The 144,179-nt window shown below is 34.7% G+C and overlaps 2 protein-coding genes across 4 annotated transcripts in view; one reads left to right on the top strand and one right to left on the bottom strand.

The window, feature by feature from the left end:
- Positions 1-14,922, bottom strand: part of LOC145279526 (putative imidazolonepropionase) — an 83,260-nt gene extending 68,338 nt beyond the window's left edge. Inside the window, exon 1 of one of the 3 annotated variants that reach the window (XM_080130900.1) lies at positions 14,646-14,922. Coding sequence is in view for 1 of the 3 variants with exons in the window: in XM_080130738.1 (XP_079986864.1) it covers positions 5,430-5,578 (149 nt within the window). In the remaining 2 variants the exon portion in view is untranslated. Of the gene's footprint in view, positions 1-5,429; positions 5,806-11,938; positions 13,951-14,645 lie in introns of those variants that run through there. The other 2 variants (XM_080130815.1, XM_080130738.1) reach the window with 2 other exon arrangements.
- Positions 14,923-25,789: 10,867 nt separating this feature from the next.
- Positions 25,790-123,659, top strand: LOC145279371 (cytochrome b5-like). The gene is made up of 6 exons (XM_080130723.1): positions 25,790-26,775; positions 53,711-53,747; positions 94,351-94,442; positions 112,450-112,473; positions 113,561-113,595; positions 121,891-123,659. The coding sequence occupies exons 1-6, from the start codon at positions 26,626-26,628 to the stop codon at positions 121,970-121,972; spliced, it is 420 nt and encodes a 139-aa protein (XP_079986849.1). The 5' UTR covers positions 25,790-26,625; the 3' UTR covers positions 121,973-123,659.
- Positions 123,660-144,179: the final 20,520 nt, after the last annotated feature.

Below are 144,179 nucleotides of genomic sequence, written 5' to 3'. Positions count from 1 at the left end.
TGTATATGCATAAATGCGTATTCGTATGTGTGCGTACTTTTTGTATGTGTCTATTTGTATTTGCATTTGTATATATGTACTTATCTCTTAATACTCTTATGGTATTATTACCATACATTAACATGGGTACTAATTAGAGGTCACCATTTCGGTAGGCTCCCAGTTCGGGGCGCCTCTGATAACAGGGAGAACTGGAGCGCTGAAATAGAAAGAAATACTGGTAAAAGAAGACATTGTCTTCTTATAAAAATGAGGACGTGTAACGCGACTTTGTTATGAATCCATGAGGTTTTATATATCCAATATATATGTGTGTTTTCCCGAAACTTGGGTTACAAAGAAAAACAGTGTATTTTGTAAAGTCTGTATTAATGTTCAATGCTCCTCTTGGCTACCTAACGGGAGCTGAGGAGTGAGGCGTGTGTTCTGTCTCTAGTCGCCGTGGAAGTAAGGACGTTTCCTTCACTCGAATGTCCCACGTAAACCGTTCTCGCTTTTCATTGGCTGGAACCTCTGATGACGTATAAGAAGAAAGGAAGGAAAAGAGAAAAGAGTAGGGAGAAAGAGAGAACTAAGGTGAGTATACAGCCTAGTCTCGTAGTAGTAGCAGCTCGCTACACTCTCTCTTACTATTCTGATATGATTTCCAAATCCATGGACTAAACCCAGAACCACCCAACTCCAATCTATACTTAAATAAAAAACAATGATATATTTAACTTTAATTAATAACAAATATAATTAATACTTTACATAACACATATAATAATGTGGTAAAATTAACACCTTTTAGAACTAATTATAATGTGATAATACTAATAATTGCTTAATATTAATAATATGCGTGCATATTCGTATTTGCATATCCATATAAATCTGTATACATTTAGATGTACCCCGATTAAATTTAAAATTCTCTTAATAATTCCATAATAGCTTTTGATCGCAAATTTAAATTTAAATATAATTCATTTTATTAATTGTAATATTCTAATATTATTTACTCAATTATATACATAATACATATACATGTATAATAGTATCTCCGTATGTATGTTATTTTTTGCGGATGTCCGTCTGTGTATATTTATTGTGTACATATATATATATATATATATATATATGTGTGTGTGTGTGTGTGTGTGCGCGCGCGCGCGCGTGTGTATATAAATATATATATATTGATATATGTATATATTTGTATATTTATACTTGTGATTGTTTGTGTATGTATACATATAGATGTGTATTCGTGTGTGTATGTATATTCTTGTATGTATATGTGTGTGTGTGTGTGTGTGTGTCGGTGTGTGCACACGTATGTATGTATATGTATATTTTGTGCGTATGTATGTATATGGATGTATGTCTCGGTATGAATATGTCTGCATTAGTCTATTAACTTTTCATTCTCCATTATAGTGACAACCCTCTTTTTCTTTCTCTTCTCTCTCTATCACCCTACTCCTACTTTACTTCTACCGATACGCAACCCATGATGTCAACGAACACATTTGCAAACTTCTTTTCCTGACACGTGAAAATCACTGTATAAACAGAACCCCCCATAACCCCCTCCTATACAATCTACAGTTCCAGTAAAATTATGACCCACTTTAATCATTTCAGATTTATACCCAGCTGTTAAACTATTTTTTAATAATTTTCCAATAGATTGAAATGTGGTCTCTCCATTTTTATCCTCTTTTTTTTTTAGAGAGTTCGCAACTTTTTCTGATCCTTTATGTTTTTTTTAAGAGCTCCCTTTTTTCTTTTTCTCAATTTCTTTCAATTTTTTCCATTTTTCTTTGTGGCGTCCATGGGTTCCAGGTCGCCTGAAGAAGTCTCATTGACTGAAACAGATGGCTATTTGTAGCGACCACATTATATATATATATATATATATATATATATGATTGATATGTAGTTTGATTGAAGCATTGTGTGGGATAGGTGTGTAAAAGAGATTTAGAAGGCTGTCACAATGCGAGGAATGAATTATAGTCGCTGTTGGTAAGAGGAGACGAGAACAAGTGGCGATTTACAAATCAATAAGTACATACATATATATATATATATATATATATATTTTATATATATTTATATTTATTCAGTTGTATGGTAAAATGTCTTACTTGTAAGTCTGTGCGACGTATTCCATTATTAATTTCGGAAAAATTTCCCTTTTCAAATGGTGTGCATAACAAATCGATTCAAAGCATGCTATATATATATATATATATATATATATATATATATATATATATATATATATATATATATGTATATATATATATATATATATATATATATATATATATATATATATATATAAAAGGACAAACAAGTGAAAACACAATAAGAAATCATAAAAAATGAGAGTTATCAGTTTTGCTTGGATCAATGAATGTATTCAGAAAATGTTGATCTTAATGAAACTGGTAAATTCCTCGTTTTTTTATTTCTTCTTAAGATTAATTTATTTTCCCTTTTGTCATTTTTCATCTATCTTGTTTTCACAGCATTTCCCTTTATTATATATCATATATTTTATCCTCATATAACGATTATTTTTTAAATTGTACTATGGTCGACTGCTTATTCTTAATTCCCTATAAGGAGCCTTATAACGATAATATTTTTAAAATAAATATTGATTCATTATGTTTTTATACCTGTAGACAAATATGCTTCAAACTTTTATTCTCGTCAGCATAGGAAGTGATAATTATTGCTAATCAGTGGATTTAAACCCAGTCACAAAGTTATCTTTGACTTTGTAGGCTTGTATTTAACCCCAGGCTACCGGTAATTAGAACGAGAAGTAAGCGAATAAAGTTCTATTAATACCGATTGGGCGGGCATTCAATGACAGACGTCAGATTATTGCATTACACTAAGACTGGCCGCTTATTCTTAATACCTTGAAAAGGGTTAAACTTTTCTAAAGGGGCTTATAATGACCATATTTTTCAAATAAATATTAATAATAATTTTTTTAAACACACACACACACACACACACACACACACACACACACACACACACACACACACACACACACACACACACACACACAGCTATTTCAGTTAATCACATAAATTGATATTTTTTTCATGGCAGTACTTTGCAAACGAAGATTCTATGAAGGAGATTTTCCACGTCGACTAAATTAATATACAAAGATATAATTTTATGCATAAATTTTCAGTATTTACTCCAAAAGTGCTCGATACATACGTGCATGCAACAACTTCCATCGAAAGTTACAATATAACAGGCATGTCATTGGTTGTCCCTACGTGACTCCAGGAAAAAAAACTTCCCTTTTTGTTCAAGGAATTTCTAAGAAGAGACAGTCTGGGAAGATAATTTAACCCGACATGGTTAGAGAAAGAATTTCCCTTCATAGAAGAACATTTTTATTTGAAAAGAAAAAACAAACAAAATTGAGGAAACGTCTCTCCGAGAAAAGAACTCAAAGAAAGAACTTTTTAAAGACCTGTTATATGTTTACATGTTTCTTGCCTTTCAGGTTTTTATGATAAGTAAGATTGCTCTTTTATTTTAAATAAGGAAACGAGAATATTTTCCCATTTTTTCCTATAATCTGTTGCTGTCGTTTGGATGATAAATTTAACTTTGTTGTTCCAGTCGATCGAGCTAATTCTAGAATAGTCTTTCAATTAGAGACACTTTTATTTTACATATGTTTCTATTTTTTTGTAATTCTTACTTTAAGAGTCATCTGACCCTAACTTTAGGAAATAAAAGCAAACGGAATTTTACTTCTTTATATTAAAACTTGAACAAATTAATATAATTTTAGGGTCTCGTTTTCATTGGCTCTTTTTTTATTTTGATCCTCTTTATTTATTGCCCTCTTTGCTTATATTTACGAGACTTTGCTTTATTTTTTGCCTATTTATTTTTTTATAAAAATAAAATATACAGTTAAATATATAGAAGGCAGTACAGTACAATGCAGAGGAAAGACACAAACTTAAGCAGATGAAGAATATTTTTTATTAATACAACTACAAATATATGTGTATACATTTATATATTTCATACACACATTTTATTTATATTTGCATTGTGATTACCTGCGTCAGATGGTCTGGTGGAATATCCATACTCTATAATATTCTGAAAAGATCTCTTCATCAGATATGTGTTTGACTTTGGTTCAAGCATGCTTCTGTAAACACTAACAGTCTCACAGCAAACAATGGCCTGAAACGTGTTATTTAAGTATTTTATTTTATACTATCTCAATATAATTAGATATTTTTAAGTGTGTGACTTTCATAAATTTAGCATTGTTTATTCAATTATTTATTATTTATTTGTATTTGTACTTATAAATAAATATGTATGGCATAATCACATTGGCACACTGGTTCCTGTCAGATCACTGAAGTTAAGCAACGTTGAGCCTGGTCATTACTAAAATGCCTGATCAATTTGGGAATTCCAAGTGCTGTATGTAAGAGGACGTCGACACCTCCCTGCAAGAGTTGCAAAAACCTAACGTCGTCATCTCCCCTAACAAGAATATACATGCGACTGGGGACCGCTTGTAAATTTTATACTCCCATGAAACTTCCTTCTTTCGGAGGAAGACAGTTAAACTCGAATAGGGTTAGTGCCGTTTCACACACACACACACACACACACACACACACACACACACACACACACACACACACACACACACACACACTTTGTTTTGTATTTTAAACATAATTATTGTTTATTATCTTTTGCTTTTTATTTTCTGCATTCTAGCTGAATAAACGGTTAAATAATAGAATTTAAATTTTATGGAATTAATAAAGGAAGACTACTTAGTAAGCTGATCTAAGGGCGATAACCACGTGATCTATTACATTGGAAGAGTTCTAATTTAATCCAGATGTTTCTTCTAATTTAAGTGCCTTATATTGTATTTATTTCAGATTAATTATTCAAATTTGCTATCTTTTAATGTTTTTTTTAATATATTTGTTACACTATAAACCCTAACCACCCCTAACAAACATCAAACATTTCTTTAGGCCATGATATTTCAAAGCTAAATGCTTCTCATCTGATACCATGGCCTAAAGAGGTTTCTCCCTTATTTGTCTTTCTGTAATCCATACTGACTTGATAATGCAAGTTCCTATGTGATTTTACTCTCTATCCTTTTAACTTATTCTCTCTCTCACTCTCTCTCTTTCGCTCTCTCCCTTTCTTTCTCACCCCCTCCCCACACACATATACTAGTTGTCAATAGCGAGCATTTCCTGGGAATTAAGGTAATATTGCTTTCTCAAAAATTATTGGATATAAATTATAAATTTCCAAAACTTTATATTTTCATACATAAGTAATATCAAAAAATGTAAAGAAAACATACGAAAACAAAAAAGTAACACAATTACCTGCCGACGACAAGACTGACCCCATTTCCCTCATCGTTTGTTTCAATGACTTCTACTTGGTTCATTTCTTTTCCAGGGAGAACAAGTTTCCCACCATTTGTGACGGTGACAACTTGACGAGCGGAATGAACGAGCAGACGATATTTCATTTTGCTTTCAATGGTTTAACTTCGATTTGCCGAGAAACATGCGCGTTTCATTAAAATCACCTCTGTAAAAAAAAAAAGTCTCAACGCGTTGGGGTACTGATTTACTGAAAAACTAGTTCTCGTGCATCATAAACTACCCACTTAATCGACCTATTTTCCACCGCACGTATTTCTTTATCATGTTTTAATGAGATAAAAACAGTCTTTTCTTTTTTGTTATCGTTTGATAAGGAGGAAAAGACCTATCTTTAACGGTTAACTTAGATGTTTCAATTCAAACCTGATCTATCATAAATGCATAATTTAAGTTTAAACAATTTTATTTAAATACTTGGTACTTGATTACATTGCTAATCTTTTAAACCAACGCATTTCAGGTGATAACATTATTATGTACCTATGTATTGTAGTGAAATTAGGATTAATTCCAAAAATGACGCAAAATGATACTGTAGAAAAATAATTACTAGTAAAAATAGAATTTATCACATTATTGAGTTTTATCTTATGTTTTTATGTGGAAGAGTTGTGTGACTAAATCAGTATGACAAACAAGGGAAATAACTCTTAAACTGCCTTAAATTAAGAGCTTGCCAGCTTTAAACACAATATCTATGTGGCTGACTTTTTCTTTAAATAACACATCCACTGGATCATTTTTTGTCATTTTTGGAATTTATACTAATTTTGGGATTCTCTGATCTCTTTCAGTCCGCCTGATTTTCTCCCAGAATTTTGTTTAGAGGACAATGTTTTCCATTCTTTTCATAGGCTTTCATAACTTTCTAGACAGTTCCTCTCGATACCGTCACCATCTCAGCTACTTTCGTTACAGTACAAATAAACCTAGAAACCCATCCACCAACATACACCCCTACTACCAGGTCTCCTTCTCCAACATCAGGGGTCTACGTTCCAACCTTCCAGAGGTTGAAACACAATTACAGGAGAAGAAACCGGACATATTCTTTCTAAGTGAAACTGGAATAGGGCCAACCACTTCTCTAGATGAGTTCATAATTAAAGGATACTCTAACTTAACATCTAAATCTGACCCCCAAGATCGCCATGGGCATGGAATATGTGCCTACATCAAAGATGGCTTTCCATGTGGTAGGGATATCTCGAGAGAAGACCCTAATTTACCTTATATGTGCTTTCGGGTTGCATTAGCTTACACCACTGCATTTATATTTGCCCTCTATCGCCCCACAACAGTGGGTTACTATCTTTAAAAGCATATCCGAGAAAATTGACCACATCCTGTCTGCTCATCCTTCGGCTAACATTCACATTTGCGGTGACTTCAATGTCCATAATGTGGAATGGTTGACCCACTCAAATAAAACCGATGATGAGGGGAGGTTTTGTCATGATTTTGCATTTGCCTATGACCTCACTCAGATTGTTCATAAACCCACCCGTGTGCCCGATACACCCGGTCAATATGCAAGCCTTCTAGACCTTTTCCTCACAACTTCCCCTGAGCTGAGCTGTGTTCATGTTCCCTTCTATCTCTTCTGGGATCCTCTGACTACTCTGTTGTAGCAGTTAAGATAAAAACGAAATGTAATAAGTCTTCAGACGTACCTCTCCACCGTACTGTATATCCATACTCTATGGCTGACTGGGATAGCTTCCATACATTCATATCTGACCTACCTCTGCATTCAATGTTTAAAAAGGATGTGTCGTCTATAGTATCAGACGTGACCGAATGGTTAATTATAGGCATAGACCGATTCATACCATCCAAAAAATTCCAACAAAAAACTACCAGCCAGCCATGGTTTTCCCCTGAATGTGCTGCTGCCATTGTGCACAGAAATCACTTTTTCCATAGCTATCAATGTAATAAATGTACTAAGACTAAAGCTGCTTTCAGGACTGCCAGCAACCACTGTAAAAGAGTAATAAAACATGCAAGAGAGCTATATGCTCAGTCTGTTAAATCCAAAGTAGCTGAGCAGCAGCTTGGTTTCCACCAGTTCTGGCAAATAGCAAACAGGATCTTAAACAGAAGTGTGCGTTCTATCCCAACTATCATCAATGGACCTGAGGTCATCTCGTTAGCATCAGACAAGGCCAGACTATTTGCCAAAAACTATGCAACATACAAATATCTGTGCGTGTGGTCGCCAAGCTAATCAAGAACCTTGATTCCAGTAAAGCAACTGGGCCTGATGGCATTCCAGTTATAGTGCTAAAAAAAGCTCCAACCAGAATTTGCCCCCATACTTACAAAGCTGTTTAAGCGTTGCCTTAAGGAGAAGTGCTTTCCAACACCCTGGGAAACCTCATCAGTATGCCCTATATTTAAGAATTCAGGTAATCACTCATCTCCCTCTCAGTACAGACCAATAAGTCTCCTGTGTGTCATGAGTAAGTTGTTGGAATCCATATTAAATAAAGACGTAGTCAACCACCTCAACAGAAACAACCTTCTTAGTGACATGCAATATGATTTCCGCTCTGCAAGATCTACAGCAGATGTGCTAACAGTTATATCACATAGGATTAGTGAATCTCTTGACAAAGGCTTCCTTTCCAGGGCAATTGCTCTTGATATATCAAAGGTCTTTGATAAGGTATGGCATAAAGGCCTACTTCACAAGATTTCCAGCTACAGTATAACTGGAAATATTTCTCAATTATTAAATCATTTCTCTCTGATAGGTTCATAAGAGTAGTGGTTGATGAGCAGAAATCAGAGGCCCACAGTATTAATGCTGGAGTCCCTTAGGGGTCAATCCTGGGCCCAACTCTCTTCCTGATCTACATCAATGATCTCCCTAAACACATACTTAAGTCATTCGTTGACATCTATGCTGATGACACGACCATCTATGGCAACACATCAAAGGCCATAAATGACAAAGTTCTCTCTAATTCTCTCTCCTCTGATCCTGAGCATGTGGTACAATGGGGGAAGAGGTGGCTGGTCACTTTTAATGCATTCAAAACCAAGCTTCTATCTTTACATCATCAACGCTCTGATCCCCATCTGGCATCAATTGAAATGGATGGCTCTCGTCTTGGAGAGGCTCCATGTTTTGACAAGCTTCTGGGTTTGACCTTTACTCCTGATCTGATATGAAACATGTACATCAAATCTGTTGCCAGGAACGCTGGGAAAATGGTTAGATCCTTCTACCGCTCCAGAAGATATCTCACTACTGATGCAATTCTCTATCTGTATAAAAGCTAAGTATGTCCAAGGATGGAGTACTGCTGCCACATCTGGGCAGGAGCTGCTAAAAACAGCCTATCCTGCCTTGACAGAGTACAAAATAGACTTTGTGGTTTAGTGGGGGATGCCCTTTTCTCTTCCCTGCAACCTCTCTCCTACAGAAGAGACGTTGCGAGTTTGTCTTTGTTTTATCGTTATTTCCATGGCAGGTGCTCGTCTGAGCTCCAATCCCTCGTCCCCCTTCGCCAATCTTTCATGAGAAACACCCATCTGGCTGAAACTACTGTCAATAATTTTCTCCACTCTTTATCTGTGCCTAAATCCAAGCGTAGATTCCATGGGCAAAGCTTCTTCCTTAGAACTGCACGTCAGTGGAACTCTTTCCCGCTTGCCTGTTTCTCACCTGACTACAACTTGGATGTCTTCAAGTCCAACATAAACAAACTCCTGACAAACCGCCCCCTAAAGTAAGACACTCTATCAAAACCCCCAATACTAATGATTACTACAATAATATCTCATTGATTACTGTACACGCAATAACCCTTTTCCCTGAGTTGCCTTCGGGCCTTGATAAGTGGTGACCCCCATGTAAAAAAAAAAAAAAAAGTAGCACCTGTCATGTAGTAATTGGATATTTGGCAGATGCCCCAGGAATAACATCAAAGGAAAGTCGGTCAGATCCTGGACCCAGGTGCCCCTAAAAATGACGTCAAAGAAATCAAAATGGGGAACATGAATCCCCGGAGATTAGGTCAGCGAGATTGACTAACATTTCAAGACAATGCGTGGTGGAATGTGTATGTTGAGCAAAAAAAAAAAAAAAAAAAAAAGTGGTGAATTTTTTAAAATTTGACTCCCACTATGACCCCTTTACATTTATTGTCTTGGACTCAAATCAAGTTATTAAGTTAGATCCATGTCCAAGGAACCTATATCTAAAATTTCAAGTGTTTAGACCCAAAATTAGCGGAGGAGTTTGGTAGGCGTTAAGGGGTCATAATAGAGGTCAAAGTTAAAAAATTTGACCTCTGTGGTCTCTACCAAATTACTCAGACAATTTCTGGTCTAAAGATTTGAAATTTTACATAAAGGATATTCAGAGATATGGCAAGCTTTTTAATCGGTTTGGGCCGAAAATTTTTAGTGACCAATATATAAATGTATGTATGTTTGCATGTCCGCCTAAAACTTTCGACAGAGGCAATAGATTTTCACAAGTCAGTATAGTTTTGAACTTCAACCTTTCAGACGACAAATATAAAAAAATTGGCTAAAAGCATTAATATCTTCACCCTCAACTGGGCACTTTTCTACAGGGAGTTGTCGCTTTTTTCACCAATATTTTCGAAAGTCATCCCCTCTTTTCGATTGTCCAGCCTTAATTTTAACCTACGTCACTTCCGGTTTTGCAATGGTCGTAAAAGCAAAGATGTCACGTTTTTTTTCCATTGTTTTCCTCTTTCGTAGTACGGGTTTGATTAAGGATTATTCCTACTATCACTTGCTTTTTTTTGCTCAACATACACCTCCAAACACCCGGGCAACATCGGGCAACCATGCTAGTAGTGAATAAAGGCTATAATAACACATCAATTATATTTTCAAGGTATTAGAAAAAGCCAAAATAGAGTTTATAAGAGTTCAGATTGTCTGGCTCAAGCGAGTATATGTTGCAGAAGTTGAAGGTTTAGATGATACAGTAGGAATGAGACAGAAGACGTCACGATTCTTGGATGAATATTTAAAGATGATAAAGAATTTGACGAGTCACAACAGAGAGAAATACTTAAGATTGCGGCAAGACTTATAAAAAGGTGACCTCAAAACAAAATGGGTCAACTATCTCGAACTACAAAGGATACTTCGTGTGAGGCAAGGGTTGCGCAATCTCCAACCACACGTCTCTTGAATTGACATGGCATGATTCCAGTGGCAAGGAAAGGTCCAAGACGACTGGAAACAATGCTGAGATAAGCAGAGAGCATATACAGCATCTGGAAATTTCAAATGGTCACCCATTTGGTAGTGGCCAGGCTCATCATTGCTTAACTTCGGTGATCTGATGGGAACCTGTGTGTCAACATGATTGTGCTGTATGGCATAGGTAGGGAGCACACTAGTCGGATGCAAAAATAGCTGAAAACAGACTCCTTGCCATTTCCTCGGAAGAACGTTTCAGGTAATTGACAATAAATCCCTTCCCTTCTGAAGGAGACAATGCCTGGGAGGGTAAATCTCCTATGACCAAGTCGAACCATACCTCAACATAATAGATAAGGTTTATATGGATCAAGTTTATATGGATCAAGTCACTCCCTAGGCTGTTAGAATGATGTCAAGGAGAACTAAGGCTGCTATGATACGTGACAATTATCAAATTTCTATTATTATATAAAAGTCACTTTGTGTGTGTTTGTGTGTGTGGGTGTGGGTGTGGGGGTCCTTCCTCATAGGTTCCAAAACGGCTAAGCCTATGTTTTGCAACTTTCACACAAAGCTAATTTATATATCTGGCAGTGTTCTTAGATATGTTTTATATAGAAATTCATCTGATAAGTATCTAAAATCGAAACAATCTGATCTTAAAAATAGCTTTTCTAATAGATAAAAAGAATAATTTTTACCAGGGAATATTTTATGTTACACTGGCCAAGGGAGATAATAACATTTCAGCAAAGCATTTGTTCTAAAAAAAAAAAAACAGATTTATTATAATCTGGAGATACAGCTTATTGATATAGCATTTGACTACAGATCAAATGAACCCCTGTTCAAGCCCAGATGTAACTCACCATTTTATTTAAATTTTTATTTATTAATAAGTTTAATTTATGATAAAAGAAGAGGTAATATTTAAAATCGCCGCAAATCATTTCTTTGCATATTTTAAAACTAAACATTAATCAGAATGTTGTATATTGGTTTATATTGGAGGAGATGATATATTAAAACGTGTCATGTGTTATCTAGTGGATGTAAGATATTGTTCTTTTAACAGACAGATAATAAACATATAAGTCGTATGTATGTATGTATGTATGTATGTATGTATGTATGTATGTATGAGGACATGATATTGACGTGTAAACTGAATCATGTTGTATCAGACTTATCACACGGGATATTTTTACAGTTCATATGTAAGAATAATAATATATATTTCATACCTTTTTTTTCTTGAAGAGTTCTTCTGTATCTTTCCGCTACTCTGTGATGAACCAAGAAGCGATCAGCACCACCCAATTGAGACATCTGTTCTTATTTGTGAAACCATTAAAACAACTCTTTATATGTTTATAATATAAATTATTACAGTTGTCTGAAATGGTTTTCACAGAATCTGCAGTTTGTCTACATTTTCTGTTCTTACAGCCTGCTCCTAGCTGTCTGTCCACCCCTGTCTAGACGTCTGTCCACTTTGGTGGTCAATCCTCAACTCTCTGAATCTCTCCAAAACTAACTACATCACGTGTTCTCTTACATCACCTAATTACGTGTCTCAGATCAACCTAATCCACAACTAGTTATTTGTTTATTCAAAACCCCAAAATAATGTTTACATATATTTTCTATTTTCACATTCCTTTAGCGATTCACACGTCAATCATTTCTTCCGCAATTTAATTGTTTATTCTTCTAATCATAATAACTGATCCAGTGACCATCCGTCGCTCAAATCAATTAACAAGAATACAATAACAATAATAATAATGTTTTGACCCCTGACCCCGCTTGCCGCAGTTTACAGATACTATGCTATGATCACAGCCTAAAAGGTCATAACATTGCACTCCTTTCCCTCCTATTTTCAAAATGTATGGCATACATTTTTCCTATACGCCCTATTCTCACCTTATTCTTCACACCTGCGAGTCAGGAAAATGTCAGATAATATCTCTGCTATGCATTTTCAATATATTTTCATTCTTTTTTTACAATAAATATACGGTGCAGCATATATTTTCTATGTCTCCCGTCTTAAATAATTTATTCGGACGGACCCTTTTTCACAGCCCATATGGCATCATTCAGGGATGTGGGTAAAGTAACCTCATGTTCCTTAACAGCTTCCACTTAGCCATCCCATGCCGATTTCAATATCAAGGCGCCTCTCGCCTTATCTCAAAAGAAATTTTGACGACATCTCATCTGACAGATTTCTGACTTCTTTTATACAGGCGTTATTCTCTAAACCTTTAATTCTAAAGTTCTTACGTATCAGCGGCATATATTGTATCTTTTTTTTTTATTATTCTTTCTCCTACTTCAGATTCACTACATAGTGGCCACGTCACCACTACACATCCGCTCTTGTGTTGGAAGTTCTGTTACTCCCAAGATTGGGCATTTTCAATCAGCCAAAGCTCACAAGCGGCCCTATCTGCAAGCTTAATCTATGTGGGTGCATTCTATCGCAGCTACAACAAACCTTTTAAGCCCATAGGCCTGCAGTACTCCCATCTTTATTGCATGTGAAGAATATGATCTTTCAACCGGTAACACCGGTCAGCTTAATCAAGCTACATACAGATGGCGAAAATAGCATTTTTCATAATCGAAAAACCTATTAAAAACATCCCCCTTGCAGGGTCCTGTGAGTCTCTTCAAAAAAAAAAAAAAAAAAAAAAAATAGTTAACCACCTACGTAAATTTAATCCTGTCCCTTTTTAAATTCTAATTTGACTAGGCCGACCATTTTATCTTAATCTAATCTTCTGATTTTTCTTTGATTTTTTTTTAATTAATATTTTGCAGACTGCTGAAAAACAAGAATTATACATTATATAATACAATATAAAATCATCAATACACATTTTTCTAACAATGAACATTAACTTCTAAGTAATTACATAAAACAACCTTCTTCAGTCCTTAAAATAATGTTAAAAAATGCCGTTAAAACTGGAAAAACAATGTTCACGATTTACAGAAACTGTCCATTGCTTCTGACCTGAAAAAGAGCATCAATACTTTTTTCTTTTTTTTTCTTTTTAACCAGTTCAAAACAAGCGATGGCCATTTCCTCTATAAACTTCTGCAACGGTGAAAATATTTCAATCATGATTGACACAATTCAAAACAATTTCATCTGTGCGTGCTCCCGTTACATTTTCTTACTCTCTCTCTGTCTCTCTCTCTGTCTGTCTGTCTGTCTGTCTGTCTGTCTGTCTCTCTCTCTGTCTCTCTCTCTGTCTCTGTCTCTCTCTCTCTCTCTCTCTCTCTCTCTCTCTCTCTCTCTCTCTCTCCAATCGGTCCATTTTTTTAAACAGAATAACGTAATTCTTTTTTTTTCCTTTTAATTTTTACATTAAGTGATATTTTTCTTCTGTTCATAACGAGCTCATTTCTAATGCGATAAACATTTTTTCCTTACTATTTTCTATATACAAAGTTTTACATATGTGTATGTCTTTCTTTTCTTTCTTTGTGAAAAGGTTGTGCGTGTGTATTGCTTTTTTACTACTGTTCTTTCTTTTTTCCTTTTTTATTTCCAGACATTGTATTGTTTTTATGTGTTTTTATTGTCTTTTTTTTGACACGAAATCTCCATTCCATTTTCAGGACCTGCTTCCACGTTGTATTTTTCACAACCCAAGTTGGATATCGCATCGTCGATGCGAACTGGTCAACAGACACCAAAATCAATATATGTTGTATATTGGTTTATATTGGAGGAGATGATATATTAAAACGTGTCATGTATTATCTAGTGGATGTAACATATTGTTCTTTTAACAGACAGATAATAAACGTATAAGTATAAGTATGCATGTATGAGGACATGATATTGACGTGTAAACTGAATCATGTTGTATCAGACTTATCACACGGGATATTTTTACAGTTCATATGTAAGAACAATATGCTTCATACCTTTTTTTTCTTGAAGAGTTCTTCTGTATCTTTCCGCTACTCCGTGACGAACCAAGAAGCGATCAGCACCACCCAATTGAGACATCTGTTCTTATTTGTGAAACCATTAAAACAACTCTTTATATGTTTATAATATAAATTTATTACAGTTGTCTGAAATGGTTTTCACAGAATCTGCAGTTTGTCTACATTTTCTGTTCTTACAGCCCGCTCCTAGCTGTCTGTCCACCCCTGTCTAGACGTCTGTCCACTTTGGTGGTCAATCCTCAACTCTCTGAATCTCTCCAAAACTAACTACATCACGTGTTCTCTTACGTTACCTAATTACGTGTCTCAGACCAACCTAATCCACAACTAGTTATTTGTTTATTCAAAACCCCAAAATAATGTTTACATATATTTTCTATTTCACATTCCTTTAGCGATTTACACGTCAATCATTTCTTCCGCAATTTAATTGTTTATTCTTCTAATCACAATAACTGATCCAGCGACCATCCGTCACTGAAATCAATTAACAAGAATACAATAACAATAATAATAATGTTTTGATCCTTGACCTCGCTTGCCACAGTTAACAGATACTACGCTATGATCACAGCCTAAAGTGTCATAACATTACAAGAAGTGACTTTTCCAGGGCATTCATCGTCAAGCCCAAATATCAATTGACATGATATTGTAAACAAACACAGACAGAATTTGATAAACGACATTATCATTATTATTTTTTATTTTTGTATTTTTTTTATTTTTGTGAATTAGTCCGCTGGGCAAATTATTCCTCGTAATATATAATAATCAATAGAGAATTTATTCTATAATAATACATACACAATCTGCATAAATTAAAATATCATGTTTAAGTGTATTCTATGACTGGGCAACACCGGGCTGCCAGCTAGTTATCTTATATGTTTAAACTACTACACTTCATCTTTTCTGTCCGCAGTTGGTAAAGAAGAAATCCTTTTAAACTTTAATAATTACTACCAAATAAATATTTATGTAAAATAATAAAAAAAAGCCAAAATTTAAACCGAATTCAAGAACGGCTAAATATAATTTTTGAAGTCCAAATTGCTCAGAAAAAGTCAAATTAGCCAAATCTGGCCTTAAAATTCAAATATAGCAACTTTGTAATGGGCCAAAAACTGATAAGTTTAGCTAATGAAAAACACTCGTTTGTGTAGTATGTTAAAGTGATCTTGGGATAAGAAGTATCTATTTTCCAGAAAATTGTGCAGGCAGAGACGACAAGGTAGTATTGAAATTTGCAAAAGAGGTGGGTATGAATATAACTTTGTGTGTTCACCACACCAGTCGTGATCACTCCACTTGTTGTGTTGGTCCAAAGTTATTATCTGGTCAAGTCAACCCTGTGGCAAAAGAAATTTTCCAAAGCAAAAACCACACAATCAGTTTATAAACAATTAATATTTTTTTTATGTGTGGGGAGTACTGCTAGTTATACTCTTCTTCTCAAGGTTTAATGTCAGATTTACAGAATGAGTATTTTGCCTAACCAAAACACATGTTCCATTACACAGTCCTTCAGCTAAGAGCCCCAAAGAACCCAACCTGCCTGGAAATTCAAATCGTCTGAACTGGCAACAGTTTTCAAGGAACTCGAACATTTAACTTCCACTCTTACTCCTCCTCCTGTTCTGGGGGTTGATTGTGACCGTTTCTCTTTCCCATCTCCTGAAATTTTTACACACCTGCCTTATTTTAACTTTTGTTAGTGGCCACCATTCGACCACCTAAAGGTTGATCTCCTGAAGCATCCACCAAAGATAACACCCAGACCGTCTTCATTCATGAGGTCTTACCTGGTGATAATCTTAGTATATTGATCTTCTTGCAAAATCTGTTCCCAACATGACTTTTCTCACCAAAAAGGCATTATTTCAAACAAAGAAAATATCTCTTAGGCGGTCAGACTCAGGCCAGAGATGTTATTAGCTCTCTATTCTCCCCCTTTCATCTTTTAGCCAAGCATCTATCATCTGCAACATCTGCCATTCGTATGAACCAACAAAATATGCTGAATTTCTCTTGTCTTGAGGAAGCACCCTACTTTAACAAGCTTCTGGGCCTGACCTTCACTCTTGACCTGAAATGAAAGAGTTACATCAGATCTGTTGCCAATGTTGCTGGTAAAATGGTTGGATCATTTTATCGCTCTAGAAGTTATCTCACTCCTGAGGCAATCCTCTAACTGAATAAGAGTCCAATACATCCTAAGATGAACTACTGTTGCCACATTTGGGAAAGAGCTACTAAAGGTACAAAGTTCAAAATTAGCTTCTAAATCTAGTAGATGAAACCCTCTTCTCCATCCTACTTCCTCTTTCTTAAAGAAGAAACATAATGAGTCTATCTCTGCTTTATCATTATTTTCAATCTATCCCCCATAAGAGATTTGCATCAGACACTTGTCAAGCTACAACAACTGTCAACAATTTCTCTTATCTATCTGTGTCTAAAACTAAATGTAAATTCCATGAGCAAAGTTTTTTTTCTTAAGCTACACGTCTGTGGAATACAATATCATGGGGCTGCATTCTAGCTGACTATAACATAGCTGTTTTCAATGTGAACAAGTTCCTGTCGAGCCGTAATCTTAATTAAACAAACCCAACCCAAGTTCAACCATTACTGATTATTATGGTGTCGTCCCACCAACTACCTGACATGCATTAACCATTAATCTCGAATGGCCTTCAGGTCTTGATAAATGGTGACTCGCCCCCTCCCTCTCCCCTCCAGTAAAAATAATCTGCATGTCTGTGTGTCTGTCTCCATTTTTTCAATTTTTTTCCATGAAGGAAGATTTGCATTTTTTATGGATCGTTGTTTTATATATATAAAAGTTGGTAAAAATAGCTACGAAGAGAGCAAAATTGAAAAAAAAAATGGAACTAGGCAGGCATAAGTTGACTCAAAATGCTCTTGTACGCATATGCAAATGTACACTTATATATTAAAATCGGTTCATTTTTAACTATTTCTTATCCATCTGATGATAGCTCAAATGGTAACAACTAAGGCTGAAGTGCTAAATGTTTTGGTTTCGCTTGCAGCTAATGGCACCTAAGTCATATATATATATATATATATATATATATATATATATATATATATATATATATATAACTACTTCATTTACTCACATAAATTAATATATGAAAGTATAAATTTATGCGTAAACTTTAAGTATTTACTTCGACAGTGCTCAATACATAGGTAGAGCTAGTTAGTAAGTTATAAAATAGATATTATAAATAAATAAATAAATAAGCCTGAAGAATTCTAGAGTGGATGAAATGCGGAATATTCAGTGTAGCTTAATCGCCATATATATTTTATAACTTACTCTATATCTATAATATAAAGCTGAATGTGTGCGTGTGTGTGTGTGTGTGTGTGTGTGTGTGTCTGGTCACAAATAGGCTCCTATATGGTTGACTATTTTTAAAAACTGATTACAGATAATGATAGAAGATGTATCGAGGCACAGGAATGGGTATGTTTGATCTGGTAGAACGGTGATTCATAAAAATTTTCTGTAGGCTGTTTTTGAACCCAGTCAATGACGGGTACTTTTGCTAGTATATATATATATATATATATATATATATATATATATATATATATATATATATATATATATATATATATTAAACTTTTGAAATCACTACTATTGGGTACAATATAATAATCACCACAGCATCAGGTCCATAATAATAAATGCAAAATCTGAATAAATTAAAATATCATATTTAAGTGTATTTTATGACTGGGCAACGCTGTGCGCCCTGCTAGTATTATAATAAAACTCAGCTTATGCTAATTACTGTATTAGCCAAGCCGGCCACATTACATTTTTCATGTATTTTTAATCAGTTGTTTAATCTGTCTATTTTGCATTAGGTTTATTACTGTTGAATCTGTGGAAATGAGAATTTTAGAAACTGCTAGACTAATACCAAAGTGCGTCGTTATGACCTTCACATTAATGATTTGGGTTTTGATAAGCATGATCAACAAAGAAAGAATATAATAAAAATGATTTTCTCTTTCTTTTTAGATCATAAACATTTTAAACGGTTATAAAAATTCTTTAGAAGATCATTAAACTTGAACTAATAAATAAAACATCTTTTTTAAAGTATAGTCACTGTATATCTAGTTGCGATTGAAATCAAGGGCAGACAACTCTATTTGGTTATTTCTTTTCTTTTCAACGGCTCATCAATGGTTGATAAAAATACTTTATCGCTAAAAATCATAAAATTTTATTTACTTAAATGAAAAAAATCGACTTGATCGATTTTCGTGAGTTTTGGAATATAACATCTTCATGCCGTGAGAAGTAAAGATTTTTCTTTATTTTTGTTTTTCAAAATAAGGGCAAGTCTAAATAAGCAACAATTACTTGTGCGTGTGTATAAATATTCTCCTTCTGACCACGAACACTTGTTCAGTTAGACGTCTTACTAGATTACTACATGAAAAAGTACCCACTCAGCTACTTCAAATAAACAAGACGTATCAAGAAATAAGCCTGTCATTAAGAACAAAGCCAGCTTTGTAATTTTTACGATTTATTATAAAAATCGCTAAAAATTGTTAAAAAAGGATTTTGATATAAAACAACTACTTGATCAGTCCCTAACTAGAAAATTATAAATTTGCGTTTCACTGTGAATTTAAAGTATATTGAAGTAGTATATGTATAGTGATGCCCGGGTTCAACACCTGTATATACACTAAAAACTCGAGTATGTTTGCTGTCACTCACTCACACACACACACGCTCGCACTCAAATGAATGGACATTCATTAATTTTAATTTTTCCGCGCATTTGCACAAAAATAAGTTCTTCTAGCAACGACATAATTTCAACTACGCCCACAACAACAAAAACAAAATGTACATATTTCTGGTGGACATAGGTGAAAACAATACCATGTGACAATATCGACCAATGAGAAATTTTAGAAGATTGTTTTTTAACGCTTTCCCAAACCAAATATCAGTAGCAGTAATCTTCTGTTGGAATCCGATTCCAAAAGTATTTAAACACAACAAATATTCTTTCACTCTCTCTTTTCGCTCCAACTTGACACGAGAACATGTCTCTTGTTTGCATTTCATCATCGTTTTCAAATCTCTCAAAACCATAACTATGCATGCCATGCGGGCAGCAAAAAAAACCCCCACACTTATACACACACGCACCCATTCTGTACATTTTCTATAAGAATTACTAACAACGGACTACTTTCCTCATGGGACTTTCAAAAAGGTGAACTTCGCCAGTTAAAACAAAAACCTTGAAATAAGGACATTATTTTCACAAAAGACTTTCACCTTCCAATCTAATTATTTTAACGAAGGACTTTCATCTAACATGACCTTTTAATCTTAGTAATTCCACAAAGGATTTTCATCTTATTTGAATATTCTAACCTCATTGATTTCACAAGAACTCTTACCGATCGGACTATGCTTGTTCATCTTGTTATTTTGTTGAAAAAGAAATGCGGCACATTTTAAACAAGAAGGAGGTGTCATTGTTTTTTTTATTTCTTTTTATTATTATTTTGTTTGGGGCAGAGGAATTAATTTCTCTTAAATTTCTTTTCCCCTACAAATTAGTGACACCTGTTTGCGAGATAAAACATGCACATCCTTCTGAAACATACAAATTGGCGGTTATCGCGCACGGCTGTAAGAGAGAAAACATGTCTGCCCTGACTGAGGAGAATTTACCCATCTCTTCCTTTTTTCGTCCCAGGCTATGAAATTAGATCCTTCTAAAACCTACAAATACAAAGAAGCACACAAGTGAGTGTACCACACACTTCACCGCAGTTTGAAGAGTTCCACATCACGTTATCTCCCATTTAAACCGGGACTGCAGACAACCGTCTACATCGACTACTTGCCTAGGCAAAGAACAAAGACTGGCGATTTAAAGGCTTCCAAACCATTTTCGGGATTAAATCAAAGTGAAACAAATGTATGGATTCGTCACTTTCAGAAATACCTCCAGTCAACCTATTGTTAAACATCCCGGTATTCAACCCAGCCAACATCAAATCCTGGTTCATCCAGATCCAAGCTTGTTAAGTGTTGAGACATTATGTTGAACAAAGATGGCGGTGTAGTTCAGATCAGATCCTGAGTTTAATTGGCAGTAACCAAGATGGTGGCCAAGAATCAAATGCGGTCCGTGACGTAGGTAACGGCAAACTGATTTAATCCATAATTCGGCAATTTTTATAGTAACTTTGGAAGGTTTTTCATTGGTTGTTTAGCACAGCCGGTGGTTATATAAACGATTGGCGAATTTATTGGACTCATAGCCCCTACTAGGAGTCAAAAACAGTTTACAAAGCTTTATTCGATGTGAAGCGGATATGATACACTTACCCGATTGAGAAATTACCTACCGACGTTGTGGAGGAGGTAATAGATTTACTCGAAACTATACCAGAAGAAAACCATTACGACTGGCTGAAGGAAGCAATCCTAAAACGAACTGGCTTATCCAATGAGTCGATGCTATGCAACCTCTTTACACAGGTCGAACTTGGAGACCGCACTCCATCGCAGTTGTTTCGTCACATGCGCACCCTGTTTGGAGATAACAAGATGTCGGAGAACATAATGAGAAGTTTGTGGCTGGATAAACTATCAGCATCAAGAGTACAAATCCTCATACCAACGGCAGAAGGAACAGAACCTGACAAACTGGCGGAAATAGCAGACTGGATTCACGAGAATGTCCGAGCACGTCGAGTAAACTCGCTACAACAACAGCCTATGCAACGAAGAGATAAGCTAAAATCAGTGGTCGAGAAGCTGTCCAAACAAATACAGGATTTACTGAAAGTGCCCACATCACAACAAGTCGCCCTATAGGCGAAGGAGTACTAGTAGAAGTAGAAGCGTGGAACGTGACAGAGAAAATGGAGACTGTTTCTACCATAATGAATTTGGCAGTAACGTGCGATGCTGTACCCACCCTTGTTACTTCAGTAGCAGAATGAAACAGGGAAATGAGAATGCCAGCCAGTAAAGACGATGACTGTCGCTGGACCCCTTGTAAAGGTCGTCTATTCTATAACTGTGACAACAACCACAGATATAATTTTCTAATAGACACTGATATCGAAGTAAGTGTAATTCCACCGCTGGCCAGTCAGAAGATTATCACCCAATCTTATCATTTGCAAGCAGCCAAGGTACCAAGATATCCACATTCGGGGATAAATCACTGACTATCAACATCGGCTTGAGGTGAACTTTCACGTGGATTTTTACAATAGCCAACGTAACAACGCCCATAATAGGAGCGGATTTCCTGGCGAAATTCAACTTGTCTATGAACATGACCAACCACACACTAACAGATAATCAAACGAAGTTGGTGGTCAGAGGATTCACCACTCGATAACAGTCAACAGGTATCAGTTCAGCCCTACCTGAAGACCCAGCTATCTATCGATTACTCCAAAAATATCCAAAGCCGTCTCAGCCATTCAGGGACACGAACACGGTCAAGCATAGTGCTAAATACTACATTAAAATGACTGGACAACCAGTCCACGCCACCCCCAGACATTTAAAACTGGATAAATACCAAATAATGAAGGAAGAATTTCAGCACATGCTACAACAGGGAATTATCCGATCCTCAAAAAGCGTATGGTCTTCTCCTTTATACATGGTGCAAAAGTCGGACAGTACATCCTAGCGCCCATGTGACGATTTCAGAAGACTAAATTCACAAACTGCACCGGAAAGATACCCTATTCCTCACATCCACGATTTTGTGATCGGATTACAGAACGCGACAACGTTTTCGAAGTTGGATCTAGTGAAGGCATACTACCAAGTATATCCATAAAACAGCCTTGACCATACCATTTGGACTTTACGAATTCACCCGCATGCCCTTCGGACTTCAAAACGCTAGTCAACCTTTTCAACGCTTAATAGACAAGGTTTTAAGAGGACTGCCATTCATATTTGCATATCTGGATGACGTCCTGATTGCTAGTAAAAACCTTGATGAACATAAACAGCACCTGGAACAAGCTTTCCAGAGATTATCTCACTACGGCCTAAAAATAAACGTTGAAAAATGCATCTTAGGCCAATCAGCAGTTAACTTCCTCGGACACACGATCAACAAGGGCGAGATATCGCCACTACCTGAAAAAGTGAGCGCCCATCGCTAATTTTCCACAGCCCACATCTGTTTGACAAGTCTGCCGTTTTATAGGGATAATCAACTACTACAGGCGATTCTTACCCAACTGCTCTGAAATTCTCACGCCAACAGTTAACATTAGATGGACCAACCTTAGCAGCTTTTACTCAAGCGAAGAAAGCCCTAGCAAACTTCACAAAGCTGACTTACATAAATGACAAAGAAGATACCAGACTCACACTTACAATGGACGCGTCAGATGTAGCCATAGGGGCAGTCATACACTAGCTGACCGATGATGTAATGACCCCTATATCATTTTTTTCAGCTAAGCTAAACAAAACGCAAAGAAAATACAGGACCTTTTCGAGGGAATTGTTGGCAATTTACCTGGCGATTAAAAATTTCAAGCACATCTTGGAAACCAGAAATTTCACGATTTACACGGATCACAAACTGTTAACTTATGCACTACACACACATGTAGACAAATATGGGCCATGAGAAATCGGACATCTCGATTACATTGCACAGTACTCCACAGATATAAGATATGTAAAAGGCTAGAAAAACATTGTAACGGATACCTTATCCAGAGCCATGACCACTTCTCTAAATTCCAGCTCACTAAGCATGGAATTGATAGCACGAGAACAGGAATCAGACACAACGTTTAAAGATGTTCAGGAAAAAACATCCTTACAACTCAAAAAATGCCCGTACCCTTCAGTACAGCGATTGTTTATTGCGACACAGCAAAGAAACAACCACGACCGTATGTACCACCTAGCCTCAGATGACAAGTTTTCCAACATTTTCACAATTTATCCCACCCAGGAAAAAGAGCTACTCTAAAGCTAATTATGCAACGTTTCGTGTGGCCGAATATGAACACAGATATTGGAAATTGGACTAAGACGTGCATACCTTGTCAAAAGAACAAAATTCACAGACACACGAAATCACCACTGGGTTCTTTTAGCACACCTGATGCTAGATTCACCAACATCCACATCGATTTGGTAGGACCATTACCAACTTCAAAGGGACACACCCACATCCTGACTATTGTCGATAGATTCAGCAAATGGCCTACCACCATAGCTGTTAAGGATACTTCAGCTGCAACAATATCCAGAGCCATACTTCAGGATTGGATAGCCATTTTTGGAGTACCCACAGTCATTAGAGATTCGCAGTTCCAATTGACACTTTTTGCGGAATTTAATCAATTACTGGGAACGAACCCCATCAAGACTATGGCATATCACCTCTCCTCGAATGGGTTGGTCGAACGCTTTCACAAGCAGTTAAAAACCTCCCTGACAATGAGTCTGAACAGCACAGACTGGCCAGACAATATACCTTTGATACTATTAATGATACGGAACTCTGTAAAAGAAGACTTACAAAGCACACCAGCGAAGGTAGTTTTCGGTTCCACTTTGACTCTACCGGGTCAGTATTTTGATCAATATACGGAGATCTCACCCACAACCATGTTCGTAACAGAGTTGAAAGACAAGATGTCTCGTCTAAATTTCACACCCACTGGGAGGACAGACAGACAATCCTATATCCCAAAAGATCTTTACACCACCAAACATGTATTTGTCAGGAACGACTCAGTGAAAAAGCCATTTTGTCCAAATTATTTGGGTCCATATCCAATTCTGGACAGGCAGGAAAAAGAGACACTATCGTGTTGGACCGTCTTAAACCAGCATACGTAGAAGAAGATTTTCAGATCATTCCCCCATGAAGAAGATTTTCAGATCATTCCCCCCTGAACATTATAGAACCTACTTTTATGCAGAACGCCAACGTGACTACCAAAATGAAAACCGGCAAGAAAGTACACTGGCCAAAACGTTTTAAGAAATACGTTACATATTGGAAAAAAAAAAAAAAAAATAGAGAAAAATAGTTTTATGTTTTTTTTTTCAATTTGAGGGGAGTATTTGTGCTGTCATTCACTCACACATATGCCTGCGCGCAAATAAACGAACGTTCATTGATTTTAATTTCCCCGCGCATTTGCACAAAAATACGTTCTTCTAGCAATGACATAATTTCAAATACGCCCACATGCTTTTCTCACAACAGCAACAGCAAAATGGATATATTTCTGGTGGACGTAGGCGAAGACAATACCACGTGACAATATCGACCAATGAGAAATTTTAGAAGATTGTTTTTTAACCAAATATCAGCAGCAGCAATCTTCTGCTGGGATCCAATTCAAAAAGTATTTAAACGCAACAAACATTCTTTCTCTTTCTCTTTTTGCTCCAACTTAACACGAGAATATGTCTCTTGTTTTCATCTCATCGTCGTTTTCAAATCTGTCTAAACCATAATTACGCACGGCATGCGGGCATCCAAAGAAAACACACTTATTGCACACACTCACCCATTCCGTACATTTTCTATAAGAATCACTAACAACGGACTACTTTCCTCATGGGACTTTCAAAAAAGGTGAACTTCGCCAGTTAAAACAAAAACCTTGAAATAAGAACATTATTTTCACAAAAGACTTTCACCTTCCAATCTAATTATTTTAACGAAGGACTTTCATCTAACATGACCTTTTAATCTTAGTAATTCCACAAAGGATTTTTTTATCTTATTTGAATATTCTAACCTCATTGATTTCACAAGAACTCTTACCGATCGGACTATGCTTGTTCATCTTGTTATTTTGTTGAAAAATAAATGCGGCACATTTTAAATGAGAAGGAGGTGTCATTGTGTTTTATTTCTTTTTTATTATTATTTTGTTTGGAGCAGAGGAATTTAATTTCTCTTAAATTTCTTTTTCCCTACAAATGTCGTAGTACTGAGTGATATTATGAGAAATTGAGATAGTTTGAATATAATTGGATGCCCCTCCCTTAAATTTTGATTTCCAGGGTCCAGGTATGCCTTTAGTTTCGTTATCGACTATACATAAAGACAGTAACTATATTTTTCCAGTCGAGTTTCCATTTAAATGTTTCATGGGCGCTTCTAGAGATTGAGGACGAGATTTTTTTAATTCGTATTTTTATATTAAAAAATTACGAAAATTGATAAGGTAGAAAATTTTTTATTAAAGAAAATAGGTAATTTTCCGTTCGCATTAAACAAAGATGGCGGCAATTTTTCACCTGTTAACACGATTAAAGCTGTTTTTTTTTAATAAGTCAGTAATATTCAGCAAATTTCGACTGCATAATTAGGAAACTACCATTGTAACTTATTAGAATTGGCAAAAATATCAGTTGAAACCATTGTTTTTTTTTTTATCTAAAAACTCCATTTATCGATTAAAAAATCTCGTCCAAATAATGTAGAAGCACCGTTTCATGTGTACGATGAAACTTTCTTCAAGTTAGTGTTTTAACCCCCCCACTCTTTTTTAACTAAAAAAAATTACTTAAGAAAAATACCAAGTCACTGACTGAAATAGGATTTTACCAACAAATGAAATTGAATTTTGCTCTCATGAGGAAGCAAGAACATTTTTTATCTATATAATGGATGAAACTGATAAAAAAGAAATGATTTAATTTTGTTTTTATCTTGATTGATAAAAAAAAAAAATAGAATCATGTGTGATTTGATTCTGATAACAGAATTGTACGTGCTATCAAGGAGTGATCATGTTATGTTAAAGGTTAGCTGTATAAAAGTTGGCAATCCCATGATCCCTTGCGAAAAAGCGGTGTAAAAGAAAAAACAAACAAACAAAGCAGTTGATAAACATGACGGCCACCAGCAAAACGGATTGCGGAAATGGCGAAACGTCCAAGAAGGTTTACCGGCTACAAGAAATACAACAGCACAAAGATAACCGTTCCACTTGGATGATTATCGATAATAAAGTCTACGACATTACCCAATTTTTAGATGAGGTGAGTTACCATTTTTTTTTTTTTATTACACATATCTATTTTTTATTTTTTTTTACCTGTCGATCGACGAAAAGGTTTCATTTGTTGTTGTTAAACACTGTAAAAATTATATTTACTTCACACGAGAACAGATTTAAAGCACCACCACCGGTGGCCGTTGTTAAAGACAAGATCAGTTTTTAGTGTGGGAGGGAAAGGCAGTTCCCCCAAAAGAGCAACTCTGGATTGGAACTAAAATAAGAATTGCCTCAGTCTAGACAGATTTCTCCTTCACTGAACGATGTCAGAAAAGATGAAGTGTAATATTAAAAACAGATACTACACATTACTCCTCATAAAAGGCAAACAAAAAAGCAACAAAAAACAATGAGAATTATACATATATGCTATTTAAAAAAAAAAAAAAAGAGTAACATTGAATTTAATGAATAAAATTCTTAAATCTTAATCTACTAAATTAAAGTCGAATGTGTGTGTGACACATACACACCACAGACAGCTCTAAACATAATATGGAGTTAATTAACGCATATGAACAAAACGTCACCGGAATTAAAATACACTTATGGCAAGTGACCTACACGTTTGTGTTACATCTTACGGTGTTTCTACAGAATTTAAACCGAACCAAACCTAAAACTAATGGTAGGATTATGTTGTGTTATGGTTAAAGCAAAAAAAAAAAAAGTTTGATCCAAATTCTATGTAAGAAATTTGCCAGGCTTGGTCTGACGAATCCCTTCTATGGAATAAAACATTAACGTTTCTTGGTAGCTTACTTGTCATAAGTATATTTTGTAACTATTAAATGTTTTTACTCGCGTATTGATCAGGATTGAAGTAAATTCTAAAATGAACAACAACAAAAAAAAAAAATGTAATATAAATGTTCAGATTAAACAGTTTTTAATTATAATATAAACATGAAAAACAACTTCTTAGAATCGGAACAGATCCGATCCAAGACAGTACATACAAATAACTCGATATAATTTCAAATAGTTTTTAACAGTATTTAAAAAGAACTTGGTGTTTGGGTATTTATTTCTCTCTCATTGTAAGAAATATGACCCGCGGATCGGGAAGTACGATTGAAAAGCCCCCCCCCCCCCCAATCGGAAGAGGAGCAGCTGAGCACTGAGCAGAGCACTCTGATCTGCAAAACGTGCCAGGGTAGCCCCGTTTGCATTACCCTGTAGGGGCGCCTCAGCACACTAACCCCTTCTCAAAGCGAGAAGGCGAAGTCTGGTAGAATGGAAAAATGATGGTCTAGACTTTGCTGATTTTGAGGTCGAGAGGAAAAACCCTCTCGTTAAAAAGAACTTACGAAAATCCATTCATTCATGTAAATTTGTATATTAAAAATCAAAGCCAACAAAACCAAATTTGTACAAATCATTCATCTCAGTTACCAACCAAATTTTATTTTTTCACAACTTTTATTAGATCTCGTCTTTATATTAATAAAACGATACTTATGTTTTTTTGTTTGGATAATATTTTCAAGTTTAATTCAATTTTTTTCAGTCACAAAAAACATACAAAATAGTTACAAAAACGCCCTCTCCTAATCATGTTAAGAATGGGTTTCTGCATGAGTACCAATAAAACTACCAGAGAACATCTTGTTTCTCTTCGATAAATAAATACGCATTTTGAATTATTTCTTTTTCTAACCTTCGACCTTCTCTAAGAAGACCGAAGGTTATATCAACCGAAACGTTGTGTACATAATAACAAAGATAAGAATAGTATTCTGAACAGTGCAAATTATCAATCCTAATATCCAAATTCTTTAAACATTTACGTTTTAGTCATTTTTAAAAAATTTTTCTAACTAATAAACGAGTCGATCATATATCTATCCTCTTTATTTATGCCTCCGTGCGAAGGAAAAAATATCTGAAGTTAGAATTATCTCCCTTATATATATACTAGAAAATTACCCGTCACACGACTGGTAAAAAAAAAAAAAAAACAGTTTAACATATACATACTTGATAATTAAAAAAAAAAAAAAAAAAGGATTTTTAATTAAACTTAAGTATAGATATTTAAATTTAAAACGTGGAAAAGAGTATACATACTAAATTCTCTTCAAAAAAAAAAAAAAAAAAAATTAGGACGCTGGAAACGATGTAATTTTAATAATAAATAATCGAATAACCGTTTTTTTGGAAAAATTAGGACGCTGAAAATTTGCACTACCGAAATTGTTTTGAAAACAATTTTAGTTGTGAAAAATGTAGTAGGGTTCATTTTCATTCACAAAACAATGTTTTGTGAATGAAAATGAACCGTACTACATTTTTTCTAATCATTCACATTTGTAAATAATACTCATTCATATTTATAAATAAAACTATCAGCCCAAATCCTGTGAAACTGATTTGGTGAAATAACGTTATTTTGGCTAAGAACAAAGTGTAGTATCTGCTCTGATACTACACTTCCCCTTTTCTGTTCTCGGTCAGCGGAGAAGAAATCTTTATATACTGAGACAATTTGTATTGGTATTTTTTTTAATTTTTTTTTTTTTTTTTTTTACGAGATTACCCAGCGTAGTATAAATCCTTCCAACCTCCTCATGTTAAGAACGGCTTTCGGAATAAACGCCCACCCCCAACCTCGAAAGCCGTTCTTAACATGGGGAGGTTAGGGGTGTTTATACTACACTGGGCACTGTCGTAAAAAATACCTTTTTATTTTTGTTACTATCCAGAGTGCCCCTTTTTGGAGAGTTGGATTTTTTTTTTTTTTTACATAGGCATAACCACTTATCAAGGCCCAGAGATCACTCGAGGATAAGGGTTAAGAGTGTACAATAGTCAATTGGAAAATATAGTAATCGTTAGTAATGGAAATTCGGTAAATTTGTTAACTTAAGTGGAACGGCTCATCAAGAACTTGTTTACGTTGGACTTGAAGACAACCATATTGTAGTCAGCTGGAAAGCAGGAAAACAAAACAATTCCACAGGCGTGCAGTTCTAAGAAAGAAGTTTTGTTCATGGAATCTACGTTTAGGTTTAGGCACAGATAAAGAGTAGGGGGAATTATTGATAGTGTTTTAAGCTAGACGAGTGTTTCTTGTGAAAGTTTGGCAAGGGGGGACCATAGATTGAAGCTCAGTCGAACACTTTCCATGAAAATAACGATACATCAGAGACAAACTCGCAACATCTCTTCTGTAAGCTAGAGGTTGCAGAGAAGAGAAAAGGACATTTCCTATGAGGCTACGAAGTCTATTTTGAACTCTATCAAGGTAGGACAAGTCCTTTCTAGCAGCTCCTGCCCAGATGTGGCAACAGTATTCCATCCTTGGACGTACCTGGCTCTTATATAGATAGAGAATTGCATCAGCAGTGAGATATCTACTGGATCGATAGAAGGATCCCACCATTTTTCCAGTGGCGTTGGCAACAGATTTGATGTACGTGTTACATTTAAGATCAGAAACTTGTCAAAACTTGAGGCCTCCCCAAGACGCGAGCCATTCATTTCAATTGATGCCAGATGTGGATCAGAACGTTGATGATGTAAAGATAGAAGCTTGGTTTTAAAAGTAACCAGCCACTCCTTTCCCCATTGTACTACTTGCTCAAGATCAGAGGAGAGAGAATCGGAGAGAACTTGGTCGTTTATGGTCTTAGATGTGCTACCATAGATGGTCGTGTCGTCAGCATAAATGTCTACGAATGATGTAAGGATGTGAATGTAGATCAGGAAAAGAGTTGGGCCCTGGATGGACCCCTGAGGGACTCCAGCATTAATACTGTGAGCTTCTGATTTTTCCCATCAACTACTACTCTTATGAACCTATCAGAGAGAAATGATTTAATAATTGAGAAGACATTTTCAGCTATACCATAGCTAGAGATCTTGTGAAGTAAACCTTTATGCCATACTCTATCAAAGGCCTTTGATATGTCAAGAGCAATTGCCCTAGAAAGGTTGCCTCCGTCGAGAGATTCGCTAATCCTCTGAGATATAATTGTAAGCACATCTGCTGTAGATCTAGCAGAACGGAAACCATATTGCGTCTCACTAAGAAGGTTATTTTTGCTGAGATCGTTGATTACTTCTCTATTTAAGACAGATTTCCCCACATTAAAAACCGACCTTGTGTCTAACTCTGTCTTCGTGGGCAGGCAAGTAAATTGGAATAACGTTATTATTTAACACGCACAGGGGAGGGTGTTTGTAATTATCCTGTACTTTCGCCTAACAATTTAATAAAAACCACGGTAAAACTTGAATTTAACTTGATAATACTACTTAAAGAAATATCACGGTAAAATAAGTGCACTGCAAGTGCAATACTGCATAAAGCACCTCTGTTTTTTTCTAACTTTGAAAGGCACATTGGATTATTATTTTAAAAATATTTACTATTAATTTTGGTAAATGGACATCCATGTTTGCTTTAAACTAATTGTTTCGGATATTTTTTCTAGTTAAAATGCGTAATTTGGTTATTTTTACGATTCGAGTTTCTACTTCTGGTTAGCTCTCCCAAATGGCTTTTCTAACTATTATTATTGTTGTTATTATTATTATTATTTATTATTGTTATTGTTATTATTATTATTATTATTGTTGTTGTTGTTATTGTTATTATTGGAGTGCAGCTACCTTTATCTATTCTGTACTTTCACCTAACAATTTAATAGATAAAAGATACTGTAAAAAAATAATTTTAAAATAAAGCAGCAAGCGGAAATAAAGCGGAAATTTGAATTGTAAAGATCAATAATTTTTGTAAAATTTATACAAATCCGGGTTTTTTTTTTTTTTTTTTTTTTTTAACGAGAGTACCCAGCATAGTATAAACAGCCCCCAACCTCCCCATGTTAGAACGGCTTTCGAGGTTTGGGTGTTTATTCCGAAAGCCGTTCTTAACATGGGGAGGTTGGGGTATTTATATTACGCTAGGTACTTTTGTCTCTCGTAAAAAAAAACAACAAAAAAAAAAAAAAAACAAATCCGACATTTTCATGCAAATGATTTATTTTCATAGAGATTTATAAATCTAAGGACTGTTAACTGTAAAAAAATATAATTGCGAAAGTTGAATTCCTTTGCGTTTTTGTCCATACCGAATATTTATCGAAAAAAAAAAAAAAAATTAAAACGATTAAAAACTAAAGCAATTATATTTTGAATTAATGTTCTCTAAGCAGGACGACGCCGGATAAAGCCATCTAAATCATTCATATTTTATACTTTATTAAAAACTTTGGCTTTCCTTAAGAGTGACACTTCTTTGTTTACAAAGCCATTCGGCAGAAGTGACGTTAGACAAATTTTGGTAAATTTTTACGACGTGCCCCAGCGTATTATATGTTAAGAACGGCTTTCGGAATACCCCCCCCCAACCTTGAAAGCTGTTCTTAACATGGTGAGGTTGGGGGATGCTTATTCCGAAAGTCGTTCTTAACATGGGGTTATTGGGGGTGTTTTTCGTTGGGTCGTAAAAAAATACCCAAATTTTAAATTTTAAGCTACGGATGATGACCAACACTGTATACCAATGTATCTTTTTTTTTTTTTTTTTTTTTTTTTTTTTTTTTTCTACTTGTGCAGAATTTGACCCCAGACGTAACTGACCGAGACGACGGTTAGTTACGTCTGATTCAAATTCTGCACAAGTCACTGTTTCAGTGTTTCAGTTGCCACAACAAAGGCAACAACGAAAACGGATGAAAATTTTACGAGTCAATTTTTTAATTGACACCGTTATTTTAATTTTGTCCGTATTTCAGGTCAGTTCTACATTATCAGAACGGAATTTCGCAAATCGTAATACTGGATTTCACATGAAAACAATGGTATCTACGTATTCCTCGTTGTTTTCATATGATTATATCCAAAATATACGAAAATCGATATAGTAGAAAATTATTTATTAAAGAAAATAGAATTTGATAAAAACAATCGTAAGACACAGGGACGTAATTTTTAAAGTTCAACAGGGACATGAGTTTCTATTTCGATTTAAATAAGATGGCCGCAATTTTTCACCTGCTAACACGATTAAAGTTCTTTTAATAATTCAGTAATATTCAAGTAATTTGGTATTATTCTAAGTCCCGCCTCACGTTCGTATATAACACTTTTTTTTTTGTAGATTTCAGTCTGCTAAAAATGAATCTACAAACAGTTTCCGTCGCAAAAAAAAAGGTATCTTTTAAGATTAGGTCCACTCCCACAATTTTCTTTCAAATTACGACTTTCAGAGGTTTTCGACTATGCTGAATACGAAAATCGCATTGAAATTTTGCAGAAATAAGTAGTTATCGAGATATAAAAAGTTGTATTATGCATTGCATTCTTTGGCGGCCATCTTTTTAACGCGCGTGCCATAAACAAATCTACTAATCTATGACTGACACTGCCACCTAGCGGAAACACTTTTTTGCCCCCCCCCTTCCACTTAGCGGAAAATCCACTTTTCTGAAACTGAGAATGCCCCCTCCCCCAATAAAATGGTGCCCCGCAAAACTAAAAAAGACTAAAAAAGATTTTGAAAACAAATAAATTTAATGATTTTTAAGGGGGTTCTTTTTCTTGTTATGAAGTCAGAGAGCATAAAAACGCACGTAAAAAAGAATACAATGCATAATACAACTTTTTATATCTCAATAACTACTTATTTCTCCAAATTTCAATGCGATTTTCGTATTCAGCATAGTCGAAAACCTATGAAAGTCGTCATTTTAAAGAAAATTGTTGAAGTAGACCTAATCTAAAAATTTACGCCCAAAAATATTCATGATATAAAGAATTTACTTTTTCGAAAAGTGGGTGATTACTTTTCCATGTAAATTTAACTTAAAATGAGCACCCACTTTCTGGCCACCTGTCAGAGGGGGCATTTTTTGTGTGTTTATTAGCTAAAACGTTTTTTGTTTGATTTCTTTTGCATGGTATTAACCTCTGAACTCTGGGAGTCTTTTCCATTTCACAGCCTAGCCTTCATTTACTCTACGCATGAGCATAAATGAAGGCTATTAAATGTGCACTCGCATACCAAACTGCTTTGTCACAGTGTAGTATTTGGCGAAAAATTAAAATTAGATAAAAAACAAGTAGTTTTCCAAATATTAAACCATGTAATTCTATATGTTATTACGGGTGGCCATTTTGTATGCACAAGTGCGTGCATGCGTTGACCATATGCGCACACTTGCGCATACAAAATGGCCACCCGTGATAACATAGAATTTCATGGCTTCATATTTGGAAAACTACTTGTTTTTCGTCTAATTTAAAATTTTCGCCAATACTACACTGTGACAAGCCAGTTTGGTACATGAGTGCACTGCGCATTTAATAGCCTTTTTTATGCTCGTGTGTAGCATAAACGAAAGCTGGGTTGTGAAATAGAAAATAGTCCCAGAGTTGAGGGGTTACCATACAAACAGTAAATTTGCGACGGAAACGGTTATCATATTCTTTTAAAACAAACCGAAAACTACAAAAAAATTTTTTTTATACGAATGTGAGACGAGCTTTAAAGTAAAATAATACTGTTTTTTAATTTCCTCGTGTCTTTATTGAAAGATGAAAACAAAAAAAGAAATTGAAAAAACCTTTTAGCCAATAAACATTCCAAAAAATGCCCCCGCTCTTAGGTGGCCAGAAAGTGGGTGCTCATTTTAAGTTAAATTTACATGAAAAAGTGATCAATTACTTTTTGATAAAGTAATTTCTTCATATCATGAAAACTATATTTTTTGCGACGGAAACGGTTTGCAGATTCGGTTTTAGCACACCGAAATCTACAAAAAAGATATTTTGTTATATACAAACGTGAGACAGGCCTTAATGTAAATTTTTACCGGTAATTTCGACTGCATAATTAGGAAGCTACCATTGTAACTTATTAGAATTGACAAAACAAAACAAGAAACAGTAGAAACCATTGTTTTTTTTGTTTTTTTTATATCTGAAAACTCTGTTTATCGACTACAAAATTTCGTCCTAATAGTGTAGAAGCGTCCATTTTAATAATCAAAATAATATTTTTAGGCATAAATGTTTTTATTAACTGCGATCTTGGTGGATTTTACAAGACATTTATATGGGGAGGAACCGATTTTTTTGTTGTTGTTGATGATTTTGTTAAAACTTGTTGAAATTTCGCACTCAAATGGCTGGCAACAGAATGTGACGTCAAAGTTATCATTTTCCTCTGTGACATACGTGTTGGGTCTGTTAGAAAAAAAATAGACAATTGCATTACTGAAGTTTATTTGAACAACGTTGCACTTTTTCAATTTAAAAATTATTTAAACAAACTTGTTAATATACAAAGTCACGGATATACGAACGACTTCATAAATGTTAAATAATTTGCACTTTCATTAATTATTAATTTTTCATGATTTCTTATTGGACGATTGGTTTCATTTGACTTTATACTCGGTTCTATTTATCCATATTTTCTACATTCAGCACAATTGCGCAGCATTTAAGAGAAGTTACAACACATGGCTATATATATTTCTATATTGTACATAATTGTGTAGCATTAAGGATGTAAACGTTCTTGCATACACACATATTGACATTAAAAGCCTATTTTTCTATTTAAAAATAATTAAAACAAATTTAATATACTCAGTCAAAGCTTAACTAATTTGCATATTCCTTTGAAAAACGAGCATTCATTAATTATTCATTTTTATGGCTTTTTGGTGGACTATTTGTTTCATTTAACTATTATGCTCAGTTCCATTTATGCATATTTTCTACATTCTGCATAATTGCGTAGCATTTAAGAGAAAATAGTTGTAGCACATGGGTACATATATTGAAGCAACCACTATGCTCGGCCGGAATCAACGACAAGCAGGAACATTTCATAGTGATCACTGTTTTGATACACTCTTGTGCATATGAAGGATGCATAGGAACATGACGTGATGCAACCACCGAACACATAAAATAAAAGGAACTGTTTGTATTCCTCGCATAGGAATACAGTAAACAGGCTGGAACATTTGAGAAGGCCTGTATGTAAGGATTTGCCTGGCAAAATCAAATTAATTTTCTCTTCTATTTCTCAAGTATCAACATGTGTTTGAGTAAACTTTGTCCTGTTATGATTTTGCGCACGATAGACATGAACTTTAATATCCTCATGGAAACTTACCACATTGAGCGAGAACTCAAATTTTCTTTTAAGCAACTTTATTTTGAACTACTGTTCTTATGACACACACACACACACATATATTCACTTATTTGATTTGTGGACTGTTCTTCTCAGAAATAGCCACATGGACTTAAAACCCACGTGCGGCACACTTATTGTACAAAAATCAGTAATTTCAAGCGTTGTGCTAATCTCACAATATCTTCACTTCATTAATCCTTTGTTATGAACGTTCCATACAAAAAAAACGCTTATGTTGGAACAATTTTAACCAATCTTCCTAACACGTAAATAAATGTAGTTTATTTCATGTTAATACTGCAATTTTGTGTTCTTTGTCAATGTTGTTATTTTTTTGATTTCATTTTTATTTCTTTATGAAAGGATGTAGATTGATGAAACCTATTTATTAATCAGCGATTCTGTTAAATTTACCCTTAAGATATCCTGTAGATACCCTCCTAATCTTGACTTCAAAAAAATTGCAACACATGCAACCTTGGTTCTATAAAGTAATAAATCCTGATTATAATTTGGCAACCTCCCGACCTGCATCCTACAGTGTGTGTGTGTGTGTGTGTGTATATATATATATATATATATATATATATATAGTAATATTGCAATCATGAAGGGAAGACCGTTATTATTCATGATTAAAAGTTAAATATGTAAAACACGTTTTAAAAAAGAGGAAGAGGAAAAAGATTGTTATAATTATAAGTATAAATAAATGAATATAGTAAATAAAATAATAATTATTATAATTATATAATAATAAATATCTTTTGCCTCTTCTCCCACCCCTTTTTCGTTTTTAAAAACGTGTTTTATGTATTTTACTTTTAATCATGAATAATAAGTCTTCCCTTCATGATTGCAATACTTAAATTTTGTACTCCCTCAAGGAATCATGAAATATATGTATATATTACATATATTTTTTTATTTACTCTTACATAAACATTTAAGTATCACTACACATTTGAGTACGTTTCCGTCACCTAGTTATAACTAACTAGAGACATAATCAGAGGGTTTTGTTTTTACAAAAGTTCAGTTCTTAATAGATATTGGATATAGTTCACAGTTCTCGTCTGGAGAGCAATCGCATGATATTAAAAATTAAGATAACCATGTTTAATTAGTGAAGAAGAAAAAATAAAACAATGCAATGAAACAGTAAAAAACTGGTTTTCTTGTGCAAAACTGTGCCGATTCTATCTGGCAAGTTCATTTGAAATAGAGCATAAATAGATCTGAAAATGCTGTTCTATTACACCCCCCCGTCCACACGTTACTACTTATAAAAGAACATGCTTGTCCAAGTAGCAAGCTATATCACGTGATGACTGTTTTCTTTTCAAAAAGGAAACGCTGAAGTTTATTTCAAGCAAAATCAATTCCTATTTGCGGTCATGAAGGACATATTTTCGCAGTTATGAATTTGTAATCTTTTCTAGATATAAGTGCTAATATATTTATTTCAGATTTTAATCTTTATCTTTAGTTTATTGTTTTATTGTGTGAAAGGTTTACTTGTGCAAAAATGTGCCGATTCTATCTGGCAAGTTCATTTCGAATATATATTGTTTTATTTTTTTATAATAGATTTTTCTTCTCCATAAATGTTGTTTATAATTTCCAAGTTGATAGCATAAACAGATTAGGCAATTATATTCATTTTCAGTTAGTGAGAAGGGAATCTTTCACCATACCTTCCCTTAAACATGCCAAATGGACTTATATAAGTAAAATACTTAATATTTTTTTTTTTAAATTTTTTAATGGAGAATAGACAATGCATTGTGGATGTGCTATCAGCAGCTCCTGTTACTCTCACTTCTCTTTATATGTCACTCAGTCCTCCTATTTTTATGAGTGATTTTTCTGACAAAGGGATAAGAAAAGGCTGTATTCTAGGTTGGCAGTATTTTGCACGAACAGCCGCCAGAGATGTTAGAAATTTTCTGTTTCTATGTCTATCCTTGTAGCCATATCACTAGTAAGGATGCTGGAGGTAAATGTTTTATCTGGGCTGATGTTATCCGCCTGATAGTCAGGGACCCAAACCTTGGATTAACCACTAAGGAGGCTGTCCTATCAGCAGGTGTAAAGTACTGGGGCTGCTGTATTACCATTTGGTGAATGGATTCTGGACCATGCAATAGCTTCTGGTGGGGCTTCTCGATGCCATATTAGCGGGTAATTGTTACGGCTTTACCTTTTCATGTGCTACAAAAAAAAATTTCTTCATTTCTATTTCTCTCTTACTTTCCCTCTCTGCCCTGCTCCAAGCAAGTCTGTCGACCTAGTGCACAAATCCCAAAACTCCATCATGAAAAGTTTCAATAAAAAATATATGATTAAACCCAGATCTCCAACTTCTAATGTAGACCTCCACTACCATGTCTCCTTCTCAAACATCAGGAGTGTACGTTCTAACCTTCCAGAGGTTGAAACCCAATTACAGGAGACTAAACCAGACATATTATTTCTAAACGAAACTGGCATTGGACAGACTATTTCCCTAGATTAGTTCGTAATTAAAGGATACTCTAATTTAACTTCCAAATCTGACTCCCAAGATCGCCATGGGCATGGAATATGTGCCTGTATAAAAGATGGCTTTCCATGTGGTAGGGGCATCTCCAGAGAAGATGCTAACTTACCATATATGTGCTTCCAGGTTGCACTTGCTCAAACTACTGCGTTTATATTTGCTCTCTATCACCCCCACAACAGCGGATTTACTATCTTTAAAAGCATATGAGAAAATTGACCACGCCCTATCTGTTTATCCTTTAGCTAATATTCATATCTGAAGACTTTAATATTCACAATGTGGAATGGTTAACTCCCTCAAACAAGATCGATGATGAGGGGAGGTTCTGTCATGATTTCTCCATTGCTTATGACCTCACTCAGATTGTTCACGAACCCACCCGTGTGCTCGATACTGACAGTCAGTATGCAAGTCTCCTAAACCTTTTTCTCACAAGTTGCCCTGAACTGTGTTCAGCTTCCATTCTGTCTCTACTTGAATCTTCTGACCACTCTGTTGTATCAGTAAAGATACAAATGAAATGTAATAAGTCCTCAGATGTACCTCTCCATTGGAGAGTATATCGATACTCTATGGTTAACTGGGATAGCTTCCGTACATTTATATCAGCTCTACCTCTGCATTCCATGTTTAAAAAGGATGTGTCCTCTATGGTTAATTGTAGGTATAGACCATTTCATACTAAATCTAACAGCCAGCATGTGTTGCTGCGATTGTGCACAGAAATCACTTTTTCCATTGCTTCCAATGTAATAGATGTACTGAGACTAAAGCCGCTTTCAGGACTGCTAGCAACCAGAGAGTTCTATGCTCAGTCCGTCAAGTCCAAAGTAGCTGAGCAGCGGCTTGGTACCCACCAGTTTTGGCAAATAGCAAACAGAATCCTGAACAGAAATGTGTGTTCTATCCCAATGGACCTGAGGTAATCTTGTCAGCATCAGACAAAGCCAAAGTCTTTGCCAAGAATTTTGCAGCTAATTCTACCCTTTGCGACCAAGACTGCCAACACCCAATATTTCCTCTTGTATCAGAAACACGCTACGTGATATACAAATATCTGTACGTGATGTTGCCAAACTAATCAAAAACCTTGATTCCAGAAAAGCAACAGGCTCTTATGGTATTCCAATTATAGTGCTCAAAGGACTTCACCCTGAACTAGTGCCCATTCTTACAAAACTGTTTGAACGCTATCTAAAGGAGAATTGCTTCCCATTACCCTGGAAAGTCTCATCAGTATGCCCTGTATTTAAGAATTCAGGTGGTAGCTCATCCTCCTCTCAGTACAGGCCAATACGTCTCCTGTGTGTCATGAGTAAGTTGCTGGAATCTGTGTTAAATAGAGAAGTAATACACCATCTCATCAAAATTAACCTTCTTAGTGACACACAATATGGTTTCCGTTCTGCTGGATCTACAGCAGATGTGCTTACAGTTATATCTCATAGGATTAGTGAATCTCTCGATGGAGGCTAACTTTCTAGGGTAATTGACATATCAAAGGCCTTTGATAGAGTATGGCATAAAGGTTTACTTCACAAGATTTCCAGCTACGGTATAGCTGGAAACGTCTTAATTATTAAATCATTTCTCTCTGATAGGTTCATAAGAGTAGTAGTTGATGGGCAGAAATCAGAAGCTCACAGTATTAATGCTGGAGTCCCTCAGGGGTCCATCCTGGGCCCAACTCTCTTCCTGATCTAAATTAATGATCTTCCAAATCACATCCTTACATCATTCATAGACATTTATCCTGATGACACTACGATCTATGGTAGCACATCTAAGACCATAAACAACCAAGTTCTTTCCAATTCTCTTTCCTCTGATCTTGAGCACGTGGTACAATGGGGAAAAAGATGGCTTGTTACTTTTAATGCATCTAAAACCAAGCTTTTATCTTTACATCATCAATGCTCTGATCCCATCTGGCATCAATTGAAATGAATGGCTCTCATCTTGGGGAGGCCTCATGTTTTGACAAGCTTCTGGGCTTGACCTTTACTCCTGATCTTAAATGGAACACATACATTAAATCCGTTGCCAAGGCCGCTAGAAAAATGGTGGGATCCTTCTATCAATCCAGTAGATATCTCACTGCTGATGCAATTCTCTATCTATATAAGAGCCAGATACGTCCAAGGATGGAATACTGTTGCCACATCTGGGCAGGAGTTGCTAGAAAGGACTTATCCTGCCTTGATAGAGTTCAAAATAGACTTTGTAGCCTCGTAGGGGATGTCCTTTCTCTTCCCTACAATCTCTTTCTCACAGAAGAGATGTTGTGAGTTTGTCTCTGCTTTATCGTTATTTTCATGACAAGTGCTCGACTGAGCTCTAATCTCTGGTTTCCCTTCGTCAAACTTTCACAAGAAACACTCGTCTAGCAGAAAACACTATCAATAATTACCCTCACTCTTTATCTGTGCCTAAACCTAAACATAGATTCCATGAACAAAGCTTCTTTCTTAGAACTGTACGCCTATGGAATTGTTTTCCGTTTTCCTGCTTTCCAGCTGACTACAATATGGTTGTCTTCAAGTCTAATGTAAACAAGTTTTTGATGAGCCGTTCCATATAAGTTTACAAATTTACCGAATTTGCTTTACTAACTAGTACTATATTGTCCCATTTCTACTGTACACTCTTAACCCTTATCCTCGAGTGGTCTCCGGGCCTTGATAAGTGGTGATGCCTATGTAAAAATTTTCTGTTTCTATGTCTATCCTTGTTTATACAACTGCATGGTTTGTTGTTCTTAATTTATTTTGATTCAGTTTAGTATTTTTTTTTAGAATTATTTTATTGTGATTTTTTTTATTTCATCTAACTTATTACTACTATCGCTTAATTTAATATTATTTTTATTAAAAAATTCATGGAGAATGTTGCTAGGGAGAAATGTGGCTTCATAAGATTTAGAAATATTTTTCCTAGGTTAGTTTAACTATTGAATTAAAAGTTGGTGTAAACCAAAAGATTTTTCTTTTACATTATTTTTTAAGTTTATTACTGCATAATGTATGTTGTTGCAATCATTATCTTTTAAGGCTTTATTATAAAAGATTTTGTGAGCGTCAATGAGTTTTCTTCTTGCTCTGAGATTAATATTAAAAGTCTACTTTTTCTATTTAAACATTATTAAAATGAACTGAATATACTCAGTTATGAATATGCAAGAGACTACACGAAGGTGAACTAATTTGCATATTCCTTTTAAAAACGAGTGTTTATTAATTATTATTTTTTATGGTTTCTTATTAGATGATTGGTTTCATTTCAAGATGATGTTGAATTCTATTTATGCATAGTTTCTACATTATGCATAATTATGTAGAATTGAAAATAAAAATGTTCTACCACATAAAATTATCTTTAAATATAAGTGACCTTTGTGTGTGTGTGTGTGTGTGTGTGCATGTTAAAAATCTCTACCAAACTCTTTTCTGAATATTTGATTTACAAAGTTGAAATTTGATGTATAGAGTATTTGAACCTGTAGCACATTTTTGATTTCGTTTTTAACCAGAAAAAATTGCTGTTAAGGAGTCAAAATTGAAAATAACACAGTTGACAGGGTAAGATGAATAAAACATTACTCCAGCTGTTATTTTTGCGCATGTGCAAAATTAAACATTCATAGCTCAAAGCTGCTTAATTTTTTAACCATTTGTAGTCATCTGCTGATAGCTCAAATTGTAAATGTGCACGAATTAAAATATAATATATCTGCATATTTTACAATCCAACAATGCTGGAAGGCCTGCTAGTATATATATATTATTTTCGAAATATAATTTTTAAAATGGGTTTTGATAAACAGTAACTTGCTTGTGAAGTTGTGATGAACTGAATATACGAATCAGCAAGGCTTGAACTGGACTGAAAATAATGAAAATAATCTGGAATTCAAATCTTCCTACCAAGATGGAAAGTGACCTTTTTGAAGCCATTGTTACATCAGTTCTTGTATATGAAAGTAACACCTGGATTTTTATTAAAAGATTGGAGAAGAAAATTCATGGTGTGTGCACCAAAATGTTAAAAATGGCTCTTAACATTTCTTGGATGCAGCATCCATGAGAGAGAAACTTCAGAGATACTTTCTATGGATCTCGGCCCTGACAGAAAGAGTACTAGAGATTTGTTAGTCACTGTTGGAGGGATAAGGATGAAATCGTCAGCAATTTTTAGACAAAAAATGATTACAATAACAACTATGTTCTAAAATATTCTTAGCATAATAGTAAGTAATAGTAAAATTGGGCTATTCTATTTATAACCGTGTGTGATAAGAACAAACCAATTAGATGTGAGAACAGCTTTATAAAATAACTGAATCTTGTTGAATTCTTCAGAGATCATTCCATCTAAACACAGAGACCACTACGTTTCTGCTGATCATGACTGGATTAATTCTTTGCCTGGAAAAAGCTTCTCTAACCGGATTTATACTATTTTTTCTTTCTTTTTTTTGTTTGGAACTACATTTTTCGATCTAAAGAATGACTTTACACTGAAGATTGCATTTCTACAAATGTTAAAGAATTCATTTTGATGCAATTTATACAATCTGCTTTCACATAAATCACAAAAGTTCATTCGTTTTCTAGGTTATGAAGCCCTAATTTTGTTTTTTAATCTGGAGGAATGGGTCGGTAGGCCTACATCAGGCAACTCTCAGAGGACTGTGGAGGCACCTAAGAAAACTTGCCTGGTGTGATGAAGGTTAAAGTAAGATGGTGAGAGAGTTGAGAAGATCCACAACTATATGATAGCAATGGCGCCTACAAAACAACTTAATCTACAAACCAATCATGTATGAAACATAGTCTATAGTTTTGCTATAAAAATAACCCAACGTGCCTTGGAGTTCAAACAGCAAACTTCCTTTTAAGAATTAAACAAAATGAAAATGTTTAAAAAAAAAAAATTTTTCTGGAAATCGCTCCAGACGGGGCAAGAAGCCACTTGATGTAAGGAGTTAAAAAAAATAATACTACTTCAAGATTAAAAACTTGCCAATAATAAGTATAAGATTGGATAGAAAACAGCGTTGGTTCCCTCTTTGTCAAAAACGTCGCTCATCGAATATGAGGACTAAATAACAAAATAATTGAAGTGAGTTATGATGCTGCTGAAAGTAAACCAAACATCCCATTTTTACTTTTATCAAATTATAACATGCAATTAAGTGTGTAAGAAATTCTTGAGACTCAAACCAAAAATAAATTTCTGATCATATTTTCTTTATTCTTCTCCCTTACATCTTCATAATTTTCCATCCCTTCTCCATTTTTTTTTCAGCTGAAAAACTGATACATTCCTTTAATCGACCAGTTTTGAGAATATGTTGTTGTTTCTTGTCTTTTTATCTGCATCATTTTCCAAATCCGAAAAAAAAAGTGCAACTTACAAGAATTACACTTTTTCAACTGAAAACCCGATTTTATAAAAAAAAACTTGTTGCTGGATCAAAAGTAATAGAAAGCATTAAAACAAATCAGCAATGATTTTTTTTTTTTTTTTGAGCAGATCAAAATTCATAAGTTAAATGTATATACTGTTAGGATGCTAGATTATGATCAAGGGAAGGAAACTCCTTTTCTGTTTTGGGTGGAGTTACTTTTGTCTTTTGGTATAATCTTCTGCAAGGTATTATTAGTTATAATATAGTCACACTTCTATTCATAATGTATACGAAACTGATTCTCTACTCTAGATTCAGTGTGGTTACATGTTAATTGCCTAAAATAAGTAGAATCTCATTTTTAAGACGGTAAGTAATCCACAAACACTTTTATTTTTTGTTAACCAACCTTCCGACTATATAGTTTTGTTATCTGTTTTCTCTGTAGTTAGAAAAGAAGAAATCCTTTTAGATGGAGAAAAATTTTTTGTCCTAAAGTAACCCTTTTTTGGGCGGGGGGGGGGGAGCAAATTTTCAAAAAAAGGTAAAACAGCTAACAAAATTATCTCTTCTTTTAGGTCTTAAAAATAACACCAAAAGGGAGGGGTTTTTTTTTTATTATGTGTGAAAACCTGAATGTTTTACTTTTGATTTAGGAACACAAATCTACCATAATTATTAATTTTGAATTTAAAGCCATGTTAATTTCCAATGGGTAGCTGATCTGTGCAAGTTCTGGAGATGAAAAGGAGTTTTTTGTGGGTAGCTGATCTGTATAAGCCTTGGACTTGAAAATTTTATAGGCAAGGAGCAAAGATTTTTCTTGTTTGGACACAGAACATTGTGTGGGAATTCTTAAAGAGCCAGTATTTGTTGAAACAATTCCAGTTTCTGATTGGTTGTTAACAGAATATGGATCATTTAATTGGTCAGTTCCTATTGCCAGTGTCTATAAGTAGAAACTTCCAATTTTTTTTAATCACACTCTCTACTTGTATCAAAAATATTGCAACAGATAATACTTGATTTTTTTTTTTTTTTTTTACACTTTAATTTAAATCAGATATAATTTTCTATTTGACAGCTTGGAGTTCTTTATTACATGTTTGAAGTGCGAAAACGTGCACCACTAAAGCTATTCTTAAGCGTCAACATTTTCACAAGCATGCCACTTCACTTCCAAGTGGGCTTTCTCTTGGTCTCTCAGCATATTCTTCTGCTTCCAACTACCTTACATTTCTGTGCACCCCACATTTGAACCTTGAACTCATTGACAGCATACATAGTATCGTTTGCCAAGTTCATTTAATATATATAAAATTAGTGAGTGTCTGGCATTGCCTGGTTGTAAATTATGCTTAAATATGAGATTTTAATTTTTTTTTTTTCTCTTTTTTTTAGTACATTTTTACTCTAAACAAGGCACTTTGCCACTTTGATGTAGGAGGCTACTGTCAGGGACATAAGCTACAATTTATCCAGATTTTGTATATATTGTAAGAGTCAATTCTCTATGATTATACATGATATTGTACCCAATTCGTGATTTCAAGTTAAAAATAAAAAAAATTATGACTTGAGTGCCATCAACCAAAATTGAAACTGAAAGCAAAATTTTTACAGCAAAAAATGGAGACAGACAGACATAATGAGTTTTACAAATGATTAGAATGGATGAATATTCTGTATTACCATTTTAATTTACATGATTAGATATTTTTATATGTTTATTAAAATATTTTAGCTCCTTGAAAAAGTTGACCTCCACACCTCTAAAATAATATGGCTTTCAGATCATAAATTGCTTCGACCATTTTCGGAGTAAAAAATAAATATATGTAGATGTTTTTAAAATCAACTTACAAGGAATCTTGTTTAAGTTTTCAAAACAAAATCAGAAAATGTTATGGATTGTGAAAATAAAGCGATTTATGATTGAACGATATTTTTGCAAGAATTAATTCCTATTGTTATATAGAACACTGCCAGGGTATGGCAAGTAGCCAAAACGATTATTCTTATGATCGTTTTTGATGTCTAGAAAATATGTATCAAGATGAAAAATGTATTTTTAGAATAAAAATATTAATGTAGAAATGTATCAGGAATGTTAGCACAAACAAGATTGTTTGCCTGGGTGTAAAATATGCTTAAATATGATATTTTAATTCATCCAGATTTCATATACATATGATTATAGTCAATTTTGTATTATTTCATATGATGTTGTACCCTATGTATTGCTGTAATTTTAAAATTAAAAAAGAAATTATTACTTGGGTACTATCAGCTAGAATCAAAACCGATAGTAAAACTGTAACAATAAAGCCTGTCCTGTTACTGTAAGCCTCCCGCCTTAGGTCAGCAGATGTGGTTTCTGACCCTGTTGAAACTGCAATGGTTGATGATTGTCTTCTCCGGAAGTGCTTAACAGGATTCTCAGCGTCACAGGCTTCGTGTCGATTTTCCGCTGAAAATCAATTAGCTTCTCATGCAAGCCAAAAAAAAAAAAACAAACTCAGGGGATTCTAGTCTATTAAAAGTTAATTACCGGAAAATTATAGGTGTTTTACACATGTACAGTTGTTCAGTTCGATTACACCAGAAAAATAGTCCAAAATTTTATTCTTCGTTCTCCACAATGGCAGCCGTGATGGAGAGAGGGAGTGGTGGTGGTGGTGGTGGGGGGGGTAGCGTTTCTTGGGAGCGTGTGTTTCTCTTGAAATTCGGCTTCGATCTGATAATTTCGGCTCAGGCATTTGCTTATATTAGGTGATGGGGTGGAGGAAGCTGTTCCCCAGACCAATCAGAACTCAACACGTCCCTCAGGGAATTCCCGAATCCTTTGTGTGTGTGCACCTCTGCAAGGTTTGCAAATCTGGGATCAGAATTTGAATTTATTCACACACTCAAAAGGTTAACACTTTGATCCCCCCCGCACTCATAAAGCCAGACATCCTGAGCATGGGATCGTCAGGCCAAACGACTGTATGATTTCATTCTAACGTTAATCTGACATCTCTTGTCACTTTTCCCAAACATTTTACAAAAACAAAATAAATCCATCCCTTTTGATAGGTTACTCGCCGCTGTCTGGGATCCAATTAACGCTTAACAGACAATCTCGGCATAATTACCCTGCCTTACTCGGTATTTTAGGGGAGTCTTCATCTCCCGAATGGGGAGTAATATCGCTCCCCTTGATGGTCACGCCATATTACCACTGGGCCATCATCAGTCAGATATGAAATAATTAAAAATAAAGTAAGATGACTGTACAAAATGTATAATGATTTGTGCATGCATATAAGAGTAGTTTTAGTCGACTCACGCTTAGCAAGTTCTGATTTCTCTTAATTTTGACCCCTTAACTATTTTGACCAATTAAAGATGCATCAAAAATGGTTCATAAAAAATGCAATCATTTGAGCTGCCTAGCATTGCTTTGCAAGCTTTCGTTTCAGAGAAAATACAATTTGTAAAAAATGGAGACAGGCAGACATAATGGTTTTTATAAATTAGATAATGGGTAATGTTTTTAAATGACAGGATTGCATGGTTACTTTAACAAAGAAATATGTGCACTTTTTGAATACAAATATGTAGTTGTTTTATGAATGCATATGGACATGTTAAAGTACAAAAAATATTCAGTATATGAATGGACTAAAGGCCAGGATTGACAAGACATTGGATACGTAATTGCTGATTATCTGTTTTGAAGTAACATTCAAAACAGATAATCAGCAACTATGTCCCAGAGCCTAGCTGGAGTCCGAACACGCTACCCCTGTAATATTAATAAAGGATTGGGTTCGAGACTCCTAACAAACGGTTCCCCAGTTCGATACAAAACAGCTGATGAAGGCCAGAGGGCAAAACGTCCGAAATGTTGTGACTATAACAACCAAGATGAGGAAGTCAGTCCGACACTCTCAATAAATATTGGACACGGTTCAATAAACTGCTAACCTTGACATGTCTTTCACTAACCCATGTAGCAGTCAGTTTAAGACTGTTTTATGGCCACAGTTAGATAAAACTCTTAGAATGTCTTTGCATTTTTGTATACACTTTCTTGGTAGTAGTCATATTGACTTCCAGAGCATCATCAATAAAGTGCCTGTTTTACAAGTACTTTAATGGAATGTGTTCTGATGAGTTCATAACACTTATGTCCCACTCGAACTATATACTCCCGACTAATTGGACAACCATCAAAATATCACCCCTTCGCTGTTAAGATTCCTAAATGCTGGAAAGCCTTCTACTGTAATAGTGTCTTCCCTCAGACTGATTGACTTTGGAATTCCTTCTGTTTCATGCTTTGCTGACTATGCTAATTTGCAGAAATTTAAATGTAATGTGAACAGACATCTTGCTGCTCAACTTCCCACGACCCCTATTAGACACAATCCAAAATAGTAGCCCTTTATGTCCAAGTGTCAATATGCTTTTTTTGGTGTGAAAAAGACTAAAAAAAGTAATATTTATTCATTGCTTGTGTTGTATGATACTTCTGTACTCAAAAGAATGACGACACTGATATATAACATTATTCTTTTTGTTTGGTTGTGCGCATGAGTAGAGAGGACCTGAAAAAGCACAGAAATTCATGAAAGTTGATCTTTTGAATTTGTTAGCAGATTCGGTTTGATCTCAATTTGGACTAGTTTATATAACATTGTTGGACCACCCACAAATCCATTATTGTAAGCACCCACTCTGGGACTTCACCTATGCAATCAATGTAGCCATGTTTCTTATGGGATGTTACTTTCATTCATTTTATTATTTAAAAGCAGGTGTATTTTTGTCTGCAGGAAACCTTTGCAGATGACCTTCACAAGTGTCTTTTGATCAAATCACTGGATACATATATTCAAACCAGTTGTGTCTCCATGTCAATCAACCAGGTTCTGTTTCTTCTGGTTAGGTGTGTGTTTGTGTCAACTAAGTAAGTTTAATTTCCTTCGGCGAGGTGCTACTTCCTGTCCCCCATATTTGATATTCAACAGCTAATGCATCAGTCTCTTCTGATTTTATCATGTTTTTCTCTATTGTATTAGGACCTTAATGTATTCCACTTCATAATATTTATACATCATCTTTTCTGTTGTCTATCATGTTAAGTACTATCTCCCTTTTTACGATTGTCTTTGATAATGTGAGAATGAAAGTGTATGTATGTATATCAAACTACTTCTTTTTTATTACTTACTAGCTTTGCTAGTAGGTAATAAAAATGACCCGGGCTCATTGGAAAAACAAAATAGATGTAAAATATTGTGTAACATTTATGTCTCCAGAATACTATTAAAACCAATGCCTTCCCCCTCTCTATCTAGAAGATAATTTTTTTTTAATTATGTAATCTTACTTTTGATTTACCACTTACTATAGATTATGGTTCCTGGGCAACATCAACAAAAGGACAGAAGTTCTTTATTCTGGGCGACATTATGTTTAAACACATGAAATTAAGGAGACCTTCAGATCACCACTAAGACCTATATGGCTATGAGATTGGTTAACAATATCGACAACACTAGACTGCAATGGTTCATGATGCAGTTTGTAACCTCGAAGAAGCTGTCTCAATCTGACCAGGATGATAGCCGATATAAGTACATGTAAGTGACCGCCTGTTTGGAAAGAAACCCAAACACGTAGTCACTACAAAATATAAAAAACCTGAATATAAAATATTTTTATTTTACAAAGATGTTTCATTTTGTTATGCATCGACGAGGCTTCTTGTTTTGTTGTTCTTTTCTGAACACAAAAACACAAGTAAATTCAAATGATCTGGTTCAAGTAAACATGGCCGACAGTCTGCTGAGAATGAATTTTCAATTTAAATGAATACCATAACAACCAAGAATTAGTAACCTTAAAATTAATATAAAGTACAGTTCAGAAAATCAAGATTCTTTCTCCAAGCGTCCAATATTTTTTCTTTTACCTCTGCTATAAGCATGTCACAATGACATAAACTGTCCTTTGTTTTTTTGTCTAGGAGCAAAGTGTAGTATCTGTTCATTTTTTTTTCTGTCCTCAGTAAATGAGAAGGCTTTTTAGACTGTGACAATTTTTTGTCCCAATCTAATTTTTGTACCCATATTTTTGGGGTTGGATTTTCGTCATTTTAAAAGCCGATCTGGTGTCTAACTCTGCCCTTGTGCAGAAGCAAGCAAATAGAGATGGATTCTACCTTAAACTTGGCATCTGTTAATCTTCTCCATCTCTGAAAATGAATGGATGCTTAAATGATTTAACAATAATTAGCAGGATATTTATCTGGATAAATGTTCTTCTGTCCTAAATCAAAACATGGAAGTCATGAAGAGGTCAGAAACACACACAGACACACAATAAGTGATCACACAATTCAAATAATATATTGATTGGAGAAAAGACTAGAAAAATTTAAGTAGGTCAAGCATTTTCTTTCTGGGATATTTGATTGTTGTGAATTTGTTTGTAATGACAAATGCTTAACTTTTGAAAGTCTGTTTATTTTTAGTTACTTAAAATAAGGGAAAGGGAGGAGTGGTAATGGCTACTGTCAGTTTGATGAGTGTCACATGACAAGCTTGGATGCACATGACACGGTTTGAATTGAATCATCTGAAAAATGCCCCCTCTCCTAAAAAACTCAATTCATAAATGTTCTAATTCTCATTGAAACTAGCAATAATCCATTTCTGTGGCTTACAATTCTATAAGTAATATATATGACGTATATTAGTTGGATTATTCAGATTACTGTTCTCCTCTTCATTAAACTTTACCAAGTACTTTATCCACCATGCCACTGGTCCATACTTGGTAAAATTCAGTTGTAAGTTCCACTTTTCTAGAGGTTAAAGGTTCAATCATAAGTGCATATGACACTGAAAATGCAATTGTGAATTACTTAGGACTTCTGATCAATCAAACGAGCTTGCTACCCCCATGGATTAAAGGCTTTTGTTCCAAATTTTGTGTAGATTTCTGACTTCATCAAAAAGATTTCCAAGTTCAAAATGATACACCTTAACCCTACCAGACCTGAGCTACTGAACCTAATTTGCCTCTGTGTCTGGCCTCCTAGGCAAAATTGTGAAAAAAATTTAAATACGCTAGTAATTTTTTGCCGCCAGCATTCAACCTTTGTATGCCAGTCTGCCCAGCAGGTGGAGCCCTCCTTTATGCACAGACCCATTTGAATCATCAAAATTATCATCACTTTCTCCTTCATCGATATATTCATCATCACTAGCATTGCTTGATTCAAAAACATGCTCCTGATCAAATTCGCCTTCGTCTGAATCAGAATTTGTCACTATATCCAACATTTGTTGCACCGTGAAACTCCTTGGTCTACTTCTTTTACCTGTTGAAGTGCTTGGTTCGTCATTAGCTCGCTTCATGGCTACTTTAGTCTAGAATACAACTCACAACTTTGCCAAAACAAAGGAAGCCGTTTTCAGAACGCTAGACTTGCGCTAAATCGAGGCTAAGCAGTGATTGGGTAGCAATTTTTATCTCTCTGACAACACAAAAACATGTGGTCGGCAAAATACCAGTTTAGCGGTAACTCAGTATATATCATTTTTGGAAATTACCAGTATATCGGTAACTCGATCTGGTAGGGTTAAAAAGATTGGAGATTATATCGGCTGAAACATTGTGTGAATAACAAGCAAGATGAGAACGGTAGTCTGAATAATCCAGATTATCAGTCCTCATCTAAAAAAAAAAATCATAAAAAGAACATATACTCCACTGCTCTCCCTCCTACCTGGAAGAGTGGTCTCACGAAGACAGAACGGATATTACACTATCCCCCTCCAAAGGATAAATTAATCTCTGAGGGGAACAAATACTGACAAAAGAACCGGTATTGCAGTATCAACCTAAAAAATGAGGAAGTAGTGTCTGTGAGGTTGGTATTATGACACTAGAACAGATACTACACTACTCTCCTGAATTGATCATTAAAAGATAGTCCAATAGTATAGTTTGGCTTCCAATATAGACATAAATATTAAGGTTTTATTTATCATTTTTACTTTAATTCACCATAAACAAGGGGCACATTGTCACTAAGATGTAAGGGGCTACTGTGAATTAGGGTTTAAATCTAAAAGGGCACTCTAAGTAGGGAGTTGTGCAGCAACATTTTTCTACATGTTAGTACAGTCAGAGAAACCATGAACCAAGGAAGCATTCCAAAGACTAGTAGTTTGTGAAAAGATTCTATTAGAGTAGAAAGCCTTTTTGCGTTTGGGAGATTTCTACAGTGAGGGGATTGAATTTTGCCGCTTATTGGGTTAGTTGGGATATCAATGCAGCAAGTTCGTCAAATGCTTCCCCTTTACTCTTGTAAAAATTCATGATTGTATGAAGATGCCAGTTTTTCAGGGTAATCTCTTCTGATTTGATTTGTGCATTTCTCGCACAGCCTTCAATGTTTCTGCAGCAACACCTGAGGATCCTCCAGCCTATCTCTTCATTGTACTCACAGCTTCCCTGTACCATTACGCTTTCAATTCTTATAGTTGGACCAGATACTGCTTCTTCAACATAGATATTTCTGGATTCTATAGAAACTTACTATTCAACAATTTATGATAGTGGCATTTCCTCTTGTCCTGTTTGTTGCAAATACACCATTGTTGTTTCGGATGCACGTCTCTCCATATTTGTCTTTGTTATTGGTTTACTATCCTGAATACTTCATTCTTTTGCTCATTCCGTCATAGAATATCTGGAAACCTGCCTTTCTCGGCCTCATTCTTTTATTTGTATATTGCTCTTCTTGTTTTCCTCTTTGCCACCACACACACATCCTTATTCACTAAACCTTTCACCCACTGACTCTGCTTTACGTTTGACATACTTTTCAACTTCCTATTTCTACAAATATATCACTGTAACTCTAACCGCAACCCCTTCAATTTTGCTTTTCTTTAATGCGCTTCTTCCACTTTCTTGTAGTGGGACTTTTGCATGTTCTTCATTCAATCTCCATACGTTTCTTTACCTTTACATAAGCTTTCTTCAATGTTAATTACTTAATTTTTTTTTTTTGTCATAGTAGATCTGGAAACCTGATTTATTCAGCCTCCTTATGATACCAAACCGTTTTTATCTGGAAGGTTTATTGTTTTTATGTTATTTGGATTACAATCTAGATTATTATATTCACAATATTTCTGTTGATGTAACAATCGACTTTCTTTGGATGTATTTCTTGTTGAACTTTTGAACCTATATAGAATTTCGAAATAAATGCATTATTTAATTCACAAAAGTTAGATTGTTCTCTTTCCATATTTTTAAAAAATTTATATTATTTCCTTTTATTTAAAAATGGTACAAGCAGAACATTCTTTTAATGCATTTTTAAAAAATTATTTTTAAAAAATTAAAATGAAATTATTTCTTAATTAAAATTTTTTTAAAATTAAAATTTGTTTTTTAATGTTTAAAAATTTATTTTTTTATTTTTCTTTATTTTTTATTTCAATTTTTGTTTATTTATCATGTTTATTTTTATTTGTTTTTGGATTTTTTTAAAGATTAATTTTGTAAACTTTATTTTAAATTCAATTTTTAATACTGAAAGAATTATTTGTAACATATTCTATTTTATTTATAGAAGAAAAAAAATAAAAACTTTCTAAACATCATGATATACATTTTTATTTTAATTGTAATATTTTAAAGTTTATCCTTTGAAATGCCTGTAAAATGTAACTCTATAATTGGATTTGTTTGTTCTAATTTTTAAAAAATACCTTTTTTAGCATCCTGGTGGTGAGGAAGTTTTACTTGACCAAGCGGGTAAGTTTAAAACCATCTATTTCAAGTTTTGCATTAAAAGATTTTTTTTTTTAATTTCTTACTATACTAAATGTGAATTAATCAATGTTTTTCCCTAAGGCTTTTTTCCTATATACTTTTGTAACACAAAATCTATATGAAAATGTACTTTAGTTCTAGGATTAAGTTATTTTTGACAAAAAGTTCTATTTTAATTTTTCAAATTAGCTATAATTTATGATTCACCAGATAAGTCATCCCTCTTGCAGCTTTCTATTTCTCTCATCCTCTCACACTGTTAATTTAACCTCGCTTGAATATTTCTTAATATCTGTAAGCATTTAAAGAAAAAGTGACTCTTTTACATGGCCATTTGTGTGTCTGTACACACCAAATATACACATGTAGATTAAATGATAAAATAATTTTATTTATTTCTATATAATAATAATAATAATATAAAAATAAAAAAATTATTATTTTTAGTTATCTAAGAAGAATGTCTTAACAGTTTATGAATTTTCAAGTGAAATCAAAGTAAAATAGATGGAGTGCTTGTGAACTAATAGGTCGCAAGTATGTCTCTATCTCTCATGTATATCTATATAATTATAAAACTCAAATGACCTTGTAACGGGTGTTGTAACCCAACATCCAGTTTACGACTTTTGGTTGCGCATGCGTATATAAACAAGTAATCAACGTGACAATAAAATGTATTGTTTTACTGTGTACGTTTTCGGCATCCCAATTGGTTTTTTGTTTTTGCATTTAAATTATCCAAATAAACAATTGTTAATACTTTCTGCATTTTTTTTTTACATCGTTCATTTCCTAACACAATTTTCTTTCAAATAAATCTACTTTAACCCGTTGACAACCATAAGAGAATTTTACAACGGCAATTTACCCACCACCTTCATTTTTTAAAAATTTATTCTCCATTTTTAATACATCTTTCTTAAAAAACATTCATGCATTTTCTTCTACACTGCAAACATAAATAAATAACCCTGAAAATGTTTTTAATTTGCATTACAAATAAATAATCAACGCAACAATAAAACATTGTTTTACTGTGTATGTTTTCAGCATCCCAATTTTGTTTTTTTGCATTTAAATTAAAATATATATCAAAATTTGAATTTAACTTTAATTTTTATGGTATTTGTTCAGTGCACATTTACCTATAAGTATGGCAAACCACTTATAATTCAATGGGGTGTGTTGTTGCTGCGTGGTAATTTATTTTCACGGTTTGTTGGATGTGTATTATCTATGGAGTGGTATTTTTGACAAGTGCAACCTTAATGGCAAAAAGGCGGCTATAAAATCGCTTATAATTTGGGGGGGGTATGCAAGGTTGTAATATTGATTAGGTAATATGCTGCAATATTTTTAAGTTTCTTCTGCTATGATATAGGAAGTATGATTATAAGGGGGCGGTCGGAGGATTGGATGGCAATGTCTATGAGTGCGTTTAACTCGATGCAAAAGGTTTAAGGATACATATAGTTGGCAAGATGGAAGAGTAAGGAGTCATTTACTACTTATGAAAGTGGTAATAATATCAATAATAGTAAGGTAATTATAATAATGATAATAGTAATAATAATAAAGATAAAAATAAAATAAAAGTAAAAATATTACCAATAGCTGTGATAAAAGTAATGTTTCTTAACCATTTGGACAAGCTTAAGCATTATTTTATTAAGATATTCCAAAATGGCTAGTCATATCGCAGTTGTATTTTGGTTGTAATAAATATATATATACACACACACACACACACACACACACACACACACACACACACACAATTTCTTATTTTTCCAAATACAAACAGCAAACTCACCTTTTCTCCGTTTATTTTATCAATTTCTCTCTAAGTTATGAAATATATGACAATTAAGCGTCATACAATTTTTGGCATTTCATCCTTGTAAGGACTTGTTAGACTAATGCATGGAATTGATGTTACTGCATGTTTTTTAAAAACCCCCACTGAAAATGCAGCACCGGACAGGAACTAGCTTATTGCGCTTCTTCGCTGTCCATTAAACGTAACAATATCCCTCACTAACCGTTTCCCCTAGTAAAGGGTTATCAGACAACACCCCAAACCAAATTTTTTTTTTTTTTTTTTTTTTTTGCAACCGCCCCTAAGCACTCACTATCTGCAAAAATCGCCATGAAAAACTTCAATTTTTTAATATAAAATATTAGCACACCCTCTGAATACATAACCATTACATAACATTAAATAAATAACTGACCTAGAATCGCCTGCATCTTGACAAAGCTTAATCAACAATATATCTACTTTAAGCATAAGCCCTCAAACAACTTTGCCTAACAAACCCTATCCCCGTAAAACCGTACGCATAATACCACCTATTAAATTGCAACCAAACAACCGATGCACATGATGCAACCAGAATATAACCTAACCAATCTAAAACCTAAGCCTCATGAAAAAATAGCTTAGAAACCCCCTCCCAGGGCCAAAGACTTAAGACCTAAATGTAGACCCATCTAACCACCACCCCTAACCCACACTGGCAAGCCCCCCCCCTCCCCCCCCAAATAAGAAATAATTTAAAAATCAGCACATTTGGACTCCACTATTAGATTAACACTAAGCCCTTCATTCCAGTAGTATTTACATTAAAACATTTAAATGTATCGAAAATATAGCATAAGATAATCCCCACCCAGTTCAGCCTAACCCACTCTCGTCACCCATACAGACACATCCCCATCCCTCTTCTACCCTTTCCGACTATCAGCCAAGTGCGATCCCAATTCCCCACAAGCAAACACGTGTACCATATCTAAATTCCTTCCAAATTCCTTTCTAGTCGTCACTTCCTACTGATAATCTTGCTAGATTGAATGCAGCTAAACCAGTCCAGCTTCGAGTAAATTCCATCACAAGAGTCTCTGTTTGAACAAATACCGTTTTTTTGCCATCCAAAATAGGAGGAAAAAGAATTCACCAAACCAGCGCATCTTGGCAAGACCACCCAATCAATTTAACACAAAATTTAATGGAGAAATATGGAATTTTAATGGACAGTTGTAAACCATGCTTCTTGCAACATCTCTTGGATATTAGAACTACTACAAAAAATAGCTACGCCAAATGGATATACCTGTCCCTCGTGTTCATAAACGAGAAAGTATGTATTCAATTTTCTAGGCCTTGCTTTAACATAAAAAAAAACATAAATTTAATGGCCTTTATAATCGGATTTCAAGAAATTTAAAGTTTTATTGTGGACTCTTGAAACTATCTTTCCCAGTGAAGGACTTTAATATAAACCCAAGTTTTTTTTTTTTTTTTTTTTTTTTTTTCCACCAAACTCTTATGCTTTCCCGGCTAATTCGACATCTACTTTCATTATACCCTCACTTTTTTTTTTTTTTATGTGTGTGTATTTTCTTTGTGTATCTGTTTGTATATATGAATATATGCGTATATGCATGTGTGTGTGTATATATATTCTTTATTTTACTTTATTTTATTTTTCACGGGACCACTTTCTCCTCACTCCTCAATCCTATTTCCTGTTATTCTGACCTCCCCCTACTTGTCTGCATCCCTTTCTTTTATGCATTCCCTAGTAATTATTATTAACATTATTATCATCATTATTATTAGTAGTAGTAGTAGTGATGATAGTGGAGGTAGTAGTATTGTTATTACTATTATTATCATTATTATTGCTTTTGTTTTTACCGCTATTATCATTATTGTTATTATAATCATCATTATAATTGCTGTTATTATTATCCCCGTTACTATCCCAGTCATTGTTACCATAATCTTCATTTTCATTGTTACTACCATTGACATTACTTTTATCACAGCTATTGGTAATATTATTTTTTTCATTTTATCTTTATTTTTACTTTTCTTTTATTTTTATCTTTATTTTTATTACTATTATTATAATTATTATCATTCTCATTATTATAATTACCTTACTATTATTGATATTGTTACCACTTTTATAAGTAGTAAATGTCTCCTTACTCTTCCACCTTGCCAACTATATGTATCCTTAAACCTTTTGCATCGAGTTAAACGCACTCATAGACATTGCCATCCAATCCTCCGATCGCCCCCTTATAATCATACTCCCTATATCATAACAGAAGAAACTTAAAAATATTGCAGCATATTACCTAATCAATATTACAAACTTGCATACCCCCCCCCCATTATAAGCGATTTTATAGCCACCTTTTTACCGTTTAGGTTGCACCTGTCAAAAATAGCACTCCATAGATAATAGACACCCCAAAAACCGTTAAAGTAAATTACCACGCAGCAACAATGCACCCCCAATTTAACCCTAAAACATATACCCCTTAAACTCAACACTATGTTAAAGACCATATACAATCTTGTATATCATATTATATATAACAAGCTTCTCCTTTATTTATTTAGAATTCAATAAAACTTCCCTCAACATTCTATAATTCCTCTTAATATTTTTTTGTCCCTAATGAACCCTACGCTAGAAGCCACATCTTCCCCATGCTACCTCACACCTTCTCTACTCTTCTGATGAGAAGCATTAGGTTTGAAATGCCCTGGCATAAAGAGTCCCTTCTATCCCCCAAATTTTGCTTGTATTCCATTATTCAATAAATGATCCATTCTATATCTACCAATATATAGTTTTGTGACTTCATTTCATACTCTTGTTGTCCTATTGTATAAGCTCCAATAATAATTGTTGAGCTTGGCATTATCCAGATAAGTCTCCTCTTGTGGAATTGAACTCTCTCTTTTCTTCTTACGCATTAAGCTATATATATATATGCTTTGAGAAAAAATAGAAAAACCGAATGAAATTATTAAAATAATCAACGTTTCATCCTTATTTCAGAGGACATCTTCAGGATATTGAAGTAAAAATGCAAGAAAAGAAAAAGTCATAGATCATACGAAAAAGAGAACAGTTTTTGAATCCTACCCATGTCGGGAAGGACAAACATATGTGTGCATATGGGAAGGTTGGGTTGTTCAATGTCTATATATACACTTTTAAAAATACGTTAAATAAATATGTATACTTTTTTTTCTTTTTTTTTTTTCTGTAAACTTATTCATTTTGTTGAAATATTTAAGGAAAAATGGTTAGCCAGGATCTGTTTCGATATTTTGTTCTCTGATTATTATTTTCCCTATGCTATGGGCTAAATGGTAGAAGCCTTTTCTTTGCGTAATAGTATTAGTATTTAATATTAGTGCTGATTCTAAAAGTCTTCTTTTAGCTCTATCACGTATTTAATAATTTTCGCATGATCTAAATTAAATGAGTGATCGTGTTCTGCACAATGGCAAAAGAGTGCATTTAGGGCGTTACCATTCCTTATATCTCTTCTGTGTTCGTAAAGTCTTAATTTCAATTCACGCTGTGTTTCACTTATGTACGCTTGTTGGGATGGAATATATACCGGCGTCGGATGTGAGGGTTTTGGGAGAGTGCTTGGTAGTTTTTAATGTCTGTTTTATTGTTGAGGAAGTTGTTTTTATCAAGTGAAAACCAAGTCTATTAAGAGTGTTGTAGAATTTTGTATTTTTGGTGTGGGTGGGAATGAAAAGATGTCTGTTTAGTAGTGGGGTATTTGTTTTATTTTTCTGTCTGTTTATATTATAGTGTATTTTCGTAGCTTTTTTCTTTGCGTAAGAAATGAAATAGGATGGGTACTGTAGTTTTTTTAAAACATTCGTAATGTATTGAAATTCATCATTAAGATATTGGGGGCTGCATATTCTAAAGGCACGCAAGAAAAAACCTATAATCATGCCAGTCTTTATTTTATCATTGTGATGCGAGTAGTAGTGAATATAATCGTTTTTGTGTGTGGTCTTTCTATGTACTTTGAAACTCGGATCGGTTTCTGATCTGATGAGGAGTATGCCTAGAAAGCTAGGGAGTTGTCTTGTTCGGATTCATGTGTAAAATTTATAGATGGTTCCACTGAATTTAATTTATTTCTAATTTGTTCTATTTGTGTGTTTTTAGGTAGGAAAATAAGAATGTCATCTATATATCTAAAATATGTGGAGTTGTTAGGAGGTTTGTGTTTAAAAGAGTTAGTTTCTAAGAATTCTAAGAATAAGCAGGCTAGTACACCACAAAGGGGGTTACCCATAGGGAGTCGAAATTTCTGTCTGTAGTAAGAATTATTAAACTGAAAATAGGTTCTATCGGTAATGAGTTTTATGATTTGTATTAGTGTATCTGAGGAAAAAGGTAGGTCGGCTTTAATTTTGATTAGGTGCTTCTGAAGAAGATTGAGGCATTTTTTGATTGGAATATTGGTGTAGAGGGGAATTATGTCTAAACTATGCATGGTTTTATTTTGTATGTCCATATTTTTTATTCTATTTAGGAGGTCACCAGAGTTTTTGATATGTGAAGTGCTGATGGTGCCCAATAGTGGAGTTAAAATTTGGGCAATTGTTCATGCTAATTTATGGGTGACGCTTCCGATGTTAGATACTATAGTTCTCATAGGGATGTGTTTTGGGGAGGCCGTATAATACAGGAATAGTGGGGTGGTATTCTACGTTATTTATCCATTTTTTATCATTTCCGATAAGTTTTTTTTACAGATTTATTAAGTTTCAAAATCTTTTTGTATTGATTTTAAATCTATCGGAGTATATATATCTCCGTCTGTCAATAGTGTGTGCATTTTCTTTAGATATGTCTTTATCTATTATAACTATACCGCCTCCTTTATCGGCTTATGAAATGATGATGTCTTTATTTTTTGTTAAAAGTTTTAAGGCATCAATGTATATATATATATATATATATATATATATATGTATATAAAATAGGGCTATCCACTTATCAAGTGTTTCCTTTTCAGATTAAATATGTTTTTAACTCTTTTTCAAAGTGTTTTTTAACATGTTTTATTAACTGTTTGCTCTTTTTAAGACCACTTAAAAATACTTTAAAAAAAGAAACTTTTTAAGGATAGATTTTAAACTCTTCCAACTTAAGGTTACCAATACTACAATCTAAAACGTTATGGAAACAAAAAGCTACACTCCAAAGATTTATTTTTAAAATTTACATTTTTATTAAATTAGGCTTTTTACACATGATCAAAATTATAAGACCAGAGACAAAAATTCTATTAAATTGTACAAAAAGTGTATGAAAAGTGTATGAAAACATTCACCAATCAGACTTAATGAGTTCTACCTCCTCTGCTTTTGATGATTTCAAAAATTCTTTGGTACATGGTGGAAATAAGGGTTTCCATTAAAGTGCGTGGGATCCTGCTCCAGTTTCTGAAAATGACTTCACAAAGTTAATTTTTTGTTGAATATTGTTTGCCATTTCGACAAACCTCTCTTGTCATCCATCCTCAAACATTTTCAGTTGGGTTCAAGTCCGGTGAGCATGCAGGATGTCCCAAGAGATGGACCCCATTTTCTTGTAGAAAGCTCAAGGCCCATCTTGCAGTGTGGATTGCAGCATTATCCTGTTGGAATAACCATCCATCCCCACACAAACGATGACCCTCCATCACCAAAGATGCTTTTTTGTAGCATGCTAACATAACTAGCTGCTGTCTGACGACCCTGCACCATCTGGAGCTCCATTGTCCCTCTGTAAGAAAAGGCACTCCATACCATTACGGACCCTCCACCACTCTGACATGTGGAAAAAATTTCAAGGGGCATGTTTTGTCATGCCAATATCGCTGGAAGCTATCAGGACCATCTAAATTGAATTTTTTCTTCCACTTCTAAACATCCCAGGTTTGGTATACACGACCAAATCTTAAGTGGTCCACTTTGTGACGTGAAAGCAATCAAGGAATTTGTTTACGCTTTTTATTTATCATGCCTTTTTGCTGTAAGTGTCATCTGATGGTTATTGGAATGTATCTTTTTGTTTCCATAACCTTTCAGATTGTAGTATTAGTAACTTTAAGTCGGAAGAGTTTAAAATCTATCCTTAAAAAAAAAGGTTTCTTTTTAAGTGGTCTTAAATTTTGGATCGGCAGTGTATATATATAAATTCTTTCTGATATGTATTGTTATTTTGAGGTATAGTTTATTTTGTGCATAGAGCTGTTAGCTATTTTGCTTTTACAGTTTAAAAGATTCTGGGGTTCTTTAAAGTTTAGGATTTTGAATTTCTCGTTCAGGCATAATATAAATAGGTCTTCTAAATTTCTACATTTACTAACTTGTAATATTTTTCTCATGACTTTCTTTGAACTCCCAGTAGTAGTTTGCTGGTGCTGTTTTTATTCTGTATTTTTTTTATTGAATGTGCTTTTATGGTCATAATATCTGAGCACTGTTGAAGTCAATACTGAAAATACATACATAAAATATATCTCCTTATAAAATTTCATGTGTCAAAACATAATTTCAAATATTTATATTATGCTCCAGAATTAATCTCTAAAAGGATAACACTTGAATTCTCTTAATTTAGTAACTTAACTTGTGTGTGTGTATATGTATGTGTGTGTATATATATATATATATATATATATATATATATATATATATATATATAAAAACAAAAAAGCATTTTTACCTGCAGACACTAATGTTTCTTGCTTACAGAATCCTCAGCGTAGTAAATGATAATTACTGCCAGTTGAAAGATTTGAACCCCCGTCACAAAGTCCACTTTGGCTCTGCAGCCCAGTATTGTTACATAGCGTCATATCAACTATTAAGCACATACATTTCAGAACCCTCTCTCACTGGGCCAACTCACTCCATCTGATTGTCTCAACCTAATTCTTCTCTGCAAGGGAATGTTCTTCATGCACACAATAATAGAAACGCCAAGTCTTCTGTGTTTCTTTGATACAGTTGAATATATTAGGCTTCAACACATTGGTTCGGAAACGTGTCACAAAGTTTTCTTTACTGATCCTTACGTCTTCAGTGGGCTACATCTTTAAAATGCCTTCTTGTTCCTTAACTCCAAAGAACAAAACTTACTCAACTTTCCAAAATGGTTCCTTGTCACCTAATGCTGTGACGTCATAATCTGGCGATAAGTCATGCCATGTATCAGACGAGTACAAAGTACTCGTCAATCTATCTCTAGTGTGATACTTTGCCAAAACAAACTTGCAGTTGTGTTTGCGACAAGTTTGAACTCCATAACTTTGTCAATTAAGATGGAGCCTGTTTCTAAATCTATATACTAGCTAATTTCTTTGTGCTCGCCATCATAGAACTTTGATCTTTCACATTATATAACCCTCTGGTACCAAGAATTATAACTAGAAAGGTAAGAAAACGTTTTTAAGATAAAGATTGATAATTTGTATTTGGCAGATGGACTTGTGGTGCAACGGATAAAAGTGCTAAGTTAATTAGTTTTAAGTGACAATCTTCTGGGGATTGAAATTACTCTTCTACCTACCTGAATAACTTTTTCAAGTTTTAACATGATTTTACAAGTGACTGGAGAATGCTTATGAATTTCATATTCTCATAACACTTCCCCATTTGGAGGACGCTGGTTCAACCCACCTAGGATGAGTGATGCTTAGGTAGTTAGGTGTTCAGTTAGAACAAGAAACCATCATGGCTGCAATAAGCATTGTATGAGGACTTTTGATGATTGGTCAAAAATAGAAATTAAACAAAATACTGAGAGACCATTGCATTTTTACATGATTGGTGATCTTTATTGGATGTGTTTCGATTAGTATTTTGTTTAATTTTCGATATTTTTTTTATTTTATTTATTTATTTATTTTTTTTAGCGTTTATCAATAGTTCTTGTGCAATGATTATGGCAGCCATGATTGTTTTTTTTTCAGTTTTTTTTTAACTGAACAGAGTGGACATTCGGTTCCTTTTGAATCAAAAAACACTTTAAAATGTTAAGATACAAAAAATACTTAGCCAGGCAGGGAGAAGAGTAACTTACCTTGCCTTTGGTAATATTTATTTGTTATATAATTTTTTAGTTATGTCTTTTTTGTATTGTTAATGCTTGTTAAAATACTCCAAATCCAAAGGATCGTTGAATTAAAAAAGCAATAACAAATATTAATAAAATGTCTTTGTAAAATTAAAATGCAGATCAGTTGATCCAGGCATTTTGCAATTAAGACAGCAGAACGAAAAAGTGGTCAAAAATCAAATATATAACCAATGTTACCAAAGACTAGAAAAAGTCTTTTACCTAGCTGAATAAGTGTTGTGTGTTTTAACTTTTTTTTTTTTAAAGCAGCACTTTTTAATACTGATAGAAACCTACCCAATAAATGTCACCAATCGTGTGGAAATATGTTCTATCATTATTTTGTTTAATTTTTGAGCATTACCGCAAGTAACCAGATGATTTTGTAGTATTAACTTTTTTTTTTCTAACTTAAGACTTGACATTACTTGGGATTCAAAATCAATGAACGCTTTAAAATAAATAACACAAAAAAACTTATCCAGGTAGATAGAGTAATTTATCTTGCCTTTGGTATAATTTCTTTGTTTATATATTTGGTTTTTGACCACTTTTTCATTTGTTGGTTATACCGGAAAATGGCCATTAATTTTGCGACATTGATTTTAATAAGCGGTAAATCAAAAAGCGGTTGACTTGAAATAGGACGTTTTCACTTTGCAACTAGTATGAGAAATGGACCCGACTTTTGCATTTTTTTTATTTAGAATATTGAAAAAAAAAAAAAAAATGCAGCACATATTAGATCATTACCTTATTTGTATTGTACAAAAAGTTTTTTGTTTTTGTTTCTTTGAAGAGACCTGTTATTCGTCAATTTAATTAATTTGGGGTGCTTATTCAGTTTTTCCTTAATAAGAATTGCAGAAAAACATTATGTATACATACCTGTTAGATTTAAAAAAAATGGTTGTACACCAACATTTACACAATTCCATCCAATATTTTTGTATTTTAAAAATCAAAGCAACTCATCCCCTCTCCACCCACCCCGTGCTAAGTTTTAGAGTCCATTCTTTATATGGAGGTGGGCTGTGTTGACTCTTAAAATTTAGTTTATGTTATGTCCGGTGAGAAAATTCGATAATCAATTTTTATAATCATTATTATTTTTCACAACAAAAATAATGGGTGAATTTGCATCATTTTTGGTGTTTTTTGTCTTCTAACCTTACATGCTTTTCATTTTTTATTTTTTATTTTTACAAACAATTTCAAATATTCAGGTGAAACTGGTTAAGTGCTAATTGTTTTATATTTAATAAATTGTTTGGCTTTTAAATTCTCAACACTTTTTTCACTTCATCTCCTTCTCTCTACCCAGTGCCTCTTTGAGAAGAGGTTGATTTGTTGCTAATCTCCTGAGGCATCCCTGTCAGGGAATGCCAACAGGGCTGCCAAGATAATTCTCATTTAGCCAAAGTCCTCCTTTTCTAGGGCGCTGGCTTTTCAAATCCCACTTTTCCATAGCCTTATGTCTATTCCCTGACCCGCGCTGTTAGAGAGAAAGAAAAAATGTCCTCTTCCTCCACTTGGCATCCATTTCTCGGTAAACAAATGGGCACATCTGGTTCGTTAGGTACAAATTCTGTTAGAAACTGTTTAATCCTTGCTGATTTCTCTGTTAATGATGAGTCAAGACCTACCCCAGAACTTCTGCCATCTTTAATGACCCATTTTTTAACTCCCCCCCCCATTTAAAAAAAATTATTATATGAGTGGTATTTACCCCAAGCCTTCAGTTCTAAAGATTGTAATTTGTGTAAATAATCGTAGTAACCTCATTTTTTCACTTGGTAAACTTATATTCACTATAAAGGGTGGTTTGCACATTTTAAAGCCTGACCCAGAAGAGGAAAAAAATTTTTTTTTTTACAAGTGGGTCAATATGTATAAACACCAAGAAAAGGTGACGGTGACTAAGTGGTCATGGACTGAAAACCTGGGTGTACTGGGTTTGAATCCAGTATGCTCTATTAAGTTGATGTAAAAATAATGTCGTTTTTTGACGTTCAACTTCAAAAGATCATAACTCCTTTCATAATAAACTCTATTAATCGAAATAAGAACCATTAGAATCGACAAATTTTTGCCAACGAGAAACAAGTTTCTTTATCCCATTAGCATAGAAATCCGAAGTTCTGGAAGCGATGAGGCTATTGAAGGCCGATTTTCATCATCTCAGCTTTTGAAGCATTTTTTGCACACCAAGTTGAGATGCTTGAAAAAGTGATAATCAGTGGGCGAGAGGTCCAGTGAATATGGCGGATGAGGCAGTCTCGTAGTCGAAATTGTTCAGCTTCTGCAGGATCAGTTGAACAACATGTGGGCGAGCGTTGTCATGGAGGAAGAATTGGTCCCTTCATATTGACCAATCTTGGGCACATATGTTAGAGCTTCTGGTGCATTTTGTCAATTCTTTTGTCAGTACTTCTCCATTGTAATTGTTTTGCCTGGACTCAAGAAGCTGTGATGAACAAGACTGGCCGCACACCACTAAACGGTTACCATAATCTTTTTTGGTGCAATATCGGTCTTGGGAAGCATTATGAAGCTTCTCCGGCATCCAACCACTGTGCCAAACATTGACGGTTGTCGTAGAGGATCCACTTCTCATCACATGTCAAAAAATAGATCATTTTTGTTGCACAGAAGGAGCATAGAAAACACCTCAAAATGACAATATTTTTAATTGAACTATTTCAGTTCATGTGGCACCCATTTATCCAAATTTTTTGACTTTTCTATTTGCTTTAAATGGCACACAACTGTTGAGTGGTCAACCTCGATTTCAACAACAACTTCTTGTGTGGTTTTGTGAGGATCCACTTCAATTAAGGCTTTCAAATGTTCGTTATCAACTGCAGTTGGCTGGCCGTGACTGTCTTCATCTTTGGGGCTCTTGTCACCATTGCTAAATTACTTGAACCACCATTGGGCCACATGTTCATTAGTGGTTCCTGAGCTAAATGCATCATTGATATCACAAGCTGTCTTAGCAGCTTTTTGGCCTAGTTTGAACTGGAATGAGAAAATCATGCAGATTTTAATTTTGTCCATGCTGTTGAAAAGCCTGCAAAAAATGAATGAAGAGATTGAGAACGGTAACAGATAACACAATCCAATAAAGCGAAAAATGCGCTTCAAAATTATATAAAACATGGCTGTATATATCTCAATGAATTAATTCAGAAATCATATATAAAAGTAACATGTGAGAAAATGATATTGTTTTAGCACAAACCGAAGACAAAAATAATTTCATCAAACCCTCACATGACCTTGCGTCTAACCTCCTGAGGAGAAGGTAAATAAAATCAATCCAAGAGTCATTTGAGGATAAGGGTTAATGATAGAATCATTGTCAACCAAAAGATGAGGAACGTTATGGAGGTATTAACATTGATCGATTGTATGAACCGCATTTGATTACTTATGGGGCGGTTTATGACAAGAATTTGTTGACATTTAAAAATGTATTCTATAGAGAAGCAGTAGTGAGTCGTACAGAAAGAAGTCTTTTTTGTGGTAGAAAGAAGTTCTTGCTGCAAATATCTTACGAGGAACCAAAAATTGGAGTTCAGTTGTGATTTTACATGAGAATCCTTGGAAACAAGAAATCAATCTGATAATAAAGGTTTATTTTTACGAACAAAAACTCTTCAATTTCTTGACCTTTTGGCTAGGAAAAATGTGTAGTATCTGTTTTAACACTACACTTGTCTATTCTCTCCTCACTCATCCAGTTAAGAAGTCCTTCTAGACTGAGACAATTTTAATTTTTGTTCTAATCTAGAACACTCCTTTTTGTGGAACTGGAATTTCCCCACATTAAAACCCATTTTATTTTGCTCTCATGGGGAGACATGTAAAAAGAAACTCTGAATTCTTTCTAATTCATATTTTTTCTTTGATGTCATGAAAGCTTGAGTTTTTTTTTTTTTTTTAAGTATGAAAATCATTATAAAAGTAAAGCCTCCTATTTTTTAACTAAAAAACTAAAAATACCTAAGAGCTATGAAGATGGGAGTGGTACCATTAAAACAAATTATATTTTGTGCTCAAGAATTTGTCTACATAGTTACAACCATTTACAATGCACTTTTGTCAGCAATGAATGATGTCTCCATCATAAAAGCCCACAACGTGCTTTGTCACTTACATCTTTGTCACCACTCTGCAATTGACGAACCCATCTCCTAACTGTGTTGACATTAACTGCATTGGCTTCCTAAACATTCAACAGGCACCGGTGAATGTTGATTGGTTCAATTTTTTTCTGCATGGAGGAATTCAATGATGCATATCTGCTTCTGATTCATGCCTTTGACAGGGGTTGCTTTCTTTAAGTCTGTCTGTATCTGTAACAGAGATGAAAAGGTCATGACTGCATGAGTTCAGTCATCATAGCAATACAATTTGCAATCCCTGTGGATCTATCCAAGCAGAATAAAAATAAATAAATAAATAGGAGGCATTACTTTAACCGTTGCCAAGGTCGCTGGAAAAATGATGGGATCCTTCTATCGATCCAGTAGATATCTACATACTAAAGCAATTCTTTACTTATATAACAGCCATAATGTCCAAGGATGGAGTATTACTGTCACATCGGGGCAGGAGCTGCTAGGAAGACCTAATCTTGCCTTGACAGAGTTCAGAATAGACTTCATAGCCTAGTGAGGGATGCCCTTTTCTCTTCCCTGCAACCTCTTTCTCACAGAGGAGACGTTGCGAGCCTGTCTCTGTTTTATAATTATTTTCATGGCAAGTGCTCGTCTGAGCTCCAATCTATGGCCCCCTCCTTGCCAAACATTCATGAGAAACACTCATTTGGCTGTAAACACTACCAATAATTTCCCCCACTCTTCATCTGTGCCTAAACCTAAACGTAGATTCCATGAACAAAGCTTTTTTTCTAAGAACTGCACACCTGTGGAACTCTCTTTCATTTACCTACTCTCCAGCTGACTACAATATGGCTGTCTTCAAGTCCAATGTAAACAAGTTCTTGATGAGCCGTTCCCCTTAAGTAATCCAATTTACCAAATTTACACTTCTAACGATTACTATATTGTCCTTTTGACCACTGTACACTCTTTAACCCCTAACCTCGAGTGGCCTCTGGGCCTTGATAAGTGGTGAATCTTGTATAAAAAATTTAACATTGCTCAAAAAATAAAGTTCAAAACAAAAACTAATTGCAGATCACATTTGTGGCAATTTGGATGTGATTTACTTTATAGTCGTACTAAAATCCGCATTTTGGTTTAAACATGTTTAATGCTGCATGTTTAGTGGGATGTATAGTTGCAATGCCTGCGGATGGTAAGCCTACGATGGGAAAATTGAACGAACAAATGATATCTAGAAAAACATGGTACATTCCAACACTAGTGGGAGTTAGCTCAGTGGTTTCCGGCTATGAGGTCCTAGTTTCTAATTTTGCCAGGTTCAACCACACTGATGTGTCATAAGCAATGAAACAAGCGTCTATGCACACTGATGATTGCATAAGCATGAAACACTAGTTAGTATCTGTAGGTATAAAAATAATTTATTTATATATATATATATATATATATACGTGAATTTAGTTTACAAACAAATGGCTACACATAAGCATACATGTTTCAGCGAAAACCCAGTATGGGAATCGCTTCGTCAGGCCAAGGACATCTCTGGCTGTTTCAACTCAAACATTGCCAATTTATAACTAGGACTACATCATATTTAAGTGTAAAGGGGGAGACAGAACCTAAAGAGAAAGTATTTACATTAAAATGTGATCATCCATTATGTTAATTATATTAATTTATTTATTATTTTATTTATAGTGCGTAATGAGCTTCAAGTAGAGTTTCAATATTATCAGTAAATTCCTAGTTCAGTAGGTAAGTTGTGTAGAATAGGAACCCAAGATTTAAAAAAGGGAACGGCTGTATTCAACTGTAATATGTACATAAGTATAATTATTTATTAACATTAATATTAGTCAGTTAAAATATATAGTTATGTGAATAATTCATTAGGTCACTAACGTTTAAAATAAAATAAATAGTATACGTTTTTTGAAAAAAGTTTACGATGTAATGAATAATTAACGAAATAATCTCAGTTATATTATTCATTGTAAATGCTAACGTTAAAATAAAAACTAAAAAAAAACTTACGTATAAAATAAATGATTAACGTGTAAATAAATTAGTGTCTGTATAATATTACTTTTGTAAATTCTAACATTTCAAAAATTACGTATAAAAATAGGTGATTAAAGTATAAAAATAAAATAAATTAGGCTCGATGAGGTGACCATTAAAACCTACGTTAAACGATTATGAAAAGTATAATTATGGTAAGATAACTACATTACGATTAAAGATAAATACAATAAAAATAAAAAATATCTTTAGTTAAAAATTTAACTTATTAGGTATAGGGTATGATTATTTGATGTTAAAATACAAATGTTTAAAATAATTAACGTTTAGAATGGTAACATTACCTGGAGAAAAGTGTTTGTCGATTAATTGCAAAAACTTTTTTCCAATTTTAGTTTTTAGTGAGCTATTATACGTAGGTGAAAACCAAATCACTTTTCTAGATCTATTATTAGTATTCATATTATTGTCACAACTACCGCCATTTTCATTATTACTATCATTATTATTATCACTGCTACTGCTAGTTAATGATCCTAAAATAGTTAACAATGGTAATTGTAAATTTCCTACGACCTGTCCCGTAAACAAAATGTGCCTAACACCTTTGGTAGTGTATCTAGCTAAAGTATTTCCAGAAGAAAACTCTAATAATGAAAAATTTTATATTGGGAGTACAAAATTAACGTTCAAAGGAAGATACTACGGGCATAAAAGATCGATGAACAACCTAACTTACGAAAAAGATACTTCCTTATCTATACACTATTGGAAGCTAATTAGAGAAAACAAAACGCCTAGAATACATTGGAAAATAATAAAAAAGGCTAAAGCATGTTACTCTTTGCAGTCACCTTGTTTCTTATGCCTGCATGAGAAAATGGAGATTACTAATTTTAAAGACCGTGACAAACTTTTAAATATAAAACAAGAATCGGCCATCTCCTGCAAGCATTTTCAGATACATACGCTTAAAAAATTACAAAACGCCTAAGTTTGTAAATAATATTTTTATATTTTGATAGTTTTTGATATTATTTCCAGTTCCCCCCTCCCCTTTTATCCTTTTCCCATAACTAATCTTATTCTATACTGAAACCATTCTAAACGTTAATTATTTTAAACATTTGTATTTTAACATCAAATAATCATACCCTATACCTAATAAGTTAAATTTTTAACTAAAGATATTTTTTATTTTTATTGTATTTATCTTTAATCGTAATGTAGTTATCTTACCATAATTATACTTTTCATAATCGTTTAACGTAGGTTTTAATGGTCACCTCATCGAGCCTAATTTATTTAATTTATTTTATTTTTATACTTTAATCACCTATTTTTATACGTAATTTTTGAAATGTTAGAATTTACAAAAGTAATATTATACAGACACTAATTTATTTACACGTTAATCATTTATTTTATACGTAAGTTTTTTTTTAGTTTTTATTTTAACGTTAGCATTTACAATGAATAATATAACTGAGATTATTTCGTTAATTATTCATTACATCGTAAACTTTTTTCAAAAAACGTATACTATTTATTTTATTTTAAACGTTAGTGACCTTATGAATTATTCACATAACTATATATTTTAACTGACTAATATTAATGTTAATAAATAATTATACTTATGTACATATTACAGTTGAATACAGCCGTTCCCTTTTTTAAATCTTGGGTTCCTATTCTACACAACTTACCTACTGAACTAGGAATTTACTGATAATATTGAAACTCTACTTGAAGCTCATTACGCACTATAAATAAAATAATAAATAAATTAATATAATTAACATAATGGATGATCACATTTTAATGTAAATACTTTCTCTTTAGGTTCTGTCTCCCCCTTTACACTTAAATATGATGTAGTCCTAGTTATAAATTGGCAATGTTTGAGTTGAAACAGCCAGAGATGTCCTTGGCCTGACGAAGCGATTCCCATACTGGGTTTTCGCTGAAACATGTATGCTTATGTGTAGCCATTTGTTTGTAAACTAAATTCACGTATTTTGGCTCCGTCTAAACATTGAGCACTCTTTTGGTGGACACACTTAACAAACAAATAATTAATACAATATATATATATATCTATATATATAATGCCCTTTTAAGAAATTAAAGTTGAGCTCTCTTTAGGGAATTAAGAAAAAAGGTGGTCAACTTTAGTACAAATGTAACATTCTAACATACTGTCATCGAATACTCTCATTACTGTTTACTGTGTATGCCCGCCGATTTGGCATTTATAGGCACTTAATTTCTTTCAATTTTTGTGTTAATTACCTGTGGCGTGGGAGTAAGATGCTAACATACAGAATCAAGGTTGGTTATGACTATGTTCGAATCGCCTGACTAGCATTAATTATCACTTCCTACACTTGAGATTGTGAAAGCATGAAACAATAGTCTCTGTAGGTATCAAAATAATTGCTAATATTTATTAAAAAGAAAATATATTACATTGGCCAAAACGTGCAAATAACACTTAAGATGAGAACAATAGTCTGAAAAATCCAAAGAATGCAAATTATAAATCCTCATCTAAAAAATCCAGAAACAGAAACCGAAAGTTACAATTGTTAATAAGAAAATACAATAGAATCCACTTAATACGTGTGTGGTTTGTGACAAAGTAAATGAAAAGATTATTTGACCTGCAATCATGGTGAAAATTGTTTTCTCACAGAAAAAAGAAATGGGATCCTAGAAAATCTCATTAACTTATTCTGTTTAAGTTGACAGGTGACTAATTTTGAAATAGTTAATAAAAGATGGATTCTGTTGTGTCTGCACAATAATTAACAAGAACACGGAAAGTAAAGGTATACAATAATATATTAGGAAGAAAAGTTATATACATTTACATGTCTTCAGATATACTTCAGTTGAAGATATTCTGGCAGATGGCATGTTGCATGTCTTACTGGAGGCAGCATAAGCGTCTTGCCTATTTGGTGGTCGTTGCCAGACTCTCCTGGTATTGGTGATTGATACCTTTATATATCTCACTCACCCGCCTATGTTAATTAGTGGGCGTCTCCACAACAGATTCATTTGAGTAAATTGTCTTGTAAAAAGATTTTCTGATTAATATTCATCAACTGAGAATGAAACAAACTGCATTCATATGTAAACATGCACATTGCTGCATGCTTAGTTTGGTGCATAGGTGCAATGCATTCTATGGACAACAGATTCGGAGGCCTCAGAATAGGAGGAAATGGCCCACAAAAGAAGTTTGACAAGATACACTTGAATAAGCTCAGAGGTTACATCGACCGAAACGTTATGGAAATAACACTGAAGATGAGAACAGTAGTCTGAATAATCCAAATAATAGGAAATCACCAATTAAAAAAAAATTTTTATGATCAAAATTATTGGAAAAAAAGGTCACAATTATGTAAGTACCCAATATTTACTTGCTTTCCATTAGGTATGAGAACGCGTTTGACATGTTTAATGACTCATCCTTTTAATAATCAGGGTCATTACAAAAAATGAGTATACAGGAATCCTTATAGGCACTTTCAAACGTTTTGCTTCATCAATGTTTGAGATTGACCTTGTAGTATTTCTAGTAGAAGGGCAAACTTCTATCGCATGGGACACACTACAAATGCACACCAGATAACAGACCCTCAAATTACATTGGGCTAATGCTTAAGGAACACTGACCAAATGATGCTGGGTTTGTGGCATCCAAATATACATTGTAGATCACAATATTGCTCTTTCTTTTTGAATTTTTTAGCCTGTTATTTTTTTCTTTTCATGTTCACCTTAACAAGACATATTGCCACTTGGAGATAAGGGGCTACTATTTGATGTTAGGCCAGGAAAGATTAACAAGATGTTGGTTTACATTACATTTAAACTTCTGCATATCAGTACAGGAAGCAGGTAGCAAGAAGGGAATTCCAAAGTCTAGCTGTTCGAGGGAAGAAACTATTAGAGTAATAAGGGGTGAGATTTTGTTGCTAAGCGGGTTTGTTGGGGATATGTACGTCGAAGGGGCACAAGTGCAATGAGTTCATCAGAACACATTCCATAGAAAATGTCAACTACTTTGCATAGTCACACATTTGGACCATCGTACTTTCAAGTTGGACTGTCCCATGTTTGCCACTTAGTAACATGGCTTCTCTACCCCGCTACCACATTATTATAAGACAAACAATATCTTGGATCTGGTTTAATTTTGTATAATGAAACAGGCACCATGATATTAAGCTACAAAGAATCAATAAACAAGCAATAGTTTAAAAAAATGACATCTCAAATCATATAATACGTAATCTCACTGCCATCAACTTACAGTTTTAAATGTGAGATTCTATAATTAGAAAAATGATTTTAAAGATTTTTTTTTCCTTTGGCCTTGAATATAATGCTCTCCATACTCTGGTGTCTGCTTGATGCAGTGAATATTTTTTCTTGTTTCTTTTTTTGTCAGATCTTTTCTAATGAGTTTTGTTTTTCATTTGTTTTTGCTCTTATTTAAGTAGATATGCAAGAGATTCTGTTATCTTTATGGCGTGTGAAGCATGTCTATGTTCAAGTGTGTTTTTCCTCTTTTCTCTCCTTCTTTGTATTGATAGTTTTGTTATCTAAGATATAAAATGAGGTCTGCCAAATTTTCAAAGTTGGATGTAAATCTGATCGTTAATTAATCGATCGTTAAATGTTTGTGTTAAAGAAAAAGTAGAATGATCTTCAGATAGCCAAGTTCACCGCATCGAAGCACATCTTACAAAAATCTGTCCTGTTCCCTTTTCGACGTTATTGCCAACAAGCTTTCTTCAACTATCACCAGATTGTAAAGTACACTGTACCGACATCGAGCCGACAAAAAAGAATCGTTCTCAACTGAAGAAATGCTGGCTTTTTATATTGTCAAACCTGACCACGTGTCAATTTGCATAAGACACATTCTTTTGTCTCCTGTCAGTCAGGTTTCAGGTTTAAGACCTTTTCTATTTCTTTTCTTAAGTGAATGACACCTGCGCTAATCATGCATACTACAATTTTCCCTACAGTAAATAGCATTTAAGCTGAAAAATCAGATTTTTGATCTTAACTAGCTAAGTTTTATCTGTTATTGCTTCAATTTGTTTCAAAAATTACTTAATTCAAAAATTACTTTCTTAATTCAAAATTTTAATTGAATTTTTATTTCAGATTCACATTTTTTAATTTTGATATAGCTCTATCTAATAGAGCTTGCTGTTTAATTTTATTTTTAATTCAGTCATATTCCATTTTTGAGACATTCATTTTCTTATGCATATTAAGAAAATATACTTAGGTCAATGATGAACTCTCTTGAAGAGTAACACAAAATTTCTATGTAGCTTGCTTGCCATAAGTGTACTTTCATATTACTACTAAGCTGCATTTCTGTATCGAGTACTGAAGTAAATATTGAAACAAATTTATACAGCATATAGTATTTCATAGTGATATATAAACTGATCCTCTAAGCTGTGTGATCAATATTTTTACTAAGGTGTAACCATAATCATTTCAAAATGACGTTGAGCAGTGAATATTGTGAACTTGTTATATAGTTAATATTGAAATTCATTTCTGACGGTATTTTATGTATCATGCTGCTTGTTAACACTCGTCTATGCATAATGAACACTATTAAATAAATGTTGTCGTTGGGGAGAAAAGCACGAAATGAGAAATGCATGAGTCTCATTTTTCACTTTGTGATTTTCTTTGTTCCCACATAAACTAAATCATTTATTTTAATAGCATTGTCTAAACTTAATGAGTTAAGAAAAAAAAAAACTCAAAACATGGCTCTCTTTCTCATATATATATATATATATATATATAGAGAGAGAGAGAGAGAGATAGCAATTAAGCTATACAGAATTTTCTATTTAGAGGAAATAGAAGTCAATTGAACTTTTGTCTAAGAAAAACCCTGCCATTGGTTAATGAAAACTTTAACCCATGGGTTAGGCTGGTGCAAAACTAATTTCGTTTTTTGACATTCAATTATATATATAAAAACCGACATTTTTTCACCAGCCTAATAACAATGGATCTGATTTGTAAACTAGCTATTAACACCTGAAAGTATCCTATACCTCTATAAGGCCACCATTCGCCCATGTATGGAGTATTGTCATATTTGGGCTGGTGCATCTGCCACTAGTCTCTCGCTCCTAGACAAGGTTCAAAAGAGAGTCGCCAATCTGATAGGTCCTGAACTGTCAGCTAAACTTCAGCCTCTGTCACATCGACAAAATGTTACATCCCTCTGCCTGTTCTACAAGTACTTTAACGGTGATTGCTCTGACGAACTACAAGCACTTGTGCCCCCTAGATGTAAATACCCCCGACAAACCCGACAAGCAGCTAAATCCCACCCCTTTACAGTAGAGATCCCTAGATGCAAGAGAGCCTTCTACTTCAGTAGTTTCTTCCCCAGAACAGCTAAACTTTGGAATTCCCTTCCGGGTCCCTGCTTCCCCAACTGTACCGACATGCAGAAGTTCAAGTGTAACGTGAACCGACATCTTGCTGCCCAACTTCCTACACAGTACCCCTGATGCTTATGTCCCTGATAGTAGCCCCCTACAATAAAGTGGCAATGTGCCTTGTTTGGGGTGAAAATGCAATAAAAAAAAATAAAAAAAAAGAAACTGAATTTGGAATTATTTATTAACAAATATAGCACATTTTATTTACAAATATTTTTTAATGATTTCTTAAAAATTCAAAATGCAAAGAAATGGAATTTCTTTACTTTTTGCATATATATTTTTTATAGTTTGATCGAATTACAATTTATTTTTTAACTTACAATAATTTAAAAATAGAAAAAAATAATTTGATTATAGTTCTTTCATCACATCTCACTTGACCCAAAATCAGTTTGGAAATGAACAAAGCTTCTTTCTTAGAACTGCATGCCTGTGGAACTCTGTTCCGTCTGCCTGCTTCCCTCTGGACTACAACTTGGATGTCTTCAAGTCCAATGTTAACAAATTCCTAATGGACCGCCCCCTTAAGTAAACACTTCATCAAATCCCCACACTAACGTAATGTACTTGCAATAACCCTTATCCCTGAGTGGCTTCCGGGCCTTGATAAGTGGTGATCACTATGTAAAAAAAAAAAAAAAAAAAAAAATACCACAAAACATCTTATGTATGGATTTTTATGCATACCATTTTATGGCCAGAGATAATTCCTTCAATCATTTTCACAGAAGTCAAAATCTCTTCCATCAGTTTGCAGTTGATATATTTGCAAAAGTTGAAGCAGACTTTTCTATATCAAAACTTATTAAAACAAGCTAAGAGTAGATTCCTACATACATCTTAAAGATCATATAAATAATTATATAAGTCAGATATGCATATTACCTTCTAGCTTCACAGGTAGTTTACAATATATGCATGAAAGGACTCAAGATGCAATGACATGTCAGAAATTATGGAAAATCAGACCTGTTTATCACATTCACTTCAAATCCAAAGTGGAAAGAAATGCAAGATAAACTTCTCCCTGGACAAACACATCAATTGACAAGATCTATTGGCTGCAGAGTTTTGCCTGAAGATATCTGATAAACAAATCAGAAATCTTTGACCCACTATGATGCTACATGTATTCAACTGAGTGGCAAAAAAAACTTGCCTCATTGTGGCTTACCAGAAACATCAACTCTAATCAAATTGATTCCATTATATCAGCTGAGTTACCTGATATACAAACTGATCCAACCTTATTTGAAATAGTAATGATGTTACAAGAAAAGAGCCCTTTTCTTGTAAGTAAGAAAAACATTAGATAGACCGAGATTCGAACCTTGTAAGGAAATAGATTCAGAAATAGATTCAGAAAGGAATTTGCATTGTTCAGTTCCACATGAAAAAGTTTAGAGATGTTGTTGGAAAAGAAATTTTAATTGTTCAATTCTTTTTATGAAAACTGAATTAAAATAAGGTCAGAGAAAATAAAGAACAATGCAATTTAAATATGTTGAAAAATAGTTTAGGTCAAAAAATAGATTAGTGAGAATTCTTTGTTTGCAGAAATGGTTTGGGAACATGTGCGAACCACGTATGTTTAGGCCACGTGAGTTTCCACATGAGTGGGTCACGTTGAGAGCCATACATGACGTCATAGAAGAAAAGCAGATTCTCAATATAGTTTGCTAGTTTTAGTGAGATTAAGAGACAGACAGAGAGAGACGGAGTCCAGAGTCGAGTCCGGATCGAATTAGAGGAGGGTCCCCCTTTAGAAGTGAATGGGAAAATTTTAAACATGTAGAAACAACTTTGAATTCCTGGATGTGATCATCATTTCGACCGGTCAAATTGAATTTAAAAAATCTCATATTTTTGTAACTGCCGTCTTCTTTCTACCAAATTGAAGGTAATGTGAAATCATTTATATGAACATTGTTCCCATTCATCTTTATAATGAACTTTGTGTATAACTCATCTAAGTAATGTGTCCCCCTCTCCATCTGTAATGGCTGTCCCCTCCTGTGTTAAAGAATTGATCAATAAAAGAAGGAACATCCACAGAACTGTAAAAGGTATGTCTCCCCCCACCTCTGTAATATCTGTATAAATGTATCTTCCCCTCATCAATATGAATGTCACGATCCGTCTCTCTCTCTCTAATATGGTCTCCTATGCAACAATGAGTCACATGGTGCATGGGCCTTGTCATAATATCTATAGAAATTCACTTTGTGTGGTTGATGGCCAATGTACAAAAATATATCCTAAAAATTATCCATTTAAAACTCGTCTTATAGGAGAAAATCGCCTGGTGGCTTTAAAACTATGGTTGGCAGGCATGAAGTTAACAATAGATGGACTGTCCTTACTTTCGAAGACATGCAATGCTCACATAAATGTTGAATTTTGCAATTCTGTGAAATCTATCAAATATGTTTGCAAATACATAAAGGATCTAATGCAGCCATGGTTTCCTTACAAAAAAATGTCAGTGATGTTTACTTGATATGAACTTGGTTAATATATCAGCACTTAATGAAGCATTTTGGCGAATTTTGGGGTTTCCTATTCATGAAAGGCATCCTCCAATCCAACAGCTTGCAGTTCATCTTGAAAAGTGTCAGAGAGTTTATTTTACAAAGATACTGACCAAGTTTCCCTAAACTGTTACTGCATTTTTTAAATTGTTCAAAAAAGATAATTTTGCAAAAAACTTATAATCAGGTTCCATCTTATTATGCATCGAGTAACAACACGTGCAGAGGAAAAAACGAGGAGCTAATGTTGAGGGTTATCCAGGTGTAAAATTTGATATTACAATTGGAAGAGTTTACTCTGTGCACCCACGTCACCGTGGATGTTTCTTTTTTGAGACTCCTTCTTCATGCAATAAGAGGACTGATTTCATTTCTATGAAGTATTGATCGACAAACTGTTGGCATGTTTTTACATTCTCTTTGTAATTGAGAAATTGAAATGGTTCAGTGGGTGCGGATAATAGAATCTCCGTTTATTTTTTTATTTTTTTTCTGCTTTTCTAAAAACATGTATTTTTTTGGTCACTCTTAGCTACGAAGGACAACAAAGTTGATATAAAAATATATATTTCTGCAAAATTTTACTTTTCTTTTCATCATATTTTGCTTTGGTTTCGATACCCCAAAATTTGAAGTTATTTCTTTACACACACACACTCTCTTTTCATAACCTTTCATACTATCATACACCAGGGTCCATTCTTTTGAAAGCTTTTTTTTTTTTTTATTCAGTCAATAACGGGTACTTCTGCTAGAATGTGTGTGTGTGTGTGTGTGTGTGTGTGTGTGTATATATATATATATATATATATATATATAATGCTTATAATATGGAGAATTACTACACAATTTTTCTAAACTATTAATTAGTTTTTTTTAGCATGCAGCTATTTTATATTTTAATTATTTGTTTCTTGTTATTACTGAATCTTGATAAGTGTAATTAGTTCTGAAGTCTCTTAAAGAAGTCGCAAAAGGATTAGCCATTCACCTTTCATATTTTGCCATAATTATTATTTTTTTACTCTCTTTTGTATAAAAGAGTACAGTGTTTGACCTGACTTCCATCTAGTGTAATATTGATTCTAGTGAATGGCGTGGGGTTGGAGAGTATCGTTAGCAATCTGATTTCTTTCCAGTAAGAACAAGTTATTCGGTACAATGTGTTATTTTTAGACCTGACTCTTTCAGTATTTCAGAATTTTCGAAATGAGGATAAATAATTTGTATTATTCAGGCTAACAATCTCATATTGGTTGTTATAACCTCTGACCTTTTGTAGGTGCATCTTTTTGAATTTTTAAATCTTCAAATTGAACTCTGGGATGCCTATATAATTTCGATTTGATCCACAGAAGTAGATTGTTTTAATTCCATCAGCCATGACTGGGTAGAAGTGCTAATATTTGTATTTGCTTATTATAGCTTGAAGTAAAGATGAACCTGCAACCTCCAAGAGACTCTTTGTTAGAATCAATACTTTTAACCATTAGATTAAGTGGTTCAAATGGGTAATCTTTAAGTCTCATTGAGACCAAAATGCAAGAAAAAATTCTATATAGTAGAATTAAAAATAGTTTTTTTGTTAAATATTATTAAATAAAGAATCCATTTTCCATGTAAACTTGAGAAAAACACACTTGAAATGTATCAACATATGGATAAGCGAAATCAAAATCTGATGGTGATAGAATTTGACCTGATGTTGTGTTTATCTAATTGTTCTCAAAATGTTAATACATTTCAAGTGTTTTTTTTCTCAAGTTTACATGTCTAATACTAAATAGATTTTAACTAAAAATGATTCCTTATTTAATCTATATATATATATAAAAGCGAAAATGTATGTGTGTATGTATGTACGCTTTTCCTCGATGTCCATGAAAGGCTTCTTTCAAAGAAGCGCTTGCTCGCTTCACAACTTCTTAAAACTTTTTATATCATCTATAAATTGTAATATCTCAGAGTTATCCACGGAGCTCGCCTGTCTATTTAATTTTATTGACTTTCAAACGTTAATTATTCGACATTTCCCGCATCGGCACGCGTTACATTCGGTTTTCGGTATAAAAAAAAAAGCGAAACTCGACTCTAATCACAAGCCGAAAGCCAGTTGTCTCAAGAGAGCTAAGTAACGTTTGTTCAATGTCGACTTCGTCATATCAGACTGTAGCTTTCATTTCGCTCCTCCTAATAAACAGGGAGCGGGTTTTTAAACACAAACAAACCGATTTATTCAAAACTGTCCCACACAAAATCGTAACTGCTGAATACCTATTGCCGTCACGTCAATCAAAAATGCGCACCTGTTTGTTTTTTTAACACTTTACTATTTTCCAACTGCGCGTCGAAAAGGCTTCGTTTTTTTTTCACGGGCACCTATTTTTTTTCACATACCCCGAAAAACACCCGGGCAACGCCGGGTACCTCTCGCTAGTTATTTATAAAAACAAAATAAAACCATTCTTAATGTTTATACAGATCTTTTTTTCTTGAATTCTGCTCTAAATGGGACATATGCGCACTTTATTTTCAAAAACATATCACCTGTCGAAAATGTTACCATAAGATTTCTTCTCCAAGTGCTATAACATAATCATCTTCAAATCTAATATCAAGCACTTGTTGAAGATCGTTCTCATAAGTAATTAAATTTTATCTATTCATTATTTTCAATCTTCTCATAGTATTCATCGCTTTTCTTCCTCTGCATGGCTGGAACTAAGAGAAAATTTAATGAAAAATTTCTTTCCAAGAAATGTCTATCTGTGGAATGTAATACCACAGGGCTTCTTCCCAGCTGACTACAACATGATCATTTTCAAGACCAATGTTAACAAATTCTTGTTGAAACATCCTCTTACATAATCAAATTTTATCCAGATCTAACCATGATCTGCAGTCCTCAAAGTGTTTATCTCGTCCTCCATCTGACACAAACCGTTAACACTTGTCTTTGAGTGGTTTTTCAGCCTTGATGAGCAATGATTCATTAGTTAAAAAACCTGTCCATTTATCCCTATTATGTATTAATATTTAGATACAATTGTGTAAAAATAAGATTCTGAATGGAAAATTACACATAAGGTTAGTTTAGTCAAAATGAAGACAAACTAGAGTTACGGTTACGTGTCCGGATATAGCATCATAGCAGGAAGTTGGTAATGACGTGTAACAGATAAGCTGATCAAGACTAATGCTGAAAAGAGTCCCAGTTTGAGATCCATGACCAATGGGAGATGTTTCTGCTGCGGCCAGCGAGGCCATTTTGCAAGAAGTTGTACTAACAAGGGGCGGGGGCGCCCGCGCTGTTTCCAATGTGGTAGTTATGGACACTCTTTCGGGATGAACGAGAGTCCACACTAAGGCAGCCAGTGAGATGTTAATCCGGCGGAGGCTAAACACCCTGAAGAGTCTGGTATCGGAGTATGACCTGTCGGTGAGTGTAATGCTCGTGGCATCACACTGTAATCGTGCAGACCAACTAACCCGTGTGCCTCACAAATGGTATGAAGCTGTGAAGACAGGCGTGGAGTTCACTGCTCGATCTTGCGCAGTTGGCGCGATTAGCTCATGCCAAATACAAAGAATTCATGTGCAGAGTGGACATCCAGGTATCAAAAGAACTCTCTATTTTGCGAGGCGTGTGGACCCGGCAGTGACAAGGGCAGATGTCAGGCAGATCATCAAGCACTGTGAGGCATGCCAGTCTATCGATCCTGCACCTGAGCAATGGCAGAAGGGGCGATTGGAGGTTGAACATGTGTGGCAACGAGTAGCGATGGATATTACCTATTACAGTGGTAAGCCTTTTCTAACCCTTATCGACTGTGGACCCACTCGTTTTGCGGTGTGGTGGCAAATGACCAGGCAGGACTCGGCGAATGTTTTTTTTTTTTTTTTTTTTTTTTACACAGTGATCACCATTTATCAAGGCCCGGAAGCCACTCAGGGATAAGGGTTATTGCAAGTACATTACGTTAGTGTGGAGATTTGATGAAGTGTTTACTTAAGGGGGCAGTTCATTAGGAATTTGTTAATGTTGGACTTGAACACATCCAAGTTGTAGTCAGGTGGGAAGCAGGCAGACGGAACAGAGTTCCACAGGCGTGCAGTTCTAAGAAAGAAGCTTTGTTCATGGAATCCACGTTTTGATTTAGATACAGATAAAGAGTGGGGGAAATTTTTCACAGTGGATTCAGCTAGACGGGTGTTTTTCGTGAAAGATTGGCGAGGGGGGACCAGAGATTGGAGTTCAGACGAGTACCTGCCATGGAAATAACGATAAAACAAGGATAGGTTCGCAACGTCTCTTCTGTGGGAGAGAGGTTGCAGGGTAGAGAAAAGGGCATCCCCCACCAAGACACGAAGTCTATTTTGTACTCTGTCAAGGCAAGATAGGCTGTTTTTAGCAGCTCCTGCCCAGATATGACAACAGTATTCCATCCTTGAATGTACTTGGCTCTTATATAGATAGAGAATTGCATCAGTAGTAAGATATCTTCTGGAGCGGTAGAAGGATCCCACCATCTTTCCAGCGACCTTGGCAACAGACTTGATGTACGTGTTCCATTTCAGATCAGGAGTGAAGGTCAAACCCAGAAGCTTGTCAAAACACGGGGCTCTCCCAGACGAGAGCCATCCATCCCAATTAATGCCAGATGGGGATCAGAGCGTTGATGATGTAAGGATAGGAGTTTGGTTTTAGATGCATTAAAGGTAACCAGCCACGTCTTCCCCCACTGAACCACGCGCTCGAGATCAGAGGAGAGGGAATCAGAGAACTTTGTCATTTACAGCCTTTGATGTGTTGCCGTAGATGGTCGTGCCATCAGCATAGATGTCAATGAATGATTTAAGTATGTGTTTAGGGAGGTAATTGATGTAGATCAGGAAGAGAGTTGGGCCCAGGATTGACCCCTGAGGGACTCCAGCATTAATACTGCAGGCCTCTGATTTTTGTCCATCTACCAGTACTCTTATGAGCCTATCAGAGAGAAATGATTTAATGAGTGAGAAACATTTCCAGTTATACCGTAGCTGGAAATCTTATGAAGTAGACCCTTATGCCATACCTTGTCGAAGGCCTTTGATATGTCAAGAGCAATTGCGGTAGATCTTGCAGAGCGGAAACCATATTGTGTGTCACTAAGAAGGTTGTTTTTGCTGAGGGGGTTGACTATTTCTCTATTTAATATGGATTCCAGCAACTTACTCATAACACACAGGAGACTTATTGGTCTGTACTGAGAGGGAGATGACTTATCACCTGAATTCTTAAATACAGGGCAAACTGATGAGGTCTTCCAGGGAGTCGGAAAGCACTTCTCCTTAAGGCAGCGCTTAAACAGTTTCGTAAGTATGGGAGCAAGTTCTGGTTGAAGCTTTTTTAACACTATAATTGGGATGCCGTCAGGGCCAGTTGCTTTACTGGAATCAAGGTTCTTGATTAGCTTGGCGACCTCATGCACGGATATTTGTATGTTACCTAGCGTGTTCTGTGTTATAGGAGGAAATATGGGGAGTTGATGGCCTTCGTCGCATAGGGTAGAATTAGCTGCAAAGTTCTTTGCAAATTGTTTGGCCTTGTCTGATGCTGACGAGATGACCTCTGGTCCATTGATAATGGTTGGGATAGAATGCACACTTCTGTTCAGGATCCTATTTGTTATTTGCCAAAATTGGTGGGAACCAAGCCGCTGATCAGCTACCTTGGATTTAACAGACTGGGCATATAGCTCTCTTGCATTTTTTATTACTCTTTTACAGTGGTTGCTGGTAGTCCTGAAAGCAGCTTTAGTCTCAGTGCATCTATTACGTTGGTAGCTATGAAAAAAGTGATTTCTGTGCGCGATAGCAGCAGCACATTCTGGGGAGAACCATGGCTGGCTGTTAGGTTTTTGTTGGAATTTTCTAGATGGTATGAATTGGTCTATGCCTACAATTAACCATTCGGTCAGATCTGATACTATAGAGGACACTTCCTTTTTAAACATGGAGTGCTGAGGTAAATCAGATATGAATGTACGGAAGCTATCCCAGTCAGCCATAGAGTATCGGTATGCAGTACAGTGGAGTGGTATGTTAGGGGACTTATTACATTTCGTTTTTATCTTAACTGATACAACTGAGTGGTCGGAGGATCCTAGAGGAGAATGAACGGAACATGAACATAGCTCAAGGGAAGTTGAGAGAAAAGGTCTAGGAGGCTTGCATATTGACCGGGTGTATCGGGCTTACGGGTGGGTTCGCGAACAATCTGAGTGAGGTCATAAGCAATGACAAAACCTCCCCTCATCGTCTTTCTTATTTGAATGGGTCAGCCATTCCATGTTATGGACGTTGAAGTCACCACAGATGTGGATGTTAGCCGAGGGATGTGCAGACAGGATGTGGTCTATTTTCTTAGATATGCTCTTAAAGATAGTAACTCCGCTGTTGTGGGGCCGATAGAGGGCAAATATAAATGCGGTGGTGTAGTGCAACCTGGAAGCACATATAGGGTAAGTTAGGATCTTCTCTAGAGATATCCCTGCCACACGGGAAGCCATCCTTAATGTAGGCACATATTCCATGTCCATGGCGATCTTGGGTGTCAGATTAAGCTGTTAAGTTAGAGTATCCGTTAATTATGAACTCATCTAGGGAAGTGGTCGGCCCTATTCCAGTTTTGATTAGAAATAATATGTTCGATTTCGTCTCCTGTAATTGGGTTTCAACCTCTGGAAGGTTGGAATGTATACCCCTAATGTTAGAGAAGGAGACCTGGTAGTAGGGGTCTACGTTGGAAGATGGGGTTCTAGGTTTATTCGAGTTTTTTTTTCTGGAGATATTTATATCATCCATAATAACATACTAAAATTTGAATCCTTTGCAAAGGATAGAAAAAGAATTATAACAATTTATTTATTTTCAAAATAGGAACGTCCAAAAGTAAGAGACAAAATTGAGAAAAACTATAAACAGTATACTATATTCAAACTTTTTGTTTTCCTCTAAAGAATAAGTCTTACTTAGTTATTTGTAAACGTTGCATCAGCCGGCACTATGGCGAAACGCGAAAAACTTGATTACTCTGTGAGACAAGCTATTGTGAAGCTATACAAAGAAAACATCAAATGGAAAAGTGACCGTGTTCTATGACACATACAGACAAGCAGATACATAAAAGACAAGGCATCAAGCCAGATATTGTAATATGAAACAAGCCCAAAAGAACTACACTCATTATCGATGTCACAGTCCCAAATGATTTTGGCCTTAATAGAGCTGAACGGGAAAAGATAACAAAATATCAGGACCTAAAACTGATCTAAAAACGACATGGTCTCTGAAAGAAATAAACATTATACCAGTTGTGGTAGGAGCAACTGGCTTAATAAAAAAGAATCTTCAGAAATACTTAGAAGCAATCCCTGGAAGACCAAGCTGTAATGAAATACAAATAACAGCCATAAAGGGAACAGTATTTATTCTTAAAAGAGCCCTCGGATATAAATTTAAATCATAACAGAATCAAGTGTTAGCTCCAGGAGGGAGCCCCTTGATATCTTAAAACTTACTGAAGTTAAATAAATCAAAATTAGAGAGATTTCAGGGAAAGTGAAACATTCCAAGAGTGTTGTAGGCAGGGTTGTTAAATCCTACAATGATACTAGCAAAATAGTTAGTGCTTTTAAAACTGGCAGACCCCGCAAAACTTTGGCAAGAGAAGATTGAATAATGCAGCGTATGTCATTAAAGGACCATTTTAAGTCTTGCACAGAAATTAAAAAGGGCTATGAATAGTACCTCATGTGTTAATGTGTCAAGACAGACTGTTTCTAGACGATTGCAAGAAATAGGGCTGTTTAATCGAACCCTAGGGAAGAAACCACTTGTTAGTTTGAAGAATAAGAAGAAGAGTTTGCAAACAGGTATGTAATTTGGACATATGAAAATTGGGCAAAAGTATTTTTCAGTGATGAAAGTAAGTTTAATTTATTTGGAAATGATGGAAAAAAACAATGTAAAGAGACGTATTGGTGAAAGTTAAGTGCAAAGTGTACTAAGAAAACTCAAGTTTGAGGGCGGAAGCGTCATGGTATTTGGAACGTTTTCTAGCCAAGTTACAACACCTCTTGTCCGGTTACAAATTTGTGTAAACACGCAGGTCTATAAAAACATTATTCAAGATCATGTTGTGCCAATCATATAGAATTCAGGTTTCGATAGGGCTACCTTTTATGCAAGATAATGCCCCATGTCACAAGGAAAAGATGGTAAGTAGTTACCTTAGCGAGCAAGATTTCGAAATTATGGATAGGCCACTGCAAAGTCCTGACTTAAATCCAATAGAAAATCTTTTGAAGACCTTAGGAGTAAAAGTTATGGAAAGAAATTCCACTAACATGGAGGATTTGTGAGTGAAGCTTCAAGAAGAATGGTCTAAAATTAGTATTGAGGATTGTCAAGAACTGATTTGTTCTTGTAGTCGAAGATGTGCAGCTGTCATTGAGAGTAAGGGCTCATTTATTGATTGTACATGTATTTTTATTGTTTTTTTGGCTGTTTACATTGTTTTTCTCAATTTCGTTCCTTACTTTTGGACATTCCTATTTTGAAAATAAATAATTGTTATTCTTTTTCTATTCTTTACAAATGATTCAAATTTTAGTATGCTATTATGGATGATAACGACTACCAGTTGTCAAAATTTCAGCTTCTCACAGTTGTTATTTCTAATAAATATTAGGTTTTAAAATTTTGTCCCTTAGTTTTGGACGCCACTGTAGTTGCTATTAAGCAGTGCATACCACAACAGAGCAGCAATAAAAATGAAGATAGAGAATGAACTGCTACTTTGTATCGACCACATAAGATCCCTACTGTCTACAGGATTAGATGCTGATATTCTGCTGAGATCAGAGAATTGGTTCCTTTAGAGCTAGAATTAGCCATTATCCTTGAGTGGGTTAACAGTAACTTATTAATTTAAAGAAAAAAAAATTGTGCTAAAAGTCAAAAATCAGGATACACACGTTTATGATAACAACAAGTAAAATTTTTAACTTGTTGATAACATAAAAATCTGAGTCATGTTGATAACACATTTATGCAAAGTAAATAGAAAAATCTTTTAGCTTTGCTTATGAAAACAATTGTCTCAGGTGCATCAAATGTTTTTTTTTTATGTAAAACAATACTTTGTAAACGTTGAGTGCTTAGCAAAAAATGTAAATTAAGTTGAAGATAAGTAAAATGCAATTTCTGTAAAACTTTAAGATTTTTAAATATGTTTTCATAAGCTATTTCTATATTAGAAATCACTAAGAGAATGTAGATCCATTCAAAATAAATAATACTTCTCTTTCCCATGAAATGTTCTGTAAAATAGCAATAAAGAAAACAAAAATTAATGGTAGATTAATCTTATGAACAGTTATTGCAAATAAAATTAAGCATTGTGCATCAAATGTGTTTTGTTTTCTTTTATGTAAAACTAGCAATTCAACCTGGCTTTGCATGGGGCCCTATGTACTGTTTATAACTTTATGCGCATATGTATGTTTTTTAATATACATATATATTAAAAAGTTTGACTCCTGTCCAGGTAACCTACATCTAAAATTTCAAGTGTTTAGACCCAAAATTGGCGGAGGAGTTTGGCAGAATCTGCAAAGGTCAACTCTTTCAACTTTGACCTCTTGGCAGTCACATTTTTGCCCAAAAATTGATTAAAAAGCTTGCATGTCTGAATACCCGTTATGAAAAATTTCAAATGTTTAAACCAAAAATTGGCTGAGTAATTTGGTAGAGGCCGCAGAGGTCAACATTTTTTTAACTTTGACCCCAATTTTGACTCCTTAACATTTGTTTTGGGCTGAAATCAAATTAAAAAGTTTGATCCATGTCCTAGTAACCTACATCTAAAATTTCAAGTTGTTTAGATCCAAAATTGGCAGAGGAGTTTAGTAGAGTTTTCAAGGGTCAAATCATTGAACTTTGAATCCTTGACAGCTAAATTTCTGGCCGAAAACCGATTAAAAAGATTTTCCCAAATCTTAATACCCTTTGTCAAATCTCGAGTCTGTAGACCGAAAATTGACAGAGTAGTTTGGTAGGCAAATGTACACAGACAAACAATTTCACTTTTATAAATATATAGATAGATAATACTTTGTAAACATTCAGTGTTTAGCAAAAATTATGTAAATTAAGTTGAAGATAAATAAAATATCAAATAAGGTCAGTGAATGTACATACATATGCATGCATTTACACATTATATCCAAAGATGGAGTATTGATATTCCATCTATGAAGATACTGTTCAGTGTTTTTTCTTACCTTGACATTGACTTCAAAACCTTGAAGGATAATCTCTTTTCTACATAGCTCCTTTGCTTGTCTTTCTCAACATTATTTTCATGGTAGGTATTCAGTTGACATCTTACCTCTGGTTCCCAATTGTAAAACATTCACAACAAAAACTCGTCAAACTACAACCTCTGTAATGAATTTTCCTTTCTTCTGTTGTGTTCCTAAAACTAAACGGAACTTCCAGGAATAAAGTTTTTTTTCTGAGAACTTCTGGGCAACATGGTTGTTTTCAAGTTTAATGTTAACAATTTTTTTTTTTTTTTTGCTCATATTCACCGTGAACAAGACAAATTGCCACCAAGACGTAAGGGACTACTGTGAATTAAGGACTAGGTTTACAAGAATGCTAAGTAGGTATTTGGCCTGTTCATCTGGCACTTAAAATTTCTGCATGTTAGTACAATTGAAGAAGCAAGATACAGGGAGGAAATTTCAAAGTCTAGCAATTTGAGACTGAAACTTGCAAAATAGAAGATTCTCTGGCATTGGGGAGGCTATTTATATTGAAAGCATAGGATTTTGCTACTTGTTAGTTCGGTGTATTTATGGTGAGGGAGACCCAGTGCTAAAAGTTTATCAAAACACATTCCATTAAAGTTCTTGTAAAACGAGCACAGAGATGTGACATTGCGGAAATAGGATAAGGGTTAGAGCTTAGTTGACCATGTGGGACTTATAAACTTTTTTTTTAAACCCTGTCTAAGAGGGAAAGACTAGTGGTAGATACCCCATCCCATATGTGGCAACAATATTCCATGCGTGAGCATGTTATGAAAAGGTACAGACCTCAGTAAGTAAGAAGGCAAACTAGATAAGTTTGAAAATGATATTTGGAAAAGGTTAGATCGAACCCAGTAGGCAAGTGTTAAAAGATGATAGGTATTTAATCCTAGGAATGCAGTCGATTGTTCATTCTTTCAGAAATAACTGGATATTAAATATGTCAGTTAAAAGAATGTACAATACAAGTTTAGAAATTATGATTAACAAAATCGGTTAAAAACGATACAATTCAATTTAGAAATTTCTTTTGTTTATGAGAAGTGTGCAGATGCATGTGCAAGCGCACATGTAATTTGAAATGTGAAGGAGTCACATTATTCACCATGCCTCTAATGTCATCAAGAAAGGAGATTTCCAATATATGGAGACAGGGTTCAAAGTTAGGAGTCAGTCACAGTCAGAAAGTGACTTAGAGTCGAGTCGGCAACACTGGGAGCTGATGCTGTCTTGGAGGCGAGAGGGAGGGGGGGAGAAGAGACCATGTAGTCATAAAGGCTTGAATCCCTGATCGCTATCATCAACCAGCTGGTATGAATAAAGAATCATCTATATTTGAAACTTTGTCTCATCGTCATAACAACTGAAAGGTAAATGTGTTTTGTCTATCATCTTGTAAACAAACTTTGTATAACTCCCTTCCAAGTAATGTGTCACGCTATCATTAAATAATGACTCACCCCTCTGATGTTAAAAAAAACTGTACCCATCCTATCTCGAAGCTCGGTTATAAATGCTCTTGTTTTAAAATGTATCCCGTCAATCTACACTCTTGATATATGTTCTCTACAATATATGCACGCTAATATATACACACGATAAATATACACACCCACTATGTAACAAGTGAATGGTAGCTTTGTAGAGATATAAGACACTGTCAGGTGTGAGTATTTTTCTAGCATGGTAGAGGGAGCTCACTTTCTTTGTAGCAGCCTTGGCAATGTCTTCTATGTATTTTTTTCCAATTTATGTTATTTATAAATGTTAGGCTGAGAAATTTGAATAGTGAACTTTCAGCTAGATTGCTATTATCCATGCCAATTGACTGCTGGAAAAATTGTCTGCAAATATCCATAACCTAACAGATGAAGTACTATGTAAAATTCAGTTCTTGGTGACACTCTTCTGGAGGTTGAAGGTTCAATTCTTAGTGCAGACAATACTAAGTATACAATTGCAAATTACTTAAGACTTCTATCAGGTCATGATTGGTAGAACGAGAGCATACTATACCCATGGATCAAATAAAGGTTCCATTTGAAATTCCATGCAGATTCTCGAGTTGAACATGATACCACTGAAGAAAATCAAGTTTCATTGACCAAAACATTGTGAAAATAACATTTAAGATGAGAACAGCTGTCTAAGTAATCCAAACATTTTTTTTCCTTTCCAAAACTCATGTTCTGCAAAATCCAAAGTAATTTTCTTCTACAAAACAACCAAACCAAACACCTCTCTCTCTCATATATATATATATATATATATATATATATATATATATATAAAAGGCAAAACGTCCGTCCACGTTTTTTTATGTCCAAGAAAGGCTTTTTTTTCGCGGAGGTTCTCAATGAGGTTACTATTTTGGAGAACATTCCTTATACTTCCTAGATGATAAAATCTACAATTTGAAAACGGACATCGAGTTTAAAAATATTGCCTCATTCCCGTCCTTTCGAGTGTTTGTTTGTCTTTTTCATACAAAAGCAAAACTAATTGAAGCAAAGGCAGCAATGCCTGGCTTTCCTGCCAGGGACGTCCAGAAAGGCAATTATCTTTGATCAATGTGGGGGAAACCCTTCATATCAGACAATTGCTATTCATTTGGACGTTGGCAGTGCTTCACCTTTCAGGGGGGAAGCTGGTTTTCCACTACATTGTGGGGAAACAGATACGACAGAAACTGGCCTACAGCCAGAGTTAAGTGCGTTATTCTTAACTTAAGCCAGACGTTCATTTTTTCACCTGCGTGAACTCATTCCCTTAACTATCCATTTCTGCAAGTCAACTTTTTGATTGACATCGCTAAATTTGAATGCTTTACAATTCCTCTCTCATCATAGCATAGCGGTAAAATGTTAGGTTTCCTTTTAATTTCTTTTCCGCCTTTGCGTCACGGGTTCGAGCCTGCCTGCCTACTACCACTTTTTTTTCCATCAACACACCTCCAAACACCCTGGCAATGCCGGGCACCCTCGCTAGTGATAAATAAATATTTAAAGATATAAACAACTTGAAGCATAAAATTTTTTTCCAAAACTACTAGATTCTGCATTAAATAATCAGAAAAGGGTTGATATGCCACAAGACAACCAAACCAAATCTATAATACTAACCACCTCTGCCCTGTACTTATCATTTTCATAACTCTTTATCTTCTTGTCTCCATGTTTCTCTTTTCTCAGCCAATTATTTCTCACAGACATAGCTTATCTTTTAGATAAATATTTTTTTTCTGCACATTCTGCTCGTTTCTCGTTGCGACTTGCTTATCGTTTCCAGATGAAATGCACAATTCACTTTTCATTTGTATTCATCAGTCGACAGGTGATTATCTTACGTAATGCTTCCAAACCATCTTATCTTCATGTAAAACTTAAAAAATCATCTCTTGATAATGAAATATGCTTAGTAAACATATTCTTCTTCATAGGGTGTCTTGCATGAGGACTTTATTCAAAGAGGATGATCGTGACAAATTTAACTAAAGTCGTACCCCTCCCCTTACCAATTCACTTGATGTATATAAGTTTAAATATTTTCAAGTGTTTGTTTACATATTTTTCATTTTTGTGTCTCCTGCTGAGGTTAAACATTTCATTAATGATTTCCAACTTTTTCTGTTGCTGTTTCGCTTATGTCACCCACCAGGATCAGGTCATCATCAACTGATTCCCTTTGTGTGTTCTGCAGCCTACTGTGCTGATTTAGGCCATTGACATTTATGTGGGACACATTTTGGAACATATTGGATTATTGATGACAATTGAACTGTTAGAATCAATTTTGCACTTATCTGGTCTTTTCAACCGTTAAATCTTAAATTCTAAATATTGAGTATTTTTCAAACAGTGGATTTCCTATTATTATTGATTCATGCATTCAACCGAAGTTCACATTGTTATCAGACATTTAAATCTCATTCAGCCTCAATTTCCAACCTACGATAATGTCCCAGGTGTTCTCTCCTCTGCTATGACATGGAGGAAGAAAAAAAAAATGTATTTTTTTAAAGAATATTTTACTATTCAAAAATTTGAAAAGAAAAACTTAATTTTAATAAATAGAAATGTTTATTAAAACCAATTTTTTCACTTGTCTGGTCTTAACTATTAAATCTTAAATCCTAAATATTTGTTTCAAAATCAATATTGCGGCAATATATGCCATCATCAGAATTTTATACCATTTTTTTTTTCTTCACAGTGGTACACTAACTGTATTCTTCCATTTATAGAAGAATACAGTTAGTGTAGAATTTGCATGTAGTTCGTCCGTGGTGATATTTTCTAATCCTGGAAGATTATGCTTGGGTCGCATGATATGAAAGTTAAAGTTGTGTTTTCCATAATGTAAGTGTTGTTTAAATTTTAAAATAAAATGCATATGAAAAATATGTTTATAAGCCAAATGACGATGCAATATTATGTAAAATAAACAAATATTTATTTGTTTAAAATCAATATTTTGGCGATAGACACCATCCTCAGAAATTTTATTAATATTTTTTTCCTTTTTTTTTTTTGCGGCCATCGTGGTAAATGGAAGATACAGTTAGTAAAGAATCTATGTTGTTCGTCTGCTGTGATATGTATTTCATATGCATGTATGTACAACAATATTTATTCTGGGAAATTCAATACAGTAGCTGTTGGTTTCTAATCATAGACTACAAATTTACTGGAAGAGGAAAAACTTCAGTATTATCTGTCAACAGTTGAAACATTACTAATAGTTGAAAAAAATAAACAAATACAAGTAGTTGGCCACATGTGTATCGAGTGAAAGAAATGAGTAGGACACACAAACATATACGAGGAACCACACATATCGTATAATTATTCAAAATCTCTAAAATTAAAATATAAATTAACTTCATGTATAAAAATAATAGAATTCTTTAAGATTCTTGAGAGATTTCTTTATTGGAAATAAAATTATTTTGAATATTATGACTGCAAATAACTGAAATAATTGTGCCATGGTTGGCACTCTTTTGCTTTTTACCAAAGTTATGGTTAGAGATTTATTTGTATATCTCTTAATTGTTTCCAGGTGGAGATGGAACGGAACCATTTGAAGATGTTGGCCATTCCAGTGATGCACGGGAAATGATGAAAACTTATTATATAGGAGATCTTCACGAAGTATGTTTTTATGTGTGTGACCACTTTTGTGGCCGTGCATCTTTCTCTTATCTACAGTCATGATCACATTTATTGGCACGGTCCAATAAAAATCATATTTTGTTAATAAAATCTCATAAAAATGGTCAGAATCAAAGGTTATTATGTAGTATCATATGTACTTTGAACTGCTCTTTCTGATGCAATAATTGGATTTCAAAACAATTCAATACTAAAGAAATTACAAACAAAATTTCTAAATTACAGTGTTCAAAATTATTGGCACGACTTATTATTTTCATCTATTACCAGTATAATTATTATTTTCATCTATTACCAGTATAATTATTATTTTCATCTATTACCAGTATAATTACAACCAATTTCATGTTTGACATGGTTTCGTTACATTTTTGTAGTTTTATTTTGCTTATTTAATGTTAATTTAAAAATTTTTTCTTTTTCAGATAATTTATAGACAGTGTTTGCTTTGAATTAATTTAAATCAAGGCATTTTCATTATAGTTAAGACTAAGGAACACAGCGAAGACTTCAGGAAGCGTGGGACAGTGTGTCATTCCAAAGGGGAGGGCAGTAAGATTTCTAAGAAGCTAAACCTTTTCAAATCCAGCATTCGAGCCATCGTAAAGAAATTCAAATCAGAAAGTCATGTTATGAATTTGGAAGGTTGGGGGAGAAAAAGGCTACTGTCTGCGAAAGCAGAGCGAAAAATAGTTCGACATGTCAACCAAAACCCAAGGATCACTGCTGGGGAGATTGTTGAGGAACAGAAGCTCTGGAGTGAACGTGTCTCGACACACAGTTGGTAAAGTTTTGAAGAGAGCTGGTTTGAAAGCATGTCGGCCAAGAAAGACTCCCTTATTGAAACCTGTGCATCTGAAAGCAAGGCTAGAGTTCGCAAAGCGCCATATTGATAAAGATGCTGCCTTCTGGAAACCTGTTATATGGTCCGACGAAACGAAATTTGAGTCATTTGGCCATAATAGTGTTTCTTTTATTTACAGGAAATCTGGCGAAGCCTTCTTGCCTAAGAACACCATACCAACTGTGAAGCACAGCGGAGCCAGTTTGATGTTTTGGCTAATCTGACTAAGAAATGGCTTGAGGATAACAATATCAATGTTTTGGAGTTGCCATTCCAGAGGCCGGACCTCAATCCCATTGAAAATTTGTGGAGAATTTTAACATTGAGGGTAATGGAGAGGAAGCCCAAGAATCTCGCTCAGTTAGAGCATTATTGTCACGAGTAATGAGCTAAATTGACTGCTAAAGAATGCTACGAGTTAGTGGAAACCTATAATAAACGACTACAACAAGTAATTAAGGTTAAAGGCCATACAATCGATCATTAGAATTACAGTGCCAATAAATTTGAACAAAGGAATTTTGAAATATTGTTTGTAATTTCTTTATTATTCATTTTTTTTTAAATTTGATTGTTGAGTTGAAAAGAGTAGTTCAAAATATATATTATACTTTGTGATTTCCTTTGATTTAACCGTTTTCTGAAGGATTTTTAAGACAAAATGAGGTTTTTATTGGACCATGCCAATAAATATGATCATGACTGTACATGATTCTCTTTCTTTTTTTTTTTAGAGGGCCAATATTAAATAATAAAAGAAAGTGCAGAATATTGTTTGCAATTTAGTGTCAATATTTATTCTTCCATCTTTTTCTGGCCGTGTTTATTAAAATCTAATCCCAATGTTTATTGAACAAATTTTCCTATTGCTTTTCATAAATTACAAACTGTCAAAATAATCTCCGCCTTGAATGCTAAATGCGACCCAGATTCACATTCTAATTTTGAAACTATATTTGTATGACCCACTTTAGTAAGAAAGACAGCTTCTGGTGTAATTGTCATAACTATTACTAATTATCACAAAACAGTATCATAATTATTTTTACTTCCATAACAGGTAATTTCATTGCATGTTCACAACGTATTGACTGTTGTACTCTCAGGCCTTCTTTAAGCACCTTTAACAGATCTTGTTCCATGTCTTTCTAGATATTGAGTATCTATTAAATTTTATTAATTTTCTTCACCAGCGATTGAACAAAAAAAAAAAAAAAATTCCAAGCATAATTTCTTGTAGAATCTTTTATCCAATGAGACAACTTTATTTTATTGCATTTATAATTTCAACTTGTTAGCATTGTCCAGGAATGAATAAATATTTATTATGAACATTTATTAACTGTACTCTTGGCAACATTATGAAGGCTTCCTTACTAACATTAGATTTGTTTGGTAAGTCAAAAGAAGGGAAGAGGCATAACAAAAACTTTTGTTCTGCTTAGTGTTGCCAGGGAGCAATAAATGTAAATTATGTTATTACATTTTGATCTCTTTGGATTATTTTCATTATCAACATAATTTTTCTTCACATTATTCTAAAAGCAGGTGGAGGGAACGTAATTACCTGGTATCAAGAATGGTATTATGTTTTGTCCTACTCTACGTTATCCATGAATAATTAATGTAAGATTACAGTATTGCATGTTAGAGGGACAGCTATAATAAATGAACTGCATTATTTTTTCAACATATTAAAATGAGAAAGGGATGGATTGGGGAGCAATACAAAAATGGGGGAGAGGGAAAGCAAGAAAGATAAAGAGATGACTAGTAAAAGAGAGAGAGAGAGAGGGAAGGATAGATGTTTTGATCTAAACATGTTACACTATTTAACTTCTATTTATGTTTTTGTTGCTCCGAGCAATGCCAAGTAGCCCTGCTAGTATATAATAAAGTTGCAGTTCTTGCCTGTTTGTTTATGAACTAATGATTTAGAGTTAGATCCACATAATCAGTACATTATCTCGGATATCCGGATAAATATATTTTACTTTAATTAAAGAAGTTAGAACATTACTGTGGAGTCTGCATTTGTGTCAGGCATACATAAAAAATAAATGCAACATTTTAGTTTATTAATAAATTATAAAAACAAATGTACACACACTAGACATTTCAGCCTGTTAAAATCAGGCAAAAATTATAGTCCAACCCTGTTGGTGGGGTATTAGAATACACCAACTGCCCCTCAATGGGGCTACCTGGTGTCGACCTGTAATGCCTAAGGACAGGATCCTGTTGGTTGAGCAGATCATGTTCAAGGTCCTATTAGGACACACCACTTTGACTCTTACTTGGGCTAAGATGGACAGTGGGATAGGCCTGATCCAATCAATCGGTTGGTCATGACTAGCACTAAATCAGACAAACACAACAAGAAAATATGCTCATGCTCCCCATATTACTAAATAAACTGACTTAGTAAGCGGTGGCTGAAGGGTCAATCAACTTGCTGAAGAACGGATAAAACACAACTGGAAAATTAATATCTCTTCTAGAAATGAGGCCATTAGAAAAGAAGCAAACATGGGTGCTTGAGTCCATCAGCAGGATGTGTAACTTCTCCTGTATCCTTGTTGCGTTGGGGTAAATAACCCCCCCCCCCCTCCAACATTTCCCACACAGGGCTCAGAGGTGTGTAGGAAGCAGGAGAAAAATCCAAAATATGTAAATGTCAAATAACAAGTCTAAACAAAAAAACAACCACTAGTTTAGATTCAGAAACAGAATCCCAAAATTGAAATCTAAATCCAAATCTTCCTTATTTTATAATTATAGAAGCAATCAAAGGAGAACCAATAACAAAATTTTCTTCAAAATAGAGAAAATATTTTCACACATCAAACCTAAAATGGTCAAGAAGCTAAATAACTGTGCAGAAGTAGAAAACTAAAAACATAATAGAAATCATAAAATGAAGACCTTTCAACAACCATAAAGTAAAATAAATAAAAATCTACCCCTACAAAATGCTGACTACCAGTAAAGGAGTGATCAGGAGTTCAGAGTTATCCCTGTGCTCCTTGGAAGAAATCAAGACTAACTTGAGAAACCAAAATGTTATTGATGTAAAAAGAATCCAAATTAGAGGATATGTTGAAACTATCGATACAAACTCGTACATTCTAACTTTCAACTCTAATCAAATCCTAAGTAACATCAAAATAGAGTATGAAAAAATAAACACCGAACCATACATACCAAACCCCCTCAGATGCTAAAGCTGCGAAAAGTACGGACAGCATTGAGACTGGTGCACACGCTCTCCAGTATGCATGGATTGTGGAGAAAACAAGATCCATACAAATTGCCAAAAAGAGCCAAAATGTACTAAATGCTGAAAAGATCATAGTGCAAACTCAGAAGAATGTGACAAATGGAAGAAAGAAAAAGAAATTGCTAAAATAAAATATACCAAATATATAACCTTCCAAGAAGCTCGTAACCTAGCCGAAAATATAAGATACTCTTAAATAACAAAAAAAAGCATACAGCATATCACCGAACTAAATAACTAAACAACAAAAGCAAATTCATCAAACATCAAGATATTATGAAATTACTCAATGGAATAAGAGAACTAATGGAAGACTTAAAAGAAAAACAAAAAAAAAAAAAAACTATAAAACAAATCAACATTGAAAATAAAAATTACAAAACTGAACAAAACTCCCAAACCAAAACTCAATTAAAAAAGACCCATAAAACCTTAAAGCCTGATAACATAGAAACAACCCCTCTCATTGACAAAACAGACACCTAAAAGCACCTATGAAGGAAAAGGAAACAAACCACCAACCAACAAAGAAGTTTAAACCAAAATAAACAGACTACGCTCAACTTCCAGACTAAGAGACTCAATCCAAAACAGAGTTGAGGAAATGTATACAGAAGATCAAAGATTAGGCACTAATGACTAACAAAATGACTAACAAAAGTAAAAAATAAATACATAAAATCTAACCATAACTCCCAAAATAATCCGATGGAACTGCTGGGGCCTAAAATCTTACATAAATGACCTATTACTTCTTATAACAAACCATCAACCTGCCATCATATGTCTCCAAGAAACCTTTTTAAAAGATAAAATAAATATAAAAACTACAAACAATACAATCACATCCAAAATAGCCAACAGAGAGCCCCTGGAGAAGTATCTATCCTTATTAGAAATAATACCCCACGAAGCAAAATATATCTAAAAACTAATATTCAAGCCATTCCTACAGCAGCCACACTATACAGAACTATAAATATCTGAACATAAACATCTACATCCCACCCCAGGATCCAATAAACAAAACAGAGCTAAACAAAATAATAAATCAGTTACCCAAACCCTTCTTACTGTTAGGTGACTTTGTATGGAGATCTGCATACTTGGATAAGAAAGGAAAAAAAATCTTTAAAAATTATTAACGACAATGACTTGTGCATATTAAAAATAAATCCAACACATACCTTTATCCCACTTCAGGCACCTACTCAGTAGATCTAGTGACTCTACTATCTTCATGGACTACAACTGGAAGGTACTAGAAAATTCATGTGGTAGCGACCATTTCACAGTGGTTTCAACCAATCTGAAAGAAACAAATAACTGTCTTTCTCAATGGAAAATAAAAAATGCAAATTGGGAGGAATATAAAAAAAATGCCAACAAAGATTCTCAGAGGAGGAAAACCCAAATAACCTATAGAATATTGTTTTCAAACATTACTAGCCATTGCACATGAATGTATACCTAAAAATAGCAGAACTGACAAACAACAAAGACTGGTTTAACGATGAATGTCAAAAAGCAATTTGCCAATGTAAAGCTGCGTTATGAAAATTCAACTCTCAACCAATGAAGCACAGTCTAAACCTTTTTAAGCAAAAATAAGCAATAGTTCATAAAGTTAACAATGAGATAAATGGCTCCTTCTATGTGGATGACTTTGTCATCTGCCATAGATCAAAAAAAAAAAATTCATACTTCAGAACGCCAACTAACACACTGGACCACAGAAAATGGCTTTAAATTTTCAACAACCAAAACTAAATGTATTATTTATCCATTTATTTGCGGACTATTATCCTTATGTTTCTTCTAGTTGTTTCATGATGTTTTGGCCAATTATTACTATGGCCTTCGTCAGGTGGTTAACCGCGATGGGATAGGAATGCCAAATCTCCTTACTGCATTCTCAGCAATTACTGCCTTTCTTGTTGTCATCATCTCACCACGTTTTTGGCCAAGTAAGCCTCTGGCCGGCTTTGGGTAGGATTGAAACCACTATCTTCAGACAATGCTCACCTGAAATCATAGAGATTTCATTGCTCCATGGGCCCTGAAGACCAAGGTTGGATTTTTTAGTCCTATAAATCCACTTTTACTTGTTATCTGATCTTCCATTGTCGGGTCCGTACTGAATGATATATATATTATTTAATAAATTGGATTTCTTATAGTGATGGGTAATTTGCATAATTTGACCCGAATTCTTGTGATTTCCCGTCAAGCCCGGATCGGGCGAGACTGGCACTCATCGGTGTCAGCCGAGCGTTGTTCAAATGCTGAAACGCTAATTCGATTTTAAAAAGTTTTTTTTTTTTTTTATGTTTTTAATAATTTTTTATTTTATTTGTTATTTTTAATGATTTATTTAATTTGAATATTTTTTTTGTACTTCAATTTCTGGGTGTTTGCTTAGCTAATGCAAAAGCGATATGCAAATGAAAGCAGATGACATTCGAATTGGAAGAAATCGACTGAACCCAAAAAAAGCTGACAAACAACCATATTTTCAAACTTGCCAAACAGAAAAAAATGACAGGCAAGGGAATAAATCTGTGCATGTTAGAAAAACAAATGGAAACGCCGATGCAAACAATCTCATATTGTCGGGAAAAGAAATTGCTTTCCCAAAGAATGAGGTGCACCAATTGAAAACACAAATGTTTACAAAAAAAAAAAGATTGTGTGTAAAAGATGGCTTCTCATGGCGGTGTACCAATGGACAATCAGTATTATTACGCACAGGATCTTTTTTTTGCAGGATCCAATTTGGATATTGCAGCAATAGTAAAAATAATCTATTGATGGGCGTTTGAAATGGCAACCTTCGATTCCCAGTCTCAGTCTCTCTCTCTCTCTCTTTCGATTCCCAGTCTCAGTCTCTCTCTCTCTCTTTCGATTCCCAGTCTCAGTCTCTCTCTCTCTCTTTCGATTCCCAGACTCAGTCTTTCTCTCTCTCTTTCGATTCCCAGTCTCAGTCTCTCTCTCTCTCTTTCGATTCCCAGTCTCAGTCTCTCTCTCTCTCTTTCGATTCCCAGTCTCAGTCTCTCTCTCTCTCTTTCGATTCCCAGTCTCAGTCTCTCTCTCTCTCTTTCGATTCCCAGTCTCAGTCTCTCTCTCTCTCTTTCGATTCCCAGTCTCAGTCTCTCTCTCTCTCTTTCGATTCCCAGTCTCAGTCTCTCTCTCTCTCTTTCGATTCCCAGTCTCAGTCTCTCTCTCTCTTTCGATTCCCAGTCTCAGTCTCTCTCTCTCTCTTTTCGATTCCCAGTCTCAGTCTCTCTCTCTCTCTCTCTCGATTCCCAGTCTCTCTCTCTCTCTTTCGATTCCCAGTCTCTCTCTCTCTCTCTCTTTCGATTCCCAGTCTCTCTCTCTCTCTCTCTTTCGATTCCCAGTCTCTCTCTCTCTCTCTCTTTCGATTCCCAGTCTCTCTCTCTCTCTCTCTCTTTCGATTCCCAGTCTCTCTCTCTCTCTCTCTCTTTCGATTCCCAGTCTCTCTCTCTCTCTCTTTCGATTCCCAGTCTCTCTCTCTCTCTTTCGATTCCCAGTCTCTCTCTCTCTCTCTTTCGATTCCCAGTCTCAGTCTCTCTCTCTTTCGATTCCCAGTCTCTCTCTCTCTCTCTCTTTCGATTCCCAGTCTCAGTCTCTCTCTCTGTCTTTCGATTCCCAGTCTCAGTCTCTCTCTCTCTTTCGATTCCCAGTCTCAGTCTCTCTCTCTCTTTCGATTCCCAGTCTCAGTCTCTCTCTCTCTTTCGATTCCCAGTCTCAGTCTCTCTCTCTCTTTCGATTCCCAGTCTCAGTCTCTCTCTCTCTTTCGATTCCCAGTCTCAGTCTCTCTCTCTCTCTTTCGATTCCCAGTCTCAGTCTCTCTCTCTCTCTTTCGATTCCCAGTCTCAGTCTCTCTCTCTCTCTCTCTCTTTCGATTCCCAGTCTCAGTCTCTCTCTCTCTCTCTTTCGATTCCCAGTCTCAGTCTCTCTCTCTCTCTCTTTCGATTCCCAGTCTCAGTCTCTCTCTCTCTCTCTTTCGATTCCCAGTCTCAGTCTCTCTCTCTCTCTTTCGATTCCCAGACTCAGTCTTTCTCTCTCTCTTTCGATTCCCAGTCTCAGTCTCTCTCTCTCTCTTTCGATTCCCAGTCTCAGTCTCTCTCTCTCTCTTTCGATTCCCAGTCTCAGTCTCTCTCTGTCTCTTTCGATTCCCAGTCTCAGTCTCTCTCTCTCTCTTTCGATTCCCAGTCTCAGTCTCTCTCTCTTTCGATTCCCAGTCTCAGTCTCTCTCTCTTTCGATTCCCAGTCTCAGTCTCTCTCTCTTTCGATTCCCAGTCTCAGTCTCTCTCTCTTTCGATTCCCAGTCTCAGTCTCTCTCTCTTTCGATTCCCCGTCTCAGTCTCTCTCTCTTTCGATTCCCCGTCTCAGTCTCTCTCTCTTTCGATTCCCCGTCTCAGTCTCTCTCTCTTTCGATTCCCCGTCTCAGTCTCTCTCTCTTTCGATTCCCCGTCTCAGTCTCTCTCTCTTTCGATTCCCCGTCTCAGTCTCTCTCTCTTTCGATTCCCCGTCTCAGTCTCTCTCTCTTTCGATTCCCCGTCTCAGTCTCTCTCTCTTTCGATTCCCCGTCTCAGTCTCTCTCTCTTTCGATTCCCCGTCTCAGTCTCTCTCTCTTTCGATTCCCCGTCTCAGTCTCTCTCTCTTTCGATTCCCCGTCTCAGTCTCTCTCTCTTTCGATTCCCCGTCTCAGTCTCTCTCTCTTTCGATTCCCCGTCTCAGTCTCTCTCTCTTTCGATTCCCCGTCTCAGTCTCTCTCTCTTTCGATTCCCCGTCTCAGTCTCTCTCTCTTTCGATTCCCCGTCTCAGTCTCTCTCTCTTTCGATTCCCCGTCTCAGTCTCTCTCTCTTTCGATTCCCCGTCTCAGTCTCTCTCTCTTTCGATTCCCCGTCTCAGTCTCTCTCTCTTTCGATTCCCCGTCTCAGTCTCTCTCTCTTTCGATTCCCCGTCTCAGTCTCTCTCTCTTTCGATTCCCCGTCTCAGTCTCTCTCTCTTTCGATTCCCCGTCTCAGTCTCTCTCTCTTTCGATTCCCCGTCTCAGTCTCTCTCTCTTTCGATTCCCCGTCTCAGTCTCTCTCTCTTTCGATTCCCCGTCTCAGTCTCTCTCTCTTTCGATTCCCCGTCTCAGTCTCTCTCTCTTTCGATTCCCCGTCTCAGTCTCTCTCTCTTTCGATTCCCCGTCTCAGTCTCTCTCTCTTTCGATTCCCCGTCTCAGTCTCTCTCTCTTTCGATTCCCCGTCTCAGTCTCTCTCTCTTTCGATTCCCCGTCTCAGTCTCTCTCTCTTTCGATTCCCCGTCTCAGTCTCTCTCTCTTTCGATTCCCCGTCTCAGTCTCTCTCTCTTTCGATTCCCCGTCTCAGTCTCTCTCTCTTTCGATTCCCCGTCTCAGTCTCTCTCTCTTTCGATTCCCCGTCTCAGTCTCTCTCTCTTTCGATTCCCCGTCTCAGTCTCTCTCTCTTTCGATTCCCCGTCTCAGTCTCTCTCTCTTTCGATTCCCCGTCTCAGTCTCTCTCTCTTTCGATTCCCCGTCTCAGTCTCTCACTCTTTCGATTCCCCGTCTCAGTCTCTCTCTCTTTCGATTCCCCGTCTCAGTCTCTCTCTCTGTCGATTCCCCGTCTCAGTCTCTCTCTCTTTCGATTCCCCGTCTCAGTCTCTCTCTCTTTCGATTCCCCGTCTCAGTCTCTCTCTCTGTCGATTCCCCGTCTCAGTCTCTCTCTCTGTCGATTCCCCGTCTCAGTCTCTCTCTCTGTCGATTCCCCGTCTCAGTCTCTCTCTCTTTCGATTCCCAGTCTCAGTCTGTCTCTCTTTCGATTCCCAGTCTCAGTCTGTCTCTCTTTCGATTCCCAGTCCCAGTCTGTCTCTCTTTCGATTCCCAGTCCCAGTCTCTCTCTCTTTCGATTGCCAGTCCCAGTCTCTCTCTCTTTCGATTGCCAGTCCCAGTCTCTCTCTCTTTCGATTCCCAGTCCCAGTCTCTCTCTCTTTCGATTCCCAGTCCCAGTCTCTCTCTCTTTCGATTCCCAGTCCCAGTCTCTCTCTCTTTCGATTCCCCGTCCCAGTCTCTCTCTCTTTCGATTCCCCGTCCCAGTCTCTCTCTCTTTCGATTCCCCGTCTCAGTCTCTCTCTCTTTCGATTCCCCGTCCCAGTCTCTCTCTCTTTCGATTCCCCGTCCCAGTCTCTCTCTCTTTCGATTCCCCGTCCCAGTCTCTCTCTCTTTCGATTCCCCGTCCCAGTCTCTCTCTCTTTCGATTCCCCGTCCCAGTCTCTCTCTCTTTCGATTCCCCGTCCCAGTCTCTCTCTCTTTCGATTCCCCGTCTCAGTCTCTCTCTCTTTCGATTCCCCGTCTCAGTCTCTCTCTCTTTCGATTCCCCGTCTCAGTCTCTCTCTCTTTCGATTCCCCGTCTCAGTCTCTCTCTCTTTCGATTCCCCGTCTCAGTCTCTCTCTCTTTCGATTCCCCGTCTCAGTCTCTCTCTCTTTCGATTCCCCGTCTCAGTCTCTCTCTCTTTCGATTCCCCGTCTCAGTCTCTCTCTCTTTCGATTCCCCGTCTCAGTCTCTCTCTCTTTCGATTCCCCGTCTCAGTCTCTCTCTCTTTCGATTCCCCGTCTCAGTCTCTCTCTCTTTCGATTCCCCGTCTCAGTCTCTCTCTCTTTCGATTCCCCGTCTCAGTCTCTCTCTCTTTCGATTCCCCGTCTCAGTCTCTCTCTCTTTCGATTCCCCGTCTCAGTCTCTCTCTCTTTCGATTCCCCGTCTCAGTCTCTCTCTCTTTCGATTCCCCGTCTCAGTCTCTCTCTCTTTCGATTCCCCGTCTCAGTCTCTCTCTCTTTCGATTCCCCGTCTCAGTCTCTCTCTCTTTCGATTCCCCGTCTCAGTCTCTCTCTCTTTCGATTCCCCGTCTCAGTCTCTCTCTCTTTCGATTCCCCGTCTCAGTCTCTCTCTCTTTCGATTCCCCGTCTCAGTCTCTCTCTCTTTCGATTCCCCGTCTCAGTCTCTCTCTCTTTCGATTCCCCGTCTCAGTCTCTCTCTCTTTCGATTCCCCGTCTCAGTCTCTCTCTCTTTCGATTCCCCGTCTCAGTCTCTCTCTCTTTCGATTCCCCGTCTCAGTCTCTCTCTCTTTCGATTCCCCGTCTCAGTCTCTCTCTCTTTCGATTCCCCGTCTCAGTCTCTCTCTCTTTCGATTCCCCGTCTCAGTCTCTCTCTCTTTCGATTCCCCGTCTCAGTCTCTCTCTCTTTCGATTCCCCGTCTCAGTCTCTCTCTCTTTCGATTCCCCGTCTCAGTCTCTCTCTCTTTCGATTCCCCGTCTCAGTCTCTCTCTCTTTCGATTCCCCGTCTCAGTCTCTCTCTCTTTCGATTCCCCGTCTCAGTCTCTCTCTCTTTCGATTCCCCGTCTCAGTCTCTCTCTCTTTCGATTCCCCGTCTCAGTCTCTCTCTCTGTCGATTCCCCGTCTCAGTCTCTCTCTCTGTCGATTCCCCGTCTCAGTCTCTCTCTCTGTCGATTCCCCGTCTCAGTCTCTCTCTCTGTCGATTCCCCGTCTCAGTCTCTCTCTCTGTCGATTCCCCGTCTCAGTCTCTCTCTCTGTCGATTCCCCGTCTCAGTCTGTCTCTCTGTCGATTCCCCGTCTCAGTCTGTCTCTCTTTCGATTCCCCGTCTCAGTCTGTCTCTCTTTCGATTCCCCGTCTCAGTCTGTCTCTCTTTCGATTCCCCGTCTCAGTCTGTCTCTCTTTCGATTCCCCGTCTCAGTCTGTCTCTCTTTCGATTCCCCGTCTCAGTCTGTCTCTCTTTCGATTCCCCGTCTCAGTCTGTCTCTCTTTCGATTCCCCGTCTCAGTCTGTCTCTCTTTCGATTCCCCGTCTCAGTCTGTCTCTCTTTCGATTCCCCGTCTCAGTCTGTCTCTCTTTCGATTCCCCGTCTCAGTCTGTCTCTCTTTCGATTCCCCGTCTCAGTCTGTCTCTCTTTCGATTCCCCGTCTCAGTCTGTCTCTCTTTCGATTCCCCGTCTCAGTCTGTCTCTCTTTCGATTCCCCGTCTCAGTCTGTCTCTCTTTCGATTCCCCGTCTCAGTCTGTCTCTCTTTCGATTCCCCGTCTCAGTCTGTCTCTCTTTCGATTCCCCGTCTCAGTCTGTCTCTCTTTCGATTCCCCGTCTCAGTCTGTCTCTCTTTCGATTCCCCGTCTCAGTCTCTCTCTCTTTCGATTCCCCGTCTCAGTCTCTCTCTCTTTCGATTCCCCGTCTCAGTCTCTCTCTCTTTCGATTCCCCGTCTCAGTCTCTCTCTCTTTCGATTCCCCGTCTCAGTCTCTCTCTCTTTCGATTCCCCGTCTCAGTCTCTCTCTCTTTCGATTCCCCGTCTCAGTCTCTCTCTCTTTCGATTCCCCGTCTCAGTCTCTCTCTCTTTCGATTCCCCGTCTCAGTCTCTCTCTCTTTCGATTCCCCGTCTCAGTCTCTCTCTCTTTCGATTCCCCGTCTCAGTCTCTCTCTCTTTCGATTCCCCGTCTCAGTCTCTCTCTCTTTCGATTCCCCGTCTCAGTCTCTCTCTCTTTCGATTCCCCGTCTCAGTCTCTCTCTCTTTCGATTCCCCGTCTCAGTCTCTCTCTCTTTCGATTCCCCGTCTCAGTCTCTCTCTCTTTCGATTCCCCGTCTCAGTCTCTCTCTCTTTCGATTCCCCGTCTCAGTCTCTCTCTCTTTCGATTCCCCGTCTCAGTCTCTCTCTCTTTCGATTCCCCGTCTCAGTCTCTCTCTCTTTCGATTCCCCGTCTCAGTCTCTCTCTCTTTCGATTCCCCGTCTCAGTCTCTCTCTCTTTCGATTCCCCGTCTCAGTCTCTCTCTCTTTCGATTCCCCGTCTCAGTCTCTCTCTCTTTCGATTCCCCGTCTCAGTCTCTCTCTCTTTCGATTCCCCGTCTCAGTCTCTCTCTCTTTCGATTCCCCGTCTCAGTCTCTCTCTCTTTCGATTCCCCGTCTCAGTCTCTCTCTCTTTCGATTCCCCGTCTCAGTCTCTCTCTCTTTCGATTCCCCGTCTCAGTCTCTCTCTCTTTCGATTCCCCGTCTCAGTCTCTCTCTCTTTCGATTCCCCGTCTCAGTCTCTCTCTCTTTCGATTCCCCGTCTCAGTCTCTCTCTCTTTCGATTCCCCGTCTCAGTCTCTCTTTTTATTCTCAGTCTCTCTTTCTTTTTATTCTCTGTCTCTCTCTCTTTTTATTCTCAGTCTCTCTCTCTCTTTTTATTCTCAGTCTCTCTCTCTTTTTATTGTCAGTCTCTCTCTCTCTCTTTTTATTGTCAGTCTCTCTCTCTCTCTTTTTATTGTCAGTCTCTCTCTCTCTCTCTCTTTTTTCTCAGTCTCTCTCTCTCTCTTTTTGTTCTCAGTCTCTCTCTCTCTCTTTGTTCTCAGTCTCTCTCTCTCTCTTTTTGTTCTCAGTCTCTCTCTCTCTCTTTTTGTTCTCAGTCTCTCTCTGTCTCTTTTTGTTCTCAGTCTCTCTCTGTCTCTTTTTGTTCTCAGTCTCTCTCTCTCTCTCTTTTTATTCTCAGTCTCTCTCTCTCTCTTTTTATTCTCAGTCTCTCTCTCTCTTTTTATTCTCAGTCTCTCTCTCTCTTTTTATTCTCAGTCTCTCTCTCTCTTTTTATTCTCAGTCTCTCTCTCTCTCTTTTTATTCTCAGTCTCTCTCTCTCTCTTTTTATTCTCAGTCTCTCTCTCTCTTTTTTTATTCTCAGTCTCTCTCTCTCTTTTTATTCTCAGTCTCTCTCTCTCTTTTTATTCTCAGTCTCTCTCTCTCTTTTTATTCTCAGTCTCTCTCACTCTCTCTCTTTTTATTTTCAGTCTCTCTCTCTCTTTCGATTCTCACTCAGTCTCTCTCTCTCTCTCTTTCGATTCTCACTCAGTCTCTCTCTCTCTCTCTTTCGATTCTCACTCAGTCTCTCTCTCTCTCTCTTTCGATTCTCACTCAGTCTCTCTCTCTCTCTTTCGATTCTCACTCAGTCTCTCTCTCTCTCTTTCGATTCTCACTCAGTCTCTCTCTCTCTCTCTTTCGATTCTCACTCAGTCTCTCTCTCTCTTTCGATTCTCACTCAGTCTCTCTCTCTCTTTAGATTCCCAGTCTCAGTCTCTCTCTCTCTCTTTCGATTCCCAGTCTCAGTCTCTCTCTCTCTTTCGATTCCCAGTCTCAGTCTCTCTCTCTCTCTTTCGATTCCCAGTCTCAGTCTCTCTCTCTCTCTTTCGATTCCCAGTCTCAGTCTCTCTCTCTCTCTTTCGATTCCCAGTCTCAGTCTCTCTCTCTCTCTTTCGATTCCCAGTCTCAGTCTCTCTCTCTCTCTTTCGATTCCCAGTCTCAGTCTCTCTCTCTCTCTCTCTTTCGATTCCCAGTCTCAGTCTCTCTCTCTCTCTCTCTTTCGATTCCCAGTCTCAGTCTCTCTCTCTCTCTCTCTTTCGATTCCCAGTCTCAGTCTCTCTCTCTTTCGATTCCCAGTCTCAGTCTCTCTCTCTTTCGATTCCCAGTCTCAGTCTCTCTCTCTTTCGATTCCCAGTCTCAGTCTCTCTCTCTTTCGATTCCCAGTCTCAGTCTCTCTCTCTTTCGATTCCCAGTCTCAGTCTCTCTCTCTTTCGATTCCCAGTCTCAGTCTCTCTCTCTTTCGATTCCCAGTCTCAGTCTCTCTCTCTCTTTCGATTCCCAGTCTCAGTCTCTCTCTCTCTTTCGATTCCCAGTCTCAGTCTCTCTCTCTCTTTCGATTCCCAGTCTCAGTCTCTCTCTCTCTTTCGATTCCCAGTCTCAGTCTCTCTCTCTCTTTCGATTCCCAGTCTCAGTCTCTCTCTCTCTTTCGATTCCCAGTCTCAGTCTCTCTCTCTCTTTCGATTCCCAGTCTCAGTCTCTCTCTCTCTTTCGATTCCCAGTCTCAGTCTCTCTCTCTCTTTCGATTCCCAGTCTCAGTCTCTCTCTCTCTTTCGATTCCCAGTCTCAGTCTCTCTCTCTCTTTCGATTCCCAGTCTCAGTCTCTCTCTCTCTTTCGATTCCCAGTCTCAGTCTCTCTCTCTCTTTCGATTCCCAGTCTCAGTCTCTCTCTCTCTTTCGATTCCCAGTCTCAGTCTCTCTCTCTCTTTCGATTCCCAGTCTCAGTCTCTCTCTCTCTTTCGATTCCCAGTCTCAGTCTCTCTCTCTCTTTCGATTCCCAGTCTCAGTCTCTCTCTCTCTTTCGATTCCCAGTCTCAGTCTCTCTCTCTCTTTCGATTCCCAGTCTCAGTCTCTCTCTCTCTTTCGATTCCCAGTCTCAGTCTCTCTCTCTCTTTCGATTCCCAGTCTCAGTCTCTCTCTCTCTTTCGATTCCCAGTCTCAGTCTCTCTCTCTCTTTCGATTCCCAGTCTCAGTCTCTCTCTCTCTTTCGATTCCCAGTCTCAGTCTCTCTCTCTCTTTCGATTCCCAGTCTCAGTCTCTCTCTCTCTTTCGATTCCCAGTCTCAGTCTCTCTCTCTCTTTCGATTCCCAGTCTCAGTCTCTCTCTCTCTCTCTCTCTCTCTCTCTCTTTCGATTCCCAGTCTCAGTCTCTCTCTCTCTTTCTATTCTTCGTCTCTCTCTTTCTATTCTATTCTATAACTGACTTATCACTGTTTATTATACATAAAATTATATATTACCCTCAAAAATTTAAAAACTTTAAAATAATAAAACTCTACTGGTGGAAGTGGAAAGAGAAAAACATGCTACTTTTCTCCTCGGAATGAAAACTTTCCACAACATAAATATCAAAACTTATCCACACAAGAATCTTAATACATCCAAAGGTGTAGTAAAATCGAAAGACCTCTTAATGTGCACTACTGAAGAGATAACAAAAGAACTTAAAAACCAAGGAGTAATAAACGTTAAAATAATTACAATAAAAAAAGAGAATCAGACTATGCATACAAACACTTACATTATGCAGTTCAATAGACCCACTATCCCAAAAGAAATCAAAATTGGGTTCAACTTGAACCCTTTATACCAAACCCACTTTGGTGCTTTAAATGCCAGAAGTTTGGCCACCATGAGGATGCATGTAGGGGACGAGCAGTGTGTGGCAGATGTGGCCAGAGAGATCCAGACCATGCTGTCAATGACTGCAATCTTGATTGTAAATATGCAAATTGTGGAGAAAACCATCCTGCTTATGCAGAATCTGGAAGAAAGAAAAGGAAGTAGTGTCAATAAAACATACCAAAAACATCTCCTTCCTCGAAGCCAGGAAAATGGTAGATGGATACATGAAGGAAAAGACGTACTCTGAAGTCACCTCAAGTTGTATATCATCCAACATCACTAACCAAGACTCCAAATACGAAATACTAATAAACAAATTGTTACAATTGGGACCAAACGACTGGCCCAAATTTATAAATGAAATCAAACCAAACATATCAAAAATTAATCATCCCATTAAATCAACTAATGTTACCAATAAAACAAATTCTCAACCAAAATCAGAACATCCAAGAAAACAAAGTCGATCAAAAGAAAGACCACAAAAATCACCAGTACGTTGTGCAGATACTGAAAAAGGCGAAACCAAGGAAAAACAAAATCAGGTAAAAGAAAGACCACACAGGTCACCAATATGTCTTCCCCGTGGCGAAAAAAACACTTGAAATACAAACAAAAGATACATCTACCAAAAAACAAAATAATATAAAGAAATTACCACAAACAGAAGCCACTACTACTACTACTACTACTACAAATAGATTTACGGAATTAGAAGACATGGAAACTGAAGTTATTCCTCAAACCAAACAACAAAAAAAATCATCAAGAAAATCCAATGGAATTGCCGTGGATTGAAGGCAAATTACAATGAAATTTTATTGTTGCAAACCAAATTTAATCCTTTGGTTATTTATCTCCAAGAAACCTTCCTTAAGAATGAGGATAATTTGAATATAAAACACTATCAACAATATAACTACATTCATAATACAGGACTTAATAATACTGAAACCTTTTCCCCCCTCCCATTGCAAAACCCAATCGTATTCTGCAAGGCAGAGAACAAAAATAACAAAATCCACTATAAAACAAGCAAATCAAAAGCTACGAACTAACGATTGAAAATACAAGGAGCTTGAAGAATAAAAATCTCATATAAAATAACTGGATACAACATTGAATACTATTCCCAAAATAAATTGATTCGGCAAAGGGTTGATATGCCGTTAAACAAAAAAACAAAAAAATTCTATTCCCCCGTCTGTCTCTCTCTTTTTATTCCCCCGTCTCTCTCTCTCTCCCTTTCCCGTCTCTCTCACTATCTCCCTTTCCCGTCTCTCTCACTATCTCCCTTTCCCGTCTCTCTCACTATCTCCCTTTCCCGTCTCTCTCACTATCTCCCTTTCCCGTCTCTCTCACTATCTCCCTTTCCCGTCTCTCTCACTATCTCCCTTTCCCGTCTCTCTCACTATCTCCCTTTCCCGTCTCACTCACTATCTCCCTTTCCCGTCTCACTCACTATCTCCCTTTCCCGTCTCACTCACTATCTCCCTTTCCCATCTCTCTCTCTCTCTCTGTTAAAGTCTAAAAGATAATAATTATCCATATGCTTCAACAAAAGTGATCGAATCCGCAGGCTATTTGGTTTGCCCCCCCCCCTTCACCTTTCAAAAAAGTTAATGTTATAATTGATTCTATGTATCTCTCTATGTGGCACTAGTTAAAGTTCGGTACATTTCAAGAACTTCACAATTTCAGTGGTTGTTATTTCGTAAACCATTAAATAATTTTTAAAATATTCACACTTTTTCTCTTTTCAATACCTCTTTTTCTTCATTCATAAAAAAGTTTGTTATAGTAAATTTTCTTTTTCTTTTCTACAGGATGACAGAAAGGAACGACCAAAAGTAAGTTTCTTTTTTTTGTTTTTAATTTACTTATGTGGAGTAAATGTGCAAGAATTCTCTCATGTTCTTTGAAAATCATAAATATAGCAGGAACGAGATTAGGCCCACATGCCTTCAGTGTTTTTTATGATATCATAAACATGAAAAGAAGTGATTTTAAGATCATTGAGTGTGGCTTCTCTCTGTAAAGGAAAATCTGGGATGGAGTGGTTTGTGGAGTCTAAAGTGGAGTTTGAGACAAACCGCTGAGCAAGCAGGTTAGCCATCTCAGTTGCTGTGCAGACAATGTCATGGTTGTTGGATAATGGAAGAATTATTAATTTCCCATTATTTACTACACTGTTCAAAATTTTCCAGAAATCACAAGTTCCTAATTACTGTGACTATGCGTTTCTGATAGTTGATTGAAATTTTGCACAAATGATTATCTCTATGTAAATGAGGGAGGGGGGATAAATAATGCTTGCATGACACCTTTCCCAAATTTATTTATTAGATTTATTTCTTAAATCTGATTTTAATACAGTTAAAGGCGCTTATACAGTAAACATTAAAAAATGAAAATATTGAAAAGTTATATTGTACGTACTCGTTATAGTCTGAAGTTCTCTGAAAAAAAAAATTCACTTAATTTCATGAAGTAGTTTTTTATTTTACAGCAAAAAAAATTTTTTTATGATACTGAGCAAAAGGTTTGATATTTAGGAAAAAAAGCTAGTATTAAAGATAGGGAGGGAGTATTGGCACTTTACCTGGAGTTATCTCCCTTTGGCGTGTTCAACAAATTTCGTAATGGCTGACTTCAACGTGCTCTCATAAAAACGTGTTTTTCTGCTGTCAAATCAAAACTACTTGATCAAATTAAATGAAATTTTTTTCTGAGATTTTCAGTCCAAAACAGATACGTACAATTTAAACATTTTTTTCGATATTTTCATTTTTTTAATGTCTTCATTACACAGTACAAGTACCCAGTTAAATTACAAAAAACATTTAATAGATTATGAAATTGTAATTCTTCTATTTCATTATTCTCCAATTTATTTATTTTTTTAAAATAAAATCTTTGTATTTTTTTTCTTTTCAGCCAATCCAACCTGTTGAGGTTCCTTTTAGCAGAAAGTAAGTTGGAAAAACCTTTTATGACTCTTTTTAAATTAATCAGTGGTAGCACCCCCCCCAGGCATTACCTTCTCCTTCAATTTTAAATCAGAATTTCTCAAGTTGACATCCCCATTCATTATTAGTTTGATTTGTTTTATGACCTCTCTATCACGTCTGCTCCCTTATATTTTGTCTTAATTGCTCATAACCATATTTTGTCTTAATTGCTCATAACCATATTTTGTCTATTGTTTTAAGATCTATCTAGAAGAAAATGAAAATGACTCGGTTCGTAGAACATCAGACTGAAGATTTCTAGTTTTCAGTTTCGGTTTCCAATCATAGCATTTACTTTATTTGTTGGGAATTTATTATTTAGTATAAATGCAATATTTCTCATTTTTCAAAGAAATTAAATTATTCATTAAAAAAATTGTGACGGACAGAGAATACCCTTTATATTATGAGTGGATGGATAATTATACTCTGCATTATGTTGACACTAGTTTTTTAGATCACCAAAGTTAAGCAACATTGAACCTGGCCAGCACTAAATAGATGTCCATTTGGGAATACCAGGTGCTGTATGTGCTCTCCGCTTGCATTATTTTCAGTCATCTTGAACTTTTCTTTGTCACTGGATTCAATTAGTGCCAATTCAGAACAGGTGTGAACAATGGCAGTCATGATGGACGATAAAAAATATTATTTCAGTAAATCTAAATTTGTATGAATTAGTTCAGTACAATGTCTTTGACCAGCTTGATTCCATTATTGCCATTGATTGTTTTAAAGATATCTAAAGTTTTAATAAGTTTGCATATAGAGTACTACTACACTCGAGCATGTGCGTTAGTATTCAGACATAGAAATTGGAATGTAATACTGAGATTAGAAGACACAAAAAATGACAAAAAAGTATCATAAATACCACAAATTACGTTTACAAAAAAAGGTTTGAAGAAGAATTAGGGTTAACTACTTTACTAAATTGAAACATTCCAAATAATTAATATATTTTAAAAATTAAAAAAAATATTTCTGTGGAAAATTATTGTCAAAACGGTTTTTAAAAACTCAATCAATTAACCAATTGAATTTCTTGGTGCTTGAATTCATATTTTAAGTAAAAAAAAAAAACATGATTACATATCGTGTTGAAATTATAAAAAATTCTGAAAATTATTGAGTCGAAAAATAATTACAAGAAAAAATAAAATTTCTCAAATAATTCTGTCTTTATCAGTTTAGTCTATTGCGACCAATTCCGTATGACAAACCGACTTATCTCCCTTGTTTTCAGTTAATTTTATTTCAAATTAGAAAATAGTGGATCGATAATATCCGATAATTTTTTGTTTTTCGCAAAAAATAGTTCAAGCAGATCTTCTCTATAATTTTTCGCAATTTTTTAAAATTTTTACTAATTTCGACGTATGTAATTACATAATAGTGTTTTTACTTAAAATGCAATTTTTTAAAATTTTTACTAATTTCGACGTATGTAATTACATAATAGTGTTTTTACTTAAAATGCAATTTTTTAAAATTTTTACTAATTTCGACGTATGTAATTACATAATAGTGTTTTTACTTAAAATGCAATTTTTTAAAATTTTTACTAATTTCGACGTATCTAATTACATAATAGTGTTTTTACTTAAAATGCAATTTTTTAAAATTTTTACTAATTTCGACGTATCTAATTACATAATAGTGTTTTTACTTAAAATGCAATTTTTTAAAATTTTTACTAATTTCGACGTATGTAATTACATAATAGTGTTTTTACTTAAAATGCAATTTTTTTATATCAAATTATAATGCACAAGGATATATATATATTTTTTTTTTTGCTAATGGAGATACAGAGATTAAAAATTTTTTTTGCTGGAGATACAGAGATTAAAAACAGATATATATATATATATATATACTAGTGAGGAAGGGGGCTCGACTTGGCCTGGTCATAAAATATGCTTAAATATGATATTTTAATTTGTCCAGATTTCGTATATATTATTATAATCATGATTTGAAAAGTAAAAAAAAAAGTATTTGCATGCCATCAGATAGAATCGAAACTGAAACTGTAGAATTCAAAGCTGGTGACATTTCCACTGTACTAATGTGACACGCATATGAACTGATTAAAAATAAACTAAGATGAATGTACAAAATGTATAACGATTTTTCCAATTTTGACTTATTTTTAATCTCTTAAAAACTTTTAACTGGCTAAAGAATGGTCCGTAAAAAATCCAATCATTTGAGGCCCCTAGCGCCGCTCTGTGACTTTTAGGTTTGGAGGAGATAGTTTGAAAATATGGAGACAGACAGACATATAGCCGTTTATTTATTAGATTTATACATTCTATAACTTGCTTTTATTTATTAGATATATACATTCTATAACTTGCTTTTATTTATTAGATATATACATTCTATAACTTGCTTTTATTTATTAGATATATACATTCTATAACTTGCTTCCCTGTTGAATGCAACATGGTAGTCTTCAAATCTAATGTAAACAAGTTCTTGTTGAGTCCCTCTTAATAATCAAATTCTGTCCAATTTACACCATTAACAATTGCTACACTATTACCTTGCATTCATTAACCCATACCTTCAAGTGGGTTTTTGGCCTTGATATGTGGTGACAAAGGAGCCACTCTAGGATAAGGGTTAATGAGTACGGTAGTCATCGGGACATCATCGCAGTAATCATTAGTAGTTGAAATTTGGTAAATTGGATTACTTAAGGGGACGGTTTATCAAGAACTTGTTTACATTGGATTTGAAGATGACCATATTGTAGTCAGCTGGAAAGCAGGCAGACAGAACAGTTCCACAGGCGGGCAGTTCTAAGAAAGAAGCTTTGTTCATAGAATTCATGTTTAGGTTTAGACACGCATAAAGCGTGGGGGGGGGGATTATTGATAGTGGTTTTAGCTAGACGAGTATTTTTGTGAAAGTTTGACAAAGGGGGACCATAGATCAGAGCTCAAATGAAAAAATAATAATAGAGCAGAGATAAACTAGCAATGTCTCTTCTGTGGGAAAGATGTTGCAGGGAAGAGAAAAGAGGCATCCCCTACTAAAATTGGTTTTGAACTCTGTCAAGGCAGGATGCTTCAAGAATCTCCTGCCCAGATGTGGCAAAAGTAACCATCCTAGGACGTATTTGGCTCTTATACTGGTAGAAGATTGCATCAGCAGTGAGATATCTACTGGAGCAGTAGAATGATTCAACCATTTTTCTAGCAATCTTGTCAACAGATTTGATATACATGTTCCATTTCAGATTAGGATTAAAAGTTAGACCCAAGAGCCATTCATTTTAATTGATGCCAAATGGGGGTCAGAGTGTTGATAATGGAAAGATAAAAGTTTGGTTTTAGATGCATTAAAATTAACCAGCCACTCTTTTCCCCATTGCATCACATGCTAAAGATCAGAGGAGAGAGAATCAGAGAGATCTTTTTCATTTACGGCCTTTGAAGTATTGCCATAGATGTTTGGTTGATTGATTCTAGTTCATATTTCCTGTGAATGTTAAGCCGAGAAGTTTGAAGGAAGAATTCTCAGGTAGGGTGTTATTGTCATGGATAAAAGTGGTTGATGAGGCTTATTGTAATTAATAAAGGAGAGCAGCTTAGTCTTACTAGCATTAAATGTTACCATCCATTTGCGTCACCATTTCACTACGATCTAGTGGTCATTTTTTAATGATTCTGTCATTGTCTTGGATTTGTGTACGTCTGTTCTTCCCTTGTGCTTATTATACAGCATTGTACTATCAGCAAATAACTCATCTTGGACACAATATTATCGGGAATGTCGTTAATGAATATCAGGAATAATAGTGGTCGAAGGATCGGTCCCTGAGGCACTCCCACATTAATATTATACTGTTTGAATGAACGTTTATCAATGACAACCTGGATGGTCTTCTTGCCCAAGAAGGATCTAATTATAGTTAGTATTCGTCCAGTTATATCATGATTTAATTTTCATTAGAAGCCCTTCATGTCAAAGGCCTTGGATATATCAGGGGCTACAGCTTTGGCTTCGGCTGCCTTATACAGTGCATGGTATATGCATTCAGACATGATCATTAAAAATATATGTAGTAGAACAACATTGCCTAAATCCATAAAACTTCAACCTGAATTAGCGCCCATACTTACAAAACTGTTTAAACGTTGTCTTAAGGAGAATAGTTTCCCATCTCCCTGGAAAATCTCATCAGTATGCCCTGTATTTAAGAATTCAGGTGATCGCTCATCCCCCTCTCAGTACAGGCCAATAAGTCTCCTGTGCGTCATGAGTAAGTTGCTAGAATCTGTGTTAAATACAGAAGTAATCAAACATCTCAACAAAAATAACCTTCTTAGTGACACTCAATATGGTTTCCGTTCTGCTAGATCTACAGCAGATGCCCTTACAGTTATATCGCATAGGATTAGCAAATCTCTCGACGGTGGCAATCTTTCTAGGGCAATTGCTCTTGACATATCTAAAGCCTTTGATAGGGTATGGCATAAAGGTTTACTTCATAAGATCGCTAGCTATGGTATAGCTGGAAAAGTCTTCTCAATTATTAAATCATTTCTTTCTGATAGGTTCATAAGAGTAGTAGTTGAGGGGCAAAAATCAGAAGCTCACAGTATTAATGCCGGTGTCCCTCAGGGATCCATCCTGGGCCCAACTCTTTTCCTGATCTACATTAATGATCTTCCAAATCATATCCTTACATCATTTGTAGACATTTATGCTGACGACACTACCATTTATGGTACCACATCTAAGACAGTAAACGACCAAGTTCTCTCCAATTCTCTCTCCTCTGATCTTAAGCACGTAGTACAATGGGGAAAGGAGTGGCTGGTTACTTTTAATGCATCTAAAACCAAGCTTCTCTCTTTACATCATCAACATTCTAATTCACATTTGTCATCAATTGAAATGAATGGCTCTCGTCTTCAGGAGGCCTCAAGTTTTGACAAGCTTCTGGGCTTGACCATTACTCCTGATCTTAAATGGAACACGTATATCAAATCTGTTGCCAAGGCCGCTGGAAAAATGGTGGGATCTTTCTATCGATCCAGTAGATATCTCACTGCTGATGCTATTCTCTACCTATATAAGAGCCAGGTACGTCCAAGGATGGAATACTGTTGCCACATCTGGGCAGGAGCTGCTAGAAAGGACTTGTCCTGCCTTGATAGAGTTCAAAATAGACTTTGTAGCCTCGTAGGAGATGTCCTTTTCTCCTCCTTGCAACCTCTATCTCACAGAAGAGATGTTGCGAGTTTGTCTCTGATGTATCGTTATTTTTATGGAAAGTGTTCGACTGAGCTTCAATCTATGGTCCCCCCTCGCCAAACTTTCACAAGAAACACTCGTCTAGCTGTAAACACTATCAATAATTTCCCCCACTCTTTATCTGTGCCTAAACCTAAACGTAGATTCCATGAACAAAGCTTCTTTCTTAGAACTGCACGCCTGTGGAATTGTCTTCCGTTTTCCTGCTTTCCGGCTGACTACAATATGGTTGTGTTCAAGTCTAAAGTAAATAAGTTCTTGATGAGCCGTTCCATATAAGTTATTAAATTTACCAAATTTTCATTACTAATGATTACTATATTGACCAACTTCTACTGTACACTCTTTAACCCTTATCCTTGAGTGGCCTCTGGGCCTTGATAATGTGGTGATGCCTTTGTAAAAAAAAAAAAATCTTATGATATCATGGATATGCGAAGAGGTGATTTTCAAACCATCATGTGTGCTTCAGTCAGTATAGAGAAATTCAGGAGGAAGTTGTTTGCTGGCTCTAAGGTGAACTTGGAGACGAATCACCAGGCAAGCAGTTCTGCCTTCTCGGTTGCTGTACATGCGACTTTCTGGTTGTTGGATAGTGGAAGAATTGCTGATTGTCCTTGATTCAGTAAACTATAATAAATTTTCCAGAAATCACAAGTTCTTATCTTCTGTGATTCTATGCATTTCCTGGTTGTTTCAGTATGCTTTTTTTTTTTTTTTGGCTGTGGCTATTTCACTAATTTCTTGGATCTATAAATTTTTGTCTATTTATATTTTACTTATGACAGAATGCATGCTGTCTTTGTGCAGTGGCAACTGCATAATCTGTAGTGAACCATAGGGATGAGTAAGGCTTACTATAATACTTCCGTGTAGGAACATGTGCTTCAGTTCCTGCTTTGCACCATTTGGTTGTCTCATTGGCACACTGTTCAGCAGGAAAAGAAAAGATATTGGTCCATGGGGCATTTCTAATATGTTCTCTGATGACTTCCCAGTCAACCTTTTTGTAGTAAGTAGTCGTTTTGAGCAATGACTCTTCACCTTGGAGTTGGGATTTAAGTGTGATGTCTACTGATACTACTATGTAGTCTGCGTTTCCAAGTGGACTGTGGGCATTAGTCATACAATCCTCGGATATTGTGGTAAGGAATAGGTCTAGAAGTAAATCAAACACATGTATTTGAGCATTAATATCTAAGAAGCGGTCTGCATCTATACTATCAGTCATGATCAATTAGGGTACAGTCTTGACTTGAAGGAAAATGGTAGAGAAAATATATGTAACTAACGCAGTGATGAAAGGCTAGTTGAAAGCATATAAAGGCTTGATCATCTGATCCAAGACATTGCTCTCTAGTTAAGGGGAGGATGCTACAAATATAGACTCCAAGCCCGATTGGATTCAAGAGTGTAGATTTGTTTCACCTAATGTGAAGATATCCGGAAAGTTTACTAAGAGGTAAAACTCTACATTGTCTAGGTTACTTCTAAGCTCGGGGATATTTGTAAATGCAAGCATCAAAGAGGCAAATTGAGGTTGTTTGGATGGATTGTGATATTTATTTGGGCTGTCATTTCATTACATTTTTGTTTAATTTCCAGTTGGTGGGGGTAGAATGTTTGACAAAGTGGGACAGTTTTGATGCCAAGTATGCATACATAAGAAGTCCATTAACTGTGTCTTACCTAAAGAGTTATAACCTCGTGAAAGCCCACCAATGATAGCAGCAGAATCTCTTTTCATGTGCGAAATGGCACTATAACTATCCTGCTATTATACAACTGATGATAGAGTAACTGTTCTAAGCACTACCAAAGAGTTAGGGCTTCTATACTGCCAGTCAGAAACAACAGCCAGACAAGCTATCGATCAAGTACCCTCAACCTCTTGGACAAGAGTGGCCCAGACCATCTGAGTGAGCACAATTGGTATGCAAGCAAACCCAATTTGCTCAGTTTGTGAGAGAAATAAATTAGGAATAGGGGGATGGTGCTCAATCTCCTAGTCAGGTAACAAGGCCAAATACAGGTTGACACCTCTGTGCCTGGCTAATAGACAAAGATGTGTGCAAGCCAACAATAGGCAGAACCTATCTACTCCTTAAGTAATTTAGGTCTACAAACTGGAGAATTTATTTGAGTCACCAGCTCTAGGAAGGTTGTCAACCAGGATTGAGGAGCTTCCCTTCCCCAGTTTTTATGTTTTCCTTCTAAATGGATGACCTGATAAGATCAATGGGTCCATCACACCGAGAGAGGTAACTGTGCACCTGGTTGTACACCAAGTATTTCTTTTCAGATATTTACTTGTCCAAGTCTTTTTTTATTTTTCAATTAAAAATGAATTTTAAAGATTCAATCATAATTTACAAATAAAAAATGTCAAATTTTATTTTTATTTAAATAATTTTTCCCATTTTTGTTAGTTATTTATTTCGTAAATAAAATTTTGATTCTGTTTTGAATTCTTATATTAATAAAAAAGAAAAATCTATGGTGTATGTATCTTTGACAAAACGAAAATATCATATTCCAAAAATCATGTAAATTGATTAAGTAGTATTTTTAAATAAGAAAATCAAATTATATGAGTCTGAAATGTGATTGCCTCACCTGCTATTTTGAAAAAAAAAAAAAAATCTTAAAAACAAGATAACTTAATTCAAACTTGCAAGATTTTTGTTATAATGCCTAAGGATTCTCATTACTCAACAATGATTTTCTTTATAAAAACAAAACTACTTGATCAATTTATATTGTTTTGGAATGGTATTTTCGTTTCATCATGGGTACGTATATCAGACAGATTTTTCTTTATTTTTGTTTTTTAATATAAGGGGAATTCTCTTTACAAGAACTGAATTTTTTTTAATTATAATTTTTTAAAAGAATAATTTTTTTCACATTTTTTATTTATTTTTTAAATTAAAATTTATTTATTTTTTTTAAATAATAAAAAAAATTGTTTGTCTTTTCCAGCAATTGGACCAATTGGATTGTTCCTATAGGTGTCGCTCTTGCCGTAGCTCTACTTTATCGTTACATGACATCACATGGTTAAGTGCCACATGTGTATCTTCAGCTCAAGATGCCCATCAGAAAGAAAAAAATTTAAAAAATAAAACTTCACTACAGTTGCCAGCGTCTGTATAGTGACTCATTACCATAGAAACGTCAACTGTCTTCATCGTTGTTCTCTCTCTCTCAAATAATAAAAGTACAATGCAGTGTCATCCCTCTCCTAATCTGCAGTAATCTTGCAGTTTATTTAAAGGGATGAACCCTTCCACCCCGCTTGTTGCTGTAAATATACTGTGCCTTGTTATTAGCAATTAGTATTGCTTCAAGTTTAACTTTATTTTTGTTGCCTTTTTAAAGACATTTAAATTGGAGTAGGAAATAGGTTCGGTGCTTGTTATAAGATGGTCAACAAATCAATTTGTAAAATATATCGTTTTAAGCAAAAACAATATTACATACTTGATAGTCATGTCGAAAATAGTAATATATCCAAAAATTACGAAAATTCATTGAGTTAGAACAACTGCTATTGTGTTTTTAGTAAAATAAAATCTCGCTATAAACAACAAATCTTACAGCCATGAACAAGTAATCTAAAATATGCATGTAGAATCTTACTGTCTACTTTATAATGTCAAAGAAAAATGCGATTTTACCCAATTTTCTGTAAAAATTACATTTAACTATAAATTTTCTACTCAATGATTTTTCGACGTTTTTTTGATATTACTATTTTCGACATGACAATTAAGTACATAATATTGTTTAAAAAAAAAATCGTTCTGTCGACTGCATTTTAACAAGTACTTAAATAAGTTTAAAATAGTGTTGAAAAGGTTAATATTAAAATAAACCAGGTTCTCAGTATGTCAATGTTGGCAGGTTACCATTTGTGATGACATAAATGTCGTGAGGATTTCTTTTCAACTTGGAGGTGAAAATCTCCGTTTGAATTACAGGGGAGGTAATTTTTGACTTTCCAATTTTGAGCAAATGACATCAGCACTTTTTTTTTATGAACAAAGCGTTGTTTGCTGATAAAGGTGATGCTTTAATAAATTGCCATAATTGAACAGTAGTAATGAATTATTCAGATTGTGTATGAATAAAGGGTTTAAATAATACAGAATTAAACCTCTAAAAACAAAATCTGAGAATCTAATATTAAGTTATATTTAAACTATATTAAGTGTGAAATTTTTAAAAACAAATCAACAAGACAAGTGGCTTCTTGTCTGGAATTCCCACATATTAAAAAACAAAAAGAAAAATCTGTACGATATATGTATCCATGACGAAATGAAAATATCACTAAAAAAAATCATGTACATCATACAGATTTTTCTTTCTTTTTGTTTTTGATATACGGTAAATTCTGTATAAGAATCAATAGATGATATACAAAATATTTAGCAATTTTCAATTAATTTGATTTTGTTTGTATCTAAAAAAAGATTCCTATTTCTTTATTAACTTGATCAAAGCCATTTGATTTAAGACTTTAAATAACTATCATAATTGTACCATGGTATGACTGTGAACAATTCTTGGTCTTTTTGCTAGCATCAACATTCAGGATGTATTCTGATACTACACCTTGTTTCTGTTCTCAATTAGTGAAGGAGAATTCTTTCTAGACTGAGGCAATTTAAATTTTTGTTTCAATCTAGAGTACCTCTTTATTGGTGAGCTGGATTTCCATCACATAAAAAAAAACTATTTTGTATCTAACTCTACCCTCGTGGATAATAAATAGGAACAATGAACCTAAACTTTCTTCTCTCGCTGTTTAAAGACAGCGTTGTTTTGTTAGTATGCATAAAGCACTGTTATTCTTAACTATTTTTTCTGCCGTTGTTATTGTAATAACTATTTCTTTTACTTGTTATTGTAATAACAACGGCAGAAAAACCATGACTTGCTTATAATTTGGATTAGTTGACTATTTTCTCATAATGTTTTGATTGATGTAACCTCTGAATTTCTCCAGGAAAAACTTGTTAACCTTGAGAATCTTTGTTAAATCTATACAGAATTTATTATTGTCCTCCAACGATAGATTGTTCTTGTTCCATCTACCATGACTTAGTAGAAGTGGAATGGATAAAGGTGATGGCTAAGATTAGTTCTAAGTTTCAGTATTCTGGAGGTTGAAGGTTCACTTTGCACTACAGATAACTACATAACTAAGAATAACATTAAAATTACAACTTTATGGCTTTTTATGGAATGAGAACAATCTACCCCATTCCCAAGTTCAAAAAGATGCATCTAAAGGTTACATCAACTGACATATTGTGAGAATAACATTCAAGATGAGTCAGTTGGAATAATGCAAATTATCAATCCTTATCAAAAAAATTCAAAAACGTTATTTATTATAATTTTTACAATAATTTTAATTAACTCTTTTTCCTTAAATTTCACAGTTAAAATAATACATGACATAGGTAAGAACAAATTGTTAATATACAACTTCTTATATAGAATAATATTTATTTATCATGTATGTATGTAAGTAATCACCCAGATTTTGTTTATTTATTTATTTATTTATATATATATATATATAAGATACACACACATGACGACTCAAACAGTTAAGTTACTCGGGTTGTGCCTGATTTGCTGGCCATGAACATTGATAGTTATATCCTAAAATGTGTATTTTCTCACAACAGCTTCATAAGTAAAAAGTTTAGTTCTTTTGGGATTCTCTTTTTTAACAAAGATTAATTTTACAATGCTAAATGTTTTATCAGACATAAATGACTAGTTAGTGTTACCATAAGTTTCAATTTTTTTTCTTTCAATTAATAAAAAAAATTTTGACAAAAACATGGAAAAAACTGTAAAAGAAAAATTATTTTTACAGTTTCAAAATTTTTTTTTTTTAATGAAAATTGCAAATATTGTTTTTATTTATTTTTTTTAATGAGGAATTCATGATAACAACTATATGAAAAAAAATTATTCATTTTTATTCATAAAGAAAGTTAAGTGGCTTTTCAAACATTTCAGATCAACAAAAAAATGTACCAAACAAATGTGCAATTTTGGATGACTCTTTTGCACCTGATCTATGAAGAGGAAAATAATCCTGATTTCTTTCTGAAATCTAAATGATTACGTCTCAACATCATAATTTGAATGAGTATTTTATCTTAGATTTTAAGATAAAGTTCCGTAGAAAAAAAATTATGTTTCTAAATAGTTGTACACTTACTAATTTTTGTTTCTGTTTTCTCAACACTGGTTTGCATAAGTTCAGCAAAGTGAAACAACATTGAGCCTGGCCAGTATTAAACAGGTAACCATTTGCAAAGACCAGGTGCTATATGTAAAAAAAAAAATCTCTTCAAAAATTAATCTACAAATTAATCGTCTACAAAAACACGTATAACTTCAGTATAAAATGATGCTGTAAAACCCAACAACAGTTTTGTCCTAATAAAATTGATGAGTGATTTAATTTTGAAAATTTGCCTAAGATGGTTGTCTTATGTTCCTTGCAACGCTGGTATTTAGATTCAAATCCTAAGAGGCAATAATAATTGCAATATTTTTGACATTAATTTGATAAAGTTCTTTCTTTTTTAATTTGATAAAGTTCTTTCTGTAATCAAACCATATTCAGTACAAATAAATTTCACTTTCTTCCTGTCTTGCCCACCAAGTTTCACTCTTGAATGTCCAACAATTTCAGTTTTAACACCATTCAATGATTATCAGCACCCATATAATACAACTTGCAAAAATATCAATAAAGCATTCCTCTCTTAGCACTGACCTGATGTCACCACATATCAAGGCCCGAAACCCACTTGAGGGTACAGGTTAATGAATGCAAGGTAATAGTGTAGTAATCGTCACTTCAGTTCAGAAATGGTTTGGGAATTCTTTTGAATAAGTATCATCTTTGAGATGACCCCCCCCCCCTGCCCATAGTTAAAAAAAAATGAGATACAGATTCAGTGAGTAAAGTTCATTCAGAATCACACTTCCTGCTGATGGGACGGTCACCAAAAATGTTCATGCATATAATTGAATAGTGACAAAACAAAGACTGTTGGGTGTTCTTAATTCAAACTTAGTAGACAAGTCAGGCATAGACTGGAGTTTATTTGTACCAAATAATGATTCGTATTATTTAGATTTTTTCGACTACTCTTCTCATCTTGAGTGTTATTTTCACAATATTTCAGACAATGTCATATCCGACCTTCGTTGCTTTTCTGTTGTAACTCTGGAATCTGCACAGAATTTCGAATAGAACATTTTGTTTAATCCATGCTCTTGTTTTGTCAGTTATTACCTTAGTATCATCTTCACTGAGGATTGAACCTTTAACCCTCAGAAAAGTATCAATTACAAATGAATTTACCAAATACTTTATCCGTTATGCCATGGATCTTTTGCAAGATCATGATTGACAGAATGACAGCATGCTACTCTCTTGAATTAAATAAAGGGTTCTGTATGAAATTTTGTACAAATTCCTGAGTTTAACAGAAAGATTCCATAATTTGACCAGATACACCTGAAGTTTATACTGACTGAAACATGAAAATAACACTCAAAGTGAGAATAATAGTCCAAAGATTAGGTTGGTGCCACAACAATGTTTTTTGACGTTCAACTACGTTGAAAAAAAAACATTTTTGTACCAACCTAATCATATGAATAACAAATCCTTATTTAAAAAAATCCAACAATGTCTTGATTGCAGAAATGATTGTGAGACTTATTAACGATTTTGGGGTGAGGGTTGGGATTGGGGTTGTCTTATATATACTAAACGTTTTCATTTTGAATTCTATTTTTGATTTTTGTTTTGTTTTAATCACTTTGAGGGAACATCCTAATAAGAATTTTCCTTTTTTGTCGTCACTATAAACAATAAAAACTAGAAATTAATAAAAATAAAAAAGGATTTATTTGAAGACAAAAAATATCATCCAACCGTTTTTGTGATCATTTAATCCGTTTCATCTGAAATCAATGTTTATTTTTGTGATGTTAGAATGCAAATTGGAATAAATTTGGTGGGAAAATTTGTTAAATTCTGACTTTCTGAGTTTTTACTTTTAATAAAAAAACAAAAAAACTAGGTTCTTGTTCAGGATTCTTTCTATATTAAAAAAACAAAAAAAAGAAAATCTGTATGATGCATGTATTCGTCACAAAACAAAAATATTCCAAAAATCACTTAAATTGATCAAGTAGTTTTATTTTTAAATAAGAAAATTTTAAACTGATTATTGGGAATTCGTAAGCATTGCATCATAGGTCTTTCAAATTTGAATTAGTTATCTCCCTTTTTGCTTTTAGATATTTTATTTATTTATTTTTTTATTATATTTTTTAGATTGTTTTGAAAATGGCAGACAAGACAGCTCTCTTAGGTTACTAAAAAGATCAGAAAACTACTTGATCGATTCACATGACTTTTGAAATATGATATTTTCGTTCATATGCCTTATAGATTATTTTTGTTTTTTTAATATAGGGGAAATTCTGGATGCAAACCAAAAATAATGTATAACTTTGGTGTACATGTTTGAATTTATTATTATTTACTTAATCATGAAGGTTGGTTTTTAGTTAAAAAAAAAAAAAATGTACAATTATATTTTATTGTAGTGAGAGAAATTTGATTTTGGAATTCAGTTTTATTAAAATTGTTGAAAATGTTCCAAATTAGAAAAACTAAAACAGTGTACATATAAATAAGTGTGGTTAAAAATATAAAGGCATTAATTTGCATATGAGGGGAATAGCTGTGTTAAGAATGATTAATCTGGGAGGACAGTCGAGGTTTTGGTTGCTGAAAAAATGCATTGAAGTTTAAGAAATGGTGTGGATTATAACGTCAAGGAAAAGAGTGCCATCAATTTCTATTTAGATTACAACCTATCTCATCGAGAAAGTAAAGGTGATGCTACTGATTGGAACCATGTGTAGTGTTCAGCAAGAGAAAGAGATGAACTGATGTTTTGTTTTGGAGAATTGTTTATACAATTTGAGAGTCAGACTTCTTATTTAATTTTTTGGGTACTTAGCAGAGAACTAACAAATGAATAAAGGGTTAAAAATTCAAACATATAACAAATAAGTGTTATCAAAGGCAAAATAAGTTTAATTTCTACCTACCTGGATAAGTTTTGAAGCTTTTAATCGGTTTGAAAAAGAACTAGTGTCTAGTTCATACATTACACCGATAACAACATGGCCGACAAAAACATGCCGTCTTCAGAGAGCAATAATAATAATGGCTGAAAACTGAAAAATAAACAAAATACTGATAGAAATCAACTAAATAAATGTCACGGTGACACTTATTAGGTGGATTTCAACCACTATTCCTTTTATTTTTAAACTTTTGAGACATTATTGACTATCCAAAAACAGTTTGTTTGGGGTTGTGTTGCTTTCAGTGTCCTAAATTCTCGTATGGAAAAAAATGGACGAATCTCTTAGGAAAATGAGTTATCTCTCTCAGATCAATGACGAGTCATGTAAAGGCACCCATTGTGTATTTTTAGAGTAATAAAAAAACAAAAACTGCTCAATTACATTTGTAAGAGCATATGCTTATTACATACTAGCAGCACCCGTGTAGTGTGTCCTACCCACCCAAAAATTAAAAAAAAAAAAAAAAAAGACTGGTTATTAGCGTGAGTAACTCAGGCCCATTAAAATAGCGGGTACAGGCGCCCGCGGCTAAAATGAATGTACCATAGCGAAGCACCGACACATTTCATATATATTTATATATTGAAGTGTTTAACTTCCAAATACCAGCATCTTTTATATTATGATTTGTTCCGAAAAGAAAAATATGGAATGTTATAAAAAGAAATGTTGCGAAAGTAAGATTGTGGACAAAAAATAAGTTCATTTTATTTTGTTCAACAAATTTTCATGTTTGTTTCTTTTTGACATAATAATTTATTAAAAATGCAACTGTTTGGGAGCTAACCTCTTCAATTTAGTCACGAGTGTACATGTTCAATATAGCCATATTAAACTTCCGTTTTTTTTCTTTATTGGCATAATAAAAAGTGCAAATATTTGGGAGCTCACTTCTTCAATTTAGTCATAAGTTAAAATCCTCAATATAGCCATATTCTCTCTATAGTATTAATGAAGGTAATGTTCAACATTAAAAAAAGTTAAATTGGTTGTTTCTCACCGTCTTTCACAGTCATCCTAATTTGGCAATATTTATAAGTTTTCTGGTAATCTGTAAACGAATAACATGCAAAATTGTTGCCATAAGTCAAACAAAGTGCTGTCCATAGGAAAGTATGTGTTTTGGCGACAATTGTACATGCGGTATTCAGTATCATAATACTATTAAACATAAAATATCAAATCGTATGGAAAAGAGAAAATAATTAACAAGCACACTTCTGCATGATGTTAATTGTTTTTGGTTGTTTTAAAAAAAAATTTTTTTAGGAGAAATCTTAATATAAAAGATGCAAATATTTGGCAGCTAAACTCTTCAGTATATAAATATATATGAAATGTGACGATTTGAAACATTAATATACGCGTGTGTTTAATGGTAAAAAAAAATTGAGAAACTAATTTTGTTGATGTTTTGAAGACGACTTCGTTGTTGATGACAATGAAGGGGATTCTTATAGTGGATAGCGTGTTTTAAACTTTGCATAAGAAAGCAAGTAAACGGGTTATTTAACATTTGTGTAATGATTTTCTCTTTTGTAATTTTCGATCTGAAATGCTCTATGCAATAAATGTAATTGATGTCAAGCACTATAATATGTCCGTTAGTGATGCCATATTTGAATGTTAGTAAGTGTTCGCTTATAAAGTGTAGAACTGCATTCCGGATATGAGAATTTTCAGAGCTCAGTCAATCAAAATGGACGGACTTTGGCGAAGGAGTCTTTATTATTTATGAATCGAAAATGGGAAACATTATATTAGGTCTATGTATCTATTAGCCAGTTACGGTCAGTGTAATCACAGAATCTGTAGAACGTAGAATTCATCTTCGGTGACAATTTGTAGCAGTGGTAGTACTAAATATTTAGAGAAAAAAATAGGGACTCCTTCTTCCAGAGATATTGCGATTGTGATGGTGTTGCTTGTAGGATGCAATGTAGCATTTAATTATCATGACTGAATGTGTCTAAAATGATGTTTGTAAGCCACATAAGATAGTGTCTATTAGCCAAGATGTATTGAATTTGTATGTGGCATCTGTTGTTGTAAACCTATGATACTTTGGTCCAGAGGGGAATTTCTGCAGTCATTTTATTATATAGGAGATGGTACAGTCATTTTTCAATTAGCCATTAATATCTGAGGTTTTGTTTGTTAGGCTAAACAAACATGTGCCCTGTAGTTAGTGAACTAATCTAATCCTCTGATTTATAACAGTACATATGCAAAATAATGGAGGTGGCCGTGATGAATGGACAACAGAGAATGTTATTTCCCATACCTAAAACCGTAGATACCAATGGTTAATCGAAATATTGTGTATATATATATATATATATATATATATATATATATAAGCTAAAATATGCTATTGGGATTTTCTCAATTATATTTGGTAACAAAAATATTATGCCGCCGGCAGGAAGAAAGAAAAACACAGATGAAAATGTAATAAAAATCTTGTATTTACGGGAAAAGAAAAGAAAGGAAAGTTTCTTGCAAACAGTTTGCAGGATCTTATCTGAAATAGGCATCCTTTTCAGTTTTATATTTCCTGTGGTATTTTGGCAGGTTGAAGAAATAGAGCATTGACCTTTGTGCTTCAGTTGTTGATTAAAATCCTCACATGTGTCCTGGTGTTTAGATAACGGATAGAACAAACGATGGAACGTGTTTTCTCTGAGGATCCCAACAAACAAAGGAGAAAGAGACTTTGTAAAAACCGCTGTTGTGGAGTTCCGTGAAAATCTAAAAAGGTTGCCTGTGATTGGCTGTCTTTTATCCAATTATAATGCACCCAGTTAGCAACTCTGTAATAATTTTAGCTAGTGGGGGTACCTGGCGTTGCCCAGGTGTGGAGAGGTTTTATGGTAGGAGCCCTAAAAAAAAAAAAATTAACCAACCCCCTAAAAAAATGAAAATAGTAGCGAATACCCGTGCAAGAGCAAAAAAAAAAAAAAAAAAAAATTAAGCTCGAACGTTATAACGTGAAGAAAAAAAGCCCACCGCAACAAACGACGTCAGCGGGTTTCGAAAAAAGGCTAGTCATTGCAAGGCGTATGATGACTTTGCAAAAATGTCGACACTAAACTACACATTTACCCGGATTTTTCTTTCTTTTTTTAATAATAATATGAGGGGGGGGGGCGGATTCTGTATGAGACCCATTCATTATAAGCCTTTAAAGTTTGAAGTAAAGTAACCATTTTTTCGTTAGTAAATGATGTAAACTAAAATGGTTATTTTACTCAGAATCCCCATTTACACAAACTATTAAATTTTTAAAAGCATAAACTGATATCAATAGGCAAAGCAAAATAAATTAGTTTTGACTAGTTTCTCAATTGTATTTCCTGGAGAATAATTTACGTCGGTAATAATTACCCTGTAATTTTACCATATGTGTATAATTTAATAGTTTTATGGAATTACCTTGTTTTCGACTGAATTCATTAGTTACCTCCCTTATATCGCTTGTGAATAAATATATATATATATATATATATATATATATATATATATGTGTGTGTGTGTGTGATTTAAAGGTTATGAGAGTTTTTTGAAGCATAAAAAACGATGTTACTTTTTGTTTTTAATATTTTTATTGTTATTTTTTATATTTCAAGTGGACCTCTGCTCTTGGTCACAAAAAAGTATCGAAATGAAAAAGAAAAAGAAAGCTGTTGAAAAAACTGGAAATTTGTAGTGTCAATGGCTTTCAACAATAAAAATATTAAATACAAAAAGTAACATTGTTTTTCATGCTTCAAAAAATCCCTGTAGAGGACTAGGATATATACATCCCAATCCCGTTCCAAAAGAAAATAATGAAACAAATGGAATGAAGGAAACAAAAACTCAATTGCTGGATAAAATAAACGTGTCGTTTATTTACTGTTGAAAAATGAATGTTTTAGGTATAACGCGTGTTCATTTCCGCGTTCGGGTGTAACCATCATTTGTTGCGGGACTGGTGGTGTAGAAAGAAAAGGAAATGCGTGTTCATCTCACGTTCGGGTCACTATCGTTTGTTCGTACATAGAAAGAGAAGTGAGTAATATAGTAGAAATGAGAATGATAGTCCAGCGTGTAGACAAAGAAAAGGATAGAGGGTTGACATCATGTGAGAATTTAAAAATGTAAAACAAACATTTGTTTAGAATATAGATAAAATATTCAAGAAAAGAATGTGAGCTGTCAAGTTTATTATGAAATTTTAAATTGAAAGAATGCAGCTTATAATATAATGTTTTTAACATATTGGATAAATAGGTAGTAACCTATTTATCCAATATGTTAAAAACATTAATAGGAAAAGTTTTGGACACGTATGTCCAGGACACGTGAAAGAAGGCACATGTTTTAACAGGTGTATGACGTCACGGAAAATAGAAAGTTCTAGGAATAGAGAAAAACTTTAGAGTTAGAAGAGTCAGTGAAAAAACTCAGAGGGAGTCAGACGTCTAGGAGCGAGACGTCACTTCAAGAAAAAAATGTGAAACTTTGAATTCTTGATGATGGAATCACGGCCATGTGAAGAATAAACCATCAAGTGTTTTTTGTAAAGCTCGTCTTGTGTTTATGATTCTTACCAAAAAGGTAAAGTCCAATGGTATTATATATTTGTGTTACATACACGTCTCAACATCATCATGTCCGAACAGTCTGAACAATATCCCTTCACTCAAAGAGCTTTCTTCTTCTTCCATTCAACACAATTAAGGAATGAACATTTAAAATATAGGAATCTCTCATAACATGAAAATCTCTCTAAGTCTCTCGTACAACAACTTATACAACTTCTCTCTCTCTCTCTGAGTCTTACAACATCCCTCACTGTAATAAGACTCTTTTGAAGCATCTCTCTCTCAAGACAAACTCTACTAAGACTCTCTCAATGAAACCCCCTATATGTAACAATTGACTTGGGGTTATTAGCTGGTTGGATGACCGCATCCCTTGTTGAGACGAAGTAGGTTTATTTCACAGTTGGATTTCTGCGCGGTTTACTTGATCTGTGTTGGTTAATAGAAATTCTTGTGTGCAAGGTGTTTTCTCAGTTGGTAGAGTGCTTGCCTTGCATACAAGAGGCTCGGGTTTCGAATCCTGAGTTCGGATGTGTCTAACTGATGAGCCCAAATGAGGGCGAAACTCGAGTCTTGGACTTACGGTTCTTTGACTGTCATGGCTCTTGTGGGCTACGACGTTGTTTGGCTGTGGAATTTATTATATATATATATATATATATATATATAAGGTGCGACAGAAATATCTCTCACATTTTGACATGCGGGTTATCCCAGTTGTGCTAATGCAGTTTCTGAACAATCATTAATTTGTATGGATGGAACTGCATAGAATTCTTCTGACTGTTCGATCAGAAAATCCCAAGGCTAAAGTATGTTTGTGAGCTGAATGTGTAGGAGACTGAATAACAGAAAGTCTCACAACTCAAATATTGTCTGGTGTTCGAGCGCTTCAAGGCCTTTCAGGTGGCTTTTAAGTGTCGAACCTGTAGCTTTGAAATTTGCAACCCATAACTGTATTGATTTTCTTTCTGGAACAGCATCATGCTGTCCTAACTTGTAATTAACTCGGAAAGTTTTCAGTGTTGCATTTACGGATTCACCATTCTTCAAAAACATTTCTACAGTAAAAGCACGATGTGCACCCATCTAAACTATATTGTTTAATGAGATACAAAGAAAAAAAAACAATGGCAAGTAAATTAGCTAAATGAAAACATAATTGGTATTTGCATAAGTTCATCAGCAACATATAGTTGAAAGTTTAAAATATGGGAGATATTTCTGCCGCACTCTGTATATATCAGGGGTATTGCTTCTATAGTTTTACACTCGGCCCAAGGGAAATAATCTTACTTAAAACGTACATTAGTTACCTCCCTTACATTAAAGAAATTTAGTTGAGTTACATTGCCTGTCTTATTTTGTTGATTATATGAGAGGACCATGTTTTTCTATTTTTTTTTCATCACAAGATGGTTCGGTTTGATTATAAATCATTTTTTTCCAAGTATCTCTTCTCTCAAATTCAATAATATCGACTATAACATGTTTATTTTCTTATTTGTTTATTTTTATTTTACTATTTATGTATTTAATTTTATTTTTCTAAATTCCCTTTCCTATATCTGTCTACTGAAATAATTTATTCTTGAATACCTATACAAATAATATTTGCTTTAAAGTGCATTATTATTGTATCATCCAATTTTTTTTTTTTTAATTCGTGAGGATAATCTACTAATTTTCACCATCTTCCCATCCAGTATATTTTCCTCAAACTTAGATTACTAAATGTAGTTAACCCTTTTAATCCTACTTATGGTTATCTCATGGGTTTCATTTACAATATACTAACTGTACCAGCTAAACTACGCGTTGCCGTGGTGCAGTTGAGTTGATGCAACAAACACACACACACACACACACATGCAAACACATACACACACACATGCAAACACACACACACACACACACATGCATGCATACCCACACAGACACACATGCATGCACACACACACACGCATGCACTTACATATACAAACACATGCACACAAACTAACGCACGCATGCACTTACACGCACACACACACATACACACACACGCAGAAAAACACACACACATACACATGTATGCACACACACAAGCACACACACACATGCAAACACACCATCACACACACACACACACATGCGCACTAACAAACACTTTGCACACATACATACACACACAAACTTTGTAAATAGGCAGGAATAGACAGTCTAAAGGCTTCGAAATCACGCATAATGAGAATTTTAAGTATATAAACTGTAAATTGTAAATAGTTTAAAGGCTCCCAAATCACACATAAGGAAATTTTTAAGTATATAAACTGAAAAATACTGGTTATGAACACGGATCTTGGCTATAATAATCGCTTAATCCGTTTTTTAATTTTTTTATTTGACGTATAAATAAAGAATTTTTGTCTTTCATAAAATGAAGAAGAAATAATGGCTATCAATGCCGATGTTTCTAAAAACAGTATGTAGGGTAGGGTTAGTATGTACGATGTATGTAAACAGAAAAAGATTTAACATGATAGTCAGGAATAGATTTTATGGGTTTTGACTATATTAATCGATTGATCTGTTTGTTTTAGTCAATCATACTTAAAAAAAGAGAGGTTTATCTAGATTTTATAAAATTAGAAGAAATAATGGTTATCAGTGCCGATGTGTCAAAAAAAAGTATGTCCGATGTATGTAAACAAAAAAGATTTTGCATGGTAGCATAACTGTTTAATAAAAATTAACATGTTTGTTATGCTTAATGTATAAATGAAAGCATTCTTGGTTTATAAGCATTGTTCGATGTGTCACAGTTGTTTAATATGTTTGTATCAGGTGTATTTTATATAAAACAATTATATAGAGTGAAGCCATATTGGTAAATTTCTGGAGCATTTGTTTTTGTAATAAGAGTTAGATTCTGGAATGAACGAATAGTCAGTTTCAGCTAAAGAGATTTAGTGGAATGTGAGAAGGGAAGAATTTATTATTTTTGTATTGGGAAATGGAAGGATTATGTTATGGCCATGAGCATATGACTAAGTTAATAAGGGTGCAACCCCATATCTATCGAAAGTGTAGAAATTCTCTCAGTGATGACTGGGAACGGTAACAGTACTTGCTATTTAGAGGGGAAAATACAAACTACTTCCTCTTAAGATGTTTGCAATTGTGATGATGGCGCTCCTAGGATGAAATGTAGGATTTTATTATAACAATAAAATGTGGCGTAAATGGCATTCAAAAACTACATAAGATGGTAGATAATAGTGTAGACATAATAAATTTGTATGTGGCATCTGTTATTGCCAACCTATGATAATTTGGTCTAGAGGGGAATTTCTGCAATCAAAATATTATATATAAGAGATTAGACTTGGTAGAAGTCTTAAGTAAGTCACAATCATATTGTTCATATTACTCTCACTCAGGATTAAACCTTCAGCCTCAAGAAAAGTGTCACTAAGAACTGAATTGTATTTAATATTTTATCTGTTATGGCAAATAATACAATTTTTCAAGTCATGTCCAAAAACAAAAGTTTGATATTTCAGACTAACTATAACCTTAAATCACCCGTGGTTAATCTTTCTTTATATAAAGTTAGTTTTTGTGCATATATTTATATATTTGTGTGTATGGGATTCTTTTCTTCCTAATTAATCGATCACTATGAATTTTGAGATATATCTACTAGGGGTAAAGGTGAGTAATATGGGCTGTATTTACTTTAATTTAGTCTTATGCAGAGGTGGCAAAGAAGAGACGAAAGCCCTTTGTGAAAATTCACATACATTTGATTTTTGTAAAATTGTAAAAAAAGGCCAATTAAGAAATAATCTCTAAATTTTAGTCAAGTTGGAATATTTTAAAATGGTTTTAGGGGTCATAATATAAGCACAATCAATCATTTGAAAATTCCAACATTTTTATTGAATTTGAGACATAGTCATTAGCAAAATTTTGCGAATTTTAACTTTATCTTAAGACTCCTTAAGCTTAAGCTTTAAATCCTGGGACGGATATTTTACAATTTTTAAATTAAAGAAATAACATTACCAGACAATGCTCGATAGAAATAGCTGGTCATAAATGAACGTTTGCATGATTTTTACTTCTTCCCCACTGCAGGAAGATGTGATACAAGGCTGGAGGGTGGGAAGAGTCAATCCAGTGCCGCTAAAGGAAGAGCACTCTGGCCTCTTAAAAATTGCCTGGGCAGCCTCATCAGCACTCTTCAGTCGGGGGGGGGGGCTCAGACAGTAAGCAGTAAACTTACTCCACCTGAAAGATGAAAGGCAATGACCAAGGAGTGTGGAACTCCTAGGACTACCCAGAACTATACTTCAGCCTGACAGATGCAAAGTCATTCAATACTCAAAAAATGGCCAAGACGCTGTCAGACTGTGTCAAGAATATTTAATTATGCATCCTCGACTTTGTTTTTACTGGTATTTTACCTTAAACAAAGCACAGTACCACTTGGACGTAAAGGGCTACTATTTGGGATCAATTCGGCAGGGATACTATGTAGGGAGTTGAGCAGCAAAGTATCTGTTCACATTACACTTGCACTTTTGTATATCAGTGCAATCAGGAAAGCAAGGACTCGGCAGGGAATTCCAAAGTTTAGTTTGAGGGAAGAAACTATTTGAATAGAAGACTTTCTGACATCTAAGGATCTCTACAGTGCAGAGGTGAGAATTTGCAGCTTGTTGGATTAGTCGAGCGTATTTACGTCGTAGGGGTACAAGTGCCTTGAGTTCGTTGGAGCACATTCTATTAAAATACTTGTAAAGCAGGCATACCTATGCAACATTTTTGTGACAGGACAGGGGTTGGGGTTTGGTTGATAGCACGAGACCTACTAGGTTGGAGACTGTTTTGGACCCTGTCTATGAGTGAGAGACTAGTGGCAGATACATCAGATGTGGCAGCATTGTTTCATTGCTTCATTGTTTCATTGCTTCATTGTTTCATTGCTTCATTGTTTCATTGTGTTGAAATTTTTAATAAAGAAATAATTTTTATTTATTTTTTATATACCCATTCAACATTTTGGCATTTAGTGAAAGGAAGACACTCTTTGACCGGTCTTTCTCAAGTCACTTACCCTCTATCACCACCTCCTTTCTTCATCATCATCATCATCATCATCATCATCATCATCATTGTCGTCGTCGTCATAATTCCTTTCCGGAGATCTCCTACCTCCTCTTGCCATTGTGGAGCATGTGGGAGGGGGGTTTGAGGAAGTGAGGAAGAAAGGATCTTAGCCCATTTTCATCAGTTCGGGTTTCGCTGGCATCCTAGAAGCCAGGTTTTGTAACTCCATCAAGAAAAAAGTTTTTGACGTAAAATATTTTAAGTGTATTTTTCCCTTTTAGGGAAAAATGATATTTTCCTTTTCAGTTAATTAAAAAGCGACAAGGTTTTATCAACTGAAAAATTACCCAGCTCAAGGACTCACGGAAGAGATATTTTTCTGTAAGATGCAGAAATTTAATTTGGCCGACCTAGATGACAGACAGGAAGATTTGGTTTGCAAGCTCCATGAGAAAAGAAGGAAAACATTTCTACAGATATTCCCTTCTCTTCAAAGAAGAAAAAAAACCCCCATTAATACTAGTATTTATCCTGTGTAGGGAAGACACGGAATTCTGGACTCTGTCTGGGAATACAGGTGTAAAAATTATTTTATTTGTACCCATAAAGCCTACCAAAGCGGCTTTTTGGTTTTGTTTAATCTCCTTTAAATTTAAAGGTATCTGAGCTTTCACAAAGAAAACATATCTTATCTCCTTTTTGCCTATTTAAAGTCAAAGGGACTTGCGCAAGCCTTTCCTAGTCTCACACAAAAACACGTTCACATTTCAAGCTATATTACTTGTCATATGCATACGCGCACACAAACATACGCGCCCACGCCCACACACGTACATATATTCACGTTCGCGTATATACACTCACATTCACGTGTATATACATACACGCTAACGTACACACATGTACTCACACACGCGCACACGTACACACACAAGGACGACGTCGCTTCCTTTTAAAGGAAATCCACACATGCGCAAAAGACACACCGGAAACACCTATAAAAGGAAGAGACAAGCTGTTTCCACTCCTTTTCGGACCAGCTCTCGAACTGAGAGGTTCAGCTAACCAGCCGCCTCCCAAAAGGGAGGCGCACGCTCACGCGTCATGTCCCCTGCGACTATGTATGGGGCACGAGCTAAGAGACCGTATGTACACCTTTACACTCTTTCTCTCTCTATCTATCTACTACTTGTGCCAGAGAACACCACCGCATAGCTGACGGCTAACATGGCACACAGTTTAACTGATGTCAACCCTCTATCCTTTGTCTTTGTCTACACGCTGGACTATCATTCTCATTTCTACTATATTACTCACTTCTTTTCCCACGCGCGAACAAACGATAGTGATCCGAACGTGAGATGAAAACACATTTCCTTTTTCCTTCTACAATATCAGTCCTCTACAAACGATGGTTACACCCGCGTGGGCATGAACACATGTTATATCTAAAACATTCATTCTTTCAACAGTAAATAAACGACGTTTATCTTATCCATCAATTGAGTTTTTGTTTCCTTCAATTCCATTCGTTTCATTATTTGCTTGTGGCGAGTTAGGGTATTATTATATCCTGGTCCGCAACAGACTTCATTTGCTTGTGGTTCCCATTTGAGAAAAAAAACACCTTTTGTTTAAAGAAAGAATTAAAAGAACTATTTTCTATTTTTTGTATGTTCCTTTTCAGCCTTTCAAGTAAGAGTTGTCGTTTTTTGTTTTCTTGTATTTGTTTTTGATTTGAAATGTTTCTTTAAGTGGGGTTTAAACCCTAACTTTGGACAAATAAAAGCAACCTTAACATTTTACATTATTTTAATAAAATTAGGATCATTTTAACCACATGTTGGGTCTGTACTTCATTTGATAATTCTTTAGTTTCCCATTTCCGGAAAATTTGTTTTACATGTTTATTTTTTCCTTTTTTTTCCTCTTTCAAATCGTTACCCAGGAAAACGAATTTTGATCAGGTCCCAAAATTCCGTTAATTGCTTCTTTTCTTCATTACTTCATTATTTCATTATTTCATTGTTTCATTGCTTCATAACTTCATTGTTTCATCACGTCATTGCTTCATTGTGTCATTGCTTCATTATTTCATTACTTCCTTGCTTCATTGCTTCATTGTCTCATTATTTCATTGTTTCATTGCTGAACTACTTAATTGCTTTATTGTTTCATTACTTCATTGTTTAATAACTTCATTGCTTCATTGTTTCATTGCTTCATTGCTTCATTACTTCATTTCTTCATTACTTCAATGCTTCATTGTTTCATCACTTCATTGATTCATTGCTTCATTGTTTCAATGCTTCATTGTTTAATAACTTCATTGCTTCATTACTTCATTACGCCATAATTTCACAGCTTCATTACTTCATTACTTAATGTCTTCAATGCTTCATTGTTTCATTACTTCATTGCTTCATTGTTCATAATTTCATTGCTTCATTGCTTCATGACTTCATGACTTCATTACATTAATGCTTATTACTTCATTATTTCATTACTTCATTACGTCATTGTTTCATTACGTCATTGCTTCATTGTTTGATTACTTCATTGTTTCGGTGGAGGATCAATCCTTCACGACTGAGACAATTTTTTATTTTTGTACCTTTTCTCCATGTTAAAAAACGACCCTGGTGTCTAACTCTGTCCCGTGGGGATGCATAGTAAATAGGTACTTCATTGCTTCATTCCTTCATTACTTCATTACTTCATTGCTTCAATGTTTCATTACTTCATGTTTCATTGCTTCAATGTTTCATTACTTCATGTTTCATTGCTTCATTGTTTCATTATTTCATTGTTTCATTATTTCATCGTTTCATTATTTCATTACTTCATTTTTTTCATTACTTCATTTTTTAATTACTTCATTATTTCATTACTTCATTGCTTCAATGTTTCATTACTTCATGTTTCATTGCTTCATTGTTTCATTGCTTCATTGTTTCATTATTTCATTGTTTCATTATTTCATCGTTTCATTACTTCATTACTTCATTGTTTCATTACTTCATTTTTTAATTACTTCATTATTTCATTACTTCATTATTTCATTACTTCATTGCTTCAATGTGTCATTACTTCATGCTTCATTATTTCATTACTTCATTGTTTCATTACTTCATTGCTTCATTACTTCATCACTGCTTTGCTTCATTGCTTCATTGCTTTATTACTTCATTGTTTCATTGCTTCATTGCTTCATTGCTTCATTGCTTCATTACTTCAATGCTTCATTGCTTTATTACTTCATTGCTCATTGCACCATTATTTCATTACTTCATTACTTCATTGCTTCATCCCTTCATAACTTCATTTTTCGATTACTTCATTGCTTAATTACTTCATTACTTCATTACTTCACTGTTTAATTACTTCATTGTTTTATTGCTTCATTACTTCATTACTTCATTGCTTCATTGCTTCATTACTTCATTGCTTCATTATTTCATTATTTCATTGCTTCATTACTTCATTGTTTCATTATTTCATTATTTCATTGCTTCATTACTTCATTGCTTCATTATTTCATTATTTCATTGCTTCATTGTTTCATTATTCATTACTTCATTGTTTCATTACTTCATTGCTTCATTACTTCATTACTTCATTGCTTAATTATTTCATTTCTTCATTGTTTCATTGCATCATTATTTCATTATTTCATTGCTCCATTGTTTCATTATTTCATTACTTCATTGCATCATTATTCATTACTTCATTCTTTCATTACTTCATTACTTCATTGCTTCATTACTTCATTATTTCCTTGCTTCATTATTTCATTGCTTCATTGTTTCATTGCATCATTATTTCATTATTTCATTGCTTCATTGCTTCATTGCTTAATTGTTTCAATAGTTCATTGCATCATTGCTTCATTACTTCATTGTTTCATTGCTTCATTGTTTCATTACTTCAGTGTTTCATTACTTCATTGCTTCATTACTTCATTACTTCATTTTTTCATTACTTCATTGTTTCATTACTTCATTGCTTCATTACTTCATTACTTCATTTTTTCATTACTCCTTTGTTTCATTACTTCATTGCTTAATTACTCCATTGTTTCATTACTTCATTGCTTCATTGCTTCATTGTTTCATTACTTCATTGCATCATTGCTTCATTACTTCATTGTTTCATTACTTCATTGTTTCATTACTTCATTACTTCATTTTTTCATTACTCCTTTGTTTCATTACTTCATTGCTTCATTACTCCATTGTTTCATTACTTCATTGTTTCATTACTCCTTTGTTTCATTACTTCATTGTTTCATTACTTCATTGTTTCATTACTTCATTACTTCATTTTTTCCTTACTTCATTGTTTCATTACTTCATTGTTTCATTACTCCTTTGTTTCATTACTTCATTGTTTCATTACTTCATTGCTTAATTGCTCATCACTTTATTGCTTCATTACTTTATTTTTTAATTATTTCATTACTTCATTACTGCATTGCTTCATTACTTAAGCTTTGTTCGGCAAGTATGTACGGGTATTCTACTAGTTTTAAATGCAGAAAATAATAGTCTCGGACAATGTTGGTAAAGAACACCTATTTAGTAATGAATGTGTGTATGGTAGTCTGTGAGTTTTTCCGCCATTTAAAATAGACCTGAATACAATCTTTTATACCGAGATAATTTTCACAACTATTGCTTTTATGTAAGTGAATAATATCTTTAGAAATCATGTTTTATTATTTTTTTTTAAATACAATTTGTCTACAATAAACACAATACAATTTATTTACCGTCAACCGAGTGAATTTATTGAACATCTTTTCTCTCTAACGTTATGGCTATCATATGTGTGATTTTCTTTTTCTTTTCTCTACATTTTATATTTTATCGCTTTTGTTTGTTAAAACGAATTCAACAGTAAATAAAAAAGAATGTAAATAAATAAAAAAGAATGTAAATAAATAAAAAAGAATGTAAATAAATAAAAAAATGTAAATAAATAAAAAAGATAAAAACATTCGAACAAAAACCTTGTACTCCTTTTTCTTTCTTCAATTCCCAACGACATGCAAAAAAAAAAAAGTATTTGCGGTTGATTTAAATGCGGTTGATTTAAATGCCTTAAAACATGCAGTTTAACTCTGGCCTCTGCCCAGTCTCGAGAAACAATGGGTACCTTCTGTAAGGGTCCCTGCACGTGTAATTGTGAAGCAAGGCCGCGCAATCCTCAACCAAATCTGGAGGAACTGTTTTGCATGAAAAATAAATATTTGGATCTTGGAATATAACTATAGTGTTATTCTTTTATGTATGCTCTGTTTTTATATTTGACATGCATTAAGCTTCTAAACTAAAAGGATTGGTATACACAAAGGGTGAAATATAATTTAAACATATTTTATCAAAACAATATATATATATATATATATATGAGAAAACAGTTAATAAAATATGTTAAAAAACACTTTGAAATGAGTTAAAAACATATTTAATCTGAAAAGGAAACACTAGATAATTTATCTAGTGTTTCCTTTTCAGATTAAATATGTTTTTAATTCATTTAAAAGTGTTTTTTTAACATATTTTATTAACTGTTTTCTCATATTATAAGCTCTATTTCCTATTTGGTTTCATCGAACTTTTACATTTGATAATTTTATAAATATTAATTATTTAATATTTATAATATACTTTAATTTTACCATCTTGGATTATTTTGGTAAATTTAATTGTAATTTTTATTTTATATATATATATATATATATATATATATATATATATATATATATATATATATATATAGGAAGTATGTTGTAGTTCAATTGAAGCATTGTTTATTGGGTAAAAAGAGAGAAATACAATTTTATACTGTAAATGTAAATTATACTTGACATGAATGTATTGTTTGACAGGGTACTCAAATAAGAAATGTTAAAATTTCCTTAATATTAATTTAATATATATATATAAGCTCTATTTCCTATTTGGTTTCATATATATATATATATATATATATATATATATATATATATATATATATATATATATATATATACTAGCAGGTCACTTGACGTTGCCCGATCGTAAAATATGCATAAATATTATATTTTAGTTAATGCAGCTTTCTTATTTATTAAAAACAGAAATACTCTAGGTAACGTTAAATACCTTTAAAAAAATGAAGTAAAAAAAGGAAAGCAACAGAGACATGTACATGCGAGTGTTATGGTTTTCAACACAATTCACTTCTTTTAAGTAAAAAAATATACTTGAGCTGCGATCGAAACCAAAATATAAAGACAGTGAGTCAAGTACGATAACCATTAGGCCAAGCGTGTTACGATCTTTAAAACGTGTTTTTTTAAGATAAAGAATCTGACATGCG

Source organism: Euprymna scolopes, chromosome 1 (genome assembly GCF_053919585.1).
Source record: "Euprymna scolopes isolate OS-2025 chromosome 1, ASM5391958v1, whole genome shotgun sequence".
Taxonomy (NCBI): Eukaryota; Metazoa; Mollusca; class Cephalopoda; order Sepiida; family Sepiolidae; genus Euprymna; species Euprymna scolopes.
This window is presented reverse-complemented; position numbering and strand designations above follow the sequence as displayed.

Excerpts from the sequence above, each read along its gene's own strand:
- LOC145279371 (XM_080130723.1), top strand. The coding sequence starts at position 26,626 with ATGACGGCCACCAGCAAAACGGATTGCGGAAATGGCGAAACGTCCAAG. Across the intron at positions 112,474-113,560 it reads ACAGAAAGGAACGACCAAAA|CCAATCCAACCTGTTGAGGT; the intron begins GTAAGTTTCTTT and ends TTTTCTTTTCAG. Across the intron at positions 113,596-121,890 it reads GAGGTTCCTTTTAGCAGAAA|CAATTGGACCAATTGGATTG; the intron begins GTAAGTTGGAAA and ends TGTCTTTTCCAG.